Genomic DNA, 144,179 nt, shown 5'->3' with positions numbered 1-144,179 from the left:
CAAACTACTTCTTATTCTTTCCCTGACCTTTTACCTAAAACCAGGTCTTTAGCACTTCAAATTGTATTAATTTGCTTTTTGGCTTGAACATTGTCTGTTGCCCACAAAAAGCCACTAGATTGTAAGCCCAGGAGGGACAGAACTACATCTCCCAAGCTTCTTGTTCTACCCCAGAAACTAGTACAGAGTAGATACACAGTAAGTACTCAAAAATAATTGTGAATAAATGAAGGAATGATTGAATGAGTGACCGTTGGCCTTTAATCTGCTTAGTTCCACTCTCAGAAGCTTGAGGCCATTCTCATGATCTTAAATGCAGATTCCATATTCACATCAGAGGTGGTTTCACACTGACCCCTATGAGCATGAAAACTCACTTCCTCTTCTTTTCCCAAATTAGTTGGGTTAACTATGATATTTTAGTGACCCTCCAGGTTTCTGCTGTGTTATAAGTAGATTCTTATATGTATCCTGAATGGGTACTGTGCTGGGTTGAATCTATTACGTACCCCCAGAAAAGCCAGGTTCTTTTAATCCAAATCTTGTGGGGGCAGATCTATTATTGGGTGGGGCCTCTTGATTAGGTTGTTTCCATGGAGATGTTCCTCACCCATTCAAGGTGGGTCTTAATCTGCTTACTGGAGTCCTTTAAGAGGGAGACTTTTTTGGAGAAAGCACAGACCTTTGACACATGGAAAGAAAAGTCTCAGGTGATGCTAAGCTAAGAGATGTAATCCAGAGTTTGCTCCAGAAAAAGCCAAGGGAGACCCTGGAATCAGAAGCTGAAAGTAACGAATCTGGAGTTAGGATCAGCAGATGCCAGCCATGTGTCTTCCCAGCTGACAGAGGTGTTCCAGATGTCTGCGGCCTTTCTTCAGAGACCAGGTATCATCTTGTTGATGCCTAAATTCAGTCATTTTCATAACCTTGAAATTGTAAATTTGTAACTTTATAAACTGTCTTCGTAAAAGCCAATTCATTTCCGGTATATTGCATTTCAGCAGATTTAGCAAACCAAAACAGGCACTAAGTCAGATGCTTACAGTTTAGTGAATTATTGTAAAAGATAAATTCATTCTTTTTTTTAATTGGTGAGGTGTCTTAGTACACACATTAGTAATGTTGGATTGACAATGTGAGCCTCATCATTTAGTTCTTTGTGCAACTCAATTCACTTCTAGTGACAAATGATTTGATGCCTACTATATGCTCGATGTGGTACAAGTTTTGGAGACACACTGAAGTGCTAGCACTTCAACCCTACTTTCAAAAAGTTGTTATAGCTTGCATGACACAAACTTTGGAGGAAATACTAAATTTACTTGACAATGATTTTTTTGTATTTCTCCACCTCTAATTCTAAAGAAACTGATCAGGGGATATTTGATTTTGCTATACAGATTAGAAATATGTTTCCATTTGAAAAAAAAAAATTCTTTAATAGCTTCCGAGGTCAAGTAAGACTGGTTTCCTGATTCATCTTGATGTCCTCAGGCGTAATGGAGTGGTTTTCTGTTTAGTTATTCACATGCCTGTTGGATATATTAAAATGTAGTAATGCAACATTTGTCCTTTGAGCATATCATTGGAAAGCTGTATTTATGAGGCCCTGGGATTTAATAAGACTTTCAGAATCCACTGTGATGTGCCAAGTGATTTCTGCATTTCTGGACAAATGAGATTCAATTTCAACTGATGATTAGGGCAAACCTCCTTAATGAGAATTCTATTAGTTGAGATGACAAGTTTCTTACAGAAGACAATGAAGGCCCAACCCTGAAGTTTCTTTAGGTAAATGCAGACCAACTGTTAGAAAGTGTGCAGAGTGACTTGTGGAGTTGGGATCTTTTGATTGTTTGGGTGGAATCATTTTGACTGTTTCCATGGAGATGTGATCCTCCCAATTGTTGGTGGCAACTTTTGATTAGGTGGTTTCCATGGAGATGTAGCTCCATCATTCAAGGTGGGGCTGCTTCCTGGAGCCCTTTAAGAAGGAACCATTTTGGAAAAAGCTTCAGAGCCAAAAGAATCCACACAGCCAGAGACATTTGGAAATACAGATGTAAAACACCCTTGGGAATCCTTATGAAACTAGAAGCCAGGAGAGAAAACTAGCAGATATCACCATGTACCTTCACAGCTGATAGAGGTGTTCTAGATGGCATCAGCATTTCTTGAGTTAAGGTGCCCTCTTATCAGTGCTTCAATTCAGACATTTTCATGGCCTTTGAACTGTAAACTTGCAACTTAATAAATTTTCTCTTTAAAAGCTGTTCTCTTTCTGGTATATTGCATTCCAACAGATTTCAAAAGCTAAAACAATGGTTATCACTGAACAAATGCTAGCTGAAATGAATTGAAAATCAAGTTCATGTATTAATAGCCATTCTGGGTGGTGCAGTCTCCAAGCTAGAGTAAGAACTGTTCAACAGCCAAATGTAAGTATGCAATAATTCCATTTTCTACTAAACCTTATCAAGATCATCAGAGGAATACAAATGTACAGCATTTCTGTTCTTTTTATCTATTGTTGCACAATAAATAACCACAAGATCAGAGACATAAAAAAACAATAATTTGATTATGCTCATAGATTTTTTTGCATTAGCAATTTAGACGGGACAAAGTGTCTGCTTCACAACAACTGAATCCTCGGCTGGGAAAACTTGGTTTGGGCTGGAATCACCCTTACTCTTGGTCTGCCACCTGACCTGGAATGACTTGAAGGCTGAGCTTAGCTAGGATTGGTGACTGGGGTATCAAGATGCAGCCCCTCCATGAAATATTTGGTCTTCTAGAAGTATGGTAGCTAGGCTCTGCAAGGGAGCAGATGGGTACTGAGAAAGCTTTTGAAGGATGCTACTTGGCCTTTTCTCTCCAAGCTTCAAAAGTCATGTAGCATCCCTTCCCTTTTGCTCTCTTCATTAAAGAACAATAACTATCCTGTCCAGATTCCACAGTCTCTTCCCCTTGATAGGAAAATATTAAGGCCACATTGCATAAAAGCATGTGGAAAGGGAGATGTTATAAACATCTTTGAAAAATATTACATGCCACAATTATATATTAAACTTTCTTTCCTCTCCCAGTGATTTCTTGCAGGTCTACCTCAACCTTCATGAACAAATCTCCTCCAGTCCCCTTAGCCTGCCAGGTTTTCTTTTTTCTCCTAATTTGCTTCTTTTCCTCATTTTATCGTAAAGATCAAATTAACCTTTAAAACTAAATCATCCCAGTTTTCTAGACTCTTTATAGTTAAAATAATTTCCCCATTTTTTTTCACCTTGCAGCATCTAAAACTAAAGAAACATGCTATAGTAAAACTTATTACATTCGATGGTGGGAGGGGAAAGAAGGAGAAGAAGTTGAGAAATCAAAAATCAAACCCTCTTTGGCATACAGGGAAATGGAAAACTTTCTTGGAAGCAAAGATGTTAATGTTAGCACTTACTCCCCACTCCCAAATGCCCCCTCTCTCCTGCAAGAATTCCTTGGTGTCGCTTGTTACTGATACTTCTCTTCATGAGGCCTGGATTAGGCTCTGGGTCATCTCCAGATGTTTACTCACCCCTCTTATTCTCTGAGATAACATTGCCATATGCTACCACCCTGCCATACTGGAATCAAATCTTTGAGTGCAGTCTCTAGCCAAGCTTCCAGCTATGACTGCACCTGTCACATATCAGGGATCTTTAGTCAAGGGATAAATGTGAATCCCTTTTTGCTTCTTTAGTCCATTTTAGGTCTAACCTTCATGACAGAACCCTATTACCCAATGGCTGATAGTATTTCCTCTTTTTATTCTTAAACCCTAATGACCTAATTACAACAACTAGAGTTTGAGAACCCCCTAGGGCTACTGATGTAGTCAATGCTTTTTAATTGCTGAATGAAATATATCCTCACTCAACTGAGTTAATTGCTATGAGCCCACTATAATCACCACAAAAACAGAGCTGGTCCCTTGACTATGGTTAGGAATTTAACACCCAAGACCCATTCACTGACTGCCCTGCCTTTTCATTCAAAGGCAGGCATTAATGCCTATGTTTTTCTACCTCTAAGTCCAAGAATTACCTTTAGAGCAGGTACTTGCAAAGTCACATATAAATATGGATATTTCTCTGAACCTGAGTCTTTCCATCCTTAGACCGTTAAAGTGACATATCCTAGGCCAGATTCAATATGCTTTAATCTAGAAGTTTGCACAGCCATCTTGTGAAAATATATGAGGATCTGGGTAGCCATTAGCCTACCCCCATTGTTCTAAAACTAAGGGAAGTTTGAGTTCTACAACAAAGTCAAATCTCTAGAGTTGGTCTTGGCTGGTAAATTGGAGTAAAAATTGAAAATTTATCCAAGCATGTCAGATATCAACAACCTTTCACCATGAGAAAAAAAGGAACAGTACCATTGGCTAAATGCAGTGAGAACAAAAATAATTTTCCAGTTCATTATTTCAGCAGGAGGTTTTCTGATCTTACTCAATTTACTAAACTTAACACACTGCAGCATAGGTTTGACTCCTCAAATGTTATATCCAGTTCCATACAGTACATTTTCCTAGAACTGACAATTGACTGGTCCCAGACTCATCTTTACAGCATCTTTTTAGCTCACCTTAACTCTTTAACTTTCCACAGTTCAGCGTCCCTCAGGTATCAGCTCTGATCACCCCTGGCCTTTGCACCAGTGCTCCCATAATCTGGTGGTCATGTAATAATGGGCTCTTAGGAAGAAAAACTATTTTTATCTGTGATAAACTGATTATGTTGAGTCCAAAATTCCCCATATGTCTTCTCAAATATATGTCTTTCAAAGTCTAATTCTTTAGATTCAGAGACCTATGTAGTTTATTATACAAGAATATTATATTCAAGATACATATTAAACAAACAAATCTAGTTTAAAGGAGTTTATCATTCACCATACAACTCACATTTCCTTTCATATTTTATCTATTTTCTTCATATCCTGCAGCCCTACAGGAAAATCTCATTTATCACTGCCATACTGCTTGGCTCCCTCCTACCCTTTCCTACTTCTCTCATATTCTGTTACGTAAATCAATTCAACCTATAGGCCTCAGTTCCTTCTTTTATTCCTCTCATCCCTCTCATTATTTCTCCATTTATCTTAGTTTGCCAGAGCTGCTATCATAAATACCATACAATGGGTTGGCTTAAACAACAAGGATTTATGGGTTTACAGTTTAAGGCTAGAAGAAATTCAAAATTAAGAGAGTGGCGAGGCTTGTTCTCTCCTGAAAATCTGTAGTGTTGTACTGTTGGCTGCCAACAATCCTTGGGGCACCTTGGCTTGTATCTCTGCCTCCCATCACATGACAATATCCTCTCCTTTCTGGCTTCTGTGACTTCCAGTTTCTCTTTATGAGGCCTCCAGAAATCCAGATTAAAGCCCACCCTGGTTCAGTTCACTGCACCTTAACTAAAGATGCATCTTCCAAATGTTCTGTGCACAAGGGTTCATACCTACAGGGAGGGAGATTAAGATTTAGAGCATATATTTGTTGGTAAATATAATTCAACCTAATATCATCTCTCCCTACCTTCTCATTGCTGAAATCCAGGGGCGCTTTGCTAGCCAAACCTTGTCCCAACCATGCTGACTCAGGAAAGGTGACTTTTTAATGTTTTAATGGTTTCAGAAAAAGACACATACAGTAAGCAAAGATTCATATATATATGTACCAAATAAATTATTTTAAATAAGTAAGGGTACATGTCAATTTGGTTTCTGACATTTAAATTTTGGGTAAAATTATAAAATTGGTAAAGTATAATCTGTACTCATTAGGTGTTATTTTGGAGCTAGTAATTTTATCTAATAAATCTCAATTCCCTCATCTACAAAATGGTATTACATAATTATATGATCTTCAAGAGCAATTTTAATTATAAAATTCTGTGACTTTTCATCTTTCAAAAAGGAATAGCATTTAGAGGCAAATTTTCTGGGCTTCAACCTCAAAAATATGTCTATGAGATATTTCAAAGACACTTCCAAGGACAACTGAGAAAAAGGTTTTATGTGGCAAGTAGCCTGTTCTTCATCCAGAAGTCCTGACTGCTTGCTTTTGTGACTTTGATCTCAAATTGCCTTTTAATAGCTCATAACAATCAGTGGAAAGCAAACATCTATTGTAAAGGACATATTAATCTTTCAAAAGTTTGAAGTAGAAAAATCTAGATATTTTGAATGTATAAGATATTCCCAATGTGTGGTATGCATACCATGACAGACATACTTACATGCCCAGTGGGTTCAGATGAATATTTATTATCCTATACATTTTCATATATTTTAAAACATGCATAGACACTACACACACACATATGATATTACATTGATAATTTACTAGACATTATTGAGGCCTTAACTCTTTGGCTGAAACTATGTAAAAAAATTGAGAAAATTTAAAATCAATCTAGGGACTTCTGATCTACACAAGTACTCCTCTCCACTAAGAACAAACAGCTCCTGGAAATCTCACAAGAAGCAAATAAGAAGGACTTTGAAAGAGGAAGGGGAACTCGTTAGGAACTCCAGAACTAGAAGAATAACATGGCAAGGTATTTTATGACCACATGCAACAGCAAAAAGCAAGCCAGCAAAGTGTCTCCTGACTCTCAATTTAGTAATGGAAGCCGTCCATGTATGAGCACTTTCCCACAGACCAAATAGGAATCCCAGCAACCTAACCAAGTAGCACTGGCAAAATAAATCAATCAGGACCCCACGGATGGTAAGCAGCCAGGGAAAGTGCTCTTCCATCCCGCCAATCATGATAATACCCCACCTAGACTCAATAATCAGGAAGCACTGGGCTCATGGAGCTTCTTTGACCCCACAAGCCTCAGACTGCCTTACCCCACCCAGGGACATGGCAAGGCTGTTTGGGAATGAAAAGGGGATTCTTTCACAACATCTAGCCCACTCTAGGAAGGATTTTCATGCCCAGATGTTGGAAAATTATTTCTCCTACAGGGTGGCATCCACAAAATGGATTATAATACATCAAGCAGCAAGCCAATAAGCGCTTTCCATCCCCTGTGTACTAAAACTAAACAAGGAAACTACTTGTTAAAATAAAAATTTAAATAGGAGCCAGAGTCTCCTAACATAATAGCCAAAATTTCTAGGATAAAATTGAAAATCATATGCCATATTTAGAACCAGGAAAATCATCACATCAATGATGATCAATGATGCCAATACCAAGATGAATCAGATGTTGAAATTATCTGAAAAATCAGTCATCATAAAAATGCTTTAATGAGAATTCTCTTGGATCAAACAAAAAGTAGAAAATCTCAGCAAATAAATAGAAGTTATAAAAACAACCACATAGAAATTACAGAACTGAAAACTATAATAACCAAAATAAAACTTGGTAATTGTGTGGAGATGACAAACAATTGAATTGGTGAATGTGGAAGCAGATCAAAACAATTTGCTCAATCTGAAGAACAGAAATAAAAAATGAACAGAGTCTCAAGGACCTGTAGGATAATAACAAAAGAATCAACATGAGTATCATTGGAGTTCTAGAAGGAAAAGAGAATGAGAGTGGGAATGAAAGAATGGTTGAAGAAATGATGGCTGAAAATTTCTCAGATTTGTCCCTCCCCCCAAAAAAATCATACCAAGACTTATTATAGTTAAGCTTCTTAAGACTGAAGACAAAGTAAAAATCTTGAAAGCAGTCAGAGAGAATTGACACATTACATGTTACAATAAAGGAATGACAGCTATTTTCTCATCGGAAACTATAGAAACCACAAGGAAGTACCACAATGTTTTCCAAGTGCTGAAAGAAAAGTGTCGTCAGCCATTAATTCTATAGCTAGCAATGCCATCGTTTAGAGATGAAGAGGATATAAAGGCATTCTCAAAGAAAGAAAATCTAAAAGAATTTAAATGCTTAAAGAATGTCTAAAGAAAACTCTTGAAACAGAAAGGAAATGAGAAAAGAAAACTCAAACCATCAGGAAGGAAGAAAGTAAAACCAGAAGACCAGGAATATAACTATCTATGATAAACTAGCCTTCTGAGTCTTCTAAATCCTGTCTGATGAAATGAAACTTGTATTACTATCTAATACCCCAGACAATTATATTTAAAAGTGAGAAAATGAAGTATCTAATTGAAGCAAATTTTTCACGTTTCATTTGAAGTTGTAAAACGTCAATACCAGTAGACCATAAGTCACATGCATATACTGTAGTACCCAGAGAAACACTTAAAAAATTATACAAAGTGATATACTCAGAAATACTATACATAAATAAAGATGAAATCCTAAAAAATGTTCAAGTAGTCCATAGGAGGATACGTATCCTTTAACAGGTGGGTAGTTAAATGAATTGTGGTTTATACATACAATGGAATGCTACTTAGAAATTAAAAAGAACAAACTATTGTTACATCAAAAAAAACCTGGAAGAAGGACCAGAGGATTGGAATGAGTGGGGGAAAAAAAGACAATCTCAGAATGATATGTTGTATGATTCCATTTGGATAATGTTCTTAAAATAATAAAATCGCAAGGACAGAAAATAAATTAGTGGTTTCCAGATGTAGACAGACAGTAGGCCTAGAGGTAGCTACAAAACTAAAACACAAATGATCCTTGTGGAGATGGAAATATTCTGTGTCTTGACCATGGTGGTAGAACACAAACATACAACATATGATGTTACCCACCACAACATTTGTGACCTCATCTAGTTGGTGAAAGTACTAAGAGCAAAAGCTGAGCTTTCCTAGAGAAGAAGGAATTCTGCCTCAGGACTGCAACATCTAAGAGGAGGTATATGGGAACTCCTCATTTTACGCATGAGTTTTCTGTAAACCTAGCGCTTCTCTACTTAAAAAAAGAGAGAGAGACAGACTGCAGCATCAACATCTGTCTGAGTCTCCAGCCTGCTAACCTACCCTATGGATTTCAAACCCATAACTGCAATACCACCAACTAATTCTTGCCTGCATTTTCAGCCTGCTGTGGCCTGCCCTACACATTTCAGACTCCCACACAATTGCATGAGCCAACTTTTAAAAATAAATCCTATATATATATATTTCTCCTCACATAGTTGTTTGAGCCAACTTCCTAAAATAAATCCAATATATTTCTCTGAAGAGCATTGACTAATATATGTGATATAATATACTGAATGATTTCATAGACCATTTCTTAGTTTACATATCTTATATATTCTAAACCTTTGTCTAATTATACATATATATGTAATCAGCTTATCGCACAAAAATTTTATATCTATAAATGTTATAGCTATGAATTCATATATAAATCTATAAATTTATATATTATATATGTCACTTAGGTCTTAATTCTTAGGATGAGACTACGTAAAAGAATTGAATCAATTTAAAATCAAGCCAGTTTATCTTTAAAGAATTCAAGGAGAGTGTTTGTTTCTGTCAAGCACTTCAAGATTGAGCTTGGGGGATATAGTTATTGTTCAATTTTGGGTATAAAAGTTATCTCTTCCTCTAATCTGTCCTTAAATTTTCCACTAAATCCTCTCTACAGAATCATTCTCCTTCTTCTCATAGCACCATGCAATCACATTTATCCTCAAGAGAAAACAAACAAGCAAACAAAAGCCCTTTCAACTGAGTTATCAATACTTTCTTTCTTTAGCTAACACTTTTCTTTGCTTTCACTGTTATCTTCTAAGGCGGCAGAGTCATTACATCCAATCTGAGCTAATCATTCTGTAGCCCATCTTCAACCACCACTCTTTTAAGTTATAAAAATAATTTTTCACTCAAGACTTGCCCTGGGGGAAAAAATAAAACCCCGACTCTCAGTAGACCACCGAAAGGGATGGACCCAGGCACGAGGGCAAACCGGAGAGAGACCAGCCCACACACAAACAAAATCCCCGACTTCAGTCACTTCAACCTGCTATTGGCACAATGCAATCTACCTTTAGATTAAGCTTCTGCCAGGACAAAAAGAAAATCATCTCCAGAGGAAGATACCATCCAGAGACTCTATAATTATCCATATAAATGGACTGACAACCAGTGACATATTATCAGGCCATCAAGTTAAGAAAAAGAGGGGGAATAGAACAGGCATCAGAATTTGGATCACAGGTGATGTACATTTTAGAGTTATAAGACACAGATTTTAAAATAGTGTGACTAATATATTCAAGAAACTAGGGAATAAAATGGAAAATGTCTTCAGAACATCTGAAATCTATATAAATAATCAGTGAAATTCTTGAACAAAAAAATAGAATGTCTGAAATTAGGGACTCAGTAGATACGTTTAACAGCTTGTTAATTGTAAATTACTGAATTGGAAACTAGGGCAGTAAAAACATTCAAACTAAAATATCAAGAAGAAATGATGAAGATATATAGAAAAGAGTCCAAGACATATGAGAAGGGATGAAAATGTCTGAGCTACATGTCAATGGACTGCAAGATGAGAGAGAGGGGCAGATCAACCATTTGAGGATGTGATGAGCTAGCAATTTCCAAAACTACAAAATACTCTAAAACAGATTCAAGGAAAGTTATAAAATCCAAACCAGCAAAACAGAAAGTCCATACTTAAGAACATTAAAGCAAAACTGCTTATAACTGTAAGACAAGGAAAAAATCTTCAAAGTAGCTGAGAATATTGAAAAGTGATTTTCAATAGAAACTGTAAGAATGGCAGCTAAACTCTCAATGGAAAAAATGGGAGTCAGAAAATAAAGCATGTTGTATCAGGATTCTACCATAAAAACAGAAGCATTAGGCGATATATTTACACAGAGAGAGAAAGTGCGAGGAGGCGAAAGACTGATTCATTCCGTGGAGTTGGCTTATGCAATTGTGGGACTAGGAAGGAGTTTTGTTTAGCTGTGTTAAAAGAACAACTTGTCTCATTACAATGACAATGTACATTTGAAAGATTTTAGCAAACAAAGACAGCAAGCTCATGATTTTGCATTTCTTTCTTCAAAATTACTTTCACATAGGTATAAACACATATTTATAACACAATTTTTAAAATCATAAACCTATAAAATTGTATATGGAATTGCATGCAACAATTATTTATTGAGCTTTTATCATAGGTCTGAAAAAAGATGACATTTGGAAGATATTTTATGTTATAGACTTACAATGTCATTGAAAATACAAAGCTAAAAGCACATTAAATATGATTACATTAAATCCAAATAGAATTTTGTGGGCTTTTACAAAAGTTCATAAACAAAAGCATGGAATTAGAGAAACAGGAATTTAAAAGTACCCTATTAGCTGAAATTTAGCATCTGCGTAGACTAATAAGGAAACTGGAAAAATCACTGAACCTGTATTGTCAAGAACATCAAGGTCAAAAGGAAAATTTTTTCCTGTATTTGGCAAACAATGAGTGAAACTTCAAATAATTTTTGTGCAGGAAAGAATAGACTTGAGCAAGAAGAGATGGGTGCTTATAACTGGTCAGGGAGATCTTGACCAGTTCAAGCAGGAAAGAATCTGGCCCTAATTTAGAGTGGTAGAAGGAGAAGACTAAACAGAGTCTATGCCAGTGTTCTCAAGACTTCAATTTCAGGTCATAATATTTTTCAAATGGAGGACTAATATAGGGCTGCAAACATTCAAACTGGCTAAGACAGGACATTAAAAAGTTATGTTCTGATATAACCTCATGACCTGTGCTGCAGCTGCATTGTCGCCACTGTTGTGAGAAGGCCTTTAATGGCTAACTGGGCCAGGGCACGGGGCAAGACTAACCTCGTGGTTATACATTCAATCTATAGCTGTTCTACTGTGCACCTACTATGTGCAATACATAGGCTCTGGAGCACTGTAGTGAACAAAAAGAGTCATTGCTCTTTTAGGGCTTATGTCCTGGCACAATGAAACAAATAATTTCAAAAAGAAATATAAAATTGGCTATAAAGAAAAGTAAAAGCTCTGGATTTTGTTCCGAGGGAGATAAGAAACCTAACTCTGCCTTAAAAAGATCACTGTGGCTGATGCATAGAATTTTCATCAGCATTAGTAGACAAAGGAAGACGAGTTGAGACATCGAGTGGGTTGTCCTGAGTGAGAGGTGATGGTGACAAAGACTTGAGAAATAGCAGTGGAATTGATGAGAAATTCCGAATATATTTTGAAAGTAAGTCCACAATGTTTGCTGGTGGATTAGCTATGAGGGTGATAAGAAGAGGATGGAGATTGACACTTAGAGATGGATAATTCCTTGTTGTGGGGGGATGTATTCATCAGGGCTCTCCAGGGAAACAGAACTGGTAGGATATATAAACAAGGCAAATATTATGAGATTTACTATGGGAATTGACCAATATGACTGTGGCGAAGGGCTAGTCCGAATCTACAAATTGTAAACTCTGATGAAGGTTTTCAATGAATTCCCCAAGAGAAGCTGGCTGGCTGAAGCAAAGATGGGGATTCTCTCTTCTGACTGCTGAAATCATCACGTCTCCTTTGAAGGCTTTCAACAGACTGGATATGACACCTCTTTTTGTTGAAGACAATCTCCTTAGTTGATTGTAGATGCAATCAGCTGTAGATGCAATCATCCATAAATGCAATCAACTTACTGATTATTTAAATCCACAAAATATCCTTACAGTAACAGTCAGGCGAGTGCTTGCCTGACCAAATTGGACACAATAACCTAGTCAAGTTGATACATGATTTACTTATCACGGGGACTGTCCTAAGCACTGCCACATTTTTAGCAGCATCCCTGGCTTCTACATACTGAGGCCAGTAGCACACACCCACCCTGATGTGACAATCAAAAATGTCCTCAGACATTGTCAAATGTTCAATAAAGTACACAATCATCCTGTTGGGCACCACTCCTCTAGACACAGAAACAAATAGATACAGCAGGAGGATTATCAAGAAATTGTTCTAAGATGCTAGCTTAGGGTAACTGTTGTAAATGTGAGAGTCATCAGCATATAAATGACAAAAAATAAAAAAATAAAAAATAAAAAACAGTCCTGAGGTTAAAGGAGAGAAAATGCAGTTGGGGGAAAGTAGAGCTATGGGGCTGATGATTCTGATACAATAAAGCAATTGAAAGGAAACAAGTGTGGCATTTCAGCAGTTAAGAGAAGACAATGTTTAAAAACAGAAAAAGAAACTCTTCAAATACTATGAAACAATTAAAAGCGATGAAGACTGAAATTTAGAATGATCACTATGGAGGTTATCAGTGACCTTCATTAGAACAATTTTTGTAGAGAGGTAGAGATAAAAGTCTGAAATGAGATCAAGAGATAATAAAAATAAGGAAGTGGAGAATGCAAAAACAATATTTTAAAAGAGCTTTGCTTTAGAAGGGAGCAAAGACTCAGAAAGCAGATGGAAGGGGTGTGAGGTCAAGGAGGCTTTTGTTTTGTTTTATTTTAAATAAATTTGCAGTATATTTGTTTGCTGATGTGAATGATTCAGTAGAGTAGGAAAGATGAAAACGCAAGAAGAGAAAACTGCGGCACTCCTTGAGTAGGGCAGGAGATGCCAGGATTGAAAGCAGGTCTGGAAAGATGTTAAGACCTGATAATATGATCCAGAGACACTTCAAGCAGAAGTGGGGGGTCACTTAGGTTGTTTTCCCAAGAAATAACTTCAGAGACTTACAACCTAAATTTCATCCCAAAGTAGGCAGTCCTTACTTTAGAGCAACAAAAAATATTCAAAATCTCAGTGGGAGTGAAGCAGGGGCCAGTGTAGGTAGCTCTTCTTATATTCAACTAAGAGGTAAGTTTGGACATCTCCTGGAGCTAGGGTGGAGACTGACATTCCCTGTGTAATCCCGCAATTTGTAAGAGATCAGCTATTACTTATAAGCTTAAATCATTCCCTACTTGGTTTACATGCATATGTAATTTTGGAAACACATGTACCATGAAAAATGAGATCCACCTGTGTTAAACTCCACATCTTTTGAAACCAAATCTGCCCTGTTTATGACCCCCAAATTCTTCCTCAAGGCCCTGTGCAGTACATAAAAGGAGTACAAAAATGAATTTCATGACCCTGAGAAAAATAAAAAGCAGACATTTATGTGACTGTACTTTGCAGCCATACTTGTCTGCCTACATTTACAATGAAAATTTCATTTTTAAAATTGCAGCAGACAGCAGTGTAACAATTTCCATGACTATGAAGATAATGTCTTAAGGGATGATTTATAAAATACTTCCATAAGTTTTGTAATAACGCAAATTGGGCAGCTGTGGAAATGATTAACTCTTCTAGGTTTTAAATGCCTCTGTAGATAATAGGATTGATCAGGCTTGGTGGTATTAATACATTTAGAAGGAAGGAGTTTTTCAAATGCATATTGTTGATCCTGTTATATGGTTCAGCTTCTTTGCCTATATTTCTCCCCTAAGGATAGTGTGTGGAAATGATACCTTAGAGCGATGAACCATTCAGATTGTAAAATCTTGTGATGCTCTCGCTTGTAATTACAAAGTTAAATTGCTGACACTCTTGAACCCTTATACTCTAAGCTATGTGTACACTCCCTATTTCATTCCTACTCTTGAATCCATTTTGTTGTATTCATTCCTACAGGTCGGCAGTGCAATATTAATTGGATCAAATTCCCTTAAGCACACTCTCATCTCCTTCTAATTTACAAAATAAAATAGTCTTCATTGTAGGCAAAGTAGAAGCTAAAAAAAATGAAGTAAGGTATTTTGTTGGGTATTTCTAAGCATTGGGTATTTCTAAATATGGGAACAATTTCTCTGTAGGACTCCTTTCTCTGGCTTTTATGTTTTATTTTTTGTGCATATGTATTATCTGATCATTTTAAATAAAGCCTTCATTATTTTAAAGGAGGATACTTTTTTTTCTATTTTCTCCCTGTATTTTATCATCCTTTAATAAGAAATTGTAAGCTTTCTATAATTGTCTGCTTATAAATAACTACTCCTGGAAAAAAGCACAGTATTCAAATCCAGCATTTTAATTGACCCCTGTGCACAACAGAAATTTCCTTCCAGCTCGTGTATGTAGAATGCAGTTCTTAGGCACAAATTTGGGTTTTCTTTTAAAATATTTATTGCTTACAGAAGGTAGCTCCTTCATAAAACTTGTTGTGTGGGAGGCAGAGAAGTGATTCTGCCTCCATAGCACCCTGCCCTCATTTTCCTGGTGGTAGGAAACATGTGTCAGCACCTCTTTCACTGCATCCCTGCCAAAACCAGTGAAATACATTTTTCCACTTTTTTCTTTTAATCAGCCATTGACACTATGTGTGTGTGTGTAGTATATTTGAAGTATATATGTATGTAGGCTTAAATGCATAAGCTCTCCACATAATATTTTAATTTGAGCAAGTCCACCCACCATTGTAACTTTAAAACATAGAAACTGTTTAAAAATAGATGATAGTTCAGTATTTAGTGCCAAAGCTTACTGTATACTTATCTGTTCACTCCCATGAACCATCCCTAAGGAAGAGCTTGCTCAATTGGTGAGTCAAAAATTTAACCCTAGTCTACCGTGCTGGTTGAACTCACAAAGTTTCCTTTTATTAATCCATTCAACAAATATGCAGTAATCATTTTTTATGTGTCATGCAGTAGGAAGGTGCGGTGGTTTGAAGCTGTATGTGCCCCAGAAAAACATGTTCTTACATTTAATCCATTCCTATGGTGTGAACCCATTGTAAGTAGGACATTTTAATGAGGTTACTTCAGTTTAAGAGTGGCCTAGCCCAATCAGAATGGGTCTTAATTCTATTACTGGCGGTCCTTTATAAGTGGAATAGCACACAGACAAAGACAGAGGAAGCCACAGAAAGCAAAAAGCTGAACATCAATGAAACAGGGAAGAGGAGGGAGAGAACTCGCCATGCGCCTTGCCGCGTGGCGATCAAAGGACAGAGGGCTGCCAGCAGGAGGCCGAGAACGCCGGACTTCAGGAAGAAAGCATCACCTTGATGACGCCTTGGTTTGGACTGTTTTTTCAGCCTCAAACCTTGAGTGAATAAATCCCCATTGTCTAACCTGACCCATTTCATGACATTTGCGGGAGCAGCCCGGCAAACTGGAACACTAGGTGCTGAAGTGTACAATGAATGAGACAGACCCTGTCCAGGTCCCCCTGGGGCTTATGGTCTAGAGAGGTCAAAATGCAGTTTTTAAAAATACACTACAGATAGGGCTGGCAATGGTGGTGCAGTGGCAGAGTTCTCACCTGCCAGGCCAGAGACCCGGGTTCAATTCCCGGTGCCTGCCCATGCAATAAATATATATATGCATGTATATATATATATATATATATATATATATATATACACATATATATATATATGTATATATATATATAGAGAGAGAGATCTATCTATATATATGTATATACATATATATATATATATATAATCATTTATTTAGGAATTTGCAAATAACCCCAGAAGAAAGCCTGATAATAGGCATTTGATCTGCATAATGTTGGCCAAGAAAGGGTTTTATTATTTGAAATAAATTGTAACATGTATAAATCAGAAGATTTTTCAGACACACATATACAAAACCTAGGTTCCTGACTGATCTGGAAAAATTAGATGTGGCTTATGAGTCAGAATTTCTCCAAGGTCTAAAACTGAGAGAAGACAGATTTTTCAAATGGCCAGATGCTCTCTAATTCACCACGTTCTCTTCCACTCCCTACTGTCACTTTATCCATTATCAAAATCTGTCATATATTGTAGGCTATTGAGCCTATGATCTCTGATATAATCACAGATTTGTTAAGTGTTAGGACCAGAGAAGACTTGCCCAAATGAAGTATACATGTGCACATAATATAGACAGAACGCTAAGATAAACACTGAAAAGTCATGCCCCTATTTAAAACAAATAAACAAACAAAAAAACAAAAACCTTGAGTTTGAGTGGGTCTCGTGAATATGGTAGGCTGTCACTCTCTTAATTAGGTTAGCTACATGGCCAAGGTAAAGGGATTTTGAAGATCTAATCAAAATTTCTAATTGAATGTATTTAAAAGGGAGATTTTTCCCAGGTGGGCCTGACCTAATCAGCATGTCAAAAGAAGGATTAGAAGTTGGAGGATCTAAGCAACAGAAATGCTCATCTGCTAGCCTTGAAGAAGTTGGCCTTGAACTTCCAGACTGTGGAGGAAACCAGGTGACAGGGAATGGCAGGCAGACTTCAGGAGCTGAGGGCCTCTGTCAGAAGGAATGAAGCTCTTCCAACAACCAGTGGGCTAGAAAGAGAACCCTGAGCCTTAATAAGATCACAGTCCTGGCTGAACCTCCATTGCAACTCTGAGCTGCCCTGAGCAGAGGACACAGTCAAGCCATGGCTGAGCTCCTGACCACTGGAAACTCTTTTGTTTTAAGCTGCTAAATTTGTGGTAATTTGTTGCACAGCTATAGAAAAGTTACTGAGACTTTTCAAACACACAAATGAAGAGAGCATTGGGGTGGAAGAAGCAGTTTATAAATAGGTCCTAGGGCAGGTTTGTGGGTGGATCCCAGTGGGATGGGTGTTTCATCCTAAAGCATTAGGAAGCCTTACAAGGGATTTGGCCATGGGGTTGGCAAACTCATTCTTGTACTTTCAAAGACTGAGTTAAATACAGAAAATTAATTTAAATTAATTTAAAAGTAGTTGAAGTAGTCCTCTAATGGGGCAATGGAAGAGAATAGTTAAAAAGGGATGGTTAGACATCTATTTAGGAGGCAGAATCAGCATGACTTGGTGATTGGATGTGAGGTTGAGATAAAGGGAAGTGGAAACAATAGATTCCAGGTTTTTTATGTGAGTCTGTGGAAGAGGATAGGAATATTTAAATTAAATTTGGAAAGTTTGAAAATTGAAGTTGTTAGCACAAGTTTAATATTGGAAAGCAGATGAATGAGGAAACCAGTGGATGTCGAATCTGCAACTCAGAAGAGAATCTAGTGTGGATATTAAATCATTGTTCATTTGCCCATTATAAGAATCCTTTCAAGTTCTGACCTTGAACCTTCAAACATTTTTTTTAAATTTACATGATCATGTCTAGGTACTTCCAAATCTAACTTACATCCTAATTCAGTTTCTGTTTCTAGTGTGGCTACAAATTCATTCCTGTCTTATTAGGATCACCTGGAAATCCTGTTCATTGTTAAAATTGGAGTAACTATTGCTTTGTCAAGGTTTTGGGACACTGACAAGGCCGCAGTACAATGATGACAATTACCTTAGGCTCCTAAAGACAATAGCTGTACCTAATCTTTAAAGAGTCTCCCTTCTTCCTGGTAATAAAAAGGGAGTCAGGGATAGGCTAATGCCCTTCCACCTAGAACTGGTCTCTTCCCCAAGCACACACGAGCTCCCTCACGAAGTGCTGACACATTGTCTTCTACTCTGCATACACTGGCCCCACTCTTCAACTATTTAACTTTCTCTACTATGATTGTTTTAAAAAGGGAAACTTGCATTACCACAGCCACAAAGAAAGGCGACTAACCCAGAATTGGGAAGTATGTATGGAGGAAACTGTCTTCTCTCTGAATTTCAGACAGTTAGTGTTGCTGGTTCATGAGAGTGCATGATGAGGGGCAGTGTGACCGTGGTTCAGTGGCAGAGTTCTCGCCTGCCATGCCGGGGACTGGAGGTTGGTTCCTGGTACCCGCCCGTGCAAAAAAACATTGCATGATGAGGTGGCCTGCATTGAGATTTGTTTTGGGGGTTGGAATCAAACATTCAAAAAGCTTCAAATGATACATTTTTATATTTGTTTTTAAAGGAAGAATCCATAAAATAGGGTATATATAAGTAGCAGAGAAAAAATATTTAATTTCCTGGGGGTGGAATTGTTACTCCTGGGAATAGTGGGTGTCTACAGGACTTTAGGTGGGAAGACTGAAGGTACATATAACGTGTGCTGAGGACTCAGTGCCTCAGAAAGTTTCATGGCCCAAATTTGGTAGGTTAACTCATTACCTTCAAAGGCTTTTATGAACTTGGTAAATAAGACTACCAAAAGTTTGCAGTCTCGTGTGGGAAAAAGGTAAGAACTTCACTGCAGTGGGAAAAGTGGTATGACCAAGATATACAAAGCACAGGATGGGACACAAAAGAAGGAGAAGTAACCCAGATTCAAAATGTTCTGAATATGCTTCCTGGAATAGATTTTACCTGGGCAGAATCTTGAAGAATAAAGAGGAAGTATGAAGGAAAGAAAGGATTAGAGTAAAGACTGTTTACAGAGAGCAGATTATGTAAAGGGACAAAAGAAAGAAAGCATGGTGGATTCCTGCAACTCATCCTGAGGGGCAGAGACCAAGGCTCTTTTTAGGCCATTCATTCACTCCACAAAGATTTATGTGGCCCAGGCACTATAATAGTTTCAGAGAACAGAGCAATGCTCAAGAGGAGAAGTTATGAGAGGCATTGTGTCTCTTAAATTACAGTGGGTATTATTACCATTGAAGCTAAATAATAGATTCACCAGCACCCAGAAGCAATGGACTGAATAATGATTTTTCCATGTTCATTTTAATTCATGGTTATATAAATTGTACTCTAGATTTTCCATTTCCCATTTTGTCTTCTACTTTGGGGATACTGCCAAATAAATGCTCTTCTAATTAAAACACAGTCTTACAAAAACAGGTTTTGCCATAGAAGGAAGATGAAACAGAATTTAATGAAAGGAAGAAAAAGTGAATTGGGGTAGTTTATCTGCATCTGACCTCAGATCCTATCAAAGCCTCTGCTTGCTTTCCACCTTCCATAGCCTGAAGGACAGCACCATGCCCCACTGCATCCAAGCCTCCCCACTTACCCTGCCAGCTCACAGCTCACCTTTCTGCCTCCACTGTCCCCAAACCTCACTCTTTAGCCATTCCCGGGGGGTCGCTGTTCCTAAATTACAGCACACACAGGCCCTCTGCTATGACTTTGCCCATATTCTTGAGGCCTAAATGTCTTTCACCCTTAGTTTCCCTGGAAAATTGTTTTCTCAGGTTTCATGAACCAGCATAAACATTACCTTATACCAGCAGTTTTCTACAATTCTGTTTTCACTCCCAACTACCAATCCTCAGTCAAGAAAAACTGCTTTCCGTCATCCATCCCCCATTGCTTTCCATGCTGCATTTCACACATATGTGTTTGAACTTCTGTCTCCTTTACTGGACTGTGATGTCCTCAAGGGTAAAAATTGCTTTTTTTTTAGCATATTCCCTCCAAACCACAAGATGGGGCCCAGTAAACATTAGCTGCCCAATTCTGTTTGCTGAGTTGAATGGAAATGAAGCATTGTCATAGAAAAAATGAGTTGGCTATGGTGAGTTGGGTTCCCCATGCCCATCACTTTTATTTATTTATTTAGATACCCTGAAGAGCAATCCTGCTACAATCTGGAAAGATCACCAAAAAGGCCAAAAGAGTCCAGCTCTGTGATAACCTGCTTTCACAGACAAGAGAGTATGTAAGGCAGGGAGCTCATTTTGACTGCACATAATTAATATATTGATTTTTGCCATTATTTGAATAATATAACTTGCAAAAATCAAGGAGGTAGGTGGGCCGCGGTGGCTCAGCAGGCAGAGTTCTTGTCTGCCATGCCGGAGACCCGGGTTCAATTCCTGGCGCCTGCCCATGAAATAAAAAGCAAGAAGGTACATATCCAAAAAGAAAAAATTTAATAATTAATTATGATGCAATTATTAGGAAACAAAAATATCTGATTGAATAAATATTTATTGACTACAGGCTTTTAACAGCTGAGGCACTATCCTTGATTTCTTTAATTTCTCAGGGACCAAATCATTGATATCATGGCAATAAATCATTTCAAGAAACTTAGCTATCAGAAACGAATCCATTGTATTGCAATACCATATGCAAAAATATATTAGAATCATAACATAAAAAAATGAATTTCAGTCAAAATTTAGAGTGACACCTTAGCCTCCAGAAAAAAATAAATATTTTCTTAGGTTGGGAGAGGAATATATGCATAAGGGTAATAAACATTTTATTAATAACATCTTCCTGTTTCAGGATCAAAGATCATAAATTCTCAAAACTCACATAGGAAAGTATAAACAAGCATTCTTTTGTTTGGAGCTCCTGAGAAGTACCTATTTGAAAAATGAAAATGGAAATTGAGCTTAGATTAAATAATGTCCTGCATAAATCTTCAACAAAAGTTTTGCAATGTCTGGAGAGAAACTCAAGCAAGGCTTTCCTATGTCTCCTGGGGTGATAAAGACACAGGCAATTTCCACACCTCAGAATGCTATGAAGATTACCTACCTAAATAGAAATCTTAACTTTGGATTTAATTTTCTAGGTATTTTCCCTTAGAGGTGATACGGACAGAGTGCAGAGAGAAGACCTAGATTTTTAAAACAATAATGTAATTTTTAAATTTTAAACATAATATAAACACAACGTAACTCTTAATCACATTTGAATTTGGAAAAAAGACTATCTACTTTCTCTTTTCTCCCAGTCTAATATAGAAGCTTGTAAGGGGCCAGTGTTCAATACTAACTGGCCCATCAAAAAAAAAACAAAAAACAAAAAACGGACTGTTATTAAGTGAAATAGGCAGGTTTTTAAGACATCTTCTTAGAAAGTATCTATTACCGCCCCCTTGTAATGCTAACCTCTTCTAAGAAAACATTCTGGAGCAATTGCTTTTAGCTATTGTTTTAGGCAATTCTAATTTGTTACCAGAAGGTGAAACTATTTCTTCACTGATAAACACTAATTTAAAAATCTGTTTAAATACTGCTGCGCCACACTGTTGAAATAATGTCCCTAATTTTGAGGAGATGAAATTGCCTGTTGCATTTCCTGGCAGTACTGATTTCAGCTGGGTGAAAATGAGAAGTCAAATCATTATGAGTAAACTCACTAGACCAAATGGCCAAACTGAACGGTGAGAGCACGGGCTGCTAGCTGCTGCGCCCGCTGTTTCGGTGCACCTACCTTCACAGCGGATGCTCGTTGAGGTATGCATAATATAGTCAATGCTCATTTTCATTGGTCAGGTAGCCCTCCCCATGAGCCACGCTAATTATTAAATAATTTGAATATCAGCCTGCTATTAAATACAGGAAAATAGGATTTATATTCGTCCCATAATATGTAAGGATATATATATATATATATATAATTTCCTAGAGTAGCCCTATAAATTCAGCCTTTTATTCTCCTTTTAAGATAAGAAACCTGGACCTGAGAAAATGATGGTAACTTTCTCAAAGCCACTCTCTAAGTAAGTGATACAGCTAGGTTTCAAATCCAACATATATGCTCTAGTCTAGTATGTAAAAAAAAAAACAAACACAAAAAACCTCTCTAATTAATGCTCATTATATGAGAAAAAAAATCATGTTTTGCAGTATATAAAATAAAGGGGAAATTTTACCACAGTCCCAGGCTTGTGTCTGTTGAAAGAAACTTGGGTGCTATTAATTTGCAAGTTGTTGGAAATTCCGAACAAACTGAGGAGATGGCAACATGATGAAGAAATTTAGATGGACCCGCTTAGACCTGTTACCAGGGTAGTTGGCCAATCCCTGCCCCAGGGAAGGACCCTTTGACTCAAGCACTGACATGGCTGCCTGTCTCTGACATCAGCACTGTTGCTGAGAACAGCCAACTGCAGGGAACACCAGGTCCTACCCAGCAGTCGCCTCACTGTGCTTCCAGGCCACAGCTGATTCCCATTAGCTCATACGGTCACCCAACTCCAAGGCACAATTAGGTCCATGCATCTGAAATCTCTCTCCCTGTTTATGCGTGTCATTGTCCAGCGTCCAGGTCTCTTAGTCTCAAAGATCATTCAATCATTATTCAATAATCATTGCCACAACGCTCTAAGCATAATTTCTCCTGACCCAACTTTCTCACTCTCACTTTCTCTCCCAGACGTAACACAATGCCCTCCAATATACTCTGTAACAGTAACTTTTTACAATGCAATCTTAAAACTGTAAGCAGGCTGGAAATTGTAAAGTAGCCTGAAAAATGCAACCTTTAAAATAGTTTTAAATGTAATTTTAGAACTGGAAGCAGGCTGTGAATGGAGACTCAGTCGCACAAAGGAGCAATACGTAAAGTCTGCACCTAGATTTGAATAAGCTTTCATCTATGGCCCCAGAGCTCTCACATATGAATAAGGCTTTTCATCTTTCTCCCTAGACTCTGGGCACCTTTGCCACGTGTCACATCCTGAAGGAAGCAGGAAATAACTGAACATCTGAAGTTTTCCACATTTCTGTTACTTGTTAATTAATGTAATCACCTCTTTTTGTCACTGACCTGTGCAAAAGCCAATTGAAAACTCACTTCGCAGAAGCTGATTTGGAAAATCTCCCAGGCCCCCTGCCGGCGTAAATACACCCTTTTTCCTCCTCAGTCCTGTTTGGTGCGACTTCTGTGGGCTGCGCCCAGCGACGCACCCAGATTTGAGAGTGTCCCTCTACAGCTCCTGAATTTTTTATCTGTTATTCAAAAACCACCATAGCTGAAGCCTGGCATTCCCCCAGCACGTGACCTTCACTGTATACTTCTCGGGCAAGGGTTTTTTCCCTCCCGCACTTCTCATCCTTGTGGGTTGAGTTCAAAAGTGGCTTTGGGTTCCTCCAGGTTTCCCACAGCTGCATCCAAATTCCCCACCGCTTCCTGGACCTTTGAGATCCCTATCACCCAGCTTCGTCACTCTCCTCTCCTCCACGTAGTCACCTACCGGTTCCGCACCCTCCTAGAAAGCTTTAGCCTTGTTCACAATCTCAGTCTGTGTTTAGCTGCTCTTACCATTCCAGGTGACAAATTGTCACGTGGGTGAGCCATCCACCAACTCTGTCTCAGTGTACTTGAACTTTCTGATGATCTCTTCCACTTTACCTAAGCCACCTGTTCCCACTATTACAACCTGAATCCCGCCAACTCCAGAAACTGACACACTCTCAAAGTGCCTGTTTCAAATATCCCACTTTGAATACAATGGCCCGTTCTTCCAGTCACTTTCCAGGCACCCTGTCCTCTGAAGCAGTTATTCAAATAACTCACTGAGATCCCAATCCATTAATCCTAACATTGTTACTTTATACTTCCCCTCCCTCTATCTTAATTTCTTTCCTTAAACAGATTCAATTCTTTGGAAGCTGGATATGTTTCAATCATCCTGTGAAAGATGCAATTAATTCCCCTGTCCTTCTCTCTATTATCACACCCAAATGAGATAATCACAACTCTAGGTAAATCCAACTATGAACTATCACTTAAAAGAACTTTCCATATTTTTTTTCTTTAGTTCTTTTCTTTCAACTCACCTTTCTCTTTACTCCAATCTGGCATACGGTCTTATCACCCTAAAAAAAAATTGCTCGTGTAAAGGGCACCAGTGACACTCAAACTTTTAAATCACTTGTTTGACTTTACCGTGGCATTCAGCAAGCCAACAAATTCTTATTCTTGAAACACCCTCTTTGCTTGGTTTTGTGAAGTTAGAATGGTAAATAGATTTACTAATCATCTTAATTTGCTTAAACTTCCATTTTTAGTCAGAAAACTACAAAGTAGAAACAAAAAGTGACTGAGGCAGGTTGACATACCAACAATCCTTTGCGGTAGCTAATTAAGATCCCTACCTCCATGGGAAAGGAGGAACTGTAGAAAACAAGTCATACTTACACCAGCAAGTCTACTTTTATTCACCAAATAAACCCATTCCTACATAAACACCTTGGTAAAAAACAGTCCTTACAAATTTATCCTGTACCAGACAACTTCCATAGCTCAGTCCTTCTTGCCTTCCCCTCCCCCACTCTCCCATACCCTTTCTTTGCTTTAAGCAGATATATAAACTGTTTCCCCGCCACTCTGCTTTGCGCAATAACTTTCTTTCAGTTCTGCTCCCACAAAGTATCACTTAGCTCGGTAAACTTATCCTGCGCATTGGTTGTCAGAGTCTGTTTTCAACTTACGGTTTCTTTAATACCACATTCTCCTAGTTTTTCTCTTATTTCTTAGGCAGCCATTGCCATATTCTCCTCCCTCAGAATATTTTTAAATATTGGAATTTTGTGAGGCTCAGACCTAGACCATTTACTTATTTGAATTTATCCTCAGTCCTTAGGTGTTTATATGCCCTCCCACCCCTTTTAAATCATGAATATAAATCAGATTTATATTGCTATCCTTTCCTCTATTCAAACCTTAAATTTAATGTCTAGATGACAACCACTTGGATATTTTATAGGTCAGTTGGGTATTTAATTAATTAATTTAATTATTTAATTTAATATGTGCCTGACACAGGCAGGTAACGAAAAGGGAAATTAGCTTATGTATAAAGAATAGAATTTCATATCAAACAAATTCTAAAGATTAAAAACTCCACTAAGGGCAGTGTGGTGGTGGCTCAGTGGCAGAATTCTCACTTGTCATGCTGGAGACCCGGGTTTGATTCCTGGTACCTGCCCATGAAGGAAAAGAAAAAAAACTCCACTAAAAAAAAATGTTTTTAATATTTTGTTAAATTCAAAGTATTAAAAATATTTTTAACATTTTCCTAAGCCACCATCAGGCCCTCTGTACAGCTCTTCCAATAACACTCTCTTCTTTTTCTGAACAATCCTCTGATTTCCATTATTTTCAAATATAATTCACCTCTTTTCAAATACACGTCATCAGTTTCCCCTTTTAAGTGGACTTTGGAAATTTGTTCACTTGTAAGCACAAGGACCTTCTTCCCCCGGGAATTGTAGAGAGGCTGGTTGTGGTGAAGGGGGGTTTGTGCTCACATACAGAGAACCTACGAAGCAGACTTGGGTTATGTTAACACTGAAGTCAGGCAGTTTCCCTGCTTCCGGCTCTATGCAGGTGTGGAGTAGACAGTGCCACCCTTGTCTCCAAAGGCTGAATCTGTTGGGGAAAGACTGTGACAATGGCGTGTTATGGGAACAGGTTCAGGGCACAACAGAAATCTTTAGCAAATGATCCCTTTATTATTTGCACAGATTAAAGACTCCAGAAAGTGCAAATAGTCTCCTTGCTGCTTACACAGCACAAAGAGTCCAAAATAGCAGGGGAAAAGGTCCCATGGCCAGTTTCCAGGGTGACCTAAAGCTGCTCCAGGTTGGTTCCAGGGTGGCGTCCGGGTCGGGGCCGACAGATTCCAGCCCTGCCCACTTCAGGTGGAGGAGAGAGACACAGCTATTCTCTTTCAGTGTGGTTTTCATCCACCTCCGGGGACAGAGCCCTGCCATTCAGGGTTCCTGTTCAGATAAGCATCTGGGGATGCTTGATCCTGGCTTCTGGGTTTAAGGGCCGGCAGAGTCTTGTCACTAGACCTAACCTCTCCTCAGGCTGTGGAACAGCACGCGATAGACAAGGGGGCGGGAGCAGTGGAGGGCTGGAGGGTGGCTGCTCAGTGTATGTGACTTCCCCAGAGTAGGAGGTGGGGGTAGGTGAGGTCAGGGCAGTGGCCACTTAACAGGTATCTGCGCCATCCCTAATATCTGGGGTCCTTGGTTGCTGAAGGTTAGGGAGATCCAACAATGAACTTGTCAGTGCGCGTCAAGGACTATCTCCTGCATGTCTTCTCTCAGGCAAGCCCCGAAAATGACCCTGCAACTGTGCATCTCTCTAGGAACAACAAGAAAAGGAAGGCTAAAGTCTCATCTCAAATTATGCTGTGATAAAGAAGTTGCTAGAAATCCCCCTTGCCTGTGTTTCATCATAAGGAAAAACTGTGCCCATAGCACTAATCCATTCTCAGGACAGTGGAGTTATCGGTCAGGTGGCTTCCCCTTATAAGCCCTGCTAGCAGGAAACCACATCCTGTCTGTGTGCCTTTCTCTTCGGAAAACATGTTTATCAACTCAGAGATGAATCATGACAGCGTTCACATTGCATCGACAATCCAGGGCTGCAGAGTTATTTTCCACTGTTGCAGGCTGTCTTTTTCTTCTCCCATGTACATCTGAAGCTCAGCCCACTCCTGTTGAACAGAAAGCTGGCCTCCTTCCAGACTCCCCAAATCTGATTATGGAGTCCTCGGAGACAAGGTCTGATCCGTGTACACTAACCTAATAGCCAACGAGAGCCCAGTGAGAGCCCTGCTTGGCTGGTCTAATTGGTGTGTTATCGAGATGCCATCACCCTGAGTCATCGGCAAACAGGAGCTGGAATACAGCGTGTTCTGAAATGAGGCAGCCACAGCAGACTCAGCGTTCAGCCTTGTTCTTTCCTGCCTGCTGATAACGCACGAGAGATTCAGAGTATCAAGCTTCATGTGGACTTTCACTATTTCTTAGAAGACCTGGTTGTCGACGTGAAGCAATAGGCTGCAGTGGCTAAAGGCTTAGGCTTTTGGGTAAGACAGAACTGGATTTGGATCTTGACACTTACTAGTTGTGCGACCTTGGGCAGGTCAGTTGGGGCCCTTTAAGTATCATCTCCTCATCTGAAAGCTTTGGCTAATCATACTAACTGCTCATTTAGGGTGGTCATGAATATTAAATGGGATAAAACATACAAAAGGCAGAACACAGAACTTGGGGCAGGACAGGGACACAACAACTGGTAGATATTATTATGGGTGGGGTTTTTTTTACATTTTTTTATTGTGAACTATAATATATATACAAGAAAGTGATAAATTTCAAAGTACATTTTAACAAATAGTTTTAGAACAGATTTCAAAGTATGATACGGACTACAGGTCCACCGTTTCAGGTGTGTCCTTCTGGGACACCAAAGACTAAAAAGAAATATCAATATAATGATTCAGTGGTCACATTCATTTGTTAAATTCTATCTTCTCTGTTACAACTCCTCCTTCCCCTATATTACTACATCTGTAAATTAAAAGAAGGAATTGGGCAGAGGAAGTGTCAAATTTACGCCCTCGTAAAACAGGTATCCTTCTTTACACTAATATTATGCTACCAGCTTATTTCTTGGTGTTTAAGCATATATAACCTAATGGTAGAAAAAGTAAAGTTTCTAGTTATATAATAACTATGACCAAAAGCTATTCTTTCCTATTTACCAGCACTATCCTAAATCCCAGGTGTTTAGCATGTTTCCTGTACTTTAATAGTCACAACCATTATAAGAAGCACAGACAAAACAAAAAACTGACCTGAGGTCCCACAACTAGTAAAGGGCAAGGACTTAAACTCACATGTCTGCCCTGAGAGAACACAGATCTAAGCATTATTTGGGGTGGTCGTGGTTTATAGTTATTTTTGTTTGTCCTTAATTCTTTGATAAGTATGAATTATTCTAATTTATCTGTAATATTAATCCCCACTTTGAGTCTTTTAATCCAGACAGCTACAGAAAGAGTTATTTAGAAACATAAACATCATCTTAAATTCTGTTTAACTTGGGATAGGTTTCATGTCAGTCCACAAATGACAAATATTCTCAGAGGGCACTCCCAATGCTGGACAACCAGAGCTCTGAAAGGTGCAACATGATTTTTTTTTTGGGGGGGGGGCGGGTGCATGGGCAGGCACCGGGAATGGAACCCAGGTCTTTGGCATGGCAGATGAGAATTCTGCCACTGAGTCACCTGTCATACCGCCCTATAATATAATTTTGCAATGAAAATGCTTAGACACAGCTATGCCAGGAGGTTCTGACACCACAAATATTAGAGATAGTAAGAAGTCCACCAGTGTTATTTTGGTTACCATGACATTCCTCCTGTAATCAGTCCCACAGGACTTCATCTCTGCCAGGTGATTGTTTAGAGAGAAGGAATCCAGGGGAAACAACAAACATCTCTTTCAACCTGTCCTATGTATCCATGTGCTCGGAAAATCCTGCCTAACATAGTGGAAGAGTGCATATGCGCACTCCCGGATATGCAGGAGAAATCCGGGAGCTTTCAACCCACACCAATATGTAAATTGTCTGTAAGAGGAAAAAGAAATGTGTGAGCAATTGTGATTCCAAGAAAACTTATCGTCAGTTACAAACAATATGTAATTACTTGATGTGCATCAACAATGCCTAAAATATTTATTCTTAAATCAGTGAGCCATTTAACTTTCTACAAATACAGTATTTTCTTTTCTTTCTTTTAATGTGTAACATTGGAAAACATTGCATCGAGTCATATGTCAAACTGTTGGTGATTAAAGAAAGCACATCACCCGGCATGTAGCAATGCTTCTATAAAACACATCTCTGAAAAACTGTTAGACTTATTATTCCTATGTCTTTATTTTACTAGAGATGGACGTATTCATAACAGTGATCAATTTGAAAGATTTCTTGTGCTGTTGATATGATGGAGTACTCCAGCAGCTCCTCCCTCAACAAAACAAGTTGAAATGTTAGATTTTAAAAATTTTATTTAAGTAGAGCTAAACTAGAAAGAAAATGAGGGATGTCCTCAGATGATAAGTGTATGGTAGAGATGAGAATCTAAGGAGGGCTATCAAAAACTGATGACAGCAGTTGACCTGGGTCTCCCACTAATCACATTTCACCTAGATTTTTGGTTTAAACAGTTACTGATGGTATGTGAGATAAAGCCATGGACCCCATCCAAGGCTCGAAGATTAGGAACACAGAACAGTGCATAAATGAAAGACTGCCTAAGGCTAAGGCCTTCATTTCAATGGGGGAAGGGTGATATTTGATCCCTACTGTACACCATACACAAACATCAGTTCCACGCAGTGAAAGGATAAATGTGAAAGGCAAAAATATAAAACATTTTGGAATAAGAGAGAAAAATAGCGTTTCCTAGAGGAAAATCTATGGCCTTGTAAAATGTTGATATTAGAAAAGAGGAAAAGCATAAAATTAATAATTTTATAACCCAAATTTAGAAGTTACAAAAAGAAGATCCACAAAATTTAATGCAAAGAAAAAAGGAAATAGCAATTAATATAGTGAGATTTTGGAATTTGAAATAGGAAACAAAGGTACAAAAAAGAATGTTTCAACTAAGCTACAAAACAAAGGCCTATAGTAAAACTGATTTTGAAAATGCACATAATAATACGAAGAATAGAAAGATGACATTGAAACAAACGCAACATGATTTTTTTAAAGGTAGAAAATATTACAAATTTTATACAAATAAATTGTAAAATTTCAGGGGTAATGATCAAATGTCTAGATGGAGAAAGACAAGCAAAGCCGACTCAACTATAATCAGGAAATCAAAATAGACCTAAAACTATAGAAGATAATGATTATTAGTTGAAATATTGCCATAAAGAAAATACCAGTCCCAGATCATTTAATTGAGTTTTTCAAATAAAGAGAAGGTAATTCCAATCTTACATGAACTCTTTCAGATATTCAAACTGACATCATTGAAAATGCATGACCTTAATGCAAGAACACAATGCATCTCAAAAACATACTATTGAGTGACTGTAAGAATTTGTGGACTAATTCATAAGTATGACAACACTATTTAAAGTTCAAATATCAAAGGTATATTTTTAGGATATTCACATATACAGGTAAATGGTAAAACTCTAGGGAAAACGATAAAATAATCAATATAATTTAGGACAGTTACCTCTATGAAGGAATCAGAGGGCATCATATAGGGCATGGGGGAGTCTTAACAACTATTGGTAAAAAGTCAATAGTTAAGCAGGGTGGCAGATACATGGGTGTTCCTTCTGTGATTTTATATTTATATACTAGAAATTTTTTAATTATTAGCAATTGAAAATTGGTATAAAGAGATAAAAAATTCCTAGGATTTTTTTTTAATTTGATATTTCAATAGGTTTGCAAAATTCACACTGAAAAAAATATAGAGAGGTAAAGAGCAAAAATCATCCTCTCATCCTCATTCCAATCCACCCAATTTCCAATTCCCCTGTTTGTGTAGTCTCCATAAATTAAATAGATTGAATAATTACTACATTTCCTCATAATACTCTAAAGTAAAATAACATATATACTTACATTTCTAATTTTCCTATAGCCTTAAATAATTTCTAGAATTTGTTTTACTAGTTTTGAGAAAACTCTGTTTAAAACATGGTTATTATAACCATAAAACTCCAAAAGAGAAACTGGCAAAAAAAATGTTAATATGTGCTCTAGAAAAATACTTTCAAATACTTTTTAGTAAAGTTGCGTAAAAGAACAATTAATTTATTTTTCAAGAAAGGGGTTGAAACCTTCAGCACACACACCATAAGGGAGAGCAATTCATAAAGATTTCTTAAAGGAATCAATTCATAAAGAACAGATAATCTGAAGAGTATCTGTATTTTCTTCCTTCCAGAAACAGGATGCTTTATTATTACTGTAAAGGATTTTTCTGTGTTTTTCTTCATGAAATCTAGTAAGTCAGTGGTTGATGGCCTAGAATATTCCTTTATGAAAATTGGTGCATGAAAAGAGAATCGATTTTTCTGTTTAGTCAACATGGCATCCAGTCTGTAAGCACTGGCCTAACCATTACCGCAAGGACATTTTGTGGCTGGCTGTTAAAGCAGAAGACTGGTTTATTAAGTCATCAGTCAGTTGATTGCCTCTGTGGCTGATCACATCAACAATCAACTGAGGGAGTGTCTCCCCAATGAGCGAATCCAATCAGTTGGATTTGATCCAATCAGTTAAAACTTTTAAGAGAGAAGAGAGAACTTTTACTTTTTCTTCAGTCATCCTCTCCTAGCGAGTTCATCAGTGGCTCTCTTTGGAGTTGCCAGCTACAAGCCCATGGTTGATGGCCTGAAATTTCATATTCCTTTAAGAAAATTTGTATGAGAAAGGAGAATCATGTGAAAAGGGATGGCCTGATGTAAGGAATATTTGGACTCATGTATCCCTATAGTTGCATGAGACGTTTTTTATAAAATCTTATATTTACAGATATCTCCTGTTGATTCTGTTTCTCTTGAGGACCTTGACAAATACACAGGGTTCTTCTTTATTCCATAAAAGAATCTTTTATCTACTCATAGACAATTATTCCTTGCACTCCTCCACTCTGCTCATACTTTGAGATTCCCCATCAAATGGAATTTCTGAAAGTATTTTATAATATGACTACTTTAGAAACAGCAAAACTTTTCATTATATTTCATTTACCCACAGAAAACAATCCTTTCAATACTGCCTGAATCAGCCCCTCTGGAATGACAATTGCTAGGGTTCCCTTTAACAAAGGGCGGTGCAGAGAAGTGGTTCTGCCTGGAAATAAGGGGAAATAAAAAATTAAATGGAAACATCAAGTTATGTGATCTATCAGAATTTGTTTATCTTTGGTTCTTTTTGTCTTTTTTCTGAGAAAAATCAGTATTTATCTTTCAGTTATAATGACTTAAAGCTACATGGAATTTACCTTAAAAAGTATGAAACAGGACAGAAGCAGACATCTCTGGATGCCACTGAAAGACACTGAGCATGAGGATGAGTTCCCAGAAACATTTGCAGCTGGGGAATCACTGCCAGCGGGGAGCAGGAGGAGAGGAATCGGAGCTCTAACAGCCATTCCAAAAGCAGCATGGATAAGGGAGACTACATTGGATTTTTCTGGGAAAAGGAAGGGGCAGGATAAGCTAAGAGGATACATAGCACTATCTAGTTCGTGGTGTTGGCACTATTATTTCCCCATTTTATAGATGGGAAACCGGAGTGCCTGGCAGCACACAATTAAACTACTAAGTGTCAGGACTAAGATTATAAATTAAACATATTTCTTAAACATCATGCTATATTCCTTTAGATAAAATTCTTGGCAAATGATAGCATTTATCTAATATTGCCGTAGGCAGGATAGCACCATCCAAAGACAGCACCTTGGGGAGGCCTTTCTTGGCCTCTAAAGTTGTCTAAACTTCTTCACCAATGCTCTGACCCTCATCTTCATCACATTTACGTTACCTGGCAGGACATATGACTTCATGTGCTTTTTTGTTTCTCTTCTCCCCTGGAATTAGATTTCCAGAAGATCAAAGATTTTGTTTTCTTTACTCCTATAATCCTGGCACTTAGAATGATGCCTGGGACATAATAAGCCCTTGATAAACCTTTGTTTATGTAAAAATGAAATCACCTGAAGTTTTTCATCCAATCCATTCCATTGCTTCAAGGGTAAATTTTTATAACTGACCCTAAGCCATTCTAGCATTTTGGAAGTCAGAAAATCTTTCTAATGATTTTGAGTTTATACCAAATTGTCAAAACACCTTTGATTGAATCCACAATGAATTCAAAATAACATCACAATATACCCACATATATGCAAAGTCTCTTTAAAAGCATTTTTTTACTTCCAAATACTAACATCAATTTCACATTTTCCATATTTTAATGACATGTTTATTCATAACTCTTTGATATGATGTGTTTTCTAAATATACATGTATTTAGTTTATGCTGAAAAAGCTGGTATGGGCGTACACACACCCACATCTCTGGATCTGAAATTTCATTTAGTGACTTTTTATTTACCATAACTCCATTCATCTTCAGAAATCAACAAATACAATTAGTTTAATTTTAAAAGTAAACAATTATATGGTTCTAAGAAATATAATAAACAGTGACCTATTTTGTAAAATTGCCAAATCCAACCCAAAGAGGTTAAATAAAATTTACCAAAGAACATATTCTTAGGATTCAGTCACAAAAATAATTCAGGAAGAGAAAAAAAAAATTTAGTATAAGAGAACAGAAACTACAGTATCTTGCACATACTTTGTGTCCTTGAACATGAACTCGTTATTTCTGACGTCATCCTGAACACATCCTCCACGACTGGAAAAACAAGTTTTATAGGGAAATGGCTTCCACTATTCGGACTGCCACAATCAAATAATAAGAAACACAAAAATTTTAAGCCCTGTTCTTGAGCAGGCGCATTTAGTCTCTGCTCTACAGAGAGCAGCTGGCTTTCCAAAGTAATCTGTTGACCTTGATTGGCATACATTTATGTAACTGATAGGAAATAAGATCTATATTGATTAACAATATGCTATACAGTATACAAAGTTAAGCACAGTCCCTACCCATCACAAAGCTCCTAAAAGACTGATTGTCTTCTGAAAACATTTTCAAACAACCTTAGTCTTTAGGTTATAGTTCCTTCTTCAATATCATCCTCCAATCCCTTATTTTTGGTATCTTTTTAAACAGAAAGCCTTATAGGAGATTATAACACTGGGACACCTGAATCATTACAATGTAGGGAAAAGGGAGTGATACAGCTTTGATAAATATGAAACAATAAACCACAAATGATAAAAATCAGAAAGTCATCACATCAAAAGAAACCTCTAAGAGGTTTGGTCGCAAAAGTTGTGGAGATTCCAGTTCAAATAGTGAGAAGCAAAAATATAGGGATAGTTAAGTGCAATAAGTGTAATGGTAAGGAAGGTTTGGAAAATGACAGCTGGAAGTAAAATAGAGTGCGAGGGGGGAAGTTAGAAAGCCAGTTCGAAGATATGAGCATGGATTCAAGCAGTCCTTACCATCCAGTATCCGAATCATACATTTTCAAAATAGAAAACATAAAGATGGTACTGTAAAAACCATTGGCATAAGACTTCTGTTGGAAAGGATTTATAAACTAATTGGTTGTAATATATAGCTTTCTAGGTCATGGGAAGACCTTAGAAATAGCCAAATTTTTCCTAATTCATCTTCTAATTGTTGCAGAGAAGGGGTGACCGTAATCTCGCTTTCTCTCCCTCTCCTCTTCTCCTGCTCCTTTTCAGTAAAAGCGACTATGCAGACACGCTCTCCTTACCTGCACTCCAACACTGGGGGATTATAATCCTTTAGTTTCTTGTAATTTTGTTTATTGGAATTAACTAGAATAATAAATGAAGAACAATTCCTTAGGCTTTTGAGCTCAAAATGAGTTTTCATCTGCGGTATCTCATCATCTCTCCAAGAGTAAGTATAAGCCATGTATATGAACTATAGAGTTAATGACCCTAAGTAATTTCCAAAGAAGATTCTATATGAAAAGTACGCCCCTAGGATGGAGTCCAGATTTGGAAGAAGAGAGATGTGTAAACTTTTCTTAATTCCCATCATCACCAGGGAGGTAAAATGCCCCTTTTGAAGATGAATTTAAATTGTTTCTTATTAAGAAAAAAAAACTCTCTTTGAATGCATACTACTGGCTACTACAAAATATACTTACTGAAATAAGTTAAGATCCTCATGCAGTCTTTTTGGATTAGGCACTGTTGAAAGCAGCAGTGAACAGACAGAAATCTCTGCCCATGTGGCGCTCATATTCTAAGTGGGAGAAAATGGAAAATAAAAGGAATAAGCCATACATTGTATTAAAAACTAATAAATGCTATGGAGAATAAATAGAACAGATTTTGGAGCTCAGCTGGGGACTATGGAGAACCACTGGGGCTCATCTAGAGAATCTTCACCTAGAAGATGACATTTGAGCAAAGACCTGTAGGAGATGATAAAATAAATTTTGCATGTATTTCCTCTCCACATTTAATTTACATGACGAAGCTATAGGTGGGGAGAATCTGAAACTTCACTGTTATGTGCTCTGCTATTGACCTGTGACCACAATAAAATTTACCTGTCAAATTGTAGCTGCCATTATTCTTACATTGCACTTACACTCATCGGGCAGGAGTGGAAACTCGTTGTATGCATAAGTGGACTAGAATGGTGTAAGGTCCCGTCTCTGCATCCTCTCAACTGCCTGAGATCTAAAGGCTGACAAGTACTCTTCAGAGTCTTCAATTCAAGGCCAAATGTTAAGTTTTTCCTCTTAAAATGTATTTAGGAAGCTAACATAACACATGTATCCTCAATTTTGTCTGGATTACCCATCTTTTATTTTTTGAATACTTTTAGCTAAGCAAGCTATTTGAGTTTTAACTTGGCAAGGTAAAACATAACGGTGGAGTCTCTTCATGAAACACATCCTTGTTCTGCATAGAGAACTTCCCTTTTGTAACTAAAGCTTTTTTTACTGGTAAAACTTGGAAATTAAAATGCACAACTTGAAAAACAAAACAAAACGTGGATATCTGGAAGAAAGAGGTTCCAAGCAAAGAAAACAGCTGTGCAAAAGCCCTGAAGCGGACGTGGACTTGACTAGTTCCTGGAATAGCAAGGCTGACAGGTTTTGGAAACAGCATAGAGAAAAAGGGAAAGATTCTCAAGTGATTAAGAGAAATCAAGATCAGGAGTGAAGACACATGAGTAGTCCTTTAGAAGCAAGAAACTACACTATTTAACTAGTAGTACTGTTTGGGGAAAAATGTCAGCCCGATCAGAACAAAGGTGCCATTCTACTCTGTGCTCCATCCTGGCTCCACATGAGCCCTGCTCACACACCATTATAAGAACTTTGACTTTTACTCTGAGGGGCAGGGAAACATCTTCGGAGGATTTTAGGAAGAGAAACATGATGTAAGACTCTAGAAGCCAAGGACAGAAGCAAGAAGACCAGTTAGGAGGCTATTAAAATAATCCAGGTGAAGATATCTCTGAAGAGTGGGAGAAAGGAGGTGTAACTGAGAAATTAAGATTTAACAATGACTGTGAATACTGACTCATCTTGGTGTTTCTAATTAGAGCCTAATAGTGTCTGAGAATAGCCAAAGGAAATACCTGAAGTTATTGAACTGTAATCCTGTAGCAATTGATAATGATCTTATAACTGTATCTTTAATAATGTATAACTATATAGCAAAAAAGAAGTCAATTGCCTGTGTTTATGTGGGTCTACATGTGGATATTGTTTTGTTCCATGGATTTATCTACATCTATCTATCTATCTATATCTATCTATCATCTATCTATCTATCTATCTATCTATCTATCTATCTATCTATCTATGTCAGTACCACACTGTCTTAGTTTAACCTTCCTCTATTTTCAATCTTAAAATTGGGTAGAGTGCAATACTTGTGCTCAATAAGAGAGGAGGGTAAGGGGTATGGGATGTATGGAGTTTTTCTTTTTTGTTTTTATTTCTTTTTCTGGAATAAGGCAAATGTTCTAAAAATGATCATGGTGATGAATACACAACTAAGTGATAATAATGTGAAAAAAATTTCATGTGAGAAGTGCTGAAAGCTTGGACCAAGGTGGTAATGATAAAGCTTAAGAAGAGATTGGAGTTGGATATATCTTGAAGAAAAGCCAAGAGGATGGCCTGGCTCGTTGGATGTTGTTGTGAAAGAAAAAGGAGGATTTCCAAAGCTGTTACCACTAGAAACTGGAAGATTGGAGTTGAACCTTAGTGAGATGGGGAGGGTAAAAGAGAAGCAGGTTTAGGATACAAGAAGAGAAGTTTGGTTTTGCAAAGGTTAAGTTCAAGATGCCCGTTAGACATCCAAGTAATAATATTAAATGTATGAATGCAAATGACATTACTAGTCTTCTCTACGAATCCTAGATACAAAGAACTTAATATGTTTTAGCATAAAAATCTTATAATTATATATTTCTAAATCTATTAGGTTAGAATTTATAGATCAGCACACAAATATTTCAATTTTATGAGACTAAATGAATTGTTTATATGTGCATAATATTGCTTTTTTTTTTCCTAACAAGCAGCAAAGTATTTACGGTTTCTGTCTAACTGATGCTTTTATCATTTCAAATTGGAAAAAAAGGGGAGAAGAAGGCATACTTATTTTTACTTTTAGAGGAAGAAGTGATGTTCAGTGGTTAAGTTTTGGATGTGGTGCTGCTATGCGAAAAAAGACTCCTTGTCAAAGCTCTGACTTTCACTTCCTTCCCCACAGTCTCTCTGCCCTAACCAAGCATTTAACCCTTGTCAGAAGCTCTTGATATTTTGAAATATTTTCTGGTACTTATAACCAATAACATTTTCTCCTCTACACTCCTGAAGAAGGAAGGTACTTATTGACAAGAAGGGGAGAACAGATTTCCAGGCTTTTTGTGTATCTCTGTTTATCCCGGGTTTATCTCATGTAGAATGCTTATTTATTCACTGCTGAGAACTTGGCTCCTTCCAACATGGCTTTAGGAAGAAGCATCCATAGCAATTCTTTATTACGTCCAAGGTTCTGTATAAGAAAATTATGCTTGTGCCAAAGGTAGTCATAAGACCTATCTTAGAGAATTCTAGGTAAACATAACTGAGCCTCTTGCCCCTCATTAGATGATTTTTCATCTCCCAGGAAGTATAAATGTGGAACTTCACAGAAGATACAAATGTGGATTTATGAAGAGCAATAAATTTTTCTCAAATCAGGCTGAATGTTTTTTATTTTATTTAATATTTTGAGCTGTGATTGTTTTACATAGTATTTTTTTACACAGTATTTTTTAAATCCATGTTTTTGATAAATCAAAATTTCTAAATTTAGTGCCTTGCCTAATCCAATAATTTCACAAAGAGGTGTGGAAATGTTAGTCATTTTATGCAACTTAAAAGTTAGTTTACTTCTGCATCCAAAGCTTACTTTGAAATTATAGATTATTGAAAATGTCACTTTGGTGAAACTATGTGTTTTCCACTTTATGCCACAAACAAAGGAATATCAGAAAATTTCAGGAATCCTAACCTTATTGGATAGCCATAGTTTCACTCAAAATAAAATCACTGTCTTCTATTTTTAGACAAATTTTAGACCTCTCCATTTAATGGATTCATATCCAATACCGCCAATGCAATGTTCACCATATGCAAAATAAATGTTTTCTAAAAACCAGAAATATCTACTTATTTAAAAATTATATTTTATTTATACTACTGCATTAGAATAAATAATTCCTGTGAAAAGTCAAAGGTATTAGACCCAAATAGTATATAGTATGTTTAGTATCTTAACAAGGACTTATATACTTTCATCTTAGACATCTTTTTTTTCTGGATAATTTTAAAAACTCAAACTACTTGTTTTTTCTTGGTGATTTTTTAGACCAATATGAAAACTGAAACTCTGGATTAGAAACAAGACAATACTTTGGATATAAAACAATAATAATGTAAATATAAACCATTTTTTACTATAAATCAGTGATATCTCATTGCAGTTGTTCAAAATAGTTGTGATTAATTCATTCTGAAAAGTCTGGTGAAAATTTATTTAGGTTGATTTACATCTAAGTCTTTCATTAACCATAAAAAATATTCTTGACAGAAGAAATGCACTGATATTATTAAAGATAAAGTTTGCATTAAGACGAAGTCAAACTTAACCAAATACCTTCTAAATTGTGTTAATGTTCACTAACTACTATAAAAGTACAATAATTTATATGTCCTATAATTATTTGGTCTCTAGATAATGATTTTATTTTAATAGTACCACTTGCACTTGCCCTTCTTTGAAAGAAAAGTTGAGTGTTTCAATCCTCTGAGTTGCTATTTTATAATTTTCTGGTAATCCATGGGAATTCCCTTCCATACTCAATACTGAACAGATTTCATAGCTTCATGTATAATATTAATCTTCAGATGTCATCTAAATGAAAACCTAAATTCATGAAAAAAAATCCCTTCTCTAATCTAGTAAGATCATATTATAACATCACAAGACAACACTTTCTTTTATAGTTTTACATATTTGTCCCCTTTCAAATAGCAAGTGGTATCAAGGGTTCTAATATTAAGTACAGTATATTGAAAAACTGCTTTTTAAAATAAAACAAAAAAAATCCTTTTCATAACTGAAGGATAATTACACACCCTGGATAGTTAACCAATCTTCTACTTTTGTTCCAATATGTTTGCATGTAACCTGCCTATTTGCATGATCTAATGTCTTCACCAGATTTAAAATGTACCACATATTTTTAGGCTACACGTCTGTATAGCACATAGAAAACGAAATATATGGCCAGAGCTCTGCTCATTCTGTTTACAGAAAATCTTTCTGAAACATCTCCATGGCTAAGTTATGGCAACTTTTTGAGTTATCACTAATGAATATACGTAAAGGGTATAGTACAGCCTCTCAGCAGGTTTTCTTGATATAACTTATTTAAAGGATCATTGACATGCCCATAAGCCCTTAGGTTGTTTGTAGAAGCAAAGGAAGCTTGTCTCTGAAGACATACTGCCATGGTCTAAAGGTTTCTTTGAGTGAAAAGTCAGAAATGAGCTTCCTGAAGTCTAAAAAAATCTCTCCATTTCTGAATGCAATAGTAGGGTCTTCTGCTCCTGCAGGAATATTACAGAAACTTCAAATGTTTGATTTACCAACGGGACCTCATTAGCAATATTAGAGAGAACCTTGCTGCTTGGTCTTCATGCTTACAAATGTGTATGTATGAATTTTCTGTATCTAAAGTAAACAGGCATTTTAGATGAAACGACTTAAGGAATGTTTCTACCTGTGCTTTGTGCAAACTTTTATTGAAATAAAATAAATCATGCATTCCCGTTTCAAGTGTTGCTTGAAAAACTCTATTTAATATTTGTATATTGTCTTAGCATGGTTCCGGTTTTGGTAATAACATGTATTAAAGTACTGTATTCAAGTTACACAACAAAGACTTAATACTGTATGAGAATACTCAAAGCAAGCTCTCAAACATCTGTCTTCAAAGGATAACTACATTTCATCTTGATAATAAACACGTACGTATTTAGTCTCTTGGTAGAGTACAAATAGAATCCATATTCTAGTATCACTACTTTATTCCATTTTTTTAAAGAGGCACTTCTTCATTTTTCTTAGAGTATATTTTCATGATAATTTCTTCTTTTTTAAACATCAGTCAAAATGTGTACAAATATCACTGATAACATGATAAGAGAGGTTATTTATTTTTAAACCAGCTTTGGAAGAAGCTGCCCCTGAAGCAACTGGAAGAAAAAAGAAGATAAAAGAAATAGAAGGTGGAGCAGATGGGGTGATTGAAGCAACTTGACTACTATCCAATTCCAAGTGAGATGTGGACAGTCTTTGAGGTCTACAAATCTTAAATAACCAGACAACTGAAAAATCAAAACAATGAAATCAAACAACGTTCTTAAAATGGAGGAGCAAGTTCATTAGGGCAAATTATCTAGTGTTTATGTGTGAGTGGAGGTGTACTATTGTTAACTAAAATGAAAGAATAAAGGGTGCTTATTTACATGAACTAGGTTACATAACAGCAGACATAGCTATCTGGCACAGGAAATCACAGGAAGGAAAAAACAGCTTTTAAACAGTGTTAGTTAGTTAGCTGGAGCTGAGGGGAAAATCTACAAAGTTGAACAAATAACCCCCCACTAAGCAGCTTCACAAATATTAATGGAAAATGATTTTATCACAGACTGAACTAGATAGAGCAATTTCAAAAGGCATCATTATTATAATTTGTTCATTCATTTTCTAATGTTTTAGGCAATGCAGCCAACTCTTGTTTGTTTGAAGAAGGGGCAGAAAAGAGAAGAGCAGAAGTACCAATGCAAAGTTCCCAAATGTGGGTGGGGAGCTAGTGTGACTGATAGGTATAATTAAACTGGCATACAAATAGAATATGCCTTTCAGTCATGTTTTATAGATGACTAACCTTTTGATGGGAAAAGAAGCTGACTATGCTGGTTGATATCTGAAGCTGGCAGAATTCTGAAAATTGGCATTAAATGGTATGCATCAAGAGAAACTCATGAAAATCAAAAGTGGACTGCCTTTTTGAACTTAGGTAGTCTCCCTTTTGCTCCGTGCCTAATTCATGCTTATATAGTATATGGAGCCCAAAGCAAGAAAATATATGTCAGGCAAGCAAAAATGTGAAAACACCAATGGTTAACATTCTTTTGAATATTATAATTGCTATGGCTCTTTTTCCTTCAACTCATTCCTGTCTCTATACTATTCGTGGCCAGAGCAAAATCCTTAACACATTATTTTTCTCCTGGTTAGATGTCGGTATTCTTAAAGTATGTTTCATTCATATTAATTTGCATACTTTTACAAACACTGGACAGTCCACTGGTACACTGCAGGTTGCTGTGCTAATCTTGCTTTTGAGATTTTCTGCTTAGAATTCTAACTGAAAATATTGAAGCATTTGGTTAAAAAATTGTGTAAAGATTGCTACTCACCTTTATTTCTTTATTTCTCATTATTTCCAAGAATTCCTTAAAGCACCTTTTATTCCAAAAAAAAATATTATGGTAAATTCTCAATCCCTAAATTTATCACTTTGAAAGGTGGTAAAAATCCTACATTTACACATTGGAATTTGAAATTTAAAGCAAGATTTTTAAAATTTGCTATAATTATAGAATTTTATGAAATAGGAACTTCAAATAATACAAAGACTGTAAAACTAGATTTAAACTCTAATATGCTATCTCAGATGCTTCCATTATGTCACCTGGATGCCATAAATTCATTATGTAAATAATAAAGTATTTTCTGAAAAGAAAATGTGTACATATAAGATTACCAGGATAATAGAAAATTAATTTGAATTTGAAGAAAACTATTACAAACCAAATATGACTGTCATTAAATTAAAACATGTTCACCAAAAGTCTGTTTCACTACATCCCATTTTCATTAACTTTAGTGGAAATGGTTTTCAAAAGTTAGTGACTCATATAATAATCTATAACATCTCTAAGACCTTCAAATATGTATGATTTATTTTAGAAGCCAATCATATCACGGGTTTATTGAACACAGTAAAAATATATATGTGAGTGTGTGTGTGTGTGAATATATATATATATATATATATATATATAATTCATCCAGTGCACGAGAATTAGAAATTAGGCCCTTTTTCTGTATGTGGCAAATTTTATGCCCAAAATTAGCTCTGAAAGCACTATTCACGGATGAGTTCTTTCTCTTGATAGAAGAATTTGAGGGTAAAAAGTTCTTAAAGTACATCAGAGAGGGATGAAAAGGATTTTGAAGAAAGGGCACATTGTGAAGACAGCAGTTTAAAAAGAATCCACTCTCTTTCACAATTCCACATCTTAGCCGAGGAAACATATCTTTTTGCAAGGCTCCAGGAACTGAACAGCAAAGAGGAGTTCAGGTGTTGCATTTGCCAGCTCATCTGCCATTCCTGGTCTCCAAAATGCAAGGCCAGTAACCATCGGTCAGACATGTCTTCTGCGAAATGAAAATCACTAGACAGGAAATATATTTATCAACATGATTATCTAGAACCACCAAGTTCCCTGTGCCCATTAAAAGAACATTTGAATACCAACAGAGTTCCAGAAAAAAACATGAAACGATCACCATGAGAGCTGAAATATGGCTTCCTGGGAAACAGGGCTACATTTAATTAGCTTTGATCTTTTTATGTGTCTCTTCTGGGTTTTGTTATAGTTCATATCACCGCATTGGCTTCTGAGCCAATCTTTTCTGAATTCAGTTACTACCCAAATTTTACAAACTTGACATGAAGATTACATTGTATTTACAAAGAACTTGGCACTTACAGAATAAAGTATTGACTTTTCTTTAAAATCCATCCCAGGGCACCCGTGGATCAGGCCACTGGGAAAACCTGCTGCCTTGTTATATCTTATGCTACATTAACATGAATAAATAAGTGTCCAGCTGACAAGCTCTCCACAGTACTGTCCTTTTTTGCTGAAAGCAAGGCCCTTCCAGTTCTGATCCGTGGGGAGATGTCAAGATGGCATTAGTCCAGAGAGAGCAAAGGTTGCATGTTTTCCTCCTCGTTTTTATCCATGTGTTTGAGAACTGTAGGGTCCACAACTGACTGGGACCTGGAAGGAATCAAGGCAATATCGCTTAGTTAATGCTAAAGAACCGCACAGGCATCTGCTCTTCTCTCTCTTTTCTGCATTGTCATTCCTCCCAGGGAAGCAGGCTTCTCTTTCCTTCCATCCAAGAATTTATGAACTGAGAAAATGGTACATTGAAAGAAAGACACCATTTTGGTGGTTTTTTTGCATTACAGTGAGAAAACAATCCCCTATGGCCTCTAAATAGGCAACAAGAGTTTTAAGTGCTCTTCCAGCAATGGACCAAGGCTCTTTTCTTGGAGATATTGAGCATTTTTAGTACCATATGAATGCATTCCAATAAAATATCTCCAAGTGGAAAAATATTACAGTGAAATTATGGTTTGAGAATTAAAATAGAACTCACAGGAGACTTGATTACTGTCTTAAAAGGCTCCATGGATCACATTCAGTATGAATGTGAAGTTTTCTTTAATCATCATTTTAAATGTTTAATGACTGCAATAGGAAAAAAAATTAAAAATCAGCATAAATTTCATTAAATTTCCCACTGGGACATCCAAATGCAACCAATCTTAATGTGGAAAATTTCATGAAATGTTTCAAGCCTTCAAAAAATAAAATCCCTTTTTGTTTGAGCAGCAGCTCTTTATGACGAGGAAGATAAATAATTTGAAAACCCTTTACGCCTCTCCTTGATAGCAGGTGAGGATTACATCTCAATTCATCATTAGGAAACCACATGAAATAGGGAAGGAGGAAAACCAATGAAACGTTACTGCCGTGGCAGGAAACCACCATCTTAATAGCTATAGAGTTAAGGAAGCAGCTGCCCTTTGAAACTTCTCATCGGTAATGAGTTTTTCCCCTGCTGCTTCATTCTAGCCAATTGTCTATTGCTGTGGCAATATGCCTCTTAGCAGACCTCATTAACTTTCAAAAAGAAAGACTATAAGCTAAAATACAAACGCACAGCTAATGAGAAAGCAGCAACAGAACTAATTATCAAAGCAAAAATAATTACAGGATTAACTGATACAGTGACTCCTTCATTTAGATAAACTTCCATTTGTTTCTAAAGAGGGAATGAAAATGAAGGTACGATCTTAAAAAGGGGAGCGTTTTTTTATTTCCTGAGTCATTTTCACTATTCTATCACAATTAGATGCCCATCTGAAAAAGGTGATGAACTAAAGTTGAATGTGGTGGGGAGGGGAGAGGAAAAGAGAGAGAGAAGAAGAAGGAAGAAGAGGTCTAGGAAGAGAGAGAAGAAAGATTTTGCAGCATGTTTAAATGCAATGATAAATAATTATCTTATGAAAAATATATGAATAAAACATATTTTAAGAAAGCACACAATTACACAAAACTTAGTAACTTGACCTTTAACATCTTCTTTAATTAAGACCCTCCTAATAAAATTTGTTTCTCAAGCTGAATCCATCATAAAAGAGACAGAGATTCATTTACTATCCTGGACTAGAGCATTAACCTGACAACTGGTACCCATAGATGTCACTTTCTCTCCTTTCTGTAAATAAAATATGTATCATAGAATCTGGTACAGAATAGAATCAATATACCCATCTGAATTCTTAGCTTCCACTCAACAAATCATCTCTATACTGAAATATGGACAATATCTATCAGAATTGTTAGATGATAAATGCTGGTTCCATATGTAGAACACTTCCTCAATAAAACAAGTCTGATAGAAATGGTTTCCAATAAAGACTTTTTTGGTATGTAATTGCCCCAGGTATACTGTTTTTTTAGTTCAGATGTGTTTTACTTTCTTATGCCAAAGAGGGATTTTTTTTTTAACACTCCTAATGAATTGATCTGTTCCAGCTGTAAGAGAAGGAATTGCCTATTATGCAATCACAGCACATGTCAACAATTCCTATGCAGCTCCTACTGTTTCTGGAGTGAATAAATTTCTATTTTTTTGAAGACCAGAATTTAAATTTAGCTATCCAGCATTCATGTATTCATTTCTTATGCCTCTACAATATTGTGCTATACTGTAGTGGTTAACAGGCCAGATTTGGGACAGAATTGGATTCCAATTTTGGTTTTGCTATTTACTAGCTCTGTGACCACGGAAAGCTACTAAAGCTTCCAAGTTTGTGCTCCATTATCTGCAAAATGGAGACGTTAGCACCAGCATCATACAGATGCCATGGGGATCAAGTGCGAGAATGTCTGCATAAAGTGCAGCACAGATTCCAGCAAATGGTAGATGGGGAAGGAAATGGACTTGGGAACTCTGCTGGCTGTAGGCCCGTGTTGTCACTGCCACCTCGGGGCCACATGGTAGGTGGAAGTCACTTACCTTCTCTGTGGCTCAGTCTCCTCATCCACACATACAGCGCACTTAGGACAGTGTTTGGCAGTAACGATACATGTTCATCATTAATCAATAAAAGCAGAAGCTCATCCCCCTGTCACCACCTTAAGGTGACCCTCCCAGCTGCTCCCACAGGCCAGCACTGCAGGCTCCAGAGATGGAAGATAAAAGATGTGCCCAAGCCACCCACCCCCCAATTCGAAAGCATCCACCATCTAGTGAACTTTATATCTTTGCGTCAGGATGACACTATCTCTCCACAAATTTACAGAGAGATAAAGACATCTTTCTTCACGTCTCACTAAACCACCCAAAGGAAAACTTATCCATCCTTTGGTGGAGCAGTGATTTTTTTTCTCTCAATCTAAAGATTATATAAAACTGGGAAAATGAATGAGGCGATAGTGTGATGTTTGGGAACACTTCCTCCATCCTTGATGGGAAACCGCCCCTCCCTGACATAGAAAAGAAGCGTTAATCAAGTGAAACAATTTTCTTAAACTCACTCTTCAAAAGTTTCCATACAGAGCCATGAAAGCTTCACATGACACAAATCCTACATCAAACAAAAGCTTTCTGAACTCCTAATCATCCCATGGCAGAAAAACATGAACCATGGGGTTAGGGAGCTGGAGGCTGTGAACCCAGTTTGCAGGGGACAAGATGGCCTAATTAATTGAAGGAGAGAATTAGGATGCCAAGAGGCTTCTACACTGAGCCAAATCTAACAAGATGGTATTAATCAATTACATTCATGTGCTCAGAAGGAAAAGCTACACACAAAAGTAGGGGATTAGGAGACTAGGGATTGATATGTGAATGAGACTTAATAGTTCTAGGGAGCACAGTATGAGTCAGCAATGGGCTTTGATTGTCTGAATAACAGCAACCAAAAGCCAATAAGGTCAGCCTGCAAGGACAGAATTTGGGCACCTAAAGGCAAGCTATGATACTCAGTCAGATGTCACCTACTCAGTAATGAACACTGCACTTTAAAGGAGATACCGCCAGACTGCAGAACAGCCCTTTACTCCTTTAGCTATTAGGTGAGAACTTTCCGCGTGCCAGGCCCTACCCAGGCACTGGGGATTCCGAGGAGGAAGGAGAGACAAAGTCACAGATTCCACTGTTGAGTGAAGTGAAATGGCTGCTGCGTTGGGCACTGCAAGGAGTCACCCTTTTACGAGAAAGGATTTTTCAGAGGACAAAAATAACTGACCACAGGGGCTTTCCAAGATAACCTAATGTACCCTAAAGAATTCAGCACAACTGGTGATAAACCAGTTTTGCTCTAGGAGAGATAACTTATCAGAATGGCCAAGCATACCGTACGAATCAATGTATATCTGCTCACCGCTTTGTAAGACTCCCCATATTTAATAAACAATCTTCTATAAGAAGGCAGTTGATTTAACCGCCCCACTTAGAAATTCCTTAAATGTCTTTACAAGCAGGTATGAGCGTCTGGCTATTGAGACTCTCTGATTTGAGATCTCCTTGCTCACCGAGAGTTTTCCTCTCTCAACCCCATTTCATTTATAATTAATTATAAATTTAAAATAAATATTCATTTATATACGTTGAATCATTTCTTTGACACCATGAACTTACATTTGGGGAGGGAGGGGCAACCAGGGCTATGAAGAAAATCTATAAAGCAGGGTGATCAACGGGGAGTGTGAGTGGTAGGGGGGAGAAGACTGACAGACACTGGGTGGTCAGTAAAGACCAGAGGGCTCTCTGAAGGAGGTGATCATCTATTGAACCTTGCCATTTGAAGATGGGGGAAAGAGTGACCTAGGCAGTGCTGAGGAGACCTTACAAAGCCCCTGAGATAGGAACAAGCCAGAGATGCTGAAGGAGCTGAAGGAGCAGAAAGGAGGGTTGTATGTCTGAAATGGAGGCGGGAGACGCTGAGAAGGGGGTGGGCGTGTGAGGCAGGCGGGCTTAGGTCACCTTGTGGTCACCATATGGTGTTGATTTTGTTCACTGTATGATGGGCAGTCATGCAAAATTTTAAAGCAGAGAAGTGAAATGATCTGAGTCACATTTTAAAAGATCTTTTGGACTGCCACTAGGTAGACTATACGGCAGAGGGTGGGAAGCAAGACCGGTTTGGAGGTTTTGGAGGAGAGTGGGTGAGCAGAGGGCAGGGGACGGGGACACAGCTAAAGCTGTGGTGTACATGGAATATGTGGTGCATATTGAAAGGAGGGGACCACCACGGGACCATGCCCAGAAGGAGTGGCTGGAGCAGCAGCCACTGTTCGTGGGCAAAGGAGAAGCCCAGGGGACACCTATGGTAGCTGTCTCCAAATCCCTCCACAGTTCAATTGCAGAGTGAGGGGGTTCCGTGCCAGGCAGTCATAGAAGGGTAGACAGGGTTTATGTCAGCAAGTATGAAAGACTCCATACCTCATGGACTGAACCCCCTGTTTCATCACATATTTACCATGTGACTTGAGAGGTACAATATTTGCTTAATACGATTATTGTGAGGATTAAATAAACAGGCACATAATAAGGGTCTGATTTCTGATAAGTACTCAGTAAATGGTAGCCTGGCATGTAACAACTGTTATTATTAAGATTATTATTTCAATTAAAGGACTGCAGTCAGAAATTTGCTTTCAACAGTTTTTGTTTTAGAAAACTTTTTGAGAATTTGATAGAAAACAGGCCTTCTTTCCAGAAAAATGCACAAAACATATACATTCACAACCCATGTTGTTGCATACAATTTTTAGCATTTAACAGAGCTCTTTGAGAACATCTCTGTTCTAAGAGAAGGGAGTCAAGAAGCCTAAACTTGGTTCAGATATAAGCTTAGAAGAAATTAAAGCTAGGACAGTTTCCGGCCATTCCCTTCCCTCTAAGGAGTTGTGCAGCAGCCTGGGAAGGGAAGTCATCACGCACACATGCACGTACACACACACACACACACGCACACCAATAGCAGCAGCAGTAGCAGCAGCAAAAAAGAGACCAGCCTCAAAGAGCAGCCCTGCCAAACCACAGCCAAAGAAAGAGCCATAAGGCCTTTGTGCCTTCATCCTAGGAGGCTGCTGCATGGTTGCCAGGATGGCGTTTGGGGTGCTTCTGGGTGCTCCCCAAGTTAGGGGAGGAGACACTCGATGAGGCTGGGGTGCCTGTATTTATATGGTTGGGTAATTAACTAGAGAAAGAAATATTTGTTACTGTTAGTGTGATCCAACTGAGCCCCGGGGTGGCCTGGGCTGGGGAAGCCTGAGCAATAGATGTGCCATTGGCCAAACAATGCAAACCCAGGGCTGGAAGGCAAATGCAGGCCAAGACAGGCACTGGTGTGTGTGGTGCTCCTTCCCCCTTCCCCACGGACTGAAGGCTGGATGCACATCTCAATCTCATTGGCTCCAAAACACCACAGAAGTGCCTATAATGTGAAATTTGTTCAATAAATATGAATTGATTGAAGGAAAACAAACCCAAGAATGCCTTGAGAGTCAAAACCGGGAGTCAGACTCTGACTGAGCAATGAGCTTTGTAAAGATTAACGCTATAGAGAGAGACAATATTTTGCCCCAGGAGTGGTTCGACATTTAAACAGAGACTGCAAAGAGAGCATAAACTTTGCATGCAGTGTTGTGAACTGACCAGTGTGTGCATGTGTGTGTGTGTGTGTGTGTTTGCCATGGATTTATTTCTTCAAAAGAAAGCTAACATGGAAATCCACACATTAAAAAAGCAGAGTTGTTCTTATCACAGTGGAGATAAGTAATTTCCCATCCTACCTGTCCGGCCCCAGGCACCCCAGCAGAACCCAGGATTCCTTGGGGCCCAGTTTGAAAACCACTGGATTCAATGACTTAGGGCCTCTGCGAGATTGCCTGTTTTGGGGCTTATTTTGAACGACTTTATCTTTGCCCCACACTTCCTGGACATTATATCGTGGAGGCATAAAAGGCTTTAAACACTCACCAAAAATCTATTTCAGAAAAATATAAACCTGGGGGCTAGAGTGAGGGGGGGCCCCAGCCCACCTCCCAGTGCCCCGGAGCATACCTCTTCATGGATTTGGGGGACAGCTCCTCTCCCGCCTCCCTGGCAGGCGGGCCATAGGAGGCCACGGTGTACTCGCTGTCATCGTCGTACTCGTGGTCCAGCAGCGCGCGCGCCCACGTGCCCATGTCATAAGGCGGCAGCATTCCCCCAAACTCAGACGGCAGGATCTCGGGATGAATTAGTTGGTGCAGACTGTTCAGGTTGTTACCGTGCAAAAATATCTACAAATGTAAGAAAAGGGGTGGGAGTGGGGGGCACAGAGGAGAATAAATACTGGGGGATGGAGGTGAGGATAAGGAGAGCAAATGGAGAGTTTTCCATATTTGCTCATGCTAAGCCTCTCACCCACTCCATGAAACAGGTGGGGCTCGTACTTTTTATCTTAATATTTCACATGAGAAAACTGAGGCTCAAGGAGTTTAATCAATTTCTAGAACATCAGATAGTTATTGGGTTAAAGGGCCAAATTAAAATAGTCAGGAACATGAGCAGAAAACGATGTGGTACTGATCTCTAGGTCACCCCGGCATTAGTTGCAGGAAGCTGATGACATGCATAATGAATGCGGCTCAGACAGCCCTTTCTCATAAGGGACTCCTCAACTAAAGAGCCCATCCAAGTTATTAAGCCCCAAAGCTGTCACCAGTGTGGCTTTCTCTTTACCATCTGTAAAAATAAGAATAGCGGAACCACTAAATTGCTGCTTTATAATGCAAAGTGTGTGATGTAAATAAAAGAGGGGAATTAGCATCATCATAATGAAAGGTTGAGTGAAGGTTCATGTCCCAAAGGACTGGCGTTCTGTAATGTTGCCAGAATCTTCTCTACTGGAGAATTCCATAGCTATTGTCCAAATGGCGAATAGGAGGATAGACTGAAAATGTAAAGCTGTATATAAATAACAACTATTGGTATTATCAGCTACATAGAACTTTTTAAACTAGAGAAGCATTCAAGCCACATAACCCAAGATTTTTTCCTACCTTACTACCTGTGTCTTTTCGGTCTCTTGCAGATTTTTTATCATTTTAATCTCAGTTCTGCATTTATTCTCTTTTTTAACGATACTCACTCCTTGTTGATTTCATCCAGTCTGGTGACTTTAAATAATGTCTATACACTAACAAATTTATATTTTAAATCCAGACCTCTCCCTTGAATACCATATTGGCATTCCCACTCTACTTGACACCCATGTGCACTTAAACATTTATGGGCACGTGATAGACTTAATATGTCCAAAGCTGAACTAACCATTTCCCCCTGAAATTTCTTCATTTGCAGCATCAGCTAATGGTATCACCATCTTTCCAGTTTTTCAGGCCATAAACCTTAAACTCATCCTTTGCTTTTCTCATGGTCTAATATGTCAATAAATCCTTTCAGCGCTGCCTTCAAAATATGTCCTGAATCCCTGGTGCGTTTCCTAATATAACTTATGTAGATAGTTTGATTGAATGCCATAAGTACTTGGAATCTCAGGTAGGACATGAGATGTTGCTGGTTTGTCCAGAGTGATGCCCCGATGAATCCCAGAGTGATTCGATCAGTGAGTAGAAAAGTATCTGCAAAGCCCCCTTCGGGGAATGGTGAGAGTGGGGAGAAATTCAACTTCCCCAAGTTGAATTCCTGATATTCTCACAAGCAGTGTGGACAACCAAAGCTACAGGCTGAGCCCCCAGTCTTGGGGTTTGTTCATATGAAACTTAACCCCGCAAAGGATAGGTAAAGTCTACTTAAAATTTAGGCCTGAGAGTCACCCCCAAGAGAGCCTCTTTTGTTGCTCAGATGTGGCCTTACTCTCCAGCCAACATGACGAGCAGTCTCACCACCCTCCCCTTCTCTGCGTGGGACATGACTCCCAGGGGTGCGGACCTTCCTGGCAATGTGGGTCAGAGATCCTGGAATGAGCTGAGACTTAGCATCAAAGGATTGAGAAAAATCCTAGAATGAGCTGAGAATTGACATCAAGGGATTGAGAGAACCTTCTCGACCAAAAGGGGGAAGAGTGAAATGAGACTGTGTCAATGGCTGAGAGATCCCAAACAGAGTCGAGAGGTTATCCTGGAGGTTATTCTTATGCAATAAGTAGATATAACCTTGATGTTCAGGATGTAGTGGAGAGGCTGCAGGGAACTGCCTGAAAATGTAGAGCTGTGTTCCAGTAGCCATGTTTCTTGAGGATGATTGAACAGTGATATAGCTTTCACAATGTGACTCTGTGATTGTGAAAACCTTGTGTCTGATGCTCCTTTTATCTACCACATCAGCAGATGAGTAGAAGATAGGGAATAAAAATAAATAATAGGGGGAACAAATGTTAAATTTAGTTTGAAATGCTAGTGATAAATGAAGCGAGGGGTAAGAGGTATGGTATGTATAATCTTTTTTTTCTGTTATCGTTTTATTTCTTTTTCTAAATCAATGCAAATGTTTTAAGAAATGATGAATATGCAACTATGTGATGATATTAAGAATTACTGATTATATATGTAGATTGGAATGATATGTTAATGTTTTGTTTGTTGTTAATTTTTTTAATTAATAAATAAAAAAAATTAAAAAAATATATGTCCTGAATCCAATAACTTCCCTCCAGCTCTTCCTTTCTAACTCTAGTTCACGCTACCATCATCCCTCAGCTGTGTTACTGCAATGGTCTCCTAACTGATCTCTCTACTTCCCCAGAGTGTACTCTCAACACAGCAGTCAGAATGACCATATCAAAACAAGTCAGACAGGCCACTCTGCCCTATAAGGTTGTATATGGACAGCTTCTTTGACTGCAGCTCTTGCTACTCACTCCCAGATGAAATATGCATTGCATGCATTTGTCTTGGGATATTTGCACTGGAGGTTTCTTCCTTCTTGGAGATTTTTGCCCCAAATGTCCCTGTGGCTTGTTCTCCCCCATCCCACAAGTCTTTGTTGAAAGTCTGCTGGTCAGGAAGGCCTTCCTTGGTGAGCCTATTTGAATTGCAACCCTCTCCTATCCGAAAAGCTGCGTCCACTTACCCTGCTTCATTTTTTCGTATTATATAGTTACTTTGTTACCTTCTGCATTTATTGCTTTAATTTTTCATAAAACATAAGAAAATTATTTCTCAAAATCCATGATTTGTTGAAAAATATATATCATATGAAGACACTAGCTTGGAACTCTTAAATGTGAACTGCACCTCTAAAGCTGGACATTAACCAATCATTAAAATTTTGCTTTTATAGTTTTCTTTATTTTAACTAGTTCTGTGCAGTGAGATCATTTATTGAAGTCTTAAATTTTTTTCTTCTTAAATTATTTTCTTTCTTCCATTACATGCAGGAAGCCTCAATTTGTTGGGTCCTACACTTCAGAGTACTTTATGAATCTAAGAGTTAGCCTGAATGATACTTCCATTTTTTATTTTGATTTTCCTAAACTGTGCTGCTAAATAGATTATGCTAGGTGACCTGGAGTAGAAAGAAAGAGAGCAGAATACTTTTGAGAATCAGCAAGGAGTAGAAGCAAGTAAAAGCAAGAATCCATCATATTGAGGATGAGGCAGAAATTTCTACCAGTTAGTAGGGAAATCTGGTCCTTGGAAGTCTCTTGAGGAGTGGCAGGATAACAGCCATAGACTAGTTGAAGGGTGCATTGGGTGATGGATTGAACCCTAGCTCTTGGGCTCCAGCTTCTGCAAAGATGACCTTACTTCAAAGAATTAATACTGGCTTGAACAATAAGAATGGCAGAAGCAGCTGTGATGAAATGGAAGTTTGATTCAGCAAGAAAGAATCCAGACACTGGCATGATTTTGAGTAGAAAAGGTCCCTATAATACTGAAATGGTAATTTTCCCACAAGATCAGTATCTTGGAGATGGAAAATAAATTTAAATGTAGGAAAATGTAGAACTGAATGTTTCTTGAACACCTGAGTTTGTGGACGAAGATTCTCAAATGTTCCTTCATGTCTCCTCTTATCAGATTTTCAGAACACAGATTTCTAGCATCTTTTGGTAGTTTTTTTGAATACAGATTTCTATTATCTAAAGGAAAAAGTCTTTGAGTAATGTTGTGATGCTCAATCACTTGAAATATATGTACTGCTAATATAAATGGAATTTAAAGTTTTTTGATGTATTCTTATTTTCTTCATGTCAAAACTTCCAAGTCATGTAATTTTAATTAAAATAGTGAGATTCAGATATCTGTCTTCCATCTGGAAAACTTTTGACAATGCATTTTTCTAAGCATGGCCAAATTCAACAAAAGAATGCCCAAATTTAGTGCTCTCCTTGTTTTCTTGACTTGATCCTCTTTAGTCTTGTTCCAACCAAGCAGATTCACGTTAAAATCGTGACAGAGAATGTCACCCCTATGTTAAAAGCTCTTCAAGCACTGCCCAACTCACCCTGGCTGAAAGCCCAGGTCTTGCAATGGTCTACAAGGCTCTCCATGATCTCAGTCCACTGCTACCTTCTTTCCCTAGAGCTCACTTGGTTCCAGCTACGCCTGTCCCCTCGCTGTTGGCCAAATACACGGAGCACAGTACTACCTAAGGAAGCTTGCCTTTGCTAGTCCCTCTGCCTGGAGGTCTCTTCCCTGATTTATCCTCATATCCAGCTCTGCTACCTACTAGCTGTGATCTGGAGCAAATTACCTAATCTTCTGTACCTCATTTTCCCAACTCTAAAATGAGGAAAATAATAGTCCTCTGAAGTGTTATTGGGAGGATTAAATTGAGTTAACACGTATAAATGCTTGGAATAATGTGTGGCATAGAGTGAATGCTATATAAGTACTTGTTAGTATAATTTGTACTAAAAGCCCCAGCAGGTGTTTGGATTAGCTGCTCACCCTTCATAAAACCAAGATCCAAAGTAGTATTTATAAGACACCTTGATACATTTCTGAATTCTCAGATGCAAATTAACTTGATTCTCAGAGGTTGAAACGATTCCAACATAAATTATGATTGTTTACAAACCTACACTATTGGAAGGTTTCAACAAATGCATATACAGCTAACCCTTTGCTCACTAGTGTTTGCTGCAGGCAACTGCAATGACAGCAGGCTCCTGCTCCCATCCAGGCCCGGGAACACCCGAAGTCCTTCTCAGACATGGAGATACGTGGGGAATCGTCTTCCATATAGATTTAGACCCAAGCACATTTTAGGTGGGACCAATCATTTGAATAGTAAACACAGCATGGGGTGGTAAAAATAGCTCCAAATATTAAGCCAGAGATGTGGATTTGTATATCAGCTCTGCAACTGTACTTCTGCGGGTATGAGCAAGCGAGTTACTTATCCATTCTGAGACTCACTTTCCTCAGCTGTGAAATCGCAGCTAATGCTTACTAAGTTTATTTTTCAGAGCTGTTGAGAGAACTTAATGAGATAATGTGCATTTAAATGCATTGTTAATCTCTATATTGTTAATAATAACAATAAAATGTGTTCAGTACTTAACCACACACCATACCATGCACTGCAGTAAATGTCTTACAAAAATTGTTTAACTCTCAGCAATTTTTTGTCCTATGTACTATGATTCTCTTCATCATTAGATGAAACAATCTTTGAGAGAATTCAAGTAACCCGTAATTTTAAAAAATGTTAAGATATCCATACACTAACATCTTTTCCAATTTTTGAGTCTCAATTATATTAGATATCACAAAATCCTCTCTATTCAAAGTAATTGATATTGCAAAATAACTCATACTTATTTATCAACATACAAAAATTGTAACTCTTGTCTAGATCTTATTTGAAGTTGTGTACTAATAATACAGTAACTTGCCATAAGAGATTTGGGGGAAATAATTAAACTGAGATTTTCTATCCGATGAATACGATAAAGTGTTCTCTCTTTTGTGAGAAAGCAGAGAGCTAGCTTTTAAAGATTTCTTTCATAGACATGCTGCTCAGATTTTTAGACTGGCTTTTATGTGGAATATGTATACATAATTTTTCTGAGCACATTTTACCAATAGCCAATATGATATCACAGTGTGCATCATAATTCATTGAATGGGGGAGCAGAAACAACAGAAAACAAAGAAATGAGTACCCTTTTCCGAGTCTTCTCCTTCAGGAACGGCCGGATCACGGTGTACAGGGCATGGATATACCAAGGCTGATTGACGAAGTGAATTCCTCCAAATCGTGCTGGGAAGCTATCCTTGAGTAACATGGAGGGAAAAAAAAATCAAGCTTTAACATATTGAGAAGATTCAGGGAAGGTCATATTGTATGCAAGTTCTTTATTCCATCTGTTTAAATGAGATTATCTGTAAAAAAGGGGTAGAATGAAGGGAGAACCTCACCTTACTAAACACTTCCCTTTTCATACAGTACCTGGAGCAAGGTGCAATAACAGCAAATTCTTCTCAAGAGTTGTTAATAAGAATTGCAGCATTTTTAGGAGTGCTATATTTTAACCCTGCAAACTGCTAATAGTCACTGAGGGCCAAAAAATGTAAATAAAAGACATTAGAGATTTGTCAAATAACTAATCTATCTTGGAGAGATGTTTAATTTAAATTATGGATACTTAAATTAAAATGTATTTAAATTAAAACATTTTATTTAATGTCAGTGAAGTCATCTGATTTATTAGTAAGTTTGACATCAAAACTGAACTTATTCTGTACCTCATTTTATGTCCTTTATTATAAACATTCTCCTTTCCTTATTTCAACTATTAAAAAAAAAAAGAAAAGAAAACATGCTTAAGCAAAATAAACACCTAGAGTTGTAACTTAAGAAATGTGGGAGTGCTGTTTCTCTGGGTTAAATGAAAGCCAGAGCCCTCTGAGCTCACCCACACAACTTCCTCTTCAGCAGAAACTTACACTCATGTAAAGTTTGGAGTGGAAGTGATAGTTTGGATCGGAAGTGATGCAGGGTGGTTTTTCCTTCTTGTCCATTGCTACAGAGGTGCCTGTATAGCCCACTCTATAATATGAAAGGAATCCCTAAGCCCAATGAGTTGCAACATGGACTTGACAATGGAATGGATTCCACATAAATGGAACCAATTCTTGCTACTAATTTGAAATTCTACACTGAACTGACTGTAAAGGTCTTCTTTTAAAAACTAAACCACTAGAGGAATCTCTCAAGAGACATCATCAGTGATTGACATTCTGCTAGATTTTACTCAGAACATAAGAGAAACAAAAGAAAATGAACCAAAGGAATTGAAAATATAATGGATTTCTTAACTTAAATTTTCTCTTGAGCAAGGTTATCTGACGAAAAGCCTGGCATAACCCTGTTAAAATATTTTTTGGTGTTCAAGATACTTTTATGTGCTATAGCAAATTAATTAGTGGTTTTGCATATTGATTTTCAGAGTTGTTATACTTTTTTTCAAGGCAATTGTATCTCTGAGTACAACACCAATTAAAAATTTTCAAAAAATAAGTAAATTGGAAGAACTAAAGGTAAAGTATGTCTCTTTTACGTCAGTGTCTTATTTCTTTTATAAATATGTAGTTGTTATCTTCAAGAGGTTATTACAATAATAAAAATGAATCATATAGAAAGGCAGACATAGTATGTTTTAAGTTATAAAATTTTACATGCAAATAATAAAATAAATAATAAGATAAACACCCATATGCCCTCCACTCAGCCTAAGAAATAGAGCATGTTCCATAACCTTGAACTTCACTGTATTCATATTCTTTCCCCTCCCCCACATTTTAAATTTGTAAATTATAAATTCCTTGCTTACTTTATATTTTACTACGTTTGTTTGTACCCCTAAATACGTTGTTTTTAAGTGCTTAAACTTTATAAAAATGTAATCACAGTGTATATAATCTGTTGCCACACATAATTGTCTTTGAAGTTCATTGTCTTTGAGGTTTATAGGTAGCTGTAGTTAATTTTCACTGCTGTACAGTATTCCATTTTATGGTCCACCAAAATTAATTTATTTTCTTCTATTCAGGCACGATGTTTTCCAGGGCTTTGTCTGCTTGTTTTGCAATTACCAGCACTGATGCTCTGAAGACTCTCCATTCCTAGGTATGTCTTTTGTGCATATTCAAGTATATTTGTAGGGTATTTATCTACCTACAATTTATCTACAGTGTGTGTGTGTGCATGTATCTTCAACTTTACAAAATTAATGAGAGCACTTTTACCCATTCACGCCCCAAAATGCATGAAAATTCCAGTTATTCCATATATACTCACTTGGTATTATCAGTCTTTCTAATTTTTATCAATCTTCTAAATCTAAAATAGATTCTTGTGTACCTTTAATTTGCTTGTTTCTCGGTCTTTGTTCAATTTATATGATTCCATAATTAACAATATTGTGTAATATCCTAAATACTTTATAGATATGGATTTCATTTTCGAGTCCTTGAGGGTCTGAAATTGTTGTTTGCTGTCCCTGCTGAGTTCAGCCTGGAGTCTTATTTCTGGCAAACTCCTATTTGGATAAAATTAATGGCTTCAGGATGCCTTTCTTCAAAAGAAGATCTATTAGATTTTCTTAGGTGCCTCTTCCGACTGTAAAGTGTATATTCAAATAAAAATCTCAGACTCTAATGAGATAATTGTAACCTCAGGTTACCAGGGGAAACTGTTATCATCATTATTAATACTGTTCTTATTATTACAATTATTACTTTTCTACCTGAATATGGGGGCTCAAGAAGCATCTCCCTGAAGGTCTCCTGGGCAGCAGGTATTTTCTAGCATATCCTTTCCCTGAAGATGTAGTCCTAGGAGGGCTTTATGTCCAGGCAAACAGTATTCTCTAAACCTCTAGGTCCTGTGGAGTCTCCAAAGCTACCCAAGCTCATCTACTCTCCTGGCCTCCAACAGACTGCTGTATGTGTTTGCCTCTGGGAGACTTGTCACATGTTCCTGAAAGTTCAGCAATATATCTGGAAGAATTTTTATTGTGATTTTTCCAGCATCTTAGTGTTTCATGGCAGAAAGATCTTTAAGAATTTTTATCCTACTGCACTGCCTGAAGTAGAATCACCTAGTACGCTTTTTTAATATTCCTTGTAGTGTAAAATTAGTTTTCGTTTTTGACTAAATTAAATGCTTAACATTTTTCCAAGTAAAGTCACATTCTGAGGTACTGGGAGTTAGGACTTCAGTATTAACATTTGGAGGGACACAATAAGATCCCTTAGGATTTCGCTCAGGCAGCAGCTCCTTCTAGTCTTTTCTCTCACTTCTCACTCTACTGCTCTCTCGTGCCATTTCCAACACAGCACCAAAGGTCTTCATTGCACTGGCTACATCCCCCAAGCTTGTGTCTTTATTTGTCTGCCTCTCCCACTAGGTTGTGAGCTCTCTGAGGGCTGAGATCATGTCTCCATATGGTGTATTGACCCTTGGCTTGGCATCTATTCAATTTACTTCATGCCTGCCCCTACATGGCAGGTTTTGGAAGGCTAAAAATGCAGCTCTGTAACCAGGGTTCTGAGTGGAATGCACTCGAGCAAGATTTGAAGGGCAGAAGGGAGGCGAGAGTCACTTTCCTGCACGAGTGGCAGCCGATAAGTAAGCTCTTAGAGGCAAGATTGTGTGCAGCAGTGGCTGGGTCTCATCTTCTGCTTCGTAGGTGCTCCTTGGAAGGGTGAGAAGCCCTGAAGAGCAGCAGTGAGGGTGGAAGCAGGAGTTTCTTGACCTAAAGCCAAGCATTCAGTAGGTGCCCTCTCCAGCTCCTATTCCTGCAGCTCTTCCACTAAGGGTTTAAGGACCTAACTCTCCACATTAAATGATCTTTTCACTGAACTATCTTGAGAGATTTCCGTTTTGTGCAGTGAATGCTGAGCTACACTGTGTCTGACTCATCCTTATATCCCCAGAATCTTGAAAGCCTGGGTGGTGGTGAGGAGGGGGCAAGGAGCAGACTGGAGTTTTAAATGTTTATTGAACAGAATAGGCGCAGATACTTACTATTTAAGTAAACTATCTTATCTGTGGGATAACATCCTTATCTATGAAATGGGAACAACATGTAGCAGGATTGCCAATTTCTAACCCAAGTGCTAATTATTGAGCACAGTCTTTAGGTACTGGGCTTAACTTTCACTCCTCACTGTACAAATGTGGAAAAGACCACGGAAGTATTTTCATAATGTAGTTTCATGGGCAGTTGAATGGCCCCAAATAACTCTACATAACATAAAATAATAATCAAGATAACAGCAACAATATACAATATGCCAATCATTGACTCTGCTAGATTCAGTGCTCTTCACTGGAGGGAATGAGAAAGAAAGTGCTCTGCAATTAGGGAGAATACAACCAGGATGGATTGAAAAAGGTAATAGAAGTTCCACCTTCTAAAAGTTCTTGCAGATTCACCCTGCTCCCATTCATTTCATCCTGGAGCAGAGCGCCGTGTGCCGGATTCAGAGAACGTTTTGCTTGAATGCTTCAGTTAATGGAAAGTTGACCTGCTAAGCCTCTAGTAGACTTCACCATTTCTCCAAGCCTCTGTTGACCTTAGACTCAAATAAATATTCTTCTTTTGGAAAAGATGGGTCTGAATATATCTCTGGTGTGCAATACATAGGTTACTTAAGAGTTGACTGCTGTTGCAAACAATTACAAAATGAAGGTCAGTCAAAGTAAAGCCTCCACCTTCTCTTACTGGCACCATAGACATATATATAGTGATCTATTATTCATTACATTATTCATATATTTCTAACAAAAAATATGTTTGCCTTACATATCTAGCTATTCAAGAAACAAATATGGGGAAATATGAACTATTTGCATAATTATTCGTTATCTATTTAGTTTTGAAGGATATATTAAAATTATGTGTTAAGAGAATACTATTAACAACTAACATGAGACTTAGGAACAAAATAATTGACAGGGTGGGCCACGGTGGCTCAGCAGGCAGGAATGCTTGCCTGTGATGCCAGAGGACCTGGGTTCGATTCCCGGTGCCTGCCCATGTAAAAAATAAGAAATAAAAAAAATAAAAATTGACAAAATTCTGGATAAACCAGGGTACACTTGTAGCCACAAGTCAGAGCAGACATACTTGTCTATGAGACTTAAATCCACAATTCTGATCTTGTTTCACCAGTAAAACCGTCTCCTCCTCAATGTTTAGGGCTGGTAGACTGATACTGCATTAAGGAGTATCCTAAAGGCAGAAATTATAGTGTAACCCATCCAGTCATCTATTTGGATGCTTTGGTATTGTTTTTCTTTTGCTTTTGTTGAAACAGTTCTAACACCTAGGTGCACTGCTGCAAAATATATAGTGATAATATGTCCTACTTAATACCTAGAAATTGCACCTCTAACTGTATAACTCTACGTCTGGTTATTCTGAAATCCCAAATACCATTATTTTGTGATTTTTTTAGTATAGATATAAAGATGTCTATTGTAGAACCAACAAAAAAGATGATAAAAAATGTCACTCATAACTTTACAAAAGAGGGACAAAAGCAATATTCTAATCATGTCAGTGAATCCACAGATTTATTTTTCCAGTTAGGTCTTACACAGAAGAAATGAAACTATATGTAGCAGTCTGGAATTATGATAATAATTATTTACAATGTCTCAAGGGTGCACACCACAAATAACATTACTCTATGTAAGAGCGTGCCTTGGCACAGAAAGCAGAAAATGATTATTGTAGCAGCTGGAACTATTGGCTTCCTCAGTAACATGACCATTAGTTTCTTTCCAATGTGTTTAAACTTATTAAGCTCACCTGCCCTGATGTGCTAATCATACCATGTTTCACACATGTCTTTTGAGGGTATCCTTTCTAGAAGTTACGTAGTATTTGAATGTCTTATGTCCCTCTCTAAGAAGGTGAATTAGCTATTTGTATGCATGTCTCAGCCATCTTTTAGAAGGTTAGGATTCCTAATTTGAGTTAATCCCCTCCAAGTCCCAAAGCATTGCCCCCACCCTGTATAACTGCCTTTCTGTGCAGGGTCTGAGATTGAAAAGATTACAACTATAGTGTGATCCCACATATTCTGTCTCCTCAAATGGTAGAGAGACAGAGCTAGGCGGGTCATTCAAATGCTTTCACGAGGGAAACAAGGAATTGCATCAAAGCATTTAACTAGTGCCCTCTGCCAAATTGAGAAGAGACGGCCAGGAAACTATTTAATTACAGATAATTGGACTGCCCCTTTCCGTGCCTCTCTCATAACTGGTAATGAGCTATATGTAAATGAATGCAAATAACAGATTGAAAACAAAGGGTCTTGACCCTTGTACAGAAGCAAGAGTTTAAATTGGGTTTGTATACATGCAAGAGAAAGCTCCATCTCTCTCCTCTAACTTTTAACTGCTTGTTAAAACCTCAAGCTACCCAGATAGACACAAAATAAAGAAACCTGATTAAATGCAAAGAAATATACAGAAGCAAAATTTCATACAGACACAAGTAATTGCCCTGACCTATAGAGAAAAAACAATGACTAACATTTTCTACAACCAGTTTATTTAACACTTAAGCATTAGTCATCAGAGAAAAGATTTTAAAGATTAATTGAATGGTTATAAAACATGAATGGTTATTAAACATGGATAGTCCATTCTCACTGCAGGAAACAAGCCAGTCCGCAATGATATATCATATTATATCTCAAAGTAAATATTTTGCAAGTCCTTCTATTTATGACAATTTCTGAAAGCAAAATTGATATAAACCACATATTCAACTTTTCATGATTCCTCAGCAAATAGTGTTTAAATTTTAATGTGTTCTTAGAAAGTAGCATGACATTATCAAGATAGATCACTTAAAAGAGTAATTAAAAATATATTTAAAGGGTGGTGCAATTGTAATTGAGTGGCAAAATTCTCGCCTGCCATGCCAGAGACCTGGGTTTGATTCCCGGAGCCTGCTCAACGGAAAAAAGAAAATAGATTAAAAAAGTGACATTAATTTTTCACTACTACGTAGCATTGTTGGTAAAATGTTTTTAGAATTTTTAGTGTTAGATATATTTTTGAATGATTTTGCCCCCCAAAAGTTAAAATCCTTAATCTAAATATGAACTAAGATGTAGAAAACATTTTAGATTAAATTCTTAAATTTGAAAATTAACCTTCTGGGTTTGCACTTACATGCTTTACAGTGCCTGGTTATTTTTAAGAGCTTTGGCAGATAGATGTCTGCCACTGCATAAATAGTCTACCAGGATGACAGGTGTGGTAACACATGTGGTCAATAGAATGTGCCCCACCCAAAGGCAAATACGAGTTATTTCTATTGAAAAAAAAATAGCCATTTCCCACAACATCAGTAGTTGGCTGAAGAAGACTTCATGGCACATGAGTCCTGATAAATCTCTCCTTGGCCCTGCCACTCTCCTTCCATGGAACTTGGTTCCCGTTAGAGTGATATGCTAGCTTTGCTCTTTGTCACTTCCGTCTGAGGGCCCTCTATTGTGGGTAGGTGTGGGGTGGGCAGTGTTTCAAAGTTAATTAGAAATGATGCCCAAGTACAATAATATTGCCCAATATTCTTCTTTACAGAAGGCTTGGAAGGACACTATTTTCTGGGAAATCACAAGGAACACAGCTCTCAATACAAATTACTAGGAAAACTGCCATAGGATTGTAGGGTACTCAGGCATGGTGTTCTTTGACTTGTGCATAGACATGTGCTTTCAAGGGAGCAGATCGCACACCATCTTGAAGTGGAAAGATTTGCTGGCATAGCTTTGGTGGTTCTACAACCAGCATCTATTGTTTGGGCTGGGATAATTTTTCCACTTCCTTGCAAAACGACCAGAAGGAATCTTCTCAGGCCACTCAGCACATGGTGGTGGCTAGGACTGCTCCAATTTATGGAGCTATAAACGCTGAGAAAGGAGAGGAGTAATCCTTTCCTCACCCAAGATGACACATAATTATCACGTGCCTGCCTGAGAATAAGAGTTTTGTGCTATTATCATTGTTGAAATCTAAATGTAGACTTATCACTTCCAAACGTTTAAATTCTTTACAATCTTGAAACACAGTTGTTCATTTTTAACCTGCAAAGAATAACCTCATTTACTCTCTCACAACTAAATAACCCCTTGCACATAGCAATTATATGCTGATTCCACAAGGAAAACACAATGTTTCTCCATCCTTTTTACTTTTTCTGGCATGTTTTGAACACTTGCATTGAAGTGTTCTATAATACTTTTTGTTTTTCTTTTTCTTATTTTATTTTTTATTTATTAATAAAAATAAAAATTAAATTAAATAAATTAAATTTATTTTAATTTTAAATCCATATGTTTTACTCATCTGTCCATAAGGTAGATAAAAGTATCAGACACATGGTTTTCACAATCGCACAGTCACATTGCAAAAGCTATATCATTATACAATCATCTTCAAAAAACATGGCTACTGGAACAAAGCTCTGTATTTTCTGTCTCCAGTGATAAATCTACTTCTATTAGATAGATGTGTCCCTGTTGGCACACAAACTCCTGTACCTCCCTCCCAGATGCATATATGAAGTTACCACTTGGACCAGAAAGATTATTATAGAACAAAACAGACAAGAGAGAACACCAGGGCTGTATGATCAGAGTCTCTGAAAAGTGGGCAATAGAACTGACCAGCCTAGACTAAAATCTCAGGTTTATCCTACATCCCCACAAATCAGTATTTTGTCCTTACTTTCTTGCATCCAAAGTTGAGCACTTGGCGCTAGCTAACTGCCCGTCAAGTACAAGCTAAGAGTTCTGGACAGACCCTGGAACACAATGGTGGTGGATCTGTATGAATGTAACTCTATACCCAGAAAAAACTGATGTCACACTGATGACTTGGTGGCATCAATTTTGCCTATGGAGGCTAACCTCTAGATCTGGGGTATAGTAAAACATAGACAACTTAAAGTAAAATAATACATAAAATATTCTCACTTTGAAGAGCTTTTCCTAGCCTAAGTGCTTTCCCAAAGTAAAACCGACAACAGAAACTCAGTTTAAACATATTTAATCATTGTATAAACTCAATGGCCAAGAAGAGCTCTCTTTTGTGGGCAAAATAAATGATGTCATCTCACTGGCTACTTTTTCTGTTAGAGAAGGTTGATAATGGATTGAAGCAAATCACAGCCACACAGACTTAACATAAAGACACCAGGCTACTGCTGTGTGCCTGGATATGCTGAAAGTGAGACAGCTTGGAGAACATGACACGAAGCCGTTTTCACACCCACATAACCCACTAAGTACCAATTTTAATCAAGTAGAACAGCAAGAGAGAACCCAAAGTAAGAAACACCATGGCATAATAATTTTTTATCAACTTGGTCTAAGACAGGCTCTTTTATTAAAACTGAATGCATAGCAGGGGTAACAAGCAATGGTGATGCACAAGTCTGGGTAATGGATGTTGGCAATGGCGGTGTAATATTGCAAATGTAATTAATATCACGAATAGTATATTTGCGAGGGGGTAAATGAAAAATTCTGCATTGTGTATACATTACAAAACAAGCCACATAAAAGGCAATAGAACATGTAGTGATTTTCTGTGACCTGTATTGAGTGGAGGCTGGCAGCACCCATCTCTGCATCAGCTGCAGCAGGAAGCTTCCTTTCATACTAGTAGGGTGAGCAAGCACAGCAGGAGCAGATGAGGCTCCTGCTTGGCTCTCAGCATACTTTAGATAATGCATATTGAAGGGTGCTGATGTTCTTAGAGTCAAATGGCCAAGGGATAGTTAAGCAGCAGAACATCTATTAGAGGAATCAAAAAGAGGAAATCATAGTAAAAATCAGATTAAAGTCCTTAAATGGATATTTCTGCACACTCCTGTATATCGTCAGGAGTCTGAAACCAGCCAAGGTTGTTTGTAATGATGAAACTCAATGCTGTGAAGGTTCAGCAAGAGAGACACTGCACTCCTCTGCTAAGGAAATATAAATTGATAAAACATTCCTGGAACTTCAAAATGCACTCTTTATGTCCCCCAGTACTGCTTGTAGATATCAATTCTAAGGAAATTATCATTAATTTGTGCCAAGTTTTATGCAACACTGAAATCAATTTAAATTAATTCAACAAAACAGTGAATAAATGAATAATGTATTTATAATATAATCTATTAAAGAGCCATTAAAATTGTATTTTCAAAGAATTCTGAAGGACAAAGCATAATCAAGATATAATATTAAGCTAAGAATTCAGAAAGAGAATTTCCAACTTATTTAAAAACTGAGTATAAAAGACCAGAAAAATACATCAACATATTAACTAACTAACCCTGTGCAATGGAATAGCAGATGACTTTTATTTTATTCTTCGCACATTTCATATTTTTCAAACTTTCTGAAATGACCATGGGCCATGCACACACACATAAATATGTATAATACTAAAAACCCCTTATACTTTAAAAAAATCAAAATGACAATATAGCACTCATAAGTTTCAATTCGATTAAACAAACATTTACTGAAAACTTCTCAAGGCAAGACGTATGTAAGGGGAAAGTGAAGCAACCAGAGTCTTTAAAGAAGGAGAAGAAAACATGAAAAAGCAAGGAAATCAAATTTCCATAAGGTGTCATGAACTTCTAAGGAAAGAAAGAATGACAGATTGGTGATAAAAGCCCGAAGGATAAAGAAGGAATTCACAGAACAAATGGTATTGGGGATGGGCCCAGGCATCAGTGAGGCCAAGTAGGTGTGGGTGTCACAGGGAGAAGGAGCCCCAGGAGCACAGATGGGATTTTAATGCAACCACATTAAGGTGGGTCATTCTGTCTCAAATTCTTAAAATAATTAGAATTTTAGTTTAATTTTAGTTTTGTGGTATTTTTTAGATGGTCTAGTAATGTATGAGACAGATGTCCATTGTATTAGTTAGGGTTCTCTAGAGAAACAGAATCAACAGGGAACACTCGCAAATACAAAATTCATAAAAGTGTCTCACGTGACCGCGAGAACACAGAGTCCAAAATCCTCAGGGCAGGCTGTAAAGCCGATGATTCCGATGGAGGGTCTGGATGAACTCCATGGGAGAGGCTCACCAGCTGAAGCAGGAAGAGAGCCTGTCTCTTCTGAATCCTCCTTAAAAGGCTTCCAATGATTACATTAAACATCACTCATTGCAGAAGACACTCCCCTTTGGCTGATTACAAATGGAATCAGCTGTGGGTGCAGCTGACGTGATCATGATTTAATTCTACAAAATGTCCTCATTGCAACAGACAAGCCAGCACTTGTCCAACCAGACAAATAGGTACCACCACTTGGCCAAGCTGACCATGACATTCATGAACACATGAACCTGACCATGACATTCATACGCCAGACCCTCTGTCATGCCCACCCCAATTGGGAGCAGGGACATGACAATGGAAGGGAGGGAGAGGCCAGGACTAGTATAAGACTTGGTAACCTCTGGGCAGAAGGGTGGGGGCCATGGATGTCTCTGGTGCACATGTTTCGAAATAGATGACAGTGATTTTATATTTTGACCCACCCTGCTTATTTGATGAAGACTTGAAAAATTCCCTCTTTATTGCTTTCAAGGAGGGAGAGACCAACAATGAAGGGAGGAGGTCGACTCTTTACAGGCAACTAGAGCCTCAATCTGAGATGTATCAGGATATAAACTATAAAAGGAAAGCAAAATACACACTATAGATGTACGTGAAAGATAGAGGCTTTGCAATATGGTAAATGATTGGCTACAGCAGAGGCAGAGGAGAGGAAGCATAGAGCAGGTTGCTAAATTTTAATCTTGGTTGGTAGAGAAACTGTTAATGTTACTAGAGACTGAAATACAGAAAAGGGTCTTATTGTCATGTGCTGAGTTTCAAGTGTCTAGAGACCATACATGTGGAAATGTCCCCAGGTTGGGGAAGCTTAGGCTGGGTTAGAGATGGAGAAAAGCAGAAACAATCAGAGCAAAACATTCAGATTCATGAATTCTTTTAAAGACATTCCAAAATGCTATGGTCATCTGTCAATATTTAAATAATATCAATAATACACATTTTCTCCCTAATTTAAGTTTTTAACCAATGTCACAGGACATCGACTCAGGAAGAAGTTGGAGAGAAGTCCCTGCAGCCAGAGGGATATTTTCCAGGCATTTGTTAGGGCCAGCTCAGCTCTAGCAACTCCTCCCAGGACTGCCTGTGTCCATATGAGCTGTGAGGCAGTGGGCTGTAAAGATTGCTTGAGCTGGTCTAAAGATGCTGCAGGTATGTGTTCTTCAAAGTTCTCAGAAACAACAGCAGGCTGAGGCTGGGGGTGGCGGCAGCCTCCACTGCCCCACACCGCTAGTGAGGAACTCCCAGGCAGCCTCGAAACACTTTCTGTGAACTTGGGCATGCGGCCTTGTACCTCAGCTCAGCTCCTCTGGGAATTCTTACTCTCTTTCATGTATAGTTTCAGCACAACAAGGATGTTTGGACCATCAACCCCCTTAAAAATTCAGAAACCCTCAATAAGCATGTCTCCAAATACAAAAAAGAAAAAGAATTCCTATTTCAATGCTTCAGAGATTCTACTGCTGTTCGTTTCTTTTGTTCATTACAAAAATCTTAAAGATACTTATGAATTTTGGTGAATTTGAGACGATTCTAATTAAACCACCAGGAAATTCATGCGGCCTAAGTAGGATTCTTCTTCCTTTTGCTTTACCCTCTGTGACTTTATTGGCAACTCATAACCATCCAAAGTGATTCCTTAGAAGTTTTCCTTCATATTGCTGAAAGTCCTCCTATAAATTGCCTTCCTTTGAAGTAATACTCAGAAAGTTGTTGAATTTTGTAGCACATCAGTGTAGCAGAGATGTTGACGTTTCCTTATTATGCACGTCCAGTTTGCCATGACATATTGCACATTCAGTGTCTCACTCTCGTGAGTACTACAGTGGAGTTGGAGTGTTCACATTATCCTTTGATCTGCCAAATATGTATTAGCAAGCTATGGAGGCATCTCTAATTGTCCAGGCATTCACAGCAGGGCACTGCACACACCTGCAGTATTTCTTTCATCATCTCAGAATGGCATATGAAGAATAGTATAATATTTCTGGCTTAACCATATCACTAGTTGCATAAAAACCTAATGGAAGCACAGATTTTCTGAATAAGAAATGCTATTTCCAATGGTTGGTGTGGGAATGGATGTGTGTTTCAGTGGTTTAGGGATCTCTCCGGCTTCACCCTTCTTCCTCACAAATCATGAGCAGAAGTAAAAAGAGATTACATTCTTTGCCCCTCCACCCACTCTTATAGCTGTTGTTGGGGTGTATGGTTCTGGAATCAAACCCGGGTCTCCCACACGGAAGGCGGGCATTCTACCACTGAGCCACCCGTGCACTCCCACCCGCTTGATATATAATTTCACACAACTATTCTGCACCTAGCGACAAAACTGGTTCAATAACTGATCTTACATGGCGTGAACCTGAGTGATACTGGGGCAATGCGTGTCATGGTAAACACTGAACTATGTGGCTTATTTAAGCTGCTATTCTGATCTGTACTATTGTTAAAAACCCACTCTCTGCTCTTTAGAACAATGCGGCTCAACTCTGAGTTGCAATTTGTATGGTTTCTAGAGAATTTGAAGGCAAAATACAGAAAGCTATACATTTCCTTCAACATTGTCACCTTCTACACCCCTACTGCCCCCCCAAACCCCTCCCCCCCGCCCTTGCCCTCATCCACATCGTGGTAATTGGATCAGGACTTGATAAAAGTCATTTTTCTATACACTTCCAGCTCCTCCAACATTTTTCTCAGGTGTGTTCATGGTCTTGTGTGTGTATATACATGTATATCCAATGGAAACTCCCATTTTAAGGTTTATGTTTTAATTCTTTTAAAAAAATCCCTATATTTAAGCAAAGGCCACAAAATTCCTTTACATGTAGACATCAGCAAAAATTTTACTTTGAATAAATTTGTTTTTTTCTTGTTAATATTCTTTCTGATGTACAGATTAAACCAAAAAAATAAAACAAAACAACAACAAAGTTTGCAAAAGCTGCCAGAATACAATATACCTGAATTGGAATGGCTTTTATAAAGGGAATTTTAATAATTACAAGTTTAGAGTTCTAAGCCCAGGAAAACGTGCAAACTAAGGCATCCAGGGAAAGATACCTTAATTCAAGGAAAGCAGATGAGGCTAGAACACCTCTGTCAGCTAAGTCTCATGGCTGGCATCTGCTGGTCCCTTGCTCCCTGACTCCATTGCTTTCAGCCTCCATTCTTGGGGATATTCCTCACTTTGGTTCTCTGGGGCTGGCTTGCTTAACGTCTCATTGTGACATCGGACTCCAGGCATCTCCAAAGATCTGTGCCTTTGTTCTCCAAGTGTCAGCATCTGTGTCAGCATTCTCTCTGTCACTTCTGTCCTTTCTGACTCTTTCCAAAATGTTTGCTGCTTTAAAGGACTCCACCTGGAATTGGTGGAGCCATACCTCCATCTAATAATCAAAACGTCACACCCACAAGTGGGCATGTCACTTCTTCAGGGAGAGAATCTCATCAAAAGATTCTGCCCTACAGTATTGAATAAAGATTAAAAGAAAGAGCTGCTTTCACAAGATTGAATCAAGATTAAAACATGCCTTTTCTGGGGTACATAGTATTTATAAACTGGCACTGTACACCACTCCTTTTAAGGATGCAAAATAAAATACTTTCTGAATATCAGACTATGGTGTTCACTGAACTAGAAATAAAAGTTCTCGTTGAATAAGTATCTTTTTTTTATTGACTATCTTTTGGCATGGTGCTAGGAGAAGGACAAAAACTGATTTTCTTCACCTTTATTTTCCACCATTCATAAGGTAACCGTATCTACTTAAGGATTTTTTTTTCATTTTACATAGTTAGAGATTCACAGAGGAAATTGCACAAAAACATGTTCAAGGAGGTCCCACGCAACCTTCACCTGGCCTCCTCTGATGGGAGAATTCACTGTAAACTGACATTGGTACAATCCACAGAAGTTTATAAACATGCATTTGCATGTATGTGTATGTACCTGTGTGTATAGTTCTATGCAATTTTATCACCTGTGTACCTTGTCATCATCCCCTCCACACATTCAAGATACACGCCTGCTCCACTGCTGCAGGGCTCTTTCATGCTACCCCTTCATGGCCACATGCACCCTGTCTGCCTCTATCCCCAACCCTGGTAACCTGGAATCTGCTCTCCAGCTCCAGAACTGTGGAATTTCAAGAATGTTACATAACTGGAATCATATACCATGTAACATTTTAAGATTGGCCTTTCTCACTCAGCATAATTCTCTTGAGATCCATTAAAGTTGTCATGTATATCAAGGGTTTGTTCTTTTATATTGCTGAGTAGCTTTCCATGGTATGGATATACCAGAGTTTAACATTAACCCATTTCAGAACTTATGAGCTTCAGGTTTTGGTTACTATGAATTGAGCTGCTCTGAATACCTGTGTGAACATAACTTTTCATTATTCTGGCACAATTGCTTCAGAGTGCAACTGCTAGGTTGTATGGTAGTTTATGGTTCGCTTTACAAGAAACTGCCAAATATTCTCCCGAGTGGCTGTACCACCTAACATTCTAGCTAGCTATGTATGAATGATCCTATTTTTCTTCACTACATTTGGAATTGCCACTATTTTGTTTGTTTGTTTTTAGCCATTCAGATAGGTATGTGGTGATATATCATTGTGGTTTTTAATTTACCTTTCATATGACTAATGATGTTGAGCAACTTTTTATGGGTTTTATTTGCCCACTGTATGTCCTGTTCAGTAAAATTTTTTTTCACATATTTTGCTTATTTTGTAATTGAATTATTTAGCTTATTGATTTTTAGAATGTGTGTCCTTTGTCAGATATGTGGCTTGCAAATTTCCCAGCTTTTGCCTTTTTATCATCTTACCAAGGGTTTTTACTGAAGCAAACGGTTTTTATTTTGATGAAGTCCGATTATCTTTTTTTTTTTTTTTACTTTTAAGAATCATCTTTTTGTTGTCAAGTCCAAGAATGCTTTGCTATTATCCTTAGATACCAAAGACTTTCTCCTCTTTACTCCTCCTGGTTTTACAGTTTTGTGTTTTATATTTAAGTCCATGATTCATTTTAAGTTAATTTATGTACAAGATGTGAGATTTAGAGGTTCATCTTTTTGCTTATGGATGCCTAATTCTTCCAGTGCTATTTGTTGAAAAGGCTATCAGTTCTTTATTAAGTTTATTTTTCATCTTTGTCCAAAACACACTGGGCATGTGTGTGTACATGTATTTCTAACTTACTGGTTTATTCCATTGCTGTGTCTTTCCCTCTGTCACTGCCATATGCTAATATTTAGTTTTCTTATGTTTTCATTACATATAGATTTTACCAAAAAGACAAAAGAAGCCAAGCAAGATCTATTTCTTTTAGTATGCAAATTTAAAATACTTTATGAATATAATCTTTATGCTGTTTTCTGAAATATAAATAAAAGTTGCTGTTTAATTAAAGGATTCCTTCCTTGAAAAAAATCCTGCCAGATTAACTTGTTTTAAATCTTTCCATTTCACAAGCCAAGGAATATTAGTTTGAAATGTTTCTTTTAAAAATGAAGATTTCCATGCCAACATGAAAAAGACAAACCACAATCCTGAGTCAAAGGCATGTTTCAAAAAACTGAAAACAAAAAAATGAATAGGAAACAAATACAACTAAGATATGGCTAACCAAAAAATCTCTGATATTGATAAAGAATAACGAGGAAAATGTTGGTGCTTGTGATGTCCAGAGGTTCATGATATCTTGGGCAAGCCTGTCATTGCATGCTCTTATTTTATATCTGAGAAAGCTGAGGCACAGAAAGCTTGAAGACCTGCCCCTTTAAGCTGTTTGTCAAGATGGTATGGACTCCACCATAGTTTCAAATCCACTCCCAGTATAAGTGGGAAAGAGATCAAAATTCGAATATTAAATCAGAGCTAAGTACCATAAGTAGAAAATAGAAACAGTACACACACTTGAAGCATTGCCTCAACCCCTTTAAAACCAATATCTACCTTTATCATTTTCTTAGTATAGGAAAAAATTTGTTGATATATTTATTTTAAAAATATCCATTAAGGCTCATTTCGTGCCCTGCCCCTAATGATGGTAATAAGTTACCATCCCTGCTACCCGTGGGTTTTATCATCTAATTGGAAATAAAATTTTATCATAAAGCACTTTAGTGGTTTACTAATGCATAAAGTTATTTATAAAGGTGAGCATTTTCTGATTTAAAATGAAAGACTGAACACATGTATTCATCTCCCCTGCTTCTGGTACTTTATTAAAAATGATGAGAAAACAATGTTTTCTAAAGGAAATGAAACCATAAATGGTGAGAGAACTTAAGAAAAGCTCATCACTACATAAATTACTTAAAAGCATTTTTAGAATAAGAAAAGCAGATAAAAGCCTAATGGGTAAAACAGAAGCAATATGGTTTGAAAACCAGGAAACAAAGTAGGGGCTTTAAACAAAAAATGGTAGATTCAAACCAAGAGTTCAATGCAAAGCACTTGCAGGATGATAGCTGTGCAGCAAGACTAGGAAGAAATTAGATAAATTAGAAGAGAAAGTCACTGGTCTCAAAGAAGAATGGCTTTTAAAGTAATAGAAAGAATTCCTTTAATAAATATTATGGAAAGGCTACAGTAAAATATTTGTAGTAAACATTGAGTAAGTTCTCTTAATTATAAGATTGCTTATTTTTCATGAAGAGGTACAGATCTTACTTGTTATCATGATTTAAATTGAAATTAAAGAAGGAAAAATAGAACCAAGAGCCTCAACAATGAGCCTAATGCAAAAAAAAAAAAAAAATGTACTAGAAGTAGACTACAAATACACCCCTGGGGGGTTTAGCAGCAGAATTCTTAGCTGTACTGCCTGACAACCTTCTGGAAATAAAAGATCATCAGATTTTCTAGCAGACATGTGAGCTGGGAACAGAACATTTGCTTGTGAAAACCAAGGAGGCCTAATTAAGACAGCTAAGACAGCAGAAATTCATGCTTCCTCTGCTCTCTGGTGAGCTGAATGAGAACTTTTCAGACAGCATTAGGATTAGAATTGTTTTATTAGAAAATTATTTCAACCCTACTGTAATGCATTGCAAATAAAGTAGTATCTAAGGCCATAGGATTTATGGCATATAGTTTTGTTACTAGTTTTAGTTTCAGGTATTAATGTGAAGAAAAAGGTATGTGTTGTCGTTTGGAGCTGGACAGCAAGGCTCCATGCCATTATACCTGGACTGCAATGTTCAGTTTGGAGCTCTGGAAAGAAACAAAGGGAAGCAGATCCGAGGAACATGTTCTGGAAGACAGGGCTGGCCTTTATACTTAGCCAGCAGCAAGTGAGCAATTGGCCAGGCTTCATATATTCTAAGCAACATGAAGTTTTAAGTGGCAGAAAGCTTGACTTCAAAATTAGTCAATCCTGCTTCTCACTGCTAGTGCAAAGAGAACACTGAACCGGAACATTAGACAAGATTCTTGGATAACTGGGACTCCACTGAAGATGAAACACTACACAATGAATTCAAGAATCCAGTCTCCTCTCTTTCTTAGCACCATAGAATTGGGGCTGGGATCAAAGATGAGATGGACAGATTTTAACAGGAAAAGAACTAAATCTACACACTTTTATTAACAGCCCATTTAAAATTTTATTTCAAGGAAATAAAAAAAAGGTATAAAAGAAGGTATTGGGATATTAGAAAAACCCATGATGGCAAAAACTGTGTCCTTTCTGCCTTCTTTGAGAATTGGCATTTATACCGCTTTGACACTGCTCTCTGTATGACTTGCTAAATGTGCTGTGGGCAAGAGGTTATAAGCATTTCATAAAGTGACAGTGATGCATCTTCATCTCTAAAAGCCATGCTCCATGGAAGATGATTCATGACAGCTAGTCTAACAGTGCTTTTTACAAAAACTGCCTCACCAATCTGCATTTCGACACACAGCCTCCTTGCTGCTTATGAATTCCATCACCCGGCAGTATTTGCTGGAAAGACGGCTGATGACATGCTGAAGGTGAATCCACAGCAGGTCGCCACGTGTTACAAAACTTTGCTCTGCTCAATCCGTCCTACAGATTTATCTATTAAAATGCACTTGTCACATCAAGGCCATCTCAAAAACTGACTGATGACTACAGAAAAAGTTCAGACTTTCTAAGCTTACATTCATGACCTTCTATTATTATCAATTAACTTTTGCAATCTTAATGTCCTTCTTTCCTTTTTCATGAATGCTGAGAGAACAGCTAAATTAGTCTACTTGCTGACACCCAAATTCACCACATCTTGTTATTGTTATTGTGGGGGTTATTGTTTCCCAATGGTTCCTCAGCCTACTTTGCTTTTTAATAATGCATTTCCTTCCTTTCCTTAAAAATCCTTTAAGGGCTTCCTATGCTACTCTTTTTTTGGAGTGCTTTGCCTCAGCAAGAGCTAATTGCCTTTTCTTTCTTTCCCCTTTTACATGTTGTTTGTGTTTTTATAGAGCATTTTAGATTTTATTTTAACATAACCTTTGACAGTGATAATATTCTTTTCCAGAAGTGGGAAATATTTGTTGCACTTATCAAAACTCATCTAGAGTAATTGTTTGGCCATTTGGGGTAAACTGACAAACTCTTTTGAATTTAGAAGGCTTCAGAATAAGGCAATAGCTAGGAACTATGTCATGAGAGAAAGAGGTGAAGTAATTGGTCACACGTATTGGAAGCAAAAAGTTCTAGAATGAAAATAGCTTTAAATGTCTGAAGGAGCAGAGATTCTATGCTTTAAAAACTGTTACATGCAAGGCAGTGTACTGAGCGGAGTGGCATGAATTCTGTGTTCAAAAGTTGGTACTAGAGGCAATGGGTGAAAGAGTTAGAGGCATATTTCAGATGAACATAAGAAAGAGCTTTGCTGCAGAACTCTCAGAGATGAAAAGGACTACCTTGTGAAGTGGTGCATTAGCAAGGTCTGAACATAATCAGACTGAAGCTTCATAGCCATCTCTTGAGATTACCACAGTCACGTCAGTCCGACACGGGACCATCTGTGTGCCTTCAAAGTTTCTTTCAAAGATGAAATTCTAAGATTCCAGACATGTCTATCACTTAACTTTTTATTAGAGCATCTGCCGTGGCATGTATTTCTGTCTTGTCTACCTGAATCTAATTTAGATACATACAGACTCATATAAAATGTAAAGAAAGAACATCCTTATTACATGAGGCAGATTGCATTAGAGTACACTATGATATTTTAATACTCAGTTTTCCATTCACTTGTACATGGTTTAGGAACCTAGAAAAAAGTTTAAGAAAAAGAAGTAACCAATTGGAAATCTTTAGCTCTTAAGAATTTCAAGTATCAAATAGTTGTCTACATTTTGCCAATATTTGGTCAGGTTTCAAAGAAATGAATGTTTTTGAAGTCATATAAAACACTATGCCATTAATCCATTTATCCATGCTTCTGTAAGTACACGGTGTATTAATATCATAAATCATAAATCACAAAAAATGTGATTGATCATTAGATGCTGGGCAAATGTACATTAAAACCTTTTCAAGCAAATCTTTCCCACAAGAGATTTTACCATACACAACATAACTGAATTTACTTTAAAGAATGGCTTTAAACAGCACTCTAAATTAGGCCCAAATTGTTGTCTTACCAAAACTTCCAGTTTGTTTCATTTCAGGTAAGCCTGATAATCTCTGGTCTCAAAGGCATAGCAGAGCCCTTCCTTTTTGTGAATGTACAGGGAACAGTGAGCAAAGACTTAGGATGAGGGAGTGTCTGGTGAATAAGAAAGTATTTTAGAAAGACAATTGTGCTCACTGGACCAGGACCACTTTTGTGTTTTGAGATAATCAAGTTGGTTGAGAGATAAAGATTCAAATAAGGATAGAAAAATACGGATGGGGACATCAGAAACAAAAAGTTCCCTCCCCCTCATTTTCATCACCACATGACTTTCTGAAGCTCCAGCTTGGATTGCTAAATAATCTCCTAACTTCCTAGTCTTTGACTTTTCTTCTAAATTATCCCAGCTAGCAGTAGTGGGCACTCAATATGTATCTGTAGCATGAAAACATGAATAAGCAAATGATGTCAGTAATTTTTCTCTTTCTTTTTCTTTTTCATTGTTTGCTATCCTACTCAAATTCCTCAGTGGTTCTCCATTTTTCATAAAGTTTCACTGAAAATCTTAAACCTAGCTTCAAAGTGCAGCCCAATTGGCCTAAGCTATTTGACTTTTTCAGCTTCTCTTCCTCGCCTACCTTTTATCAGTCCTTCCCATCACACTGCCTACACTCACCAGCACGTCCACACGGCAATATATGAATTTTCATCTCTGTACTTCGGCTCATTCTGTTTAACCCCTCACATCACTCTGTCACCAAAAATCATGCCATCCTTGAAGACCTAGCCCAGTTTTCAACTCCTGCATGAACACTTTATAGCCTGCTAGTACATACTCACCATCACTCCCTTCTCTGAACTAAAACAACTTCTGTCTGTAAAATTTATTTTGCCATTTGTCAAACCGATTTTAATAATACAAGAATATAACTGACCGGCTAGGACAACATATATTTTTCAAAATTACAGATGTCTTTATAAGATGCAGTTTATGGCCATTATTATTATTATTTTTTACTTAATTCATCCATGGCTATTATTCTAGATTTTAATAAAAATGTTTTGAAAATAGTGCTTATGGACAGGTTGTTTGATGAATTCAACTTCTTTCCTGCCTTCCCCCTACAAAAAAACTGGTCATTAACAGCCGGGTATAATGTTAAAATAATATTTTGGATTTTATATTTGCTTGATGGCTTCTAAATCTTGCTTTTTAAGTCTGCTCTTCTGCTTAAAGTACAGTTACATTTCCACTGCCCCTGCTTCTTTGGGTCTTGCTGTAAATTGCCTTTGTGGTCCCCATTTGTAACCCATCACAGCTGCATGTATTAGCACTGCAAAATTCCTTAAGATAAGCAGCTGTAGCTGTTTCATCTTCTATTAATTTACTCAACAAACTATGTAAGCATCATTCTAAAATTGAAACCATTTCTAATGTGGCACGTTGTATATTTATTTTTACTAAATAATTTGCTTTGCTTTTTACAGTATTACTGTCAGTAATACTGTTTGAAATAAAGTTTTTAATAGTGAAATATGATGTTCCCAATTACAATGTAAATTGCAAAAAGTAGGAAAAAAAATAAAAGAATCATTGCTTATATCCCAGTGCATTTTCTTCTCCTCTTTTTCAAGCATATTAACATAAATGTAATCATATTTTACATTCAAGTTTTTAACCACACAAATATCATTTAACATTATACTTATTATTGCCTGAATAATTATAAACTCTTCACAAATATTTCTTCTAATATCTAATATCAATAAGCATTCCCCTGTTGAACTATTTCTTTTCTATTTAACTGTCAGGCGATTCTCCATTTTTTAACATCATAATTATTATTATATATTATACAAATTTACAATAAAACATACAAATAACGTTACATATTTTAGGTTGGAGGGTTCCTGAGAATCAGACTCTAAGACCCGGATTTGCATGCAGGAGGTTTACCAAGGAGTGCTCTATGGAAAAAAACTCATAAGGAAGTCTTTGAAAGAGAGGCGGGCAAGGAGACATTGAGCTGTGATATGGTTGCAATAAAGGCCTCAGCTGATTCCACAAGAAGCTCTGGAGCTGGGGTTGCTTTACAAGGTTGTGCAGAATGGAAGAAAGAGGGCGCAGCATTTGTACTTCTGCATTGACCCTCATCACTTATGCCACTTATGTCCCCAGGGATATAATCTCTGGCAAAGTAGCTCCCTTTAAGCAAGGACAATTCCTGGGACAAACTACATCTCTCACTGCAGCTTCTGGTATCAAAACATTTCTATTTTATAACGTATTTCTTTCTGGCCAAGTAAATTGACCATTAAATGGGTCTGTGGCTCTAATGGACCCACTGTGAGTAAAACCTCAGATAGAACTTCATTTATTTCCTGGTTCCATACACCCCATTTTAATGGGGGAGGGCTCTATGATGGTGTTTCAGATCCCAGGTACCAGTGTTAACATGATTCCTGTGCCCAACCATCCGTGACCAACGCCACTGTACATTTACCTAAGGAAATGGCTGCAAGTCCCTTTGAGGAAGAACTGATGGGATCATTGCGGCATACACATAGTGCTGCAGGGATTATATTCTCCTTCAGCTCGTGGATTCTGGGTCTGAGAACTGGCCCAAGCCAGGAAACTAGGCAAGGTCATCCAATATTCTATTAGGACAGCTGGCCTCATCCTTCTGATTTCCTTTGGTTAAATACTTTAAGTACTACCATTTTTGTCTTCCACCTATCTTCTCCATAGGAACATCATGTTTAAAGACAACGTATCCATAGCTCTCTGAGCATTCTCTGCTGCCGACCCAACCTTGGCACCCACCACAATAATTACACCTAACTTGCTACTGATATTTAAATGCCACCACTTGGCCAGTGTTAATTCAGAATCACATGATCCAATTGCTCAAGAAACACTTTCCCTGCCTTTCTCAAAGGCAACAGCTATCTTAACACACTGTTCTTTCTATAACTACTTTCTCTATCTCAAATGTCTGAGATATTTCATCTTTCCGAGTGTTTCCTCCCAAGAGTATCCCATCCATATCCCTTGGTTATATGTTTTAAGAATTGCAGTGCTACAATATGCCATTTGTCCACAAAGAACAAGTGGCAGGGCCCTCCTTAATCTAATTTTAGAGTCTGCTTTCTAGCACTACTCACTGTACAAATTCTCTTACATTCGGCTCTCTGGGAAACAGATGTAGAGACTGAAATTGTCATGTGGATATTTATTGTGGCGTGTACATGGGAATAGCACCTAGGAGGGGCTGAGGGAAGCAGAAATGAGCAGAGGGAGAAGTTCAACTATGATGCAATTGCACAGAAGAATCAGCTGATCCTATGGAAAGATTTCAAGCTGGCCTTTCCTCTTTAAAATTTTCTAAATTGAAGCAAGGAATTCAGATCTTTGTATTTCCATAGTGATCAGTCACTGGAAAGGGGAACAGTTCCTTATCTCAGGGTATAAGAGTTTTTAAAGGGTATCTCCTTAGCCTCCAATAATAAATTTATCTTTTAACCATGACTTGAGTCATGAGTAGTCTCACGACCTGAGCACTGAAGTTTCAAGTTTTACTGTACACAATTTATTAAAATTCCATAGACACTTTAAAAATAAAATAATAAAGGAATAAAAGCACGATTTGGGGATATAACTAATACAGACAAAAAATAATTGGAAACAGGTAAGTCTCATAATCTATTATATATCTAATAATTAAAGATATGTATTTGTCATTGTATAAACACTGGATGTCAGAAAAATGAAAAGCATGAAATTAGGTGCTTCAAATATAAATACCCCAAAGGCAGAAAATAATAAACATTTTTGATCTATTACTATATCGCTAGGTATGTTATATTCAGTTTGTATAATATAATTATTTTTATCCCAACTTAATGGAAAAAAATAATAAGCCTCATGTAATTTAGGTAATTAGCTCAATACAAAGTGGCAGAACTAGTTTATTTTATTTTATTTTTTTATTGGGTGCATGGTCCAGGAATTGAACCCGGGTCTCCCACATGGAAGGCGGACATTCTAACCACAAAACTACCCAGAGAACTAGTTTTTAATTGCAGAGCATTCTGGCTTCAAAGATGCACCTTTCTCTAATGTACAATTACATACTACATTTTAGATACCATCAATTAAATAAGGCATAGTTAATGTAATAAATTAGAATCTGATAACTCATACAAGTGCTTAACAATCAAGAATAAAATTAACTGGGGCTGGCTTTTTGCTGAGTGAGTTAAAAATGCAATAATACAAGAAAATTGTCAGGATAAATTATACAAGGAGGACCAAGGCTTAGTTAATATTCCCTACCAAAGGATTGTGATGAATTTGTAAGTTGTCTCAAATAGAAGGACTACAGATTAGTAACAGCAGAGGTGGTGTAGGGGTGTTGTAAAAAGAGGGGGTTTCCTTACTCTCCAAGGCAAGAGTTCAAGGTTAAAAATGAGCCAGCTTGACCTGTGGGCCAAGGTGGTGTCTTAGTGAGGTGTGGGATTTAGTTCGTCCTCCAGAGCAGCTAGTAAATAGCCAGGAACAGGACAGACCACTGCTGGGGCCATATCAGTGACCAGACACACAGCATACCCCAGTCTGGACCAGCTGGACCTGCTGCAATCCCCCAGAACCCCAAGCCATGGGGTCGGTGCCCCTCCCCTACAGGTTATTTCCCAGAGGGGAAAGGAAAAGGACTTTACCAGCAGCAGAGGCTGAGTGCAACCAAGCTCCAACTGTGGAACTAATTAACAAATTCTGACTACTGAAAATAGGCCACCAGCAAAGCTAAATCTCAAGTAAAAGTTAAAGTTACTAGTTTTGGCCCTGGCACAGAGAGGGCAGGGCTGATGGGAAAAAGAAACAAAACAGGTTTTTTGGTTCAGACAGCACAAAATACTTGAAAAGGTCTGGACCCTGAAAAAAAAAGGGAGCACATAGGACCTGGAGATACATAGAGCAATGTACCAACTTAAGCTCTTGATTAACAAACCCCAAGAATGGGGGTCCTGCTCTGAAAACAATTTTTCTTTTTTTTTTTTACAACTGAAAGACTTCTCAGGCTCCAACTGCCCCAGGCAAGGGTGGAATTAAGCTTGTCTGAGAGACAAAGAGGCTGGTCAGGTGAAAGGAGGTAATTTCCTGGAGGCTGTGCCTTCCCCAGGAGAGGGGTACGGCCCAGTGCAGGTAGAATCCCTCCCTCAAGGAATTCAGACCCCAGGTTCAGGAAAACTGAAACGATTAAAGCGAGCCTACAACCTCTCCTCTGTCTCAACCGTGCCCCCAGCAGGGAGAGTCTGCTGAAGTTAAAGGTACTACATCACCTTATGCTGTTGGGAAACCACAGGCAGACAAGTGCCACATACTAGGCAGGATAGGAAAACGAGAGTCTAGAGACTTCATAGGAAAGTTTGTCAACTTGCTAGGTCTCACCCTCAGGGAAAACTGATGCAGGTGACTCTTTCCTCCTGAGAAGTGGCCAGTCTGGTCTGGAAAAATCTGACTGGAGTCTATAATACCTAAGACCCTCCTAAGAAAAAAAAAAAAATGACACCATCCAGGCAAAGCAAGAAACAAGAAACCAAGAGCTGAAAAATTCTGATCCATTAAACAAAGCCTATACTAGAGGTCTGGAATAAGCTAAACTGAATGTCAAGGAACAGATAGAGAACAAAGCCATCGAGCAAGAAAATCCTAGGTAAAAGAGTGAAAACAATCTCCAGAACAAACTAATTAAGGAAATTAAATATCTAGATGCCAGCAAAAAATAAGGAATCATACTAGGAAAATTGAAGATATGGTCCAGTCAAAGGAACAAACCAACAATCCAAATGAGATACAGGAGTCGAAACAATTAATTCAGGATGTTCAAATAGACATGGAAAAATATCATCAAAAACCAAATCAGCGAATTGGGAGGCTATATAAAGAAGGCAAGGGACGAACAAAAAGAAGAAATCACAAGTCGGAAAAAACAAATCGCAGAACTTACAGGAATGAAAAGCACAGAAGAAGAGATGAAACAAACAATGGAAACCTACAATGTTAGATTTCGAGAAGCAGAAGATAGGATTAGTGAACTGGAGGATGGGACATCTGAAATCTGACAAGCAAAAGAAAATACAGAGGAAAAAATGGAAAAATATGAGCAGGGACTCTCGGAATTCAATGACAACATGAAGTGCATGAATATACATGTTGTGGGTGTCCCAGAAAGAGAAGAGAAGAGAAAAGGAGGAGAAAAACTAATGGAGGAAATTATCACTGAAAATTTCCCAACTCTTATGAAAGACTTAAAATTAAAGATTCAAGAGGTGCAGCACACCCCAAATAGAACAGATCCAAATAGATATACTTCAAGACACTTACTAATTAGAATGTCAGATGTCAAAGAGAAAGACAAAATTTTGAAAGCAGCAAGAGAAAAGCAATCCATCACATACAAGGGAAGTCCAATAAGACTATCCATAGATTTCTCAGCAGAAACCATGGAGGAAAGAAGATAGTGGTATGATATATTTAAGATTCTAAAAGAGAAAAACTGCCAACCAAGAATTGTATATCCAGCAAAATTGTCCTTCAAAAATGAGGGGAAATTAAAACATTTTCAGACAAAAAGTCACTGGGAGAATCTGTGACCAAGAGACTAGCTCTGCAAGAAATACTAAAGGGAGCACTAGAGACAGATAGGAAAAGACAGCAGAGAGAGGTGTGGAGAATAGTGTAGAAATGAAGACTATCAGTAAAGGTAAAAAGAGGAAAAATCAGATATGGCATATAAAATCTAAAAGTAAAATGGCTGAAGAAAGTACTACCCTTACAGTAATAACACTAAATTTTAATGGATGAAACTCCCCAATCAAAAGACACAGACTGGCAGAATGGATTAAAAAACAGGACCCATCTCTATGCTGTCTATAGGAGATGCATTTTAGACCCAAGGACAAACATAGGTTGAAAGTGAAAGGTGGGAAAAGATACTTCATGCAAACAGCAATCAGAAAAGAACAGGAGTAGCTATACTAATAGCCAACAAATTGGACTTCAAATGAAAAACAATTAGAAGAGACAAAGAAGAACATGATGTATTAATAAAAGGAACAATTCAATAAGAAGATGTAACAATCATAAATATTTATGCACTGAGCCAGAGTGCTCCAAAATACATGAGGCAAACACTGAAAAGAGAAACAGACACATATAATATAATAACTGGAGACTTCAATTCCTTGCTCTTATCAATGGACAGAACATCCAGACAGAGGATCAATAAAGAAACAGAGAATTTGAATAATACAATAAATGAACTAGACTTAAAAGACATTTATGGAACATTACACCCCACAACAGCAAGATACACCTTTCTCTCAAGTGCTCATGGATTATTCTCAATGATAGACCATACGCTGGGTCATAAAGCAAGTCTCAATAAATTTAAAAAGATTGAAATCATACAAAACACTTTCTTGAATCATAAAGAAATGAAGTTGGAAATCAATAACAGGCAGAGGGCCAGAAAATTCACAAAAAATGGAGGCTCAACAACACACTCTTAAGCAACCAGAGGGTCAAGGAAGAAATTAAAAGAGAAATCAATAAATATCTCAAGGCAAATGAAAATGAAAACACAACATATCAAAATTTATGGGATGCAGCAAAGGCAGTGCTAAGAGGGAAATTTATTGCCCTAAATGCCTGTATCAAAAAAGAAGAAAGAGCAAAAGTCGAGGAATTAACTTTTCACTTGGAAGAACTAGAGAAAGAACAGCAAACTAACCCCAAAGCAAGCAAAAGGGAAGAAATAATGAAGATTAGAGCAGAAATAAATGAAATTGAGAACACAAAAACAATCAAGAAAATCAACAAAGCCAGAAGTTGTTTCTATAAGAAAATAAAAAAAAAAAAATGATGAGCCTTTAGCAAGGTTGACAAAAAGAAGAGAGTGGATGTAAATGAATGAAATCAAAAATGGAAGAGGAGACATAACCACTGACCCCAAAGAAATAAAGGAGGTAATGAGAGGATACTATGAACAACTTTATGCTAACAAACTAGATAATGTAGATGAAATGGACAACTTCCTAGAAAAGCATGAACAACCAACACTGACTTGAGAAGAAATAGACAGCATCAACAAACCAATCACAAATAAAGCACTTGAATCAGTTATTAAGAAGCTTCCAAAAAAGAAAAGTCCAGGACCAGATGAATTCTACCAAACATTCAAGAAAGCATTAGTACCAATCCTGCTGAAACTCTTTGAAAAAATTGAAGAGGACGGAAGGCTACCTCACTCATTCTATGAAGCCAACATCACCCTCATACCAAAGCCAGACAAAGATACTACAAGAAAAGAAAATGACAGATCAATCTCTCTCATCAATATAGATGCAAAAATCCTCTACAAAATTTTGCAAAATTTTAATGTGCTTTTAATCCAGCAGCACATTAAAAGAATTATACACCCTGACCAAGTAGGATTCATCCCAAATATGCAAGGATGGTTCAACATAAGAAAATCAATTAATGTAATACACCATATTAACAAATCAAGGCAGAAAAAACCACATGATCATCTTGATTGATGCAGAAAAAGCATTTGGCAAAATTCAACATCTTTTCTTGTTGAAAACACTTCAAAGGATAGGAATAGAAGGGAACTTCCTTAAAATGATAGAGGGAATATATGAAAAACCCACAGCTAACATCATCCTCAATGGGGAAAAACTGAAAGCTTTACCCCTAAAATCAGGAATAAGACAAGGATGTCCACTGTCACCACTGTTATTCAACATTGTGTTGGAAGTTCTAGCCAGAGCAATTAGACAAGTAAAAGAAATACAAGACATCAAAATTGGAAAGGAAGAAGTAAAACTCTCACTGTTTGCAGATGATATGATACTATATGTTGAAAATCCTGAAAAATTCATAGCAAAACTACTAGAGCTAATAAATGGTACAGCAAAGTGGCAGGTTATAAGATCAACACTCAAAAATCTGTAGTGTTTCATACACTTGTAATGAGCAATCTGAGGGTGAAATCAAGAAAAAAAATTCCATTTACAATTGCAACCAAAAGAATAAAATATTTAGGAATAAATTTAACTAAGGATACAAAAGACCTTTACAAAAGAAAACTACAAGAAATTGCTAAAAGAAATCACAGAAGGCCTAAATAAATGGAAGGGCATACCGTGTTCATGGATTGGAAGAATAGATATAGTTAAGATGTTGATTCTAACTAAATTGATTTATAGATTCAATGCAATACCAATTAAAATCCCAAAAACTTACTTTGCAGAAATATAAAAACCCATAACCAAATTCATCTGGAAGGGCAGGGTGCCCCAAATAGCTAAAAAAATGCTGAGAAAGAAAAGTGAAGCCGGAGGTCTCACGCTGCCTGACTTTAAGGTATATTATGAAGCTACAGTGGTCAAAACAGCATGGTACTGACATAAAGATAGATATAGTGACCAATGGAATTGAATAGAGTGTTCAGATATAGACTCTCTCATCTATAGACAATTGATCTTGGATAAGGCAGTCAAGCCAACACACCTGGGACAGAACAATCTCTTCAATAAATGGTGTGTGGAGAACTCAATCTCCACATGCAAAAGAATGAAAGAGGAGCCATATCTCATATCCTATACAAAAATTAACTCAAAATGGATCAAAGACCTAAACATTAGATCTAAGACCATAATACATTTAGAAGAAATAGGGAAACATCTTATAAAACTTGAAATAGAAGGCAGTTTCCTAGATCTTATCCAAAGGATGAGCATTGAAGAAAGATAGATAAATGGGAACTCCTCAAAATAAAACACTTTTGTGCATCAAAGAATTTTGTCAAGAAATAAAAAGACAGCCTACACAATGGGAGACAATATTTGGAAATGACATATCAGATAAGGGTCTAGTATCCAGAATATATAAAGAGATTGTTCAACTCAACAACAAAAAGACAACCCAATTACAAAATGGACAAAAGACATAAACAGACACTTCTCAGAAGAGGAAATACAAACAGCCAAAAGGCACAGGAAAAGATGCTCAATTTCCTGGTTATTAGGGAAATGCAAATCAAAACCACAATGAAATAGTATCTCACACCCACCAGAATGGCCATTATCAATAAAACAAAAAACGATAAGTGCTGGAGAGGATGTGGAGAAAGAGGCACACTTATCCACTGTTGGTGGGAATGTAAAATGGTGCAACTACTGTGGAAGCGGCTTGGCAGTTCCTCAGGAAGCTAAGTATATAATTGCCATATGATCTGGCAATACCATTGCTAGGCAGAGGACCTGAGGACAAGGACACAAACAGCCATTTGAACACCAGTGTTTATAATAGCATTATTTACAATTGCCAAGAGATGGAAACAGCCCAAATGTCCGTCAACAGATGAGATGCTAAACAAGCTGTGGTATACAAATACGATCAAATACTACACAGTTGTAAAACAGAATAAAGTCAGGAATCACGTAACAACATGGACAGACCTTGAGGACATTATGCTGCGTAGCATTAGCCAGAAACAAAAGGACAAATACCCTATTGTCTCACTGATATGAACTAACATTAATGAATGAACTTGGAGAATTTCAGTTAAGAATAGAGGCCATCAGGAGATAGAAAAGGGGTACATATTGGGTAATTACAGCTGAAAGGATGTTGATGGTACAACAGGATTGATTGTAAAAATTCAGAAATGGATAGCACAATACTACTAATTGCAGCACAATAATGTAAGTACACTGAATGAAGCTGAATGTGAGAATGATAGAGGGAGGAGAACTGGGGGCACATATGAAACCACAAGGAAAAATAGACAATATAGACTGAGATGGTATGCTTTAAGAATGCCTAGAGTGTACATTGATAATGACTAAATGTACAAATTAAAAAAATGCTTTTGCTTGAGGAAGCACAAAGGAATGCCAATATTGCACAGGGTGTTGAAAATAGATGGTCATTCATATTTTAAAACTTCACCTTCTGTGTGAGATTAAAGCAAAAAATGTTTACTTGGTACAAAATTTATATTTTGACTAGTACATTTCTTGATGTAACTTATATGGACAGGTTAATTGAACACCATAAATACTTGGAACCTTGGATAGGGCATGAGATTTTGTAGGTTTGTCCAGTGTGATGCCCTGATAATCCCAGAGTGATCTGAACAGTGAGTAAAGAAGTATTTGCAAAATCCCCCGGCCAGAAAGGAGGAAAATTCAACTTCCCCATTTGGAGAATTCCTGATATTCTCGCAAACAGTGGGGACAGCCAAATTAATAGGCTGAGCCCTCAGTCTTGGGGTTTGTTCATATGAAACTTACTCCACAAAGGATAGGCTAAGCCTATAAAATTTGGCTCAAGAGTCACCCCCAAAGACCCTCTTTTGTTATTCAGATGTGGCCTATCTCTCTCTCAGCCAACATGGCAAGCAAACTCATTCTCCTCCCCCTCTCTACATGGGACATGACTCCCAGGGGTGTAAACTTCCCTGGTAATGTGGGACAGAAATCCCAGAATGAGCTGGAATTCAGCATAAAGGGATTGAGAAAACCTTCTCAACCAAAAGGGGGAAGAGAAATGAGACAAAATAAAGATTTCAAACAGAGTTGAGAAGTTATCCTGGAGGTTATTCTTACACATTATACAGGTATCCCCTTTTTAGTTTAAGGTGTATTATGGAGGTTAAAGGGAAATGCCTGAAACAGTAGAGCTGTGTTCCAGTAGCCATGTTTCTTGAAGAAGATTCTATAATGATACAGCTTTCGCAAAGTGACTGTGTGATTGTGAAAACCTTGTATCTGATGCTCCTTTTATCTATGGTATGGACAGATGAGTAAAACATATGGATTAAAAATAAATAAATAATAGGGGGAACAAATGTTAAAACAAATTGAGTAGACTGAAATACTAGTGATCAATGAAAGGGAGTGGTAAGGTGTTTAGAAAAAATAATAAGGGGAACAAAGGTTAAAATATATTGGGTAGATAGAAATAGTAGTGGCCAATGAGAAGGAGGGGTAAAGGGTATGATATGTACGAATTTTTTCTTTCTTCTTTTTATTTCTTTTTCTGGAGTGATGCAAATGTTCTAAGAAATGATCATGGTGACGAATATACAACCACATGATGATATTGCAAGTCATTGATTATATACCAAGAATGGAATGTTCACATGTTAAGAATGTTTGTATGTTATTATATTTTGTCAATAAAAAAACAAAATTAAAAGAAAATTTTAAATGAGCCAGTTTATTTAAGACTGTGACTCATGTTAAAACTCACGGGACACAAGAATCATAAATGACACTATATTTTTATAACTTTGTCAAAAGAATCATCTCAATGACAATAGTTCATAGCGAAGTTGCATTTTAATTTGTATTGTAGAAAATATTAAATTTGTGCTTAGTAATTCATGGTCACTTGATTAAATTCAGAAATCATGTTCTCATCGAGGAAAAATCTCTAAGTTTCTCATCATGGTGATAACGGCAGAAGAGTCTAAATTAGGAAAATGAAAATAAACGAACGTTTTCTTCAACTATTTAGAGAACTGGTTATTACTTATGTTGAGATTCTAAAATTGTCATTTACACCTGATTACAATTGGGAAAATTATAATCCATCAGAATATGGTCTCACAATATTTTCATTAATATTATTATATCTTATCCTTTATGTACCAAAGTGCAAGTGTAACACCATATTCCCATATTTTTTCATTAAAAAGGCCTGTAATCAAAGTAGATAACCATATATATCTCCTATTAGTCACTGAGATGTTTAATCATATAATAGTCGCAGAATTGTGGATTAATTAAACATTTACATGAATTACCAAGTGACTTAAACAAGCAATCATTTCAGTGGATGAACTTTATGCAATGTGTTAAACAGAATATATAGATAAATACAATGTTGTTCATGAAATTGTGATGTTCACTATCTAATTGAGAACAGTAAGGAGAGTGATTTAAATTGATCATATCTATGCAAATTCTTTCGGAGGGTTTCAGCAGAAGATATCTGTGATATTCCCAAGCGTGAATTCCCTAAAAGTCTTATATTCTAGAAATAAACCATGCTGAATTCTATTTGTTTATAAAGGGCCAACAACTATTTTGGAACACTGAGTTATATGCCCCAGAAAAAACATGTTCTTATTCTTAATCTCATTCCTGTGGGTATGAAACCTTTTTAAATAAGTGCTTTTGAAAATCTTATGTTTAGTTAAGGTGTAGCCAAATGAATCAGGATGGGTTTAATGCCATGACTGGAGGCCTTATAAAAAGAGAGCCATGGAGAGGAGCCCAAAGCCAGAAGTCAGTGGGAACTTGGAAGAGAGAGCTGATGACTGCCGTATGCATCGCCAAGTGATGGGAAGTGATGGGAAAGCCAAGGAAAGCAACCCCAGAAGGAAACAAGCCCTCCAACCTCTGAAACTGTGAGCTAATAAAGTCCTGTCATTTAAGCCAACCCATGGTGTTGTATTTGTCATAGCAGCCTGGGAAACTTAGGCAACTATTATATTCATATTTGATCAACTACCTGACAACTTGGAAGACAAGTTGACTATAAACTTAAAAGAGAAAATCCTATGTGGTTTTTAAAAAGGTGAATCAGCTGCAGAAAATGAGGGGCTTACTTCCAACAAAATTTCAATGTGTAAGTTTTGAATGGCCTGAAAAATGAAGTTGATTAATTCAATTATATAATAACCATCTTCTGGGTTATAGGCCTTGTCAGTCTAAAGAGGTGATCTCCTTGTTACATAAGCTTAGTTAGTCTCTTCGTGAGCACAGGTCAGTGGTTAGCTGTGTGGACAGGACTGACTTCAATCAGGTGCCTTCTCAGAACTAGGTCTCATGCCAATCTCTTTCATATATGTTATCTTGATTAATCTTCATAATAATAATACTATGCAGATGGTATTAACCCCATTTCTTTAGATGTGAAAACAAAGACTGCATCAGTTAAATAATCTGTTCAAAGTTGAGACCTGTATGTGGCACAGGCAAGATTCAATGCTAGGAATTCTTGACTCTAATTACAAACCTAGCCTAGCAAATGTCAGGAAGGGAAACAAATTTACTTTGGACTATACAATTGTTCTCCAAACAATTTTCCATGAAGAAAGCAGATATCAAAACATAATTTTACCAGAAGCTTGCTTAGATGAAAGGAAACAATCTGTTTCTTTCCCACACAGCCTCACAATGAAAGGCAAATCACAGCATGTTACTTCTCTATGCAGACCTCCAACTTAGAACATTTTTGACTGTGAAATGAGGTTACAATTAACATCATGGGAAATCTCAAATGGCAAAGGAATGGGATAGTGCAATTGTACTCCCAATGCCAATGCATGAGCTTCCAGGAAACAATTCTACTAATACCCAAAACAGGAACTACATGGTGAAGGCAAAGGAACCTTATGGAGAGAATTTTGGGCCACCTGAAAAATGAGGCCTTGACTCAAACACATAAACTATGAGATTCAGGGTTAATGGAGAAAATGTCTACTTCTGCAGAGATCACAACTTGTTCTAAGAGGTAGAGAGGCCTACTTTAGAGGCCACAATGACCAGAGAAAACCATAACTGCAAAGCAGTAAGTGACAAATCTCAATGACTGGGTTCCTGGAAGCTCTCCGTGATGCTGCTCAGATCAGCCTAAGCCTTCCTTCACCATTATGTATGTATATGCAGCAAGGAGGTCACATAACCTTTTCTTTGCATTAAGGCCCTTCCAGATCTACATATTCACGAAGCTAGAACACAAGACTTTTACCAATCTACAGTAGATGGTTTTTACTTCTCTTTCACTGACTAAATAACCTCTCCAAGTTTCACCTAGAGTAGTAACCCAGCAGGTTACTTGTTGAGACCTCAGACCTTGGTTACCTCCAAATATAGATTTGAGGATAATCTCAAATGTAGGATAGAAAATGGGATGACAAGGGGAATCTCTCTGAGATCTTCTGAAACCAGGTGATAAAGTTGCCTCTGCCTAAGTAAGTACCGAGTTGCAAATAAATCTGGTTTTCTGTGCCTTAATCCACATAAGGAAAAATTGATAAATTGAATTTCATCAAAATTTAAAACTCTTGTTCTATGAATAACCCTGTTAAGAGGATTAAAAGACAAGCTACAGATGGCAAGCAAATATTTATAAACCACAAATCCAACAAAGGGCTGCTATCTAAAACATATAAAGAACTCTCAAAATTCCACAGTGAAAAAAAGAAGCCAATTACAATGGGTAAAAACATGAACAACATTTCACTGAAGAGTATATACAGTTGATGTATCAATACATGAAACGCTATTCAATGTCATTAGCCATTATGGATATAAAAATTAAAACCACAATGAGATATCACCACATATTTACCAGAATTGTTAAAATAGAAAACAGTGACAAAACCCAATGCTGGCAAGGATTCTCCAAAAACGGAATCACTCATCCACTGCTGGTGAGAATGCAAAATGGCACAGCCACAAACAGTTTACAGTTTCTTCTAAAACTAAAGATACACTTACTGTTTAAGCCAACAGTTATACTCGGGAACATTTATCCCAGATAAATGAAAACTTATGTTCAGACAGCGCATGCACACAAATATTCATAGTGACTCTATTCACAATAGTTCAAAGCAAGAAATGACTCAAATGCCCTTCAATGGATGAGTGGTTACAAATGTGGTGCCTCCATCCGACGGGATACTAGGATACTCCTCTGCAATGAAAGAAATTATTGATATGGGAGCCTCTGGATGACGCTCCAGAAAATTACACAGAATGAAAAAAAGTATCCCAAAAGGTAACATATTACCTGATCCCATTTACATAAAATTTTTGAAATAATAAAAACATAGAAATGGAGAACAGAGTAGTAGTAGCTAGGAGTTGAGGAGGGGATGAAGGGCAAAAAGGAGGTGGGTGTGTCTATCAAAAGGCAACACGAGGAGTCCTTGTGCTCTTGGAAATGTTCAGTATCTTATCTTCTCTGTATCAATGTCAACATCCTGTTTGCAATATTGCTCAATAGTTTTTTGAGAGGTTACCGTTGAGAGGATTCGGTAAAGGGTACACGGCATCTCTCCTCTATTATTTCTTACAACTGCACGTTAATCTACAATTATTTCAAAATGAAAGTTTAAATTTTAATCAGAAAAGCACCTGTGATCATGAAACAGGGACGTTATACCACAGAGAGGATTAAGGGCACAGACACAAAGTCCACGTCACAAGATCACCAGAAAAGGGAATCAAAAAAATTGAAATTTAAAAAAAAGAAAAATCTGTCTTTTTTTCTCACTGAAAATTCAAGTGTGTAGTCTATAAAAAAGGTCTTCTTCCAGACGTAGGCTTGTGAATACCAAAAATCAAGAAACTAAAGAAAAGTGTTAAAAAATAAGAAAAAACAGAAATTGTAAAGGAAAATGATTTTGAGCCCACAATTCTATTTCTAGCAAAACTACTGATCACATGTGAAAACAAAGTAAAAACATTTTAGAAAATGGAAATAGTCTGAAATTCTACCTGCCATGCAACTTTCAGAAAAATAAAAATCCCTTAAGATTGAGTGTAAAACAAACGAGCAAAAAAAAAAAAAAAAGTTAAAGAGTACAGGAAATGAAATCCAATAAAAAGCTAATATACACAAGAATATAATGGATAAAAAAATTATAAGATGACAGCCCTAAAACAGACCTAAAAGCAAGGAATAAAAATTATAACACAAAGTAGAGAGATCCTAGAATACATTCAAGAGGAAAGCGGATCTTTGTAGTATTCAATAGGAATGAAAATTACATAACAATATTGTAACTTTTGCTTTCCTTTATAACCATCTGCACTGATTCAAAGATATTGATGTATGTTTTCATTCTATGATTAAACAATAAATAAAACTCTGATGGTTTCTAAAGCACTGGATTAATATAGAGAGTATGGGGTAGATGCTATGGATTCTGCATCCTAAATCTTCACTGTGATTCTGTTCTCTAAGTACATGCAACAAAATTTGGTAAATGAAATCCTCTCAGTATTTTAGCAGTTAATATTTTTTTCTTGAGTATTTCAAATTAGACCATATCACACACCAAAAAGTCTTATTTTTGTTTTATGAAAACTACAATCTCAAATTCAGAAGATATCTACATTCAGAGGAAAGCAAAATCAGTATACCTCTCCGGAACACAATCTAAAGATTTTAGAGGAATGATTAACATTTTAAATTAAATTCAGGATGTTCAGAAATACTTATCTTAATGTTCAAAGTAAGAGACTGAGAGTAATTTGTGAAAAGTTGCACTGAGTGAATCCTTACTACACAACATTTGTAGTAGAGACATGGCTATACTGACTCAAGTATGTATAACTTACCAGCCCTCTCACCTAGGCAAAACTATTCAGATACACACATACCAGTCAGTACACAGTGTGAATGGTAGAAAGATATGGCTATTATTTTCTACTTGAACTTAAGGAATAAATATCCCTGAAACACTCTGTAATTGTTACTTCTTCTCCAAGAACATAAGCAATACCCCACTTAAAGAGCTGCCTGAAGAGTCATCAAAGTTATTTTAGAGTCAATATGAGGAAGGAGCGTGGAAGATGCCCACCCATTTCCTCTCCTTTCTAGGAATGTGGTCAGACGACACCCCTCAACCTCTCCTGTAGTTAGGAGGGTCCAGTTGACTGAGTTGTAGCCAACAGAATGCAAGAAGAAGCAACAGTCACCACTTCCAGGTCTGGCCCATAAAAATCTACGATACGTGGTCCTTCATCACCTTACAAGGAAATGGAATGGAAATGATCAAAGTGATCTTAGAAACCACGTGTCGTAGTTTTCCTGAGCTATAATCAAAAAATCATAAAGTGCTTTCAATTAAAAACAGGATTTCATTGGCTGAGGGATTCGAAGCTAGATGGCTTGCTTCCCCCCCAGAGACCAGGAGCATTCTGGCTGGCCGGCAATCCTTGGGTTCCTTGGGTTTCCCAACACATGGCAAGGTCCTCTTTTCTCTTGTGTGTTCCTGCTGACTTCTGGATTCTGGCTTCTCTCTGTGGCTTTCTCTAATTCTGGCTCCTGGATTCTCCCTTTTTATAAGACCTCCAGTAATTTGGATAAGAACCATCCTCATTCAGTTGGCCCACATCTTAATTTAAAATAAGATCTTCAAGATATCCTATTTACAATGGGTTAACACCCACAGGAAAGTGGATTAACATTAAGAACATGTTTAAATGTGGGTATATAACTGGAGTTGGGCAGAGTGACCTTGGAAATCACATGCAAAAGATGACAAGGCAGTCAAATGGCTGGAACATGGGTCCCTGAATCACAAGCAGGAGCGTCACTGGCTGATCAGAAACACCGATGTTGACTTTACGTAAGAAATGGATGCGTTAAAGTACACATTTTTTATTTCTTTGTTACAGCAGCTATGATTACCTTAAGTAGCTACTTCATAGTCTCAGTCAACGTTGAAATCCTAACCAACTGGGACTTTTAAAATGCACTGGACCTCAGGCCACAGTAGCCTCCAGATATTAATTGTGCATCAAATAGCAGTCCAAATTAATTCACAGAGGCATTGCTTCTATGTTGTTTTTTTTTTTTTTGTGCTTCTCCAATTGCAGGTGAGAAGAAAACTAAGCCCATTAAAAACAGTTTCTCTGAATATCTACAATGAAGACTAATGAAGACTAAATATCTAATGAAGACTAAAGAGTATTTCCAGTTCCATAACAGTTTTAAGAGACTATAACATCATGTTACCCATGCATGGCATAGAGGAATCACTCACTTTAAGATGCTGAAATATTATACGAGAATTTTAAAATGTAAGAAGGCATCTTAAATTGAGATTTCAAAAGATTTTAATTCAATGTCCACGAGGCTATATTTGTGAAGGTGAAATGACTAGACATCTGAAAGGTAAGCACATCATTTTCATCAGCATCTAGCTAGGAAACCCTGGTACCCTAGGGATTCTAAACGAAATTTTGGAAGGATAAATGGAGGTTCATATTTTGCAGTTTTGAGTCGGAAAGAGTGAAAAAAAAAGAAGCTCCACTGGTAAAGAAGGATATATCAAGATGGCATTTACACTGCTGTCAGGATGAATAGGAGAACTTGTACTTACTCATCTTTTTTGTTCTCTAGTTAAGGACATGTCTAAACATAGCCTGTAAAACGAAATGCAGAATGACTCACACAGTCCATTCAGTTTTTCATTACAGATAATCATTTTCCATCCATTCATTATTATCTCAATGATCCAGACCAAAAAATTGTTATATTGCTTCTGTCCCTTTTTTTGCTCCAATTATGTGGCCATTTGAAGGTAAATGTGAGCTACTTTCTTTTTCAGTGGTTAGAAGTATAGACATATTAAATGTTACTGATAATCACTTCAACTCTGTACTTTGATTCAGTATGAATGTACTAAGTAACTCTAGGGCATTCATCTTTTTATTTTCAACAAAGTTGATACCAACCTCCTGGTCCTAAACATTTAACAGATTCAGCTGTGAATGAACGGAAATGAACAGCAATGTCTGAATATAGGAATATACACAGAACCAATGTAACCCATTATCAAAGATTATATAATCCTCAGCTGGCTGACTGAACTGAATAATATATATAGCTTTTGCAAGCCTATTCTTAGCTTTTAAGAAAGACTTATACCATTCTACTTCTGGGACCAAACTCTCAGCAAAACCACCACATTCTCACACCATGAAATAAAGCAGCTCTAGGGTTTTCACTCATTTTTTTTAAGTTAAGTAACAACTAAAAGGAGACACAATTAGCTCAGACAGCTATGCATGTGATGAACAAAAATGTCACTTTTTTTTTCACCCACTGTCCTCATCACTGTTTCTCAATATGTTTCTGCCTGGGCAGGCACAGTGTGGAAACGAATGCTCCCACTGCTAGGCTGACTGAATGAATAGGTCCAGAGTCTGTGTGCTCATCTCCAAAAAGATAGGAGTTAAATCAACTCCCTCCCATCAATGCACCATAATGCTGGGCCTTAACTTTACAAAGTCACTTGCATACAAGAAATTTGTGCTAGTGCCTGGAGAATTATAAGCCTGAAAACTATTGGCAGGTTAACAGCCATTGCAAAGAATGCTCTTGCACAATACAAACTCATTTTGTTTTATTATACATTTTCTATTTTACTCAGTATCACACTGAGTTCCTTTTTTGCATTCTCCTTTAACCATCTACACATACGTACACACACAACCTCAAAGTTGCTAGAAGCTCTAGGTAGGATGTGGAAGACTGAATAAGCTAATGGTAGGCCAAAGTTAATGGAGCTTCTCACCCACCAGCTACGGACAGAGATGTTCTAAGTCATTAGCATATCCTCAGTTTTTGGCAGTATTCGTGGGTAAGACTGGGCTTCCAAACAGTCAAGCCAGAGCGGGTAGCAGCAGTGCTTTCTGCTTTCCACTTGAGTGATCAGAGCTCTGGAAGGCAGCATATTGGTGGCTACTGGTAACACTGGGTCCTTCAGTCAAAGAAACGACCAGCATTAAGCATGTGAATTGATTACATACTGTATTCTTTTGCAAGTCCTATTTATTAAGGGCTCTTACAACATCTGGCACTGTTAAAGGGACTTAGAGATGGCTCAGCAGCCAAGCCTTATGTAGCAATTCAAAGAGCTCTTCAATTCCTTGTTACAGCTAAACCCCTTGCCAGCAAGCCATGCCTTGACTACATGATGAACTTTTCAGCAGACAGAGTTTGGGATTCCTGTGAAATTGTGAAAGCAAAAGTGTAGATACACCAGGACAGAACTGAAGGGGAATAAAGGTAAATACATCCACAGGGCAACAGACAACAGAGGTAGGATTGGGGTTAATTAAGAAATTCACAAATTGAGAGATTTTGGATTTGCAAGAGTTTGAGTTTTTCCTTACTAAAGAGTTTTAAGGTGGCAATGCTCTACAAGTTAAAAGCTAGATAAAAATAATACAGCAGCAACCAAAAAAAAAAATTAAAAGCACATCATTTCACTTGAAATGCAAATAGATTCTGGGTTATTTCAGGTATTTTCAAACATTCCGTGTTTTAATTGACTTCCCAGGCAGATATTTTAGAGTCTACAAGTCACATTCACTTAATCTTGTATTGATTTTCTTAGGTGCTTCCTATTTCTAGGACGAACAAATCAATTAACTTCTTGCAAATAGCAAGACAATTTTCTTTGTGTTTTCTTTCAGATGAAGTCTGACTAACTTCTTTCCACAAAAAAATCTGATGTCGCCTCTTATCAATCAAAGAACTATATTATAATGGTAAAAAATGGTTGATATCTTTCATTTTTTTAAAACTTTTGAATAATCTGCACAAAGACAGCATACAGAATTACATGGCTCAATATTATGAATAGCTCATCAAATTGTGGTTGTGTTGAAAAAAATTCTCTTTAGCTATCAGTAAAATGGCTTTAGTTGTCTTCCATGTTTTATCACAAAGAACGGGGAGGCTGGTGGTCAATTAAGGGGACAGATCACTGGAAGGAAGAAAATGGTTCAGCCACTTGGTGTCAAAAAAAAGTGCAAGGCCCAACAAGCAAAGTCACCACCCTCCCCCTGTCTACGTGGGACATGACTCCCAGGGGTGTGGACCTTCCTGGCAATGTGGGACAGAAATCCTAGAATGAGCTGAGACTCAGCATCAAGGGATTGAGAAAAACCCTAGAATGAGCTGAGACTTACCATCAAGGGATTGAGAAAACCTTCTCGACCAAAAGGGGGAAGAGTGAAATGAGACAAAGTGGCAATGGCTGAGAGATTCCAAACAGAGCCGAGAGGTTATCCCAGAGGTAATTCTTGCACATTAAGTAGATATCACCTTGTTATTCAAGATGTAATAGAGAGGCTGGAGGGAACTGCCTGAAAATGTAGAGCTGTGTTCCAATAGCCATGTTTCTTAAGGATGATTGAATAATGATATAGTTTTCACAATATGTGTGATTGTGAAAACCTTGTGTCTGATGCTCCTTTTATCTACCTTGTCAACAAACGAGTAGAACATATGGAATGAAAATAAATAATAGGGGGAACAAATGCTAAAATAAATTTAGTTTGAAATGCTAGTGATCAATGAAAGCGAGGGGTAAGGGGTATGGTATGTACGATCTTTTCTTTTCTTTTCTGTTTTCATTTTATTTCTTTTCTATTGTCTTTTTATTTCTTTTTCTGAATTGATGTAAATGTTCTAAGAAATGATGAATATGTAACTAAGTGATGATACTGTGAATTACTGATTATATATATTAATGTTTTATTTGGTTTGTTAATTTTTTTTTTAATTAATAGATAATTTTTTTTTAAAAAGTGCAAGGCCTTAGGCAGTTTAATTACAATTGCCTGTCCCAATTTTTAAAATTCCAGCTGTATTAACATATGAGGATTTGCAGACAGTTGGAGGAAGTTACTCTAACCTCATCCTCCCACATTTTCATGAGAACAGCACTGGAGACAACAGAAATAATAAGATTCCAGGAAAGACCCTGGTCTTTGCGGTCAGAGAACCTGGGTTCAAGCCTTTATATCAGCTGAGAAACTTTAATTCCCTGAAGTTTCATTTTCCGTCCTATGAAATGGAAGTGATATAATTACCTCAAAGGGAGGTTGAGGGTTCTCTGTCTAACACTTTTCTCCTTCTATCCAAGCTCATTCTCCTACCAGAGATCTTTCCCGAGTAGAGGAGTGGTCAGACCACGGCACTGTCCCAAACCACTCCGTGTCTGGAGAGCACAGGTGCCTTGTATGCATCATTTTTGATATAATTAGTACTCATAATTGGCAATATAGTATCAGCTTTATAAATTAAGAGACTGAGATTCAAGCAAATTCAGTAATTTGCCCAAGTATTTAATACGTGTCAAGGCTGCCAAATCTAAGTGTGTCTGCCTGCGAAGCCCATTCCAGGCTTCCACATAAGCCCTCAACTGACCTCGTGCTAGGATCAAATGTAGGCCTAAGGCAGCAGTCTTGTATATCTTTTATCCGTATATCTTTATCTAGGGCATCAGGTGCTATTGATATCCAGGTCACTTAAAATATTATTTTGCTTGATGAAAAGGGGATTTTGTGTGTGGAGGGACAGAGTCTACCAACACTTCAGGATGAAGAGAGATGAGGCCTCTTTAAAGCACTGTTACATCCAGTGCACAATACACATAAGTAAAATAAATTGCCTCTCTGGCAGTAGATCTACTGACAGTCTTTTTTATTTTTGATTCAATTACCTAGAATATTTTTCTTTTGCATTTACCTTAGGAAAATCAACATATTATAGCAAAATTATGTCCTGGTATAAGTTCGACTGAGTTAATAAAAATATTCCATGTTTTAGTTTCCTTGGCTGGTTAGGTAAAAGGGGTTGGTTATCACAGTGTGTTGCTGTTGGTGATAGTTACACTTAGCCTAAAATTGTGCATATATCTTTACTTTAAATATTTTGTGGTCTTATATTAACCTTGAGAAATGTTTATTCATGTTCCAAGTGAAACATACAGCAATGCAAAATAATAGATCTCATATAATGAATGCAAAGGGAAAGATGGGCTTGATTAGAAAACTCAGAAAATGTTACTTCACTATAAGACCGAACAGGAAATCACGCATGTCGCAATGGAATATTTTCACCACGTCCTATATTCCTATTCAGAAGTACCAATGTGGTTAGATATAGATCAGTTCAATATAGCTATGGCTAAAGCTATGGATATGGATATAGATAGGGATGTGAATATGGATATGGTATGGCTATAGATATGAATTTAAGTATAGATTAAGACATAAACATAGATATACAGCATTAAACCAAAAAAAAAATCCATTTGAACGGTAGAAAAATTATGTAAAAATTAGTAAAAATTAGTAACTTGTCAAATGTATTCCCAGGAAGAAACTGTTTCTTTTCAGGGGGTTCACACTTGGCAAACAGGAGGACTCAGCCCTGTTTATTTAACCTGCATTCAGGCTGAAAGAACGGGACTGAGATATGCAGGGGGATTCAAGACAAGGCAGTTCCATCTAAGCAGTCAGCACAAGTCCATGCAGGGATAGGGGTTGCTTTTCTCTCTAGACACAAGCCTGGAGGTTTCGCCTGACTGCAGCTCCTGCTGTGCTCACACTTAGCACGTAAAGAAGCTGCCCTGATGGTGCTCATGGTTAATGGAGAAGTTCCCAAACATGCTGTCAGCTTGTGCTCCTGCAATGACTCCTCACGTTCCCATCAAATGACTCCATAAAGTGTGTAGGCTGGCAAACAGCAGGATGCTGTCTATCCTTAGAATTCAAAATGCTTAGGGAATAATAGGAGTTCTTGAGTCCTTCACTTTGCCGAAGGCTTAGTCCACCCTAACGCAAACAGCAGATGCGGGCTAAGTAGAGATATCAATGATAACAGGCCAGGCTATTGTTCTGTTAAGTGGTTGATGGTAATGAATTTTCTTTAGAAACTGAAGAACACTTTATACATTCATGACAATAGGGCAGAAATAGGAATTAATCTACAAATATAAGTATTTCCAAGCATGCCCCATCAAATGCTTTCTTCCAACCCACTGTGGAGTCAAAAAAAAAGGTGTTGTCAGAGATAAAACAGGAGCAAGGAAGAAAAAAAACTGGAGCAAGCCCGACTCCCCGAGAGTAAGTCAGGAAGCCTTCCATCGCCATCTGGAAAAACCTACCGGGAGAGAAAGAATCAGTGCATCTTACTAACTCCAGAGGCAGAAATCAAACCATGAACTCAATTTGGTTAATATTTCCTGCTGCCGGGAGAACTGGCCCTTTTTAGGGGTCATCAGCCATCAATTTAGGTGCCTGTAGACATAGCCAAAAATTACTATGGATCAGGGATAATTTTAGTTTATTCAACATAAGAAAAAATGCCCAAAATCCTGAATAGAATTATTTGAAAATAAGTAATATTTTCAGTGGTAAAAGTTAGAAATATTAACCATTGACTCGTGAACTAAAATACACGTAAAAAAACATAGAATAATTATTGAGTCTTATCACACAAGATTTAATTTGCAAATCTTTCTAAAATGTTTAAAATATATTCCACAAAAACTATATCTAAAGATGCGTGAAGCAAAATAGAAAATAATAGAAAAAGGAAAAGAAAATTGAGTAGGAGATTTATGAAATGTCATTAGATATTAATTCATTTTCCATTTTATAACTCCCAACCAGTTAAAGAAATACTCACTGGAGCATATTTCTGTAAGTTATATCCCCCCCACAACACACATACAAAGAACAAAAGCCCTAATTAAGTCCAAAAAAGTAATTCAAAACAGTGCTTTTTGTGTCTTAAAGGTCAAAAACATCGATTGATTTTCCAACAGTTTTTTTAGGCAAAATGAAGATAATACTGATCACAGCCATGTAAATGGAATAGTGATGCAAATATTTAGCTAACTGACTAATATACACAGAAAAGAAAGAAAAACAAACAAAAATACCAAACTTTATATTGCTAATAATTAAAATCCAAAAGATGGTGCTTGTTATAACCAGCAAGCTAAAAGCCTCAGTTTATCACTCATACTTCTGTTAGTGAGGGCAGTAGCTGTGCCAAGTACCACATCCTCTCCCTTAATAAAAGACCCATATTCTTCAGCTTTTATTTCACAATCCTTCATTCAGTTAGTGTTTGTAATATTTGTACTTGAAGACTATTAAAATATTTGTTTGTATGATTCTGTAGGCTAGAATTTTGCTTTATTCCTATGGGTTAGACAAGATAAGCTAAACCCCTTGCTAAGGGGTAAGGCAAGACGTAGGGTAATGTGTCAGTCTTTACCTGGAGTATGGTAATGTGTCAGCCTTTACCTGGAGTATGGTAATGTGTCAGTCTTTACCTGGAGTATGGTAATGTGTCAGCCTTTACCTGGAGTATGGTAATGTGTCAGCCTTTACCTGGAGTATGGTAATGTGTCAGTCTTTACCTGGAGGCCTTCGATAGCCAATCGCAGCACACTCGGCGTAAGTTTGGAGGCTTGCTTGAACGTGAAGTTACTCCAGTCTATAATCAAAACAAATCCGTTCACCTGAAGCTCAGGGTCTTCAATCATGGCCTCTAAGGAAAGTAGGATGGCACGCAAAATATCCACCAGCGTGTACCTGCCAGCAACAGAAAAACACTGCCTTAAATCTGAACAGCCATCACAAAAAATAGAGAAAGTTCACTCAACACTAAGAATTCCCTTTACAATATCTCAGGAGTCTTGTGATTTTGTTTAACAATCTTCTTTCAAGAGGAGGTTTGGTTTATACGTGCCCATGGGACATATTAGAATTTCACATGCATTCTACCAAAACAAACTACAACGTTTTTGAACATATCACAGTCTCATGTCTTACAATCATTTAATTTGCCTTCTGGCTTCCCTAGGGTTTTCTAAAATCTCGTTTCAACTACTCAGAAGAAAAAACCAAGTATTATACTTTAAAATGGCTCAAAAATGTTCACATTTTTAAATACTACTGACATTTTTTATGCTCATATTTGAAAACTCTGAGAGTGAGAATTAAAGGAGTGTTGTCCATAAATGAGATCATCGTACTTGAACAGCCATGGCTGAAAGTATCAACAGAATTTAATCATTTGGATTGAGTTTGTATGATAGGGGTGAAGGAAAACAAAGAAGGAAAGATGGGAAGGGCAGAATGAAAAGGAGATTTTAAAAAGCAAAATAGAAAAGTTATGGAAATTTACTTTTTATAATGCAATCCATTGAATGTAGGTGGTGGGTCTTTATCTTCTCTCTTTCCCTCATTGCGCCTTAGTGCACAACCTGGCACATGAGAGAAAGTCAATAAATGTGTTTGCTCCTGTTAACTGAGAATAGGACAGACCTTAGACACATTAGAATTAGGGGTTAACCCTAGATTAAGGCAGTGGCAGTCAGAACAAAGAAAAGAAGTCAAATTTGAGAGGTACTTCAGAGGTGAGGTAAATGATTACAATGTCATACTTATTTAGACGTTAAGATTGAAGGAAGAGGAGAGGATCGCACACAGATTCTAGTTTCAGAGCCTCAGTATATAAAATCACTCATCAAATCAATAATGCAAAAAGAGGATATAGTTAAGAATGTCTGGAAATGGAGAGTTTGGAATAGAACTTGCTTAGAGAAATGCATAGGATACCCAGAAAGAAATATCAAGTGAACATCTGAAAACAACCGGAATGAAACTCAAGAAAGAGTTCAAAACCACAGATTCCAGAACCAAAAGCATATAGACCCTCAATTCAAGGAAATGAAGGAGGTAATGTAGTCAGAGCTGAGGTAAAAATGAGATAATTACTCTAAGAGGAATCCTCAAAAAATCCTAGCATAAGAGGAAATCTGCAAATTTATGGGATACCACCAATTTCAATTTTTGTACAGCCAACATTTCAAGCATTTTCTCCTGAGACATTCAGGTGGCGATATCCACCTCTAGATGGATAAAGATAACAGGACCTCAGGGTGTGAAGCTGGGATTGGCGGTGTGTGGAGTAGATTAGAAATCACCAACCAGTTAGTGGAATGGATCGTCTTGCCTGAGAGAAAACATGAGACAGTGAGTATATATGAGAGAGTAATTCTATGTGTGTCCTTAAAATATTTGGAAGCGATGGAGAAAGCATAATTCAGAAAGGTAAAAATAACTAACAGGGGAGCATCAGGCAATTTCTCTCCTTTTCTGAGCCTCTTTTCCTTATCTATTAAATTAGTACCTTGGAATAGAATTTCTTTTAGGACACCAGAAATACACGCACAGGACATGGGGTCAGAAGACTTCAAGAAATCTTTACCCTGCCCCTCATTTGCTGGGAGGCCTTGGACATGTTGTTTACTTATAATTCTGAGGCATCTCACTTCAGCTCACTGAGGGGAGTTGAAGAGAAGATGCAGGTGAAAGTTACTGCCCAATGCTAGGTACACAGTAGGTGTTCAATAAGTGTTGGGTGGCCTCCATATGTAGCCTACTTTGTATTTTAACAGTAGACCTAGTAATGTAATGTAATGTGCAATGCAGAATATAATCAGACTAGTTTAGTTTGTCTGTGCATTTTATTTGAAATGTGAGTAATGATGTTTGGAGAGGGCAAGGATAAAAAGATTATTTTTAACCCCGTGGAAAGCATACAGGCTATTATAGGCCTAGGGATGTGGCCTCCAAAAATAGTTCCTGAATGTATATGATTTAAAATATTTTTTAAAGCCCTACTATTTATTTTTTCTTTAAAACTGAAGAATGCAAATCCAGATATCCTTGCTTGGGCACTTTACAAGTGGCCTTACTACCTTATTAAATATAATGGCCTGACCCAGTGCTCTGACCTGCAGTCCATGGTCCACACAGATGGGAACATTGCAGGAGAAAGGCTATGTTTCTGGTTACAGTCCAGTCCCCCCGAAAATCATTTTAATTTCTGCAATTCCTAATGGTGCCATGGTAAAAGTAGAATAGCCTCAAGAACTGCCTTGGAATGACAAGAGTTTCCTCTCCTCACAAAAGAATGAGGAAGGCAAAAAAGATTTTTCACAAGTAACTACTACAAGATCAGATTTTCAAAGAAAATTAAAAATTAAAAAATGGCCAACTTAGAATTTTCCCTTGGGGATGACTTACAATATGACCTATAAGAATAGCAAGTAGCATTAATACCAAAATAGTGCTAAGCGAAACTTGAGTCTAAAGTCAGCTTTGGGAGGATGATGTATATAATGAGTAGAAATACATAAGAGAATAAGGATTCTCTTAGAGAATGAGAAGAAATCACAGTGCTAGTAATGGCTGAAAACAAGAGGTCATTTGTTCTAAGTAACAGCCTTGAAGTCTGGTTTTCCTAAACTGTCAAAAACGGAAGAAAAATTTCTATGCGTATAATTATTCCAAAGGTAATAAAAACAGGCAGATCCCAGAATTATCAAGGAAGAAAAGCAGGCTTGCAAAGTTCTTCAAGAGTAAATCTAACCAAAGTTTTAAATTTAATATCTTGCGCTAAGAAGAGAATTAAGTGCCTTTCTATAAATCATATTAATTTATAAGTTTTTTAAAAATAAACACACAAATGTCCTAGTTAACTGCATTCAAAGCTCAGGTCAAAGTCCCTCTTGACTCACCCCAGCCCTCTGTTGTCAAACACGTAACATGACTACTCACATCTCAGCAGGCTTTTCCTAAACTGAGCATTTAATACAGGGAATTTTGCCAAAGTCTGTAAAATATCTTTCAAAGAAATACAGCATCTATGAATTTTATACTTTCGGAATTGCTACCACCATTCTCTTCCAAATTATTTTTAACAGTTATAATTTACAGATTAGAGCACACTGCAATGACTTCGTGTTCACATTTGGAGTTTGTCACAATTGCATGAGCTCCACCATCACTATTTCTTCCCTTGTATGTTGGAAGAAAGTAATAAATAACGAACTAGCATGGCAATTCAGCTCTCACTCCTGATTGTGTTTCCCGAAATTTCAGATTGAATCTGAAATCAGCTTTGGGAAGATGATGCATTCTATGTAGTAAACAGAGCGACTTCACAGCCAGGACAACAGGCCACGGAGACCAAGGCTTTTAAAAGAAATCAAAGCTGCTATGATATGTAAAAGCTACATGAGAAGGCTTTGACACCCTCCTTTAGTTTACTAAAGCTGCCGAAACGCAGTGCAGCAGAAATGGGCTGGCTTTGAGCAATGGGGATTTATTAGATTACAAGCTTGCAGTCTGAGGCCGTGAAAATGCCCAAATCAAGGCGATCCAGTGACCCTGGTCTCCTCTGTCACATGGCAAAGCACACGGCCGCTTCTGCCAGTCGGTCCTTCTCTCCAGGTTTCATCGCTTTCCGCTTCTGGCTACTCTGCCTGTGGCTTCATTTCTGAACTTCTGCGTCTTTTTCTCTTTCATCCTCTTACAAACACCACCAGTAAGAGGATTAAGACCCACTTGAGGCATGCCTCCATGGAAATAACCTAATCAAAAGGCCCCACCCACGCTAGCGCTACCCCTACAGAATTGGATAAGCTTTAAAAAAATGTTTTTCTGGGATACATAGTGCTTCAAGCCATCACACACCCGTAGCACCGATTTACCTAAGCAACCAGCAGGAAAATATCTAATCCTGCCTGAAAGTGAATTATAAAATTATTCTGCCCTACAAAGTAGGGTATATGTTCATGCATTCATGATTTGGGACATTATTGTTTGATTTAATCAAAGTCAACCTTTAAGGGAAAATTATATAGCTACAAGAATAAAAATAAAAATTAGTACTACTGCTTGTTTTTCTTATCCCCACTTGATTTTGCACCTTGAAGAATTTACTGTATCTATTTCCTCTTTATAAAATGGAGATGATTATAGTTAACAGCACGTAAACCACTTAGTTTAATGCATAGCACACAGCAAAAAAACTTCATAATCAATTTATTTCTACAATTATATGATTTCCATACTTCTATAATCACATAGACTATAATTGCTTTTTTGCATTTTAAACTGTTTATTCTTACCCTAGAATTGTTGTACAGTTAAAAATTGAGTAAAATTATGAATGCAAAGCTTTTAAGAGTACTTGATATAAAACAGAACTCAATAAATATTTGCTATAATCATTGCTGTTGAAACTCTTCTTCTATTTGGTTCCATGAGGCAATATTGAACTTTATGTCTTCCCACTTTCTGGTCACTCAATATATCTCTCTCCTTTGTCACCACTCCCTCCTTCAATCACTCAAACGCAGTAGAAGACTTTGTCCCTCTGCTCTCACCATGTAGTACCTCACTGAGTTACTGAGTGTGTGCACATCCTTTTGGCTAAAGCCAAGACAATGATGAGTGCCCCAAACCTAGAGCCCCAGACCCAGGGTCACTCCTGAGCACCACCTCATTTTTCTGGCTACCATCTGAACATCGGCACCTTGGGTGCTCTACACGACATGAAACATTTCATATTAATGTTAAACTTTTCCTAGTGCCAACCAAACCTACTTTCCTCTGGGACTGCCTGCATTAATCAATTAATGAAGAATCATTTCCAGACATTCCTTATCCTTTCCTCTCTACATTTAGTTTCTAAGAAAGAAAGAAAAAAAACTTTTTCTTCTCCTTCATTAGGTCTTTGCCATCTAGCCTTTCCTTTTCACTGTTCAGCTTCATGGCCTGTTTCTTTCTCTCCACTCTTTCTCTTCCAGAAATCCCACCTACTCCCTACTGATTTACCATCCTAAAATCTGCACATGCCACCACCCCATCATGGCTGCTTCGAAACTCCACTGGTCCGTGAGTAATCTGAGATTCTTCCCCTGCACACTAGTCACAGGCTGACCTCCTAGTCATGATATCCAAACAAACTGGGGCACTCCTCCACCATATATTCATCAACATCTGTTGAGGACACACCTCCTGCTCTTTAACTTATCAGAGTTCTACCCTTCTCTGGGAAAACCTCAAGCTTGATCTCCTACCTGCTACCTCTACCTCTACCTCCCTACCAGTGTCTTCTCCCACCCTTGATACGCCAATGCATTACGATATCAGTGTTCAAACTCGTGATTTAATGACTGTGTTTTACTGTTTGACACCACTTTGTAATTTCAGTATCCAGTAGAGTTTCCTTATGCTTTAGGGGAACAGTAATATTTGCTAAAATAATTTTTTCCGAGGACATTGCATTAATTAATTAGGTTTCTCTAGAGAAATAGAACTGACAGTTTCTCTCTCTCTCTCTTTCTCTCTCTCTAAGTAAAAAAGAGAATTGTTATAGAATTGGCTCACAGGCTTACACGACCAAGTTGGAAACTTCAAAGAAGGTTTCAGTGAGCTCCCCAGAAGAAACTGACTGGCTGAAATAGTGATAAGAAGTCTTTCTGAATGCTGAAATCATGTTTGCCCCTTAAGGCCTTCAACTGATTGAATGGGACCTCTCTCATTGCTGAAGGCAACCTCCTTTGTTGATTGCAGATGTAATCAGCCTTGAATGCAGACAACTGATTGATAATTTAAATCCACAAAATACCCTCACAGTAACCATCAGGCCATCGCATGCTTGATCAAACACCTGGACACCATATCTTAGCCAAATTGACACATGAAGTCAACTATCACTATCCATTCTTTGTCAATTGGCATCCATACACTACTCCTTAAACCATACTTAATCTCTGTATAAAGACAATAACATTGTCAAACTTGCACTTAACATAATTCAACTCTCCTGTATACAACCACAAACACATTTTAATCATTTCTCCAGAAGAGGATGCAAATCTTTGGATAATAGTTACTCTTAAATTTGATATCCTGTGACATAAATACTAATGCATAAAGTTAATACAACTCATATGATAAGGGAATAAGATAGGAACGAAAACAAAGATATGTGCTATATATATATATACACACATTCATAACAAAACAGGAAAGAAATATTCATAACCGTTACAGTTCTTATTTCTGTAATTGGTCGCATGTTGGTAGCTTCTATTTGCAACTACCTGCCTCCAATACTGATTCCCTCATCAAGCACCTCAGCTGGCCATGGTTCTTTGCCTGCTGAGGTGACCTAAACTTTCATTCCTGAAGGGTCTGGGCCATGAGGAGTCCTGCCTGGATTGGGTTGTTGCAGTTTTCCACTGACTTTAATCACAAGGCTGGGTAGTGCTAGACACAGAGATCGTCTGTATTCCAGGCAAAGTTTCGTTTTTGTCTTTTTTTTAAACTTCATTGTGTAGTAGCAGTCCTATTTCCCCTGGATAATCAGGATCAACCACCTCAGCTAGTATAGTAACTCCTTTATTTGCCTGGTGATTCAGGGGCATGAAAAGCCTAAGGTAGCCAGGTGGGAGTCTTAATTTTCAGTTCAATGAAATCATTGCTGAGTCTCCTGGTAGAAGTGCTTCCCCTTCTGGAACCAAGGTCTGTAGTCCTGCAGATGATAAGGTTGCAGGGACAGAAAGTAAAAAAATTTCTAGTGGATCATGAGGGGCAATAGTGAGTCATGCACCACCCCTTTCCACACCTTGATACCTGGACCTGTGAATCCTGGCCATGAGAGAAACAGACCCATAGATTGGATGCTAATTTAGGGAATATGCCGTCTCCTGGAGAATAGTGGCCCCAGTCCTGCAAGGTATGGTTACGCAATTGGTACCCTGATTGGGTCTTTAAATGGTCATTCCACTGTTCTATCAATCCAGCTTCTTCAGGATGACGGGAACATAGTAAGATCAGTGAATTCCATAAGCAAGTGTTCATTTCGCTACTTTATTTGCTTTTGAAATTGGGGTCCTTGATTAGAAGCAATGCTGTATGGGATATGATGATGATGGATAAGGTAATATGTTGGTCTATGGATGGTAGTTTCGGCAGAAGCACTGCATGCAGGGAAGGCAAATCCATATCTGGGCTGTTTCTATACCAGTAAGAAAAACATGCTGCCCCGTGATGGAAGTGGTTCAATGTAAGCAACCAGCTATCATGTATCAGGCTAATCCCCTCAAGAAATGGTGTCATATTGGGGACTGAGTATTGATTTTTGCTACTGGCAGGCTGGGCACTAACTAGTTGCTGTAGCCAGATCAGCCTTTGTGAGTGGGAGTCCAGCACGTATACGTGCTAAACCCATGTATAGCATCCATCCCTATGACAGTGACCACTTGGTTCATGAGTCCATTGAGCAATGACAGGAGTGGCTGAGGAACAAGGCTCACTACTATCCACAAAACAGTTCATCCTTTCCACTTGATTATTACAGTCTTCTTCTGATAGAGTTACCCTCTGGTGAGCATTCACATGGGACACAAATATTTTCACATATATTGCGCACTCAGAAAGATCTATCCACGTACTTTTTCCTCAGACCTCTTTGTCACCAATTTTCCAATCATGCTCCTTCCAAGTCCCTGACCATCCAGCCATGATTCAGCATACAAATGTACCTCTGACCATTTCTCTTTCTATGCAAAATGAACCACCAGGTGTTCTGCTTGAAGTTCTGCCCACTGGGAGAATTTCCCTTTACACTGTCCTTTAGGAAGGTCCCAAATAAGAACTTTAGTGCTGCTGCTGTCCACTTTCAGTTGGTACCTACATATCACTCAGAACCATCTGCAAACCAGACTGGAGTTTTCTCATCCTCAATAACCTGATTGTAGAGAACTGGCCCAGAGGGTTATAGCTGTGGGCCTGGAAAGAGAAGGTAATAGGACAGGAGTGGGGGCCGTGGGCATTTGGGACACTTTCTTGAATAATTTACATATGCCTTCAGTGCCCACTTGAGCCCAATCTAATACATAACACTTGCATTTGATGATGGAGTATTGTTGTGCAGACCCAACTTTATGGCTTTGGTGGGTAAGACGATACCTGTTTCAAGATGAGAAACTCAGATCTTATGGTACCTTGGTGGCCCATGGTTAAGTGTTTAGTCTCTACTAAGGCCAACTAGAGGTCAAAAGCCGTTTCTCAAAAGGGTAATAGTTATTTCCACAGGATGGTGTGGCTTTGCTCCAAACTCCTAAGCATCTGTGCTATGATTCTCCTACAGGGACCTGCCAGAAGTTCCAAATGGCATCTCTATTTGCCACTGAAACTCCCAGCACAATTAGATTTCCTGGATCATAAGGCCCAAGTGGCAGAGTCTTCTCTTTTTCTGGCCCCCACTTAAAACTAGCAGCTCTTTGGGTCATTTGGTAAATGTGCTGGAGTAGCACATCAAAATAGGAGTACATTGCCTCCAATATCCAAAAAAGCCAACTGGGTATTTTGCCTCTTTGGTGGTTGTAGGAAAAACCAGATGCAACAATTTATCCTTCATCTTAGAAAGGAAATCTCAACATACCCCACACCACTGGCTACCTGGGAATTTCACTAAGGTGGAATTTCCACTCGGCCTCTTCTATGATTACAGTCCTCACGCCACAAAATGAGGAACCAATGTGGGGATCCTGGCAGTTGCTGAGTATGTCTCTTCCAATTATGCATTTCATAACTGGGGTAATAGCCACAGAATGGGTTCAGGACTACTGGATCTATGTCTACTATGAGACAGACCTGAGCTAAAATTCTATCAGCTGACTTCTATAAGCCCCTACTCTGACTGGTAGACCACAGTGATGCTTTGGGTCTCCTGAAATTAATGTCAATTTAAAGTCAGTGTCTAATAATTGCTGAAAAACCTGATCATTTACTTTCCCCCAATGCAGACACCCAAGTAAAGGGCTTTAGGTTCCTTTGGGAGGAAGTTTTACAGTATAAATGTTTGATAGGCATCAGAATCCTTTCCCAAGGGGACCTGGCCTTCCCTTCATTCAAGGGGTTTTGGGTCTGTAAACTGCCTCAAGATTGGGAAATGATTGAGGGGCTGTGGCTGTGTTTTTCTATTCAAGTTAGACTTTCATTCACTTGGCTTAAAACTCTTCTGCTTACACAGATAAGTAAGAATTTAGTAGACTTCCCATCTATTTTACTTCTAGGTACCCCACGATCAGACCATCCTGATTATTGCTTTGACTCTGCTGTCCATTTACAGCAGCCACATCCACCTTGTCTTTAGAGATTAAGTGCTGCCACTTGGCTCTTACCAACCAATCACCTCCATTGTGTTTAAGGATCCAAGTTTAGTGGTGGCAGTTCCTACAGTAATATCTGACTACAAAGGGCTAATGGAGTTAGACTCACAAATTTATGCTATAGTCCTGGTGAAAGGTGTGTCCTCTGAACATTCCTGGGCTGTGTGAGCAACTCTTCCATGAAAAATTCACTCTAACATTACAGTCTCTCTAACCCTTTGGATCACCTCATCTACATTATACCAGACAATTCTGGTATTCCAACTTCAGGTAATACAGGCCATCTTTTGATCCATGCTTCAACTGACCAGCCAAACAAACTGTTAAATCTCTTTCTAACCCCTCAAGCTGTGATATTGAATAAAGTATTTCTGCTTAGTGGGGCCATACCCATAAATTCAGTCAAACTCAACTTCATGCACCTTTCACTATCATCCCACACCTTTCACCATTCCCATACAAATTCCCCTGATTTCTATCTACATAATTTGAAGAACCGCATAGTTCTTTTGGAGTATAGTGTACCACCCTATGGGTCACACTTTATTCCTCACCTTTTGAGGCCTATCATTACTTCAGTCTAGTTATATGTCTGAAAGAAAAGAGAGGTGGTTGGGGTGGGTCACAAGAGGAGTTAACAGTGTTTTGCAAGACAACCATCTCAGGGCATTCCATTAAGGGTTAATCTGGCACAATAGGATTAACACCTTCAGAATCAGGCTGGATAGGTGATTTCTCAAAGCAGACTAGAAGTGGGGTGGCTGACTACTTGGGTAGACCACTTCAATTTCTCTAACAAAAAAGACTCATCAGAATCTAAAGTTTCAACTCTTCACTGCCCGTGACCCCATTCAAATTTTCAGACTCCCATTCCCCCCGCCCCCATGTCATCACTTTGACAGCAGATACCCTAAAAGTTTGGGAATTTTAGTTATGTTGTAATTCAGCCACTTGCACAATGAGACTCTGGGTCTGGTTTTCAGAAATCTCAGGCTCTGAGCTATGAGAAATCATAGCTACAAGAAAAAAGGGTTTCTTTCAGGGTACACACATGCAAAACTTGAGCTGGAATTTGAAACCTTGAGCTGGCATTTGAAGCCTGAGTACATCCCTCTCTCTAACAGCTGTATCCAGTATGTTTAGGGACAACCAGCCAACATCATTATACTTTTTAAGACCACAGAATTCTGTAAAGATATCAAATATACTGTCAACCAGAGCCACGCATCTTATAGCAGTATCCAAAGGTGATATATTTTGTATATCTCTACTGTCAATTCATCCCAAGGATTATCAGTGCCATGCGATGATTGGAAAGAATCATTGTTGTCTTTTAACCTAATCAGATTAGAGAACTCATTCCAAAAATCCCAGAAGTAATTTAGAGATCTCATCCTTAAGATTTTGTTTCTCAAGAACCACTCTCCCCTCTCAATTCAATATCTATATTAGTCAAATTCTCCAGAGAAATAGAATTGACAGGATATTATAGGAACTGGCTCCTGTAACAAGGGGATTGGCAAATCCAAATTCCATAATGCAGACCACAAATTAGGAATGCCAATGAAGCTTTCATTGAGTTCCCCAGGAGAAGCTAGCTGGTTGAAATACAGATAGGAAGACTCCTTTCTGACTGCCGAAATCATCAGTTCACCTGTTAAAGCCTTCAACTGTGTGGATGAGATTTCTCTCATTGCTGAAGGTAACCTCCTCTGTTGACTGTACATGTAATCAGCCATAGATGCAATCAACTGGCTAATGATTTAAATCCATAAAATACCTCACAGAAACTAACAGGGCAATGCTTGCTTGACCAAACAATTTGACATCTTGACCTGGCCAACCTGACACATCCATGCAACCATCACAGGACAGACCATGCCACTTTCCTTTCTCCAACCAATGTCATCAAGGTACCATAATTTTTAATTTAATCATTTAAAAATATTATCCACTTTAGTCTTTTCTCTCAGCCCAAACGGTGATGCAAAACACCTTCCTGGACTAGAAAGGAGCAATAGCTGTCTTAGACAGTACTGCAGAGAGCAGCATCTTGCTGGCAGGCACACACTCCCTCCTTTTTTGACAAGAAAATTGAATGGAAGGAAGTGAGTAGTTCTGCAATTAAGTGCTTTCAAATAATAATTAAGAGGAGGGAAGCTTCTTCTCCTTGGTTCTATTTCTCTGTGGTCAGGCAGGGTCATTCTTCCATCCTAGGGTTGACCACATCCCTCCTTTACCACAGCTGACAAGCAGTGCAATCACCAATATAAAATCACAAGCAGGCCATACCCTATCTAATCTCCAACACTCTTGGCTTGACACCAGAAAACTGGCATCTTGGCATCACATTTAGCAGCACAACAGCTGATGATTTCACTTTGTCACTAAATCAAGCAGCCATTATTAAATTCTTCATTAAGGTTGCTTCCCCCACCTATCCTGTTTTCATCAAGTCATGATTTCCAATGTCTGAAGCATCGCCTGTTAGAAAGGTGCTTTGGGGAGACACAAGATGAAAAACTACCCTTATTAGTGCCTTGGGGTCTCATTAGTGCTTAAAGCTGCAAATCTTCTAGTTGTTTTATCATACTTAAAGTGGTAATAATAACACCTTTTTCTGTGAAACATTTTAAGATTTCCACAGTAATTTCAAGTGCATTATCTTATCCTCAAATCAAGCTCAAGGTCACTGGACTGGCTTTGATCCTATTATTTTAGCGATGAGGACACAGGGTTTCAAGAGAATTGAAGCAGCTTGCCCAAAATCACCATGGACGGATGGTGCGAAGCTGGCTTAGCAGACAGAGTTCTCACCTGCCATGCTGGGGACCCGGGTTCGATTTCCAGTGCCTGCCCATGTTAAAAAAAAAAAATCACCATGGACCTCAGGAGAGGAGCCTGGGTGGTAGTGTAGGTCTTTCTGACTCATAAACCAGTGTTCTTTCCACTCTTCATGGAGCTCATACCTAGAACAGAATTTGATGAATAGCTGTCCCACCTGTTCATGTCTCGGTATGTATAATACGTATGTCAGAAGGTTGGAAATCAGGAAAGCAATACTAACACGGCTCTGTGCCAGCTGGCTTCTGTACCAGGGCGCCCCCTAGCGGGGCCACAGCAGGGCTTCAGCAGAGCGAAAGTGAGAAAACATTCACAGGAGACAGGGTGGGAAGCTTCTAAGTCTCCAAACCCTGCAGGGAGTATGAACTCCAAATATTTTTCTATCAGGCTTGTAACATGGATCATCATAGAAGACGTGCTGTCTGAACTCTGTTTTAATTTTAACAGCCATGGAAATGCTGGTGAATGACAATGACAGAATCACTGAAAATGAAACACCTAGAGGAAAAATGCACAAACACACTCACACCAAAAACAAATAAAAAAAATACAAACAGAACTATGTTGGAAAAATACCAAAACATCAAAGAGACCAAACATGAGATTGCTATAAACAAGTGTTAGTAAAGTCTTTACCTTCAGAATATTCATTTTTGCTCCTCAACTTTCTGTATACAGTTGTCAATATTCTGATATTTAATCAAGGCTTCTAAACCATAAATGTATTTTTAATTACCTGAGTTCATTTTTTTATATAATTTTATTTAAGAATTGTTTTCCCCTAGATTTAGTTTGGTAACCCCCTATATACACACACATAAAACTGAAAACTTTACTTACTAGTTGTGTGATCATGAGCATGGCACTGTGCCCAGTTTGCCATCCGCAAAATGCACATAATAGCATTACCTTGTATTCTTGTCATAAAGAATAAGTTCTTGTTATAATACTTTATAACTCTAGTATGTGTAAAATGCTTACCACAGTACCTAGCACATACCAAGTATTTTAAAATAAATGAGTGAATGAATGAATGAACAAACAAGTAAATAAATAGATGACAATAAATGGCTGAATTCAGTTAACCGAACAGGCCATGGTCTTCTCTCTACAATACTGAGTAACCCACAGCTGCCCCTCTGCTCTGAACTGCCAGCTCTGTAAAAAAGTCCCCGCATTAAGTGCTTATGAGTGCTCTGATACTTATTCAGCTTTTCAAGTGTTCTCTTCCTAGTGAGATTATATGTTCCTTGATGATACAAAACATATGTTGTATCCCTTTATTTGTCCCAAGTACCTGCTAAATTTCTACATATAGAGCAAATGCTCAACTGAAGTGTATTTAAAAAAAATAAATAAGTGACAGTCTCTCAATTTGTTATTTTGATGTGATAAGGGCCCAAGAACATCCTTTCCCTCATGTCAGAAGCATCACTTTACAACAACAGTAAAACATACATATATATTCACCCTTAGTGACATAAAAGCACAAATTTTTCCCCAGAATGGGAGAAATGTATCAATTTATTACGGATACTTTATTAATTTACTGACCTTTGGGTTGTGTTTTAAATATCTTTAAACATACTCTTTTATTTCACTCTAGTGGCCATACCCTTTGCTTCTCTTGGACCTTGTTTATAGTTGCATATTTGTAACAGGAAAATAGCCGGGTTCAGGGCAGACCTAATCAACGTCTTACTGAGAGTTGGCACTCTTGGCTTTTGCTGTTCTTTCAGCATCATTTCCCTAATTACTGCATAAATTGCCCCAGTTTTTAGAGATTGTCCTATATTTTTCAGAGATTTGTCATAACATTCCTCTAATATTTCTCGGAACTATTGTTTCTCCCCCATTCTCCACGGTATCCTTTGGAAGAGCATCGTCTGGAATGAACTGCAATCTTCAGACTGTTTGTTCAAAGACTCTCCCCCTGAGGAAACAATATGGAAGTCTGCTGGAAGCGAAGCCCCATTGCAATCCACAGCGCCATTTCTGGTTTTAACCTTTCTCAAAACCATCCCTTATGGGTTCTGAGATAAGGCACAATGATCTCTGGGATCTTGAAGGTAAGAACTTCTGGCCCTGCCACTATATATGACAATGTGGAGCAAAAAGTTGGGAAATATTTGAATACTTGAAATAACTGAGATAAGAAGTCTCAAGAATTCAGGCCAAAAAATTGAGTCTTCCTTTTGTTGTTGTTGTTTTTGTTTTGTTTTTAGGATTATTAAGTGTGCGTGTATTTTCTTGATTATCTAGTTAATTGCCTTTGCTTGTTTAATCTATTCCTAGTATTTTTGTTTTTAGTAGATTTCCTAAGAAGTGAAGCCTTTTGGTTGGGGTTAAAGCAAATGTGTATAGTCCGTGTCTATTTTCAAACTTTAAGATATCATTGCCATAATAAAAGAAAAAAAAATAGAAGATGTCATTGCCATAATCTTCTTTCATTACAAAGATTGTCCATACCATTTTAGTAAATGTAATCATAATTAAAACTGAAGCTGCAAATAGCTGATAATTTATATACTATTATTTTTTATGAAAAAGACATACACATACACACACAGGAAAATTATAGGAATAAACAAGCTGCCATTAAGAATTGTTAGGCAACTTCCAGAATATGCTAGAGGATCATAACAATTTCTGATTGTCTTCAACCTCTTCCAAAACATTGATACTGTATGTAATAATCAATGTCCATTAGACAAGCCAAAGACAGTACAAGACAGTCAATGCTTTCCAAATCGCTACTATATTAAGAAATCATTTTACTTCTAGCTGTATAATTGTTTTCTAATGGCTACTAACTAGATTCCAGATAAAGAATTGTTTGCTGTACTAAAGTATAGAGAACTATTTTATGAGTCTAATGAGTACTGTAGAAACAAAATAATCCTTGTAAGCTAACGGACAACCTGCAGGTCAATTCTCAGACTGCGTGGCATCATTATATTTCAGTTGACACAATTTCACTCATGAATAATCCCAATAATTATGAGCCAGTGGGTTTTGACTTCTCAGATACCTGTTTTCATGCCCTAGGGCCTAGACTGAGATCTACTTTCATTCCAAACTTCCTTTCTGGATGATACTGTTATTTATCAAGCTTCCCCACACTCTGTTGATAAAATCGGGTGAGGGATGTGCTGAGTCCTAAGCAGCGTGCTGTCATTCAGGATGGAAATACAGCAGGTAACGGATGGAGGGCTGCAGCACCCTGCTGATGCAGTGTAACAATCCAATTTTTTTTTCATTTTGTGGACCTTCCCTTTCTTTCCAGAAATTATGTTAGACAATCTGAAAGAAAGAAATTTAAACTGTATGGATATCTTCCAAGATATAGCCTGAACACTCAATATAATAAATCACCTATGGCTATTCTATTCTTTTTTTTTAAGAAAAATCACAGACCACACAGAAGAACTCAATATAATGAATCGCCTATGGCTATAGTATTCTTTAAAAAAAAAAAATCGCAGATAACACAGAAGTCATTTTGATATGAATGCCTTACAGCATTCCAATGATTTTTTTCTTTAGGTTTTCCAGAACCTGGGTGCTCTGAAAAAACTGATATTACCTTAGTGTTCCTGAAGATTCTGTGTCTTCCCTAATGGCTTTGAAGTGGTCCAATTCTTTATAACAACCTGAAGCCGACCGACACTCCACTGCAGCAGAAATAGCCCTAATTTTATTCATGCTCAACTTCTCACACACGTGTACAGTTTTCAGTCTCCTGAGGAACATGGAAAACTACTCTGTACACTCAGCATGGGACAGAGCATTGCCAAAGTAACTTCCCACTTAGAAATTACTCATAAGTAACTCGACTCAAATTGACAAATACTTGTTGTTCAGTTGCTGTTGAAAATATAAAACAGGAGGCTTAGCCTTTTGGGAGTTGCTGCTACATAGATCAATCCTTTCACTCTTCTTTAAAAGTCTTCAAAGTTCATAAAAATTTCGCTCTTCCCTTCATACTTGGGAATTTGGAAATACCTATTCCCAAATAAAGGGGGGCATTTTCTTCCACCTTATTTCTGGAATTTCTGTATGTGGTCATCTGTACCTCCCACTTATCATTTCTTTAAAGGAATGCTATGTTAAAAAGTTATTGAAGGCAAAGTACTTTCATGGAACAATGCAAGAGACATGGTCAGAATTATGTTAGATGCATAATATTCTCAAGAGGTCCAGGAGTCTTGGACTGGCAACGTCAGGGCAAGGAAGGAACTACGTACCCCAACAGAAACCACATTGTTAATCTTCTGTTTCTATGGGTGTGGACTTACTTTTAAATAGGACCTTTTGCAGATGTTATTACTAGCTAAGGTGTGGCCAGTTGAATCAAGGTGGGTCTTAATCCATGTGACTGGAGACCTTATAAAGAGAAGTGAGAGAAAGGCATAGGAGGAAACCAAGGTAACCATGTACAAGAGGCTGAGATGCAAGCCAAGGAACCCCAAGGATCATGGCAAGCCAACAGCAGGACGCTACCAACCCTGGGAGAAAGCATGGGCTTTCTGATATCTTTATTTTGTACTTCAAACCTTAAAACAGTAAGGCAATAAATTGCTACTGTTAAACCTAAACCAGATTGCGTCGATAACGATGGCAGCTCTGGCCAACTAAGACAGAAGGTGAGAACACCCGACACACAAACCAGGCGAGGAATGAGAATCAAGGGAATTTGGCACAAGTATATCCACCTAATGGAGCAGCAGTAAGTGGCTATCTAGGGGGCAAAGTCTCTGTAGGAGTCCAGGAAGTCAGATAAGCCTGGAGGGTGCAGGAAGGGGAAAATGGATTCTGCAGAAGGCAGGAGAAGGTTCGGTGACCCCTGGCCTGGACAGAAAAGCAACCGCACACAAGTTTCAAGGCAGGGGCAGGGACAATTCTTACTCACATATCCCACTGATTTGGATTTACAGAAGACACCCAGAGGACACACCTGCTTACTTCCTAGTCCCTGTCACTAGGTACATGCAGGTTTGGGGTGGAAGGGAGTAGAAGGAAATGACTTTATTATTAAAAAAGAACATAGGAGGAGGGAACGCAACTGAATTTTAGATGCATTGTAAATATTTGTATACCTTTTTGTTCTGATAATCTATATCTTCTTGTTTTACCTGATCATTTCCAATCATTGGAACAGAAGTCTCACATATTAATCCATAGGTCCTAAATGATATTTCTACCAGATACAGTTTCTCCATTTCAATTTCTCATAAACATACTAAGTCAATACTAAAGATTTTGTGTAGGTTTGACAAGCAATATTTTTGTATACCAATGAATAAACCACCTCCCATTGCAGATTTCCAGGGAGATAACACTAATTGCTTATAGCCCGTCTTTTAAATGGAAGCATAAGACAAAACAACCAAAAACTCAGTGTTTTTAGTAAATCCAGAATACAAGTGGGATATTAGTAAATTCCATATAAGTGAGGATCATAGCTGATTTTCATCTTAACTGGATTTTTATAAATCAGAGTGAATCAGTTCACTTTCGGAAATAAATTAAATAAGTCTGAGTACTATGTATGCCACTCAATGCAATTCCCCTCCCTAATAGTATCTCTAACCAACTTCAAAAGATATTTAAAGATAAAATTTACACAATTCCCATTTCATCATAGCTTAATAAACAAAAGTTATAATCTAACTGAAATATGGAATATTAAGTTTTTGCTCAAATAAAAATTTTCAGTTTTGTTATGCACTATCATTGGTTCACATACCCCAAAAATATACTCCTCAGATGGGGGGGGAAATCATGTTTTAAAAAGAATCTGTGGTCAAAGAGTTCAACTTCACAGTCCTTTAAATTTTGCTGCCTGATAAAAAGTAGATTAAGATCTCTAAACTAACCAAAGTCTGTACAAAAACAAAAAGCTTCTCTTCACCTGCAATGGCGTCCTCTTTCTGTGAGTTTCTTAGTTTTATGATTCTTCAGGTAGTAGTTTTTATCTTTATATTTACTTTAAAAATAATCAGAGTAGTGCCTGCCCATGCAAAAAAAGAAAACAAAACAAAACAAAAAAAAAACAAAAAAGAAAATAATAATCAGAGTAGACCTCAACCTAGAATTGGAAGCAATGACTAATAAAGGATAAAAACTATTTTAAAAATATTAATTTACATACTGAAGTCCAAAAACTGACGAATCTACATGTTAAGATGTCGCAGTAACTGTGGACGTCTTTTACAATTGCTCCAGAGATGGTTTAAACTAACCACATGCATCAAAAGGCACCAATCACACAACTAAAAAGACACCAATGTTGTAATGTCCAACTTTGCGTGATTCACAGATCTGGGAGCATTTCAAAGTCCCATGAAATCCATGTAATTTTGAACTTAATTGAAACTACCTCACACAAAAGCCTTGCCTAATTTCTTATTTCTTTCAGTCTGAGAAAATAATTCTGATGGAGGAAATAGGAACACATTATCTGCTTTCTCTTATAAGAATAAAGATGGAAGAAGAATATTATTTCTTCTCCATTAAATAACAAGAGCTGAAAAAGTCTACCAACTGACATATCTGAACGTTTTCCACATTCTTCCATAAGATGAAAAATCACATCAGACAGGAAACATATCCTTTAAATTAATGACAGGTATAGAACAAGCAGCCCAGTCAGCTGTCATTTGCAGCATCAGTAGGGATGCTCAGTGACACAGGGTACAACTCTTCCTTTTCCCTGAAGTGACACAAAACATATTATTCCTTCACCTACACGTCACCACGCAGAAAAGTTCCCCTGCAATAACCATTCGATGTTGGTTTAAGACCAGGGTATCCTTAAAAATAAAATTTTTAAAATGTTGCTTTCAGTTTTGTTATGCACTATCATTGGTTCACATGCCCCAACAATGTACTTCTCAGATGGTAAAAAAAACGCATGTCAAAGAGAACTTGTGGTCAAAAGATGCAATTCCACAGCGCTTTAAATTTGCTACCTGATGAAAAGTAGATTAAGATCTCTAAAAACTCACACAAACCTTAAAGAAACCAAAACAACCCTCTATTCAAGATCAAAGAGAGAAATGATGGTGATGCTGATGACAAGGACCGGGCAATACGATGATGGAGGCAGCAATGAGGTTTACGAATGTCATTTTAGAATTTCTTTAGAAGGGAGGAGAGAAAGTCGTCTCCATTCTCACACTCATTTCTCTGCAAACCAGTAAACTTCTTCCGGAGGTGGTTTGAAAGCTTTATTTAGGAGTTGGGTGATTTAAATTGCAGAGCAACAGTAGGTCTCCAAAAGCACTTAAAGCTGCAGTAGAAACAGGAGCTAGTGAAGTCAGAGTTTTAAAGGTAAAAATTAAAAGCCCCACCCTCCCAGGTTGCCCCCCACACTCTCGTGTCTTAGTTCCGGTTTCTCTTTTCTCCTACCCACATAAACAGAAACATCGGAGCTGTTAAACTGTGACACTACTCAGGGTGAATTCTGGAAAATGGGAGCATAAAAGGCTCACTGGCACAAGACTGGATTTAGGATTTACCTGCTTTGATCCCAGTTGGCAGCAAAAAGGACTAGAATCTTCCTGCCGTAGTGGTCCAGATTGGCCAGGCCCCCGGGGAAGCCGTCCTTCAGAGCCTGCTTGATGCCAGGGTCAGTGGCCTTGAAGCTTTTGAACATGTCCAAGTTCTGCTGCCTGTACTCAAAGTACTGAGCCAGGAGGCGGAAGGCCTCAAAGTGATGGAACTTCCTGGCGCGCAAGAAGCGGAGGATGAAGGCATCGTCTGTGCGCAGGAAGCCAATATCGGGCCTGGTGATGACCATATCCCTCACCTCCTGGATATCCTGGTGCAACGTGTCAGGGTTCTCATTGAGCTCCAGGCGAGCTTTCTCCAGGCTCTCAGGAGAGAGGCCAGCTTGTAAATGAGTCATGTTCCTGCTGGTTCCTGAGCCTTCCCTCCTTCTTGCTGATCGTCCCACAACAGACCTGGCCACCAGCGCACCCTGGCCCCCCGGACCTTCCTCCTGCCTGCTTCCTCTCCCTTCCAGGAGATGATGTGTCCTGCTGGCCAATCCGGCACCCTGTTGCTCCTGCTCTCCCCCCACTCTTCTTTGGGGAATCTCAACTTCTCCCACCACCCTCTAAAATACAACACCCCTCTTTGGCTGAGTCTTCCCTTTCCCTGAAAGGAATGTGGACCTCTGGCGGGCCCAGCGCTCCTCTTGTCCTTTCTCCGAAGAAAACACGCTTAATCCCACCCAGCACCAGTAGTGGTGATCTTGGTGCGCCGTCCTCTCTTCTCTACCACGATGGAACAAAAACAACCCCCACGCACATCTCGGCCCCAGCCCTGAGCTGCTGCTGCGGTCCCTACCGAAGGATGCGCCTGCCAGAAATAACGGTGGGAATTAATAATGAGGTGGCTTCTCAGCGCTGAGCTCCAGGGCGGGGAGAGAGCGTCTTCGCCAGCAACAAAAAGAGAGAAAGAGAAAAAGGGGTGAAAAAGAGCTCATTTCTCCCTCTGCTTATTCAAAGATGCTATTTTTAAAAAGACCTTTTTGTGGGCTTCATGTGAAATTATCACGATCCAAATAGGTGGGGACTCTGCCGATAGTTCCCCATCCCTCCTCCCCTCTTAGGTCCACCGTGATCTCATAAGGCACCAGCAGGGTTTTCGGTAGCGTGGGTACCAGCGTGCGCCCCCCACCCCACCCCAAATCCACCCCCAACTTCTTCCTCTAGCCTTTTATTTCAGCGGACTGGCCGCAGGGGGGAAAGGGCGGAATCTCTGCGGAGAACGTGCATTGCAAAAGCAATTGGGGGGCGGGCAGGGGGGACGAGGAGTTGCAGAATAGAATTAAAATGTCTCTATCTTTTCTGTGAAACCCCAAAGCAGGAGAGAAGAGAGAGCAGCCGGCTCCTACCAGCAAGCCCGGAGGCGGGGCGCTAGGCACTGCGGCACTCCCCGGCAGCCATCCGCGCGGTTCAGCAGCAGCAACTCCTCCCGGGGCGACGGAGCGCGCAGGAAGGGGGGGGCGGCCGAGGGGACGCGGGCCGGAGGCGCACTCGGCGACCGCCGCGGCCACATCGTCGGCCGGCAGCCCGCCGCCCCTCCCGGCGGGCGGGGCGGGGGCGCACGGGGGGCCCCCAGCTAGGGCCACGGCTGCCGCGGGTCCTCGCCGGGCCCCGCCGTCCTCGCCTCCAGCAGCGCAGAAGGGCGGGAGCGGGACCTCGGCGCCGGGAGGCGGGAGGCCACGCCGCGGGGGTGGGGGCGGGGGGCGCCGCCTTTGTGCGCGCGGGGCCGCGGGGACTCGGCGGCGGCGGCGGTGGCTGCTGCTGCCGGGGAAAGAGGACCCGGCTCGGCCCGGTTATCCCAGCACAGATCCCGCTGCGACGTAAGCGCCTGCTCGGCTCGCGCACGCTGCCCGCCCCGCTCCCCCGGGCTCCGCTGGGACAGCGTTTTCGGGGGCACCCAGACGGCCCGAGCCCCAAGTTTAGCCTGCGTCGGGTCCCGCGTCCCCAGCGGGCTCCAGGGCTGCGTCTCCCGGCGGGGCAGACCCCACCCCCCCAGACCCCCTCACTCTTTGTGCGCGGGACCCCGGCAGCAGCCGAGCGGCTGCCAATTCGTAAGGACAAATGTCCCCCAGTCCCAGTAGGAGGTGGTTTCCATGTGCAAGGAGTGGGGAGTCACTGTTGGTGACAGAAATGTTTAATTTAGGAAGGAGAACCAGAGTGGTTTCAAAGCATTGTGCCGCTGCTTAAACCTCCAGAGGAACTTACCCGAATTGTATTTCAACTATGAGCCCTCGTTGCTTAACGTCTATTGAAGAGGATGGAAATGAGCTCGGGGGCGGGGCGGGGGCGGATTATGGTGCTTAGAGAAGGAAGACTAGGCACTACTTGACTCATTTCCCATCCCATAATATTCCGGAGACACAGGATCTGTACCTGAGTGTACTGCATCTGTGCACTAGGGTCATCCTCAGAGCAGGAGGCTCTGAGCTGAAGAGTTGTCTTATCTGAGAACAAGAAGTGATTTCCACTCTCAAAGGGCAACTTATGTTACTGAACCTGTCACTAAGAGCCACTTTTAGTTTACAGACTACCGAATGGGAGCCTGAGTTCAAGTTAGCTCCGCGTCACAAAAATTACTGCGCTTTACCTTATTCTGTGGCTAAGAAGTGGTCTTGAAGATGAGCAAATATTGTCGTGTTCTGATACCAATTTTAACCATGAGAGCACAAGGACATGCTTCCCCCTCATGACAGAAAGACAGAAAAGAGGGTTGCATTGCAGACCTATACCATTATATATGAATTGTATTAACTGTAATTAATTATTAATTAAATTAATGCACAGTAATTTAGGAACCAGAGTAAGAGAATAAATTAGACCCATACATACATATATAATCACTATTCTCAGGGAATTTACATTTTGAATGGGAGAGGCAGAAAATAAAGTGTGTGTGTGTGTAATTAAGGTCCTTTTAGGACTTTATATGATTATGCCCCTCAATAGCACTCTGAGTGCAATATAAACTGTTAAATATTTTTGTTCTCATTTCAGATATTTTTGAAACATTTAGTTTTGGTCAATATTCTAGACAGTTGAAGAAAGTTCTTATATCATCATATCAACTATGTTAAAAGGTTTTAGCAATTGTCGATTGCCCTAGCTTTGACAAATGTTACAGATTGGTTGGCTTAAATAATAGAAATGTATTGTCTCACAGTTTTGAAACCTGGAAGTTCAACAGCAAGGTACTGGCAGGGCGTGCATCTCCCGGAGTCTGTACCATTCTGACAATCCTGACGAGGTGCTCTCATTCTCTCCCTGGATCTGCTGACTTCTGGCTCCTGCTGACCAACTCTGTGAATTTCTTTTGCTTATAGGAACTACAGTCATATGGCTTGAAACCCAATTTGGCTTCAACTCAGTAGGATTTTTGAAGATCCTGTTCACAAATAAGTCCACATTCTGACTCTGCTTAACATTTTCAAAGATACAACTTACAAATGGTTTCATACCCATAGGAACATAGATTAAGGCTTGAACATGTCTTTTGGGGAATATGTGGTTCAACCCCAATAACTGAGAGACAATTCTCCATGAGTATCTTGTGTTTCTGCAGATCTTTTGAACAAGACATTAGCTGCCCTTTGATTCCCAACTATCTGCTTTAAGGATGTTTGATAAACAGTCTTGAAAGAGTCTTGGAAGCCAGATACAGTAGCTCTTCTGGAACCAGGGGTAGGTTTATTTACAACTCCTGAAGATAGAGATAGGATCTCCTTCTGGAGCAATGGACAGGTGGGCACATTTGAGTTCCCGGAGCTCCTCCCCTGTAATGTCTCTGCCTGTGTGAGCAGGTATCCCTTGTCCCCCTTCTTCTAGCCTCGTGGGAATTGGGACTCAGAAACGAGTAAAAATATGCTGATGCTCATCGTACTTCTGGGCCTGAGGTTAAAATCCACTGTCTCAAATCCAGGAGTTTCTCGTCTTCTACCAGCATTCACTAAGCAGTGCAGGCTAACATGTTACCTTGACAGTAGGGCTCAATCTCAGATCCTTCATGGTACTTACCAACCAATTGCTTAATTTTATTCTCCAAGATTATAAATATCAGACTATTTTTAGAAAGAATTTATCAAATAAAATTAAATTTCTTGGTCCCTGGTATAAGGAAACTTATATTTCATGGCATTTTATTATTTATTACTTACCAATAATAAAGAGAATTACTTCAAATAAGTTTCATTTTAATATATTAACATATGATGTAAATTATTAATATATGATACAAATGGCCTTTTTTATGCAGGATTATTAGAGCAAGTCCATCATATGGATATGATCATATTTTTCATTACAGTTACAAACTATTGTTTCCTTCCTTCAATGACTGTACTATCATTCTCTCCGTACGTTTTACATTTGAAGTCAGTTCTGAAACCAAAATAAATATGCGAAGCCATTCTAAAAATCAAGTAACATGTTTATCCAGATGACATCAGAACATTTGATTCTCATTCAGTATTAATTTACTTTGCCAAATGAATGCAAAGTAATGTAAGAACTAGAATATGAGAATTAATTAACTCAACAAAATGATTAATTAAAGCATTATTGGAGAAATAATTAAATCAAGGATTTCAGGTGCTTTCAAGGAGCACAAAAGGAAAGCTTGGTTTATTGCTGTAAGTAAAACAGATAGAGTAATTTATGTTTTAAAACATATTCCCCTGTTTCTGTTAAATAAAATACACATACTGAAAGTGGCACAGAGCACAGAGCAAAGATGGACAGTTCAATGGTATATACAAGGCCACTGTGTAAATATCCAGTGAGGTTAAGAAAAAGAACATTGCCAGTGGCCAGGTAATCCCCTTCACATCCTCTCCTAACCACTAAACTCTCTCCTGCCCCACAAAGAAAGTCAGACTCTCTTTACTTTGAAAGTAATCACTTCCTTGTTTTTGTTTTTTTGCATGGGCAGGCACTGGGAATTGAATGTGACTCTCTGGCACGGCAGCCAGGAATTCTGCCCCTGAACCACCGTCACAGGCCCTTCCTTGCTTTTTTTTTTTAATTTCACAAACCACCTATGTACTACAATTTTATTTCTTGATTGGTCTCTTTCATTCAGCATTATGTTTGTGATTCACCTATGTTGCCCCACATAATTAGTTCATTCAAACTTATCAATGATGAAATTCCACTGTATGAACATATTGGGATGCATTTCCCTATTCCAGTGCTGATGGAAATTTGGGCTGTTTTCAGTTTGAGGCAATTATGGATCATGCTGCTATGAACATCCTGGTACATGCCCCTGGTCATGGTAATGGCCATACCTCAGAATGAAATTGTTGGATCCTACTATGTGAATATCTTCAAATTTAGTAAATAATCCACTTATTTTCCAAATGGCTGTACCAATTCACTCTGTTATGGATTGGATTGTGGCCTCCAAAGGATATTAGATGTTCTGATCCCCAGTACTTCAGAATGTGATCTTATTTAGAAATAGTGCCATTACAGATGGAATTAGGCAAGTTAAAATGGGGTCATACTGGGTAGGGTGAGCCCTTAATCCATTATGACTGGGGTCCTTATAAGAAAAAGAAACCTGGACACATACAGAAGAGAGAACACCATGTGACCACTAAGGCAGAAGCCAGGAGAGAGGAAACAGATTCTTCCCCCACAGACTTCAGGGAAAACCAACAATTTCATTTCAGACTTCTAACATCCAGAGCTGTAAGACAATTAATTTCTGGTATTTTAAGCTACCCAGTCTGTGGAACTTTGTTATGGCACCTCTAGGGAAATAGGACACCCGCACCCCAATAATATATGAGGGTTCTCAATGTGCCAGTTTGCCATACTTCTTATTATTTTCCATCATTTTAAGTTTAGCCCTCATTTTAAGTTTTGCCTTTCTGATTTTGAGCAGGACCTTGGTATGCATTTCTTGCTAAATGTTTTGCCTTTTTGTATAGAGGGTGATTTGCCAAACGTATTGTGGGAGTACTTTATATATTCTGAATATAAGCCCTTTGTGGGTTAGATGTGTTGCAATATCGTTTACCAAACCATGACTGGTCTTTTCACTCTCTTAATGAGTCTTTTGATAAACATAATTTTAAATTTTAACGTAGATAAATTTTTACCTATGAATAGTGCATTCTGGTTCTCATTTAAGAATATCCTAGGGTCACTCAGATATTCTTCAGCATTATCTTCTGAAAGATTTCATTGTTTTTACCTTTCGCATTTAGACCTGCAATTCACTTGGGACTGAGCTTGGTGTACAATGTGAGGGAAGGGTTGAGTTTTTGTGTTGTTTGTTTCTTTAATGAATACCACATTGACTCAATACCGTTTACTGAAACTATTTATCGAAAAGAACATCTTTTTTTCCCATTTCACAGCCGTGCTGCTATTGTCATAAATTGTCTATATGTATGGATTTTATTTCGATATAAATTTTAAACCCAACGAGATATGACTGTTGTTTTAAACAATACATATTCTTCTAGATCAGTGGTTCTCTCAGGGTGGGCCCCAGACCTACAGCATTAGCATCTCCTGGAAACTTGTAAGAAATGTAAATTCCTACCCCTGACATACTGAATCAGAAGTGTCTCAGTGGGACCCAGCTTGTTTCCTGGCAAGATTTTCAGGTGATTCCAATTTACACTAAAGTCTGAGAACCTTTCTAGGTTTATCCACACATTTATCCTTTTCATTCTTCTTCATTCCTTTTTGCATCTCTGAGATTTCATATGGAATTGTGTTTTTTTTTTGCCTGAAGAACATCCTTCTTCTTTTAATACAGATCTGAGAGTCATAAATTATTTGTTTTCTTTGCCGGAAAGTAACTTTGTTTTACTTTCATTCTCAAATAATAATTTTGCTAAGTATAGAATTCCAGACTAGCAGCTATTTTCTTTCAGCATTTTAAACATGTTATTCCACTTTTTCTGGCTTGTAATATTACTGTTGTAAAGTTAGCTGTCAGTTTTGCTGTACCTTTGAAAGTGACCTGTTTCTTTCTAGCTGATTTTATTGTCTCTTCTGTCTCCTTTTCAACAATTTGCTCCTGATCAATTTGCTTCCTCCCCTGCTTCTTGAATGTTAGGTAGTTTACCACTTTACTGTTTCCTCTATATCTCTTACAGAATGGTCATTATTCTCCATCATTTGTTCTCTCATGTTTATTTTCAATACTTTCTGTCTAATCTGCTTTCAGTTCATTGAATCAACTTTCATTGTATTCTGACCTGCTGGTTCACTAATTCATTGAATCCTTAATTTTGATTAGTGTATTTTCTAGTTCTGATTTTCATTTAATACATACATACATACACATACATATCATTTAGGTTCAAATTTCAATCTTATTTTTTATCTCATTATACATAATAGATATATTATTTTTAAAGTATTTGATAGCCCCAATAACTGCTTTATTATATATTATTTTATCTATGATTTTTATCAGTTTTCATACATATTGTATCTTCTTGTTATATTTATTGTATACTTGTCATCAAATTTATGAAATTACTTATAGAAATAAATTGTAGCCTAGAATGCTATTATCTTCCTCCAAAGAGGTTTTACTTGGGCTTGTATAAGTTACCTGGGAATATAAACAGTTTGGGACAACTGGGCACTAGGTGTCCAGATCATCTTCATCTTATTTTGGGGAATGAGATTTTTCAAGCTGAGCTGCCATCTTTGTGAGGCCATGTATACTTCTAGAATACTTCTGCTTGGTGGACCTGGGTTCAAATGCCTGCTTCTGTAAAACTTTGACACTGTTGAAAGTACTGGTAGACTTTTCAAATTTTCAGCTGTTCTTTTTTCGACTATAAAATAGCCCCAAAGAAAAATTAGCCCCAAACACTGGGCTTGGTTCCTCTGACCTCCCTCCAATCCTAATTTTTTGGCTATCTGATATCTTTCAGCAGGGTTTTCTTTTGTTTATTGTCACTTCTACATGTTCTCAGCAGGAGGTTGATCCCCAAATTACCTAAACTGGTTCTTTTTTCCTTAAAAGATTACAGAATAACTTGATCAGTTTCCAAGTCTTCTTATTATTGATAGATAATTTTTTTAATGTTGATCATAATTTTATATCTATATTCATAATTTTACATATTTTACATCTATATCCATATATCCATATTTTTATAATTAGGAAATATGTAGTAACTGTTTTACTAGCAGAAACTATGCCTACATTACTAAATCATTACCAGGAGCTCACATGTTCATGAGAAAAGCAAACAATTACTTAAACTTTAGAATATGTTCTGAATTTTCCTTTTAGTTTTTATTTCTCTGGTACTTACTTATTTTGTCATTTGCAAGTATCACTAGCAGACAAATGATAGCTGATCCCAAAGTAGGATAAAAGAGTGTATAGGCTTAAATTTAATTTTAATTAGATTAAAATTTAAAATTTTGAAACTTTTTTTTTTTTTTTTTAGAGAAAGGGAGGAAGGGAAGGAAAGACAGAGAAGGAAGGAAGGATGGAAGGAAGGGAAACATCTTTAAACATTTTCTTGTTTTATTATATTTTGTTTGTTTGTTTGTTTTTTACATGGGCTGGGGCCGGGAATCGAACCGGGGTCCTCCGGCATGGCAGGCAAGCACTCTTGCCCGCTGAGCCACCGCGGCCCGCCCTAAAATTTTGAAACTTTTTATTTTGAGATTCACATGCAGTTTTATGAACTAATACAGAAAGATCTCATATACCCTTTTCTCAATTTCCCTCAATGGTAACATTTCACAAAAACTATAATATAAATATCACAGTCAGGATATTGATAATGGTACTGTCAAGATACAAAACATTTCCATCACCACAAGGATTCCTTTTTATAGCCACACCGACTTCCTGTGAACTCTATTTAACCTTCAGACCCCACAAAACCAGCAACCCTACTATATCTAAGTGCATCAAAGACTTCAGAGCCTTTTTCCATCCACAATTAATAAGTAGTAACCTCCCAAACACAAGCAAACATTAAGTGAATGTTGAAATAATGACTTGGCAGTATCCACTGTCATAATAATAGTTTAGAATTTCCATTACCATAGTTAATGAACAAAATTATTTCCTACAGGAAACTGCTTCAGTTTTTTCCTTCTTTTTTTCATGTCTTGGTAGTCTACAGATAAGTTAAAAAATTCAAATAAGGGTATTGCCTCTTAAGACATCGTACGGAATAAGCTTTGCAGAAGTAGTTGATAAATTCTCATTTCATGCTAGTGTTGTGTTACCAATAATATCACAGCTTCACAGAAACCAGGCAAAGGAAATTGATCCAGCTCCTTGCAATACAAATGCTTCACAGAGAACCCACTGGATGTAGTAAAAGTGATTGCTTCCATCTCTTTCTGAAAAGTAAATGTAATCAGAGTTGTTTGTATTAACTCTATTAGTCTGACTAGTTTTATTTAAAAATATAATATACATCATATGTATTTCAATATTATTTCATTTCACAGATCTATATTATCTTAAGTCACTGTTTTAGTTATTTCACTTTGCAAAGTTACTCTATACCTTTTAATAAAGGCTTTCCTAAGAGTATAATTTGCCTGGGTCACATGATTCCATGTATTACGAATCCCAACCTAGATATATGAGTGAAATCAGATAAAAATAATCCTCAAGGGCCATCTCTGGTAAAACATCCCCTGACAGGTTTGAGAGACGTGTGTGTGTGTGTGTGTGTGTGAGAGAGAGAGAGAGAGAATGCATAAAAGCATTAATAAAGGTCTAGATATTTGTATTTGAGCCTTAACTACTTTTAACATGATTATCGGCTGTATGCTCACTCTGTAGGTGAGATCTTGGTATAAGCAACGCTGGCTCCATAAAGTGTGTTCCCCAATTTACAATGGCAGTGAATCTGTCATGAGAAAGAAGATACTTCAATAGATAAGCATGGGAAAAATGGTTATTTTGCTAGATTTCCCAGAGCTGTCCTTTCTTAAATGAATACAGTTGTCTCCAGGCTTGTCAGTGTCAGAGAACATGCCTGTGACTAAATGTCACCCTGTCGGTGATAGCTCATCAGTGGATAAGAACAAATTCAGTTCTGCTTCATTGCTCTTGTTTTGAGGCATATAATTTCCATTCTAAGTTCTTTTCATGCCAACTGCTCAAATTTGAATCTTTCGTTTTTGCAGGAGTGATTTTCTTCTCAAAAATATTCACAATCTTGTTACTAACCCATGTGCTAATTATCATCTAATAGGACCTGGGTTTCTTGTAATGGAACATAATCAGCTAACCTTCGTGAGAGTTAGAAGCAGATTTTCTATAACAAGCACACGGAAAACATACATACATTTGCCCTGCATCGTAGCCCCCCTGCCAGCACATACTAAGTCTTCAAAAAGACCAATAGTGAGAAAAGGGAAGAAATGTAAAACTTTTGAAGTGTGAAAAATGTCCTTGTGTCCTGGCTATAAGCCATGCTTTTCAAGTGCAAATAGACCGTATAACTTGCAAGTGTAATACCAAAGATTCTGGAAAGCAGTTGTTTCTAACATTTGATTCAATGTGATATAAATTGGTTTTCTATAATTCCCTTTGCTGTTGAGTTAAATTGTGCTTTGAAAGTGTTTCCATTAGATTCCCACAAGTGCACTTCCTCTCTGGCTGCAGTTACAGATATTTCCACACCTCTCCAAAACTGTTTACCTGCTAGTTTATGGAAGAGTATTTTGTAAAAGAAGAAAGTTTTGAGATTGATCCAGCTGGATATGCATTGATGGATTATTAAGATTATATTTGTAATGATCGAAAGAGTGCTTTAAGAAATTATTCTAGCAAGACATGAATTGATTCACTTGAATTTTAAATAAAATGCTGTCTAAAGATGCAAACAGAGTTTCAGTCCTTTGCGAGTTCATCTGTTCTCTCACCAAATATTTATTGAGAACCCACTGCAATCTAGGCCCTGTGCTAAGCACCTGTCTTTGTCTGCCTCATTTTCAGCTCACACTGAGAAAGATACTGCAGATAAATTATCTAAACTATGAGAGACTGGTTTTAAAAAGTCCTTATTTTTAGGGTGAGACTATTTTGGCTGTGCTTTTGAGCGTAAGAAGGACACAAATCTATGAATTCAAACAGAATTCTTTGAAGATAACAGTGGCAACTGATGATACTGAAGCTTCTCAAATTGATGCTGCAACCAAAAATGTATCAAGTTAGCTTCCCTTTAGGATCAGCTCAGTTTTTCCCAACCAGATGGCAACATCCACAAGGACTCAGTCCCATAGGTCCATGGGCAAAATAGGCCTCTGGGGTATGTACAGTCTTTGGAAAGTGTGCCTTACCTAGTGTTCTTTGACTTAAAAAAAGTATATTAGAGGAGGTGCGAGCATAGTTCAGTGACAGAATTCCCACCTGCCATGCGGGAGACCTGGGTTCGGTTCCCAGCCTATGCACTTTCCAAACAAACAAAAAACAAAGAAACCAGCAAAAACAAACAAAAAATTCAACAAAAATGGTGCTGCAATAACGGGATTCTCACATGGACAAAGAATCTAATGCAACCCCGCCATACAGCATGCAAAAAAAAAAGCATATTAGAAAGGAAGTGTGAGTCATAAGAATGCAACCTGGAATCTCACTCTCAGTTATACTTGTAAAGGTAAATAATTTCCAAATTTTAGCACCACAGGTGTGAGTGGTAACAAATTACCTCTGGTAACCTCATGTGCCCATCCCTGTACTCAATACCTATCGCCCTTAGCTTCATCAACTGAACTGAAGTTCAGCAAGTTTCTGTAGGAATAATTAGACATCTTTGACAGCAGGACTTTCAAGGGCAGTTTTTCTTTAGCTGTATCAGCTGCTCCCTTATTTTCCCTGCCCCTGATTGCTGCAGCTCCTCACAACTGAATCCAATGTTGGCTACATGTGACAATTCTGACCCTATCTCAGTTTCCCAGGCCAACTGAAACAAAAGTAAGATATATACAAAAGATCCCAAATTCAAATATCATTGGGTGCTCAGAAGCAGTCTTAAATGCTGCTTAAATGTGAAGTCACCTGTGTTAGGCCTCAGGGTGTGTTGGTGATTGTGGTATCTAAAGAACATACTCATCTCAAGTTGCCCTGATGTGTTTTCACACGTTACCTAGTGTGCTGTGCTGTCTTTCTACTTTTATTTCATTTCCAACCCTCAATGTTAACTAATATTCTCTGCCTAAGTTCATTTTTGTTTTGTTTATTTTTTTGTATTTAGCAGTTATTACAGTTCTATAATTAATTTAACAATCCTTGTAGCAATTGAAAAACCAACATATATAATTAATACTTTATGCAAAAAATTTCAGCTTTGCAAAGCAGCAGTGTATGGTTTCCTGTTACGAGCATAAGGCATCACCACATAGCTCCACTGTACAGCTAAAAAAGAGTCTATACACAATATATAGAAGACAACCTGAAATGAGGCCCTTTTAGCTGATCAACTTCCTAGCATATAGTAAATTTTAAATGGTTATACTACTTTTTTTTTGGCATGGGCAGGCACCAGGAATCAAATCTGGGTCTCCAGCATGGCAGGTGAGAACTCTGCCTGCTGAGCAACCATGGCCTGCCCAGTTATAATACATTTTGGTTCAAAATGTCTTCTAAAATATTTTCGATTCTAGAGAAAAATTAAGAAAGGGGAAAATTCACCCATGGAATTTTGAGTTCATTTTTGGTTCTTTTTCAATTCTCTCATAAAAATCAAAACTAGAGAGTGTTCATTTATTCACAACCCTTAACAGTGACTTTAATTCTCTGCCCTAGCTACTTCTCATTTATACTTGAAAGCTGAAAATTTGTGAACCACCAAGTTGTGCTGCCCTACTCACCTCCCCCATACCTCAGACATTTTAGCTGCCACACTTCCTGGGACACAGTGTTCCAGAAGCTGGGAGTAGCCCTGACGTTTGTATAATCCCTAAATCACAGCACCTCAGAATTCCCGACTCCCAGTCCATGGGATTGAGTTATAGAAGCCTACTCTAGACACTCCTACCAATGAGACATCTAGGAGTATGCTTTGCTTATTCTGGTTCCTCTCCCTGTAGCTTGAACCCTTGCCTTGTATCTAAAATCAGGCACCAGACATTTATAAACAAATTCCCCAGAGGCCAACCACCAGCTCTCTGAGTTCTGAAGGTTCTCCACCCTCCTGAGGGCTGGAGGCTGTGCCCTGTGTACATGAACATGCACCAAGTCCCCAGGTACCTACTGCTTCCAGAATCATGGTTCAAGCAGGTCTCTCCTCTAACACCATGCCAGAATGACGTAGCCCCTCTGTATCAGCACCTGGAGCCCAGTAGCATCTCAAGGAGCACATTTTCTGCCTCTGTCTTTCTACCTTTATCCAGCAAATATTGCCCCTGAGTCCACCTAAATTGCAATTCAAGAAGAAATGTACCTTAAATAGAGCACAATAGGTGTTCATGTTTCCAGCCACAGGGTTATCTCATTTCAAGGAGTAATGGTGAGTCTGGTACTGATGATCAGGTCCATAGTCAGGATACTCTATCTTGTAAAAGTAGAGATCAACTTGGTCAATTGCTTGATTGCAAGGGGTAAATACATATATACTGTATAAATACTTCACTATACCTGAGGAATTACTTCTTGCTCACTAGGTCCAATCAACATAATGTCATCAATATAACGGACCAGTGTGATGTCTTATGGAAGGGAATAATGATCAAGGTCCCTGTGGACAATATGATGACATAGGGCTGGAGAGTTGGCATACCCCTGAGGTAAGACTGTGAAGGTATACTGCTGCCCTTGCCAGCTGAAAGAAAACTGTTTCTGGTTTGGTAACAGCTATTGAGAAAAAAGCATTTGCCAGCTCTGTAGCTGCATACCAGGTATCGGGGGATGTGCTGATATGCTCAAGCAATGATACCACATCTAGAATAGCAACTGCAATTGGAGTTAAATTTACAATAATCCACTGTCATCCTCAAAAAAACATCTGTTTTCTACACAGGTCAAATAGGAGAGTTGAATGGGAATGTGGCACTAATTGCATCCTTCAAGTCCTTAACAGTGGCACTAATCTCTGCAATCCTTCCAGGAATCTGGTATTGCTTCTGATTCTCTATTTTGCTAGGCAGGAGCAGTTCTAGTGACTTCTGTTTGTCTTTTCCTACCATAATAACCCTCACTCCACAGGTTAAGGAACCAAGGTGGGGATTCTTTAAGTTTCTCTATTCCAATCATGCATTCCAGAACTGGGAAAACAACTACAGAATGCATCCAGGGATGCACTGGACCCACTGTAAGATGGACATGAGTTAAAACTCCATCAATCACCTGACCTCCATAAATGCCCTCTCTGACTGGCAATCATAGTGACATTTTGGGTCTCCTGGAATTAATGTCACTTCTGAGCTAGCGTCTAATAACCCCCAAAATATCTGATCATTTCCTTTTTGCCAATGCACAGCTACTCTGATAAAAGACTGTGCATCTCCTTAGGTAAGGCTGTAAACTAAGGCTGTAAACAGATAGTTTATAGATAGTTCATCTATAAACTATCTGAAGCCTGGGAATTGATTAAGGGGACTGACTCCTTGTTTTTCTCATTCAAGTTAGACTTTTTTTTTTTTTTACATGGGCAGGCACCAGGAATCAAACCCAGGTCCTCTGGCATGGCAGGCAAGCATTCTTGCCTGCTGAGCCACCGTGGCCTGCCCTCAAGTTAGACTTTTGATCGCTTGACCTAAAACCCTTCTGCTTAACAGCTCAAACAAAAGTTTAGTAGACTGCCCACCTATTTTACTTCTAGATAACCCATGATCTACAGGCCAATGCCATAGGTGTCTGCAAGTCAGAGTATTTTGGCTGTTGCTTTGAGTCTGTGGTCCATTACTGTAGCCACGCCCACCTTGCCTTTGACAGTTAAGTGCTGCCACGTGGTTCCCGCCAACCCAGGATCTGTTCAACCACATCGTGTTTAAGAATTCCAGCTTGACAGAAGCTCCCACAGTAATATCTGACCTACAGAAAAGGGAGACTACAGAGGTCTTCAGGGTTGATGGAGATGATCTTACAAATTTATTCCTCATATTCCTGGTAAAAGGGTATCCTCTGGCTATTCCTGGGATGTGTGAATAGGTCTTCCATGATAAGTTCACTCTAACATTACAATGTCTCTAAGCCTTTGGATCCCCTCATCTACATTATACCAGGGCAGTTCTGGCATTTCAACCTCAGGTAATGTTGGCCACCTTTTGATCCATGTTTCAGCCAACCATCTAAGCAAACTGTTAAAGCCCCTTCTAACCCCTTCAGCTACATTAATTCTAGAATCACTCCTTAAGTGGCCCATATTAATAAATTCAGCCAGATCCAGCTTTATATTCCTCCACCATTATCCCGTGCCTTTAATGTCCATTTCCACACATATTCCTCTGATTTCTGTCTATATAAATTAGAAAACTCATGCAGTTCTTTTGGAGTATAGTGTACTCCCTCCTGGGTCACACGTTGTACCTCACCTTTCAGGGCCTTTTGGGATATTAAGCTGGTTATAGGCCTGGAAGAAAAGAGGGGTAGTGTGGGTGGGTTCATGAAAATAATTAATAACTATCTTTCAAGCCAATTACCTCAGTGCATACCCTTGCAACTTCAGCTGATGAACAAGGATTTATCTCTCCAGACAGGGGAGTGAGGGTTGTTCCTCAGGGGAGGTGGTTACAGGTTTAGTAGGCACTAAGTATTAATCTCTTCAAGTGGAGGTTGGATGGCAGACTCCTCAGGGAAGACTGGAGGTTGGGAAGCTGTTTCCTGAAGGCTGTTTAGAGATTGCCTGGCTCTTTTATGAGGGCAGGCTAGAGGTGGGGGGGGTTGTTTCCTTAGAGCAAACCATTGCAGATCTATCCAACAAAGATTCAGCAAAATCTGGGGTTTTAATGTCCCCACGGCCATCATTTTTAACCCATCATTTTTATCCCCATCTCAGTTTTCAGGATCCCATTCCTTTCCAATCATTGCCATTACTTTAGCAGCAGACACACTGCAATGTTGGGAATTTAGTTTATGTTGTAAATCTGCTACTTGCGCAATGAGACTCTGGGTCTGGTTTTCAGAGGTCTCAAGTCTATAGCCACAGGAATTAAGATTTTCTTTCAGACACAAACAGAAATGTTTACATCTTTCTTACGGCGTTCAATCTGTAAATTTGAAGCCTTCAGCTCATCCCTTTCTTTTATAACTGTATCCAGCACATCTAGAATAACCAGCCAATATCATTCTGCTGTTCAACCCCACAAAACTCTTTTAAGGTGTCAAAACACTGTCACCCTGAGCCTTGCCTCATACAAGCATACAATTAGCAGAATCAAATGGTGATATTTCTGTATCTCTGTTGCCAACTCACACCATGCACTATAAGTGCCATCTTAATTATTGGAAATAGAGTCATTAATGCTTTTGAGTCTAATCATATTAGAGAACCAATAACAAAAAAAAACATTTTTAAGATTCTATTTTTCAAGAACCACTCCCAGTCCCAAGCTCTATGGGTCAGGGTTCTCTAGACAGACAAAATCAACACTTTTATAGAATCTCATATCTATAAATATGAGATTCTATAAAAGTGTCTCATGCAACTGTGGGAATGCACAAGTTCAAATTCTGTAGGGCAGGATACAAGCTGGCAACTCCCATGAAGGTCTTTGATGAATTCCCCAGAAGAGGTTGGCTGGCTGAAGTAAAGAGAGAGATTCTCTCTTCTGACTTAGTTCTACACTGAGACCAGGAGCATACATACAGTAATTAGATTAATCTTCACTCAATTTCCTTAGCCCACTGTAGATGTAATCAACCATAGAAGCCATCAGCATGCTAATAATTTAAGTCCACAAAATGTTCTCACAGCAATAGAGAGGCTAGTGCTTGCTTGACAAGACAGCTAGGCATCATCACCTGACCAAGTTCACACATGAACCTAAACGTCACAGACTGTAAGAATTCCTAAAACATAAAGCAATTGAGGAAAAATAATTCCACTCCAAGTCTTCAAATACTACCTTTTTCATGCAAATGAAACCATCACTATCCCCTAAAAGCATCCTATACATTCCCCTACTGCCAGGGATTACTGTATGTATGCTCCTGGTCTCAGCGTAGAGCTAGACTCAAAGAGTGGCCTGAGTTCCCAGCAGAGGGGATTGCAGAGTAAATAGAGTTTGACTAACATTCCACGGTTAGTATAGTGTTCACTTGGAGTCTCAGCTATCTAAGCCAATTGAAAGCAAGATCACCTGATTTGTGGGGGGAAGGGGTGGAGAAAAGACAGGAAGCTCAGGTAAATCTGAATCTCCGGTAAACAAAACATAAAATTTTTAGCATGCAATATTTGGAAAATACTCATACTAGAAAATTATTTGTTAATTATATCTAAATATAATCAGGCATCCTGTGTTTTATCTGGCAAGTGTAGTTGAAATGTTTGTCACCTGCAGAGTGTCAAAAAAGAACAGTAACCTTTAACAGTAAGATGTGGAGCCTATTATCAGTAGCAGAGCTGAGAGCAGAAATGAGATGGTGAAGTTACTGGTTAACAACATGAGCCTCATGGTGATGGCACTGCACCTGTCAAGTCAGGTGATCAAATGTCTACAGTAGAGACACCTGCAAGAGGACGGGAGAAAGGGTGATGGGGAGTGTGGGGAGTGAATCGAGAGGAGCTTTCCACAGGAACTCACCAAGGGTGTCAGCAGCCAGGGAACCTCAGTCTTTCGGTTTATCTGAGCTATTTTAAGAGATTGCCCTGACTCTCAGAGGCAGAGACTCCATGACATTCCTCTGGCTCATGAAAGGAAACTGAGGGTTGAAGAGTTGGAAGTTCAGAGAAACTTGGAAGATGTTTGGGTTGAATATGTCTTCGAGTCTAATTTCCAGCCTTTGGGGTGTCCTATGGCTCAAATAAGTTGACCCAGCAGGCATGACTGTGTCTGCCTTGCATCCACAAGGAGATCTGTGGGTTTCGGGAAGACTAGGACCAATTGAATCTTGTGATCTTTGGTTCCTGATCATCTGATGTTTCACAGAAACTGTTGTGCTTATTTTTATTGATTTGACTAAACTCATTTTTTTCTCCTTAGAAAAGTAGTGGCTTCTCAGAGCATCAAGAGCTACATGCGTTTCTAACAAAGATCAATCAACAAGGTATGATTGAGATTAAAAAATAAAATAAAATAAAAGTTATATAGTAAATTTAATTGTACCTTTTTATTATATAAAATTGCAATATTTCACTTTCTTTGAATATTGAAGACTACTGAAGCCATCTCTATGCACAGTTAAGCATTCCATCCATTTAGGAAAAGATAATGCACTCTGGTGACAGAGCAGTCACAGTGTAAGAAGCACTTAAAGATTCTGGACAGGTAGCCAGTACCATGTGGAAGAGCAGTGAGCATAAGATGTGGTGATGTGCTTCTGAAGAATGTCCCACCTTATCCTCACACCACTCACCTAGAGCTCTGACTTGGACTGTGGTGAGCCACAGGTTTATAAATAGCATCTTCTTTCCAACAAATGAACTGCATAATTCATAAATAAGACTGGCAGGTGCTTCAGCCTAAGAGGCTTAACCTGGAAAAATCATTTTTGAGCATAGAATACAGTAATAGACACCATGAGGACAAGGAAATGGCATGAAATTAGGAGCATCATTCAAAGCAAAAGCTACAGCTCATCTCATAATGTCCCAACTGTCCATTTTACATGAAAATTAACTTATTTAGGGTGGCATAAGTCACCTTCTAAAGTCTGTTTTATTATACATATAAAAATATATTTTTAAGTGTTTCAGAGCTGGGATTATTTTTATAGTGCCAAATAATAGTTTGAAATGCTAACTTAAAAGAGCTGTCATCTTACTTCTGTGCAAATGACAAAATGAGAATGTATTCTTAGAAAAAGTTTCACCTCTTGCAAAGGTTTCATCAAATTTATAATATTAGCAATTGTTGTGGGGAGGGAGGAAGGATAAGATTAAGGAAGGATGTCCTAGGGCTTTAATAATTTGGTACTACTTTATTATTTAGGATGGATGGTGGGCATAGTTTATATCTACTTTTATGTCTTAAATATTTCATAATAAGCTTTTAAGAAAGAAGTCATCAGAGTTGCTTTAATCATCCACGTATTTCAGTGGCCTTTATATACATGTCAAGGTACTTGTGCACATTTATTCTTTTATTTAGTATGATATTTGTCTTTAAGGACCTAATCACTCCTCCTCTCTGATGCTTCTATGCTTATCCAATTTCAGATCAAAAGAAAATATTTTGATGAGTTATCACAATGGCTTTAGGTTAAAAGAATGGTGTCGATTATAGGCTGCTTCAACCCCATAAATCTAAATATCGCCCTATCCCTATCTTCTCTTCTCCTTTCATGCACTTTGAGAAAGCCATTTAAAATCACAATCTCCTCTTAGCCCTCTTCCATTCAACCTCAATCATTCCTTTTGACTTGCTCTGTTAAAATTGTACTCATGCATCAGTGGCTGCCACTAACAAATGCTTAATCTACTTAATCTCTGTAGCATCTGTACTGTTGATCGTCCCATCTTTCTTACCATATTATGATGTCATTTTTAGGCTTCTATGATATGATAATTATTTGGATTTTTTTTCTTTTGAGTCCGTTTCTACCATGTATGAGCCATTTGATCTGAACAATGTTACTTCAAGCCTAGTTTTACCTCTATACTTTTTCTTCACCTGTAAAGATTATACATTGCAGCATCTTTGGACTGATTAATGCATCATACAATGGAAAAATGGGCAGCTATGTTAACATCAATCAGTTGTGATCATCTGGAAGTAAATCAGTTATGATCATCTGGAAAAGGTAAGCTGCACAAAAGTAATGCAACCCATTTTTTACAAAAAGCAATTATTAATAGTGATATAAATATGTAGAAAAGAAAAATTGAAGGAATACATGCTAACTTTATCAAAAGTTGTCTTTGTGAACTAGATTACAGAGTGTATTTACCTTCCAAGTTATGTATTTTTATGATTATGAATTTTATATAAGCATATATTACTTTGAGGGCTATAAAAACATTAAAAATAACGTGAGGGATAGAGATATACTTTTTAATGCTAAGTACATGCTAAGCCCAAAATAAATGTTTGTTTTTATTACCCCACGGCGCCTTGGTAGTTTCACTATTCCTCTCGCAATCCTGAATGTTTGTGTTCCCCAGGGTTGCAGCCTCAGCTCCTTTCTATTACTTCTGCCAACGACTTGCACATCTCTAGCCAAATTACTCTCTGCAGCTCCAGACCCACCTACCCACTCTCTTGAGTGTATTTCCATTTGAAGAGCCTATGGGTCCAAACTGTAACACACATAACGTTGAAATCTTCATACTGACATTCCATAAGTAGTCTGCCTTCTAGACCCCCTGCTTCAGTAACTTGTACCACCATCAACCCATTGCCCCAAAGTATACACACACAAGTATCTGTTACTGATGTTCAGTATTTTTAAGAATACAAGCATTTTAATGCAATCATAATATGGGATGACACTGCCACAAATCTGATAGTCCAGAGAGTCTTGAAAACATGCTAAGGGGATGGGAGCTATTGCACTTGTAATTGTAGAGTGTTTGATTAGATGAGTGTACTTCCAACTTCAAATTCCTCTAGTTATATCATACATTAAATGTAGGTAGAGTCTATGTAAGGTACAAATGTTTCCCTGGCTATTTAGCTAACAATATATTTTATTTACTCCTATTCAGTTATCCCATTTTATATATATATATAAAGTATATATATATAGATATATATATACACACACACAAACACACACACTATACAATGCACACATATCTTTATAAGCCATTGTGCTTTGATTATGTTTCACACTCCCCCAATAAATTGCCTTGGGTTTTTTGTGATCTTGCGACCAAATAGAAAATTTAAATGTTAAATAAAATTGAAATGAGAAACAGTTTGTCTCATGTATAAGCAGTGTCTCGAAACCTGCTCTTAAATCTATTCTAAGTGATTCAAATTTAATCACTACAATACAGCCTTAGATAGAAATTCACTTGTCAATTGAACGGTCTTTTTCTGTGTGTTTTATTAGTATCTTTTCAGGCATTATCGTCTTTGATGAGAGCAATACAGAAAGTGGCATGGGAAAATCCAAAGCGTTAATATGATATTTGCTCCAATGAGTTTGCTTTAATCTCAGTACATTTTCATGTGGCTATTGATCTAGGATTTCCAGTTTTCAGTGAATAAGGTAATATCACCTTTAAAAATCTATCCACAAACTGTCAGAGCAAAATTAAAAGCAATTCATCAAAAGAGCACACCGACTGTCGCAGCAGAATGGACATTGATTATG

The 144,179-nt window shown here is 38.0% G+C and overlaps 1 protein-coding gene across 2 annotated transcripts; it reads right to left on the bottom strand.

Moving 5' to 3' along the window:
• Nucleotides 1-35,184: 35,184 nt before the first annotated feature.
• On the bottom strand, nucleotides 35,185-123,327 carry CLVS2 (clavesin 2). Of its 2 annotated transcripts, none has more exons than XM_077159311.1 (5): nucleotides 122,771-123,327; nucleotides 102,780-102,954; nucleotides 56,127-56,237; nucleotides 50,069-50,289; nucleotides 35,185-35,282 (listed from the first exon to the last, which is right to left on the bottom strand). In XM_077159311.1, exons 1-5 carry the CDS (start codon nucleotides 123,157-123,159, stop codon nucleotides 35,276-35,278), a joined length of 903 nt encoding a protein of 300 aa, XP_077015426.1. In that variant the 5' UTR covers nucleotides 123,160-123,327; the 3' UTR covers nucleotides 35,185-35,275. The 2 variants fall into 2 exon arrangements, with proteins under 2 accessions (XP_077015426.1, XP_077015425.1); XM_077159310.1 differs by lacking the exon at nucleotides 35,185-35,282 and adding an exon at nucleotides 43,216-43,698.
• Between the last annotated feature and the right edge of the window lie 20,852 nt (nucleotides 123,328-144,179).

This window comes from Tamandua tetradactyla, chromosome 5 (assembly GCF_023851605.1).
Source record: "Tamandua tetradactyla isolate mTamTet1 chromosome 5, mTamTet1.pri, whole genome shotgun sequence".
NCBI lineage: Eukaryota > Metazoa > Chordata > Mammalia > Pilosa > Myrmecophagidae > Tamandua > Tamandua tetradactyla.
Note: the sequence above shows the minus strand (reverse complement) of the source record. Positions and strands in the feature narration are given on the sequence as shown.

Bases quoted from the DNA above. Each gene is read 5' to 3' on its own strand.
- CLVS2 (XM_077159310.1), bottom strand. From the start codon at position 123,159: ATGACTCATTTACAAGCTGGCCTCTCTCCTGAGAGCCTGGAGAAAGCT. The intron at 102,955-122,770 runs GTAAATCCTAAA...TGTTGCTGGCAG, and splicing joins GCCAACTGGGATCAAAGCAG to GTACACGCTGGTGGATATTT. The intron at 43,699-50,068 runs GTATGCTCCGGG...GATTCCTTCCAG, and splicing joins TCCCCCAAATCCATGAAGAG to GTCCCAGTCAGTTGTGGACC.